General features: G+C 37.7%; 2 protein-coding genes and 1 pseudogene across 2 annotated transcripts; 2 read left to right on the forward strand and 1 right to left on the reverse strand.

Annotated features, from left to right (window-relative positions):
• Positions 1-22,983: 22,983 nt before the first annotated feature.
• Positions 22,984-114,033, reverse strand: LOC113113878 (catenin alpha-1-like). Its single transcript, XM_026280404.1, has 18 exons — positions 113,726-114,033; positions 111,376-111,484; positions 111,088-111,283; positions 105,529-105,695; positions 100,939-101,058; positions 99,394-99,663; positions 93,162-93,365; positions 63,095-63,175; positions 62,719-62,871; positions 53,556-53,648; positions 53,095-53,251; positions 51,889-52,089; positions 49,775-49,926; positions 45,021-45,131; positions 41,638-41,819; positions 38,491-38,596; positions 24,631-24,765; positions 22,984-23,831 (listed from the first exon to the last, which is right to left on the reverse strand). Exons 2-18 carry the CDS (start codon positions 111,478-111,480, stop codon positions 23,541-23,543), a joined length of 2,724 nt encoding a protein of 907 aa, XP_026136189.1. The 5' UTR covers positions 111,481-111,484; positions 113,726-114,033; the 3' UTR covers positions 22,984-23,540.
• On the forward strand, positions 66,852-73,956 carry LOC113113879 (leucine-rich repeat transmembrane neuronal protein 2-like). Its single transcript, XM_026280406.1, has 2 exons — positions 66,852-68,892; positions 69,472-73,956. The coding sequence occupies exons 1-2, from the start codon at positions 68,715-68,717 to the stop codon at positions 71,091-71,093; spliced, it is 1,800 nt and encodes a 599-aa protein (XP_026136191.1). The 5' UTR covers positions 66,852-68,714; the 3' UTR covers positions 71,094-73,956.
• A 26,141-nt stretch (positions 114,034-140,174) lies between the features above and the next one.
• The window catches only part of LOC113114493 (melanin-concentrating hormone receptor 2-like), a 5,740-nt pseudogene continuing 1,735 nt past the window's right edge, over positions 140,175-144,179 (forward strand).

The raw sequence follows: 144,179 nt of genomic DNA on the forward strand, positions 1-144,179 counted from the left end.
GACCCTATGTTCTTAACACAATTTTTATTTTCTAAGAATATTCAAATTATTGGAATTATTTCTTGACTGAGAACAAAAACTTAAGAAAAGCACAGTAGGTAACAGAAAATGAAACTTTGTTCCGCAGAAGAAAGTCAGCCATTCAGATTTGGAATGACATGAGTGGGAGTAAATGATGACAGAATTTTCATAGAATTGTTCTGTCGCTTTAAGGTATTTTTAATGTCTATGGAGAAAAAGAATGGGAAATATATTTCAGGAACCCAAGCCACTAGAAAAGTGAGTGGTCACTGTTGCACTCATATTGCACAATCATATTGCTTGCCATGGTTGTCTAGTGAGATTTTTGTCCTCTATTGTGAAATTTTCTACAGGCCCCCTAGCTATCTGAAAACAGACCCTAGTTTAAGAAGAGCATCTGTTGAGCAGCTGGTAGATAACCTGGACTTATTGTCTGCTCAGTACTGGCCCAATGAATAAAGTATATACTATATATATTGTTTTGGAAAGTAATCTCTTATGTGTCACGTTACATGGGATTCATGAGCACCTGGGACTAATGAAACAACATAGCCAAACAATGAAAACATTAGAAAACACCTGGAATCAAATAAATACATACGGAGAATCAATAAACCAATAAGAAATCAGCTGTATTTGAAGGTATTTTAATGTCTATGGAGAAAAAGAATGGGAAATATATTTCAGGAACCCAAGCCACTAGAAAAGTGAGTGGTCACTGTTGCACTCATATTGCACAATCATATTGCTTGCCATGGTTGTCTAGTGAGATTTTTGTCCTCTATTGTGAAATTTTCTACAGGCCCCCTAGCTATCTGAAACAGACCCTAGTTTAAGAAGAGCATCTGTTGAGCAGCTGGTAGATAACCTGGACTTATTGTCTGCTCAGTACTGCCCAATGAATAAAGTTATATAGTATATATATTGTTTTTGAAAGTAATCTCTTATGTGTCACGTTACATGGGATTCATGAGCACCTGGGACTAATGAAACAACATAGCAAACAATGAAACATAGAAAACACCTGGAATCAAATAAATACATACGGAGAATCAATAAACCAATAAGAAATCAGCTGTATTTGAAATATATAGAATATTTCACAGCAGTCTTGGTGAGTATATATCATACAAGCACACACACACACACACACATAAGGATCAGACTTTCCAAATATGGTAACACTGCTAAATTACAGTTTTATCAATTCTGTTACAGTGATCTGACAAACATGTTGTTTACTTAATGTGTTCCACACACTAAAAGACGAAACAAATTTAATATTCGTCTGTCAACATTCACACATTCCTGCATATTTGTCTGGCAGGTTCTGCCTCTGGCACCAATGTATCAATGTCAAGTCATTGCAGGGAGACAGAAAAAAAGTGTGAATCTCAGCAAACACTGAGCCACGTGGCTATTGTTGGACAAACAGCTCTTCCATGACATTGAGATGAGATGAAAGCGGCTGTAAGGCAAATATACTTCATATTTCGATTGAGATCATAAAATTGCTTTCTTCCGTCTGGATGCAAGTTTTGACATCCTGTTAAAAGAAAAAAAAAACTAACCTAAATCAATGTATCAATGTCAAGTCATTGCAGGGAGACAGAAAAAAAGTGAATCTCAGCAAACACTGAGCCACGTGGCTATTGTTGGACAAACAGCTCTTCCATGACATTGGGATGGAGATGAAAGCGGCTGTAAGGCAAATATACTTCATATTTCGATTGAGATCATAAAATTGCTTTCTTCCGTCTGGATGCAAGTTTTGACATCCCGTTAAAAGAAAAAAAAAACTAACCTAAATATCTGAGGGCAATCACAAAAAAGCACCAAATAAATACCCTGCAATCCTTATGTTCATCCGTCAAGGCTGGCCAAGAGTACTAGAGTTGACGGGGGTGAAAAATGAAAATAGGCCAAGGGTGCTCCTGTCTACACATATAAACGTGATGTCTGGCACCCAAAACTTTCTGCTTTTTCAGTGGCCACAATTTTTTGCAGGTCAGTTAGTCAATTTGTTGGCCCGAGGCAAAGAGCAAAACACCAATTAGGAGCAAGGAGGGTCGAGCAGTGAGTGTGTGAGGAGAGATTAAAGTGCTGGCAGAGTTTGGCCACCGGAGCTCACTCTTAGACCCTGACCTCAGAATATATCAAACACTATATAGATCAGACATCAGTCAGCCTGCAACTCGTCTCTCACAGTCTCTTTATTCAGCTGTGGAGGGGTCGTTAAGTGACAATAGGTGAAAATTGATGATCATCTTCTTCATCAAAATTTGTAAATCTACACTACTGTTCAAAGGTTTGGGGTCAGTAAGTTTCAGCAAGGAAAGAAAAAGGCAAGAAAATGATCAAAAAGACAGGTATTATGTCATTAGAGATTTCTGTTGGATTTAAGACTATACAGGAATCCTGAAAAAAAATGAATCTTGGTTTCACAAAAATATTAAGCAGCACAATTGTTTTTGACATTTATAATAAGAAGAAATGTTTCATGAGCACCAAATCAGCATATTAGAATCATTTCTGAAGGATCATGTAACAGTGATGCTTGCTATGCCACCATAGAAATAAATTAAATTTTAAAATATATTTTAAAAAAAAAATAATACTAATAATATTAATAATAATACATTTACATTTTAATAATATTTTCAAAGTATAACATATAATGCATTTGCTGTATTCTGTATATATATATATATATATATATATATATATATATATATATATATATATATATATACTATATATACATATATATATATATACATATATATACATATTATATATATATATATATATATATATATATATATATATATATATATATATATATATATATATATATATATATATATATATATATATATATTATGATAATCTATTTACAAATATGTTTAAAACAATGTTCACTCGAGGGCGGTTCTTGAGTTCACTTAGATTGAATTTGAGTTGAGGTGGTATCAAACATGATGGAGAATTTCAACTGAAATTTGAATGTGTGAAGTGGAATTCAAATTAATTCAAAGAATATTTGAACAAGAACAGCAAATTTACTTCCTGTCATACTGGCCAGCAAAATGTATGCTTAATTGCTTTAAGTAATTTAAAATGAATTAAAATAAGACAAAATATGAAATACGCAAACCTTCACAACTTTTTTTTTTTTTAGTATCTAAGCTTCAGTACATAATTATCTAATATCACAGCAGGTGACTAGAGACGTGATTTCTCACCAGAAATAGAGTCAACTTATTTTCATGTTTCACAGTATGAATTACCAAAAAGCCTAGGGTGGGCCTACAGCCCCAGTCAGATCAGTCAGAAAAAAAGAAGAATAAGAAATACCAGAAAGACTGGAGGCTCCAAGGAAAAATCAGTCTTCCACCATAGGAACCAATCAGTCTCAGAAAACCGATAAGTATTATCGGTATTCTACAGGTATCTAACTTTATATAATATTCAAATGTTTTTTCTGTTACAAAGTTGCTTTGAATTCTTCTTTCTAAAATGTATAAATTAATGTAAAATATTAAGAGCGCTGCTATTACTACCTCCCCAGCTGTGATACTAATTGATAACATAAAATATATGTTTAATATTTGTGAAATAATGTAATTTCACTGTTCAAAATACTTAAGCTTCTATTGGGAATGCACAATATATTGAATTTTGGCGATGTCAGCGAACACTTTTATCTAAACTCAAACAGCGATGGTTGCAATGCCAAGATTGTGGGTTCGATTCCCAGGAAAGCATGAACTCATCAAATGTGCACCATGAGCTGCTTTGGATCAAAGTGTCTGCCACATGCATGAAGGTAAATGTAAATGAGGAGTTCTACGAAACATTTAATTTTCAAATACATTTTGTTCATGTTTTTCACATTTAATATGTAGTATTTTTTAATTCATCCAGCGCTTAGTTAAGGTTAACCTTAAAATTGAATCATTTAATAATAACACTTTTAAAGTGTAATCTTTACTAAGTCTTCATACTGTACATTATAATGTATTTATTCCTACATCCACTAATGTAAAATAACTGACTTAGGTTTTTTTGTGTGTGTGTGTGTGTGTGTGTGTGTGTGTGAATAGAATTAATATTGGTGCTTCTCTTAATTCTACATTCCTGACAACAACACTTAGAACTGCTGTCATCTCAAAAAGGCAGTGGTCATGTATTTCACTCCATTACAGTTCTTCGTTACATGCCCTGGCCTTTGCATATACTATGGTAAGTGACAATGTTGTATAATTATAATTGTTATCTTGGTAAGGGAGCATGATTTATTGTACACTTCAAAACACAAAACACATTAAAAAATGACTGCTTTATTCAGACCTCCCAGAACTGAAAAGACCAGTTTTCTCTGAGAGAAGCACTGATATTGGTCTGGCACGTTCTTGCCTTATCTTAAGTTATTTACTGCTGTCAGAGAGGTTGACTGGCAAAGGGATGAATGATTGCTTGAGTTTGAGAAGCTTCTGGCCCAGCAGTCAATTTCTGTCAATGAGAGTGGAAAGTTTAAAGGAATGGGGTAAAACAAATGGCCATTTGTCCATGGATGCACTGAACAGAGAATTTAATTCTTAAAAATGGTTCTTCCTAAAAATGGTTCTCTAAACAAGAAAAGCTACTGTGACGTTATGAAATTGAACAAACTCAAACATAAAAAATCCCCAATAAGTTTCTGAAGATCACATTGTGAAAAACAAATGCCGCATGAATGTCAGGGAACACAAGTTCACAAACTGATTATGAAAGGCAAAGAGAAACAAAGCAAAGTGGGATGTGTCGTCAAATAATTCACTTCTATATTTGTCTCACTGTGTGGCATTATAATTCAATAATTTGCGATCAGATTTAGCAATACAGTACGTGCATTAGCATTTCCTCTCCCATCCACACATAAACACAATTATCTGCAAAGCAACAAGAAATTCAAATAACTTCTTCAGTACATTTAAAACGATCTTCTACTTCATTAAACTTTGCACTTTGGTATTTTCTGGGAAGTTGAGCACAGTGTCTTACTCATCTCTCGCTCACATACCCTCCAACTCGCATGATGCATATTGATTTTGTTTACAAATCTCGTCGGATTTGATACGTTAAATACATTTGTGCTCGCGAGCCTTCGAGTGCAGAATAATAGTGCTCTGAATATATAAGCCACTTTTTCCAACTGCGTTGAATATTTTTGGCTAAGTTGGGCTGATCTTGAAGAGGTTTAACCGATAACCACTTTGGCATCACCTCTGAATTTAGTACTTTACAGTGAAACTTCCCCTTCATATTCAAAGGTCTACAACAGGAGACTCCTATATGTGCTCAAGGCAACTTGGGGGAAATAGCGGATATCTTGAACTACTCAGATGTGCACACGCTCCTTCCCATGGTCTGATGGGGCTTTGTGCCCTTCATAAAATATACAGTCTAACAATCAGAGTGATTTAATGCCCCCAGGAAGACATTATTATAGTGCAGACAAAATCAATACAACTGAAATTCCAGCAGCTTTTTTTCTCCCTTTTCCTCCGGTTCAGCCTGGACGACTGAAAGGCCTTTCTCAGCATGCAATTCAAAGAGAGAGATACCATTGGACTGGGGTTAGTCAGGAGGCATGAACCACCGGACTGTCATTAAACAAGAGCTAGGTTCATGGCACCCATCATGTTCCCAAATTACCAAACGTCACTTTTAATTAAGTGTGGTAACAGCTCATTTTAATGAAGGCTTGATGTGCTCAGCAGATTTTAGCCCAGCACTCTTCATTTGCTTTTATGTGCCTGTGCATTGATTCTGCCCAGTCAAACTTACAATGAACCCTCAATATAGATTGAACCCACATGACAGCATTAATATGCAGCAGCTACTTTGAAACAGAAGATTCCCCAGATACAAGCTACTCAGCATTTTAAATAGTTCAACTACAGTCAAGCTGTTCGTTTAAAAAGTAGCCACTGTAACAAAGCTACTAACAAACAGAAGGCAGCATTCAAGGAGGTAATTTATATGTATATATATATGCTTCATTATAGAGGAAAGAATCAGGAGTAAACTGCAATTAAGAGATACTAAGCCATAGTTCCCAAAAACATGTCACAATTTCAAAAAGTCATACTGCATCGATTTAAGATTTAATTTGTCACTCAAAGTAATATGCAGAATAAAACTTGCAGTGTAATGTAAAACCCAGTTATCAGCTCCTTGGACTGAACATTTAATATATAAATAGTTGCTAATAAGATAATATAAATATGATACATAATGGTAGCACTTTACAATAGGGTCTCATGTGTTAACATTAGATAATGCATTGACTAACATCATCAAAGGTTAGTAAATTATGTAAAAATATAATGATCATTGATAGTTCATGTTAATGTTGATGTTTTTTATACGTTGCCTTACTGTACTTAATGTTAAAAGTTACAACTTTTCATCTTGAAATGTATTAGTGATTATTGAAAGTAACATCAGATCAATAATATAAGCATTGTTCATTGCTACTTCATGTTAACTAATGTACAGTAGCTAACTATTGTTCACAAATGAAACCTGTGCAAAGTGTGACTGAAAACATTAAAAAAAAAAGGTATTAGTAAAATAAAATAAGGTCAGTAAGACTAAGAATGAGAAGATAAATGTAAAGTAGCGCACAGACTGTATATAGTAGAATTGAGACAATGATTCATGTTAAAGTCTTAGCTGTGTGAGATATGAAATTATTTCATATTTCACAAATCCATGAATCACTCATTCTTTCAGACAGCAGCGACAGAATATAACCACTTGTTTTAGCAGTTACTGTACATTTAGTTGGAAGGAAAAAAAATAAACCCTCAAGTTACACATCACAGTGCTTGTTAATGGAAAACCTACTTCATCTTTAAAACAACTGAGCTACTGTCACGCTCCTGAAAAATACAGCGAAGTCAATGCCGCTCTTACTTTTAGTTTGTTACACTTCTGATATGCAGCCTGACAAACTGATAACAATGATCTAGCACTGATCCGGAATCAGGCTAAACACTTTCACTGCCAGGTTAAATACAACAGTGTGGGTTCATTTTCTTTTCATTTCTCTAGTCACAAACACACAGAGACACATATATCTCTGAAGGGCACTTGTTCCTCATTGTGTTAATTCGTTTTTTTTTTCCTTCCATGCTCTCAGCTCATTAAAAATTGAAATACACACAACTTCTAAAAAAAGACCCTGCATGACACTGAACTGGACACCTCTAGTCCTTTTCAGACAAGCCCGATGAGTGACAACACAGAGGTGGTTCATTTAGCAGCACAGCTAGATAGCCTTGTTCAAGGGCCTCAAAGAGAGCCCTCTTTTGTGGGCGGGATCCGGAAAAATCCTGTGTAAACATTTTCAACTGCACCCACATGTGAGTGCCGCAGAACCGCAGGATAGTTTTCCCTGCTTGAGTGGGAAGGAGAAGTTTGTGATGAATATTACTGTGCTAATGCAGCTAATCTTTATGGACTTTTTATTAGGCTGTAACTCTCGGGTCTTGATCCATGTTTAATGCCCTCATATACAGATCACAAGAGACCTACAGATTGCTCTGAAAAATAGCAGGCTAATGAAAGCTAGATTTGGAGGAGTTCATTCCACATACTGTAGCTAGTTTCCAAAGAAGCCTGTAAAATGTGTTGATATGGAGGGACACAGCTCTCTCAATTAGCATGCAGGAAAGGGAAATGTAGCCTTCGGTTTGGACGCTGTCATTCTGTGACCGCTCCATGCTGACATCGCAGGTGTCTGTCGTTCCCGTACCTACAGGCCAGGGCAAGAGGTGCTCACAAAAATCTGGTCTCCATCACTAGAAATCCTTCTACACACACACATACACACACGGACACACACATGCTGTAATCTAAACCACTGGCCACAAATCATATGAGTGCATTTGAAAATCATCACCAGCCTTTCCCATAAAGAACACCAATAAAAATAAACATTCCCTCAATGGAAACATTTCAAGCTCATATGTAAAGTGCTGGCAGGAGAGAGTACATTACGTGATTGTAGCGTATTTGTCGTTGATGTTGCTTTGGGAAAGGGAGAAATAAAGATATAGAGAGATGGAGGTTTGAAAATGTACATAAACCTTCAACAAACACACTTCAAATTGAGTGTTATGGAGCATCTGTGGTATAATGTTGTTTCCTCAAATAAGCTAATTTCAATTTGTCTTAAATAAATGTAATAGAAAAGCACTGATAATAAAAGTAAATGGTCCTGAGTGATTAAAGCAAAAAAAAAAAAAATGTGCATCTTACAGTAAATATTTTTAAAGCACCTAAATTCTTATTATTTTCGTTTTTTTTTTTTCGTCCATTATTTCAGCTGTAAAGTTTCCTTAATCCTCATTTCAGTCAAAGATGGGGATGCACAGAGCTAAATAGATTACTTATGAATTGTATTTCATTACTGATTCCAAATTACATTACAAAAATTGTGGTTAGTTACGTAGTCAGTTACATTGCAGAATTTAGGTAATATAATAAGACTTTCTGATTCCTTTTGGATTACTTTTGACCTATCTTATTTATCACATCCATTTAAATAGGATTATCTTTATTATAATAACTGTAATGTAAAACAGTTACCATTTGTTGTAATTAACAACATGGGGTGTGTTAAACATTATATTACATCAAAATTTGCCAGACTGGAGATTCTAAAGGAACTGCAGGGGGGTGTAGAGTTTAATGAAAGGCTTATAATTAAATTATAAAAATGTAAAATTAAAATATTTTCAATAAAATAAATCAAAATAAAACACTTTCAATATTTAGTGCACCTACATGTCATGTGAGTATTAACCAAATGAATATGTGAAAATGTGAATATGCAAGTGTGATTTTTAATTATTAAAATATTTTTTTTACGTTTTCTGGGGTGCTTCAGTTCAGGAATGTCTGCATTACATTTAATTAAGAAATAATCAGAAAAGAAAATCAGTGGTCAAATTGCCACCAATGACTGGTCTTTGTGTCCACAAAACTGGAAGGCTTTCTGAATGTACACTGTAAGGCTATTGTAAAAAAGGTTTTTTTTAGATACATTATGAGTAATTTATTACTATTGTATGAATAATATATAATCAAGTAATCAAAAAAAATTAAAATAAATAATAACTGCAGTATTATTACATGTATTTTAAAATGTAATTACAAGTACTCCAGTATAATCCAGATTACATGTAATCAGTTACTACTCAGCTCTGGCAATGCAGCAATGTCTGATTAAACAAAAATGTATATGTATAAAATATAAACTTATTATTACACAGCCTAATTGGCTAGCAGTGTGCTGAGCTAGCTTTCTGAGCAGTTAGCTTACAAAGGATGCAAAACTAAAAGAAGAATGAGAAATGTTTCTTTTTTCCCGATATATATTGGTTCGGTTCTATACTTTTATGTAACATGTCATTTAAAATGCATTAATGGTCATAATAGCATAGTTCAGATGATATACAAAGAATTGGTCTTCATACTGGGTTTCCAGGGTTACCACATTATGTTGTCATGACAACAAAAAAAGTTATATACAGACTACAGTTTTAAAAGCAGGCATCAGTAAATTTGGGGGATTTTTTTATTGTAATTGTTTCAAACAAGTGCTGTTTTTAAAAAAAAAAACTTTTATTGATCAAAGAATGCTGAAAGTAATGTTAGCACAAAGCACAAAACATATCAGGCAACAACTTTTTTAACATGAGTAAATGATTTAAATGAGTAGTGTTTCTTGAACAGCAGATCAGCATATCAGAGTGATTTCTGAAGGATCATGTGACACCAAAGACTGGAGTAATGATGCTGAACATTCTGCTTTGACATCACATTAATACATTACATTTGAAAATTCCCTAACCCTAAATTGAAACAGAAAACAGTTATCTTAAACTATATAATGATGATGATTATAACATAAATTACTCATAATTGAAAGGGAAAGGATGTGATGTATGGCATCAATATTATATTATATTACATTATATTATATTATATTATATTATATTATATTATATTATATTATATTATATTATATTATATTATATTATATTATATTAATGTTATTATATTATATTATATTATATTATATTATATTATATTATATTATATTATATTATATTATATTATATTATATTGCATAAGGTTAGACTTGCCCTATGGCCTTGACAATAAAAAAAGCGATAGGGTTCTCTCTAATAAAAGCCTTTTAATTTTGTTTATGGATAGTTCATTTTATCATTAGCCTACTTTATCAGCATTGTTTTTTTCTCTATCAGAACAGACCTGTGAAACATTTCTGGGTCATGACCGGTTGAGAACCACTGCATTAAGTTTGCGCCCTGATTAAAGAACAGGGAGATTATTCAGCGCTTCAGAGTGAACAGCAGGGTGTCATGATTTGCTCATATTTCAGCCTCTTGAAGGAATGCTAATAAACTTGAATGTTTTGAATCCTAATATTTCTCTGTATATATTAACACTAATGTATTCTGAAAGCTGAGCAAAGAAGATGAAAATCATGATATTTCTGGTGTGGTGAGTTATCCAAGCATTAGGGTAAATTAATACGTTTTACTTTGATTCTGTTTTTACATACAGTTACAGTGAATCTACTCTTAATTTCTGTCCACCGACAGGCAGCCAAAAGATCAATCACAAACACGCTGACTGTAGATCTCCCCCTGATTCAATCTGGCTTGAAATGAAAGACAGGTGAGGAAGCAGGTCACGTGGTCTTTATAGACAGCTAACACAGACAGACACATTCGGTACACATTCCTTGAGAGGCACGTCCACAGAAACGTCGTCTGGCCGTTCGATTCATCTCCCAGCTGCCAGCGTGACCAAATTGTAAAATCAGGAAAACACTAAGTAATTTAGCACTAGAAATGTGGGAAAGGAAGAATTCAATGAAATAGATGCAAATTAGACCCTCTGTCTCGGGTCTTTGGTCAGGAAATTCATTGGTAGCCATTAGTGTTACACTGGGTGTACCAGTGTCACAGTAGCATCACAGCACCCAAGCCTGAAAGTACTGGGGCTAATGTGCTAGAGTAAATATCACTGAAACATTTACCATACAAAGCTAATGCAACACCACAGACTCGCAGGTTTGAGTCTCGGTATCAGCAGGGATTGTACAGTGTTCACTTCCACTCTCAGTACCAAGGTATCAAGGTGCCCTTGAGCAAGACACTGAACCCCAAACTGCTTCAGCTATTGCTGGAACAAATGGCTGCCCACTGCTCTGTGTGTGTGTGTTCATGGTTTGTGTGTGAGTTGTGTTCAGTACTCACTGTTGTATGTGTGGACTTGGATGGGATAAATGAAGAGAACAAATTCTGAGTATATTATACTTGGCAACATGTCACAACAATGGCAGAACACTCTTAACTGCTTCATTAGGAGTGTTCATTTCCTAGGTACAAGAACTCGGGACACCTGGGCCCTTATTCACACAAAATATCTTAAGGCTAAAAGTAGCTCATACATCACAGATTTAGGAGAACATATAAAAAATAATGGCGTGTCAGTCCTAAATTTAGGACTCCTAAATTTTTGCTCTAAAAATATTTCCGAAAGCATTTCAGTACTAAAACTAGCTCCAAAATCTGCAAAGTAGTGAAGAGGACTCCTACTGTAAGTCACTAAGAGCAAATTACAAACTAACTATCCTAAATTGGCTGTTGCTGGCAATCTGCCTTTGAATATAAACATTTTAGAAACATTTGAAGATAATGACCTTTTACAAAGGTATCACCTTTGGTTTTTGAGGTTACCCCAACTCCTAATTTTCCTTTGATTATTTCTTTGTTTTCATTAACCAGCTGGGCAAGAAGTAACAGCTGTTCTGGTGTGCAGTGTTTTGCATGTCTTACTATCAGCCATTATTATTCTACTCTGTCAATTAAAATGCTGTTTATATGCATATCCACTAATTGTTTTTTTGGAACCATACATGTAAGAGTCTGACAATAAGCTGAATATACACTTGTTTAATTAGTGACACTTATCCTGTATTTAAAAAATCTTTATTTAAATACGGCAACATAATATTGTGCTCTACAATATTTCCATGAATAAATCTCTGACAGAGACCATCAGCCAATCACTGTGAGCATAGTTAGTAAACATGCTGAAGTCATCCATAGTGACGAGGTCGACTCCGCCCTGAGAATAGGTTTTAAGAGAAAACTCGTAGATAAAAACTCTTAGTGGTAAGATAAAATGCTTTGTGAATTGGGGCCCTGAAGTACAATGGAGCCCCATGCAACCTTTTCAAACAAAGCAGTATTTTTTAAATAAAAATCAAGTAAATGAAAATCTTGATCAAAATTGAGCTTAATAGTTTTCGTAGAATCCCTAACGTCCTACCATTGTGTGATTCATCATTTAGCAGTGCATTTTTAGTGAGACCACATCAACCACTTTCAAGAACATAACTGAATGGAAAGTGATTAAAAGAACTCAGTGGGTGATCCAGATCTGTAAATATGATGGTGACTAACATCTTAGAAAGAAATACAAATCACACTTGAATCCATCTAGCTATGACAGCTATTTAAAAAAAAGAGCATGTAAACCTACAGAAGGCGTGAAGTCATCTGACAGGAATCATGACATATTTCACAACAGTGTATGGAGCAGACTTGCATGTTTATTTTCAGTTGTTTAAATAGCATTGGAGGTCTATATTCACTTAAAACACCTTTAAGTGCACTTGAACAACTGACAGAATAATGAGATATGTATGTGCAACTGAAATCAAGCAGACGTGAGCATTTGTTCTTATGGCCCTATATATAGCTTATCGAACTCATCTGTTTTCTAGATTCAGACCCCAAGCACTGCCACAAATAATCACAAAGCCTTGAACGAAGACACCAGCATGCCATGATGAAGAACCCGATCACCACCAATCACTCCAGGAAAGCAATTAAAGAGTCAGCTCAAAGCATTTTAACTGTAATTACATCACACAAATCGACTCGGACAAGAGAGCACATACAGGGCCACATGCAAAAACAAATGCACTGGCAGCAGCTTTACAGTGACAGCTAGAAAGGCATCAGTTCTGAGAAATAATAATAATAAAGAATGTCTGAGCCTCACTCATGATTCCATTATGATTTAGGCTTTTATGGGCTTTTCCCCCACAAGAGCTTAAAAACAATTCATTCATTCATTTAGCCTTTAGCAACAATTCAACCACCAATTCCGTTTAAAATGATCTTATGACCTTCAGATGAGATTATTTCACAGAAAACAAACAAAAAGTATATATCTTGTATACGTGTGTGTGTGTGTGTGTGTGTGTGAGAGAGAGAGAGAGAGAGAGAGAGAGATGCATTCAGAAAACAAGCATGAAAAATGATGCTTGCTGGAGTAAAATCTGCTTCACCGTCCATGAAGATAGCATGCGTGAGTCAGATGTGGGTTGCTTTCAAAATGCCCTCTTATGTCCACAAAGAATAACACGAGAATAAGCTACCACAAATCCACATTTCTGCAGGAATAGAAAATTCATATAAAGTGAAATCAAAGTTCACTGTGACTGTGCACTCATTTTACACAAACATTAAAAGATGTTTGTAGAGATTCACTTGAATGAGTATGAGCATCACAACTCAGTGTTAGAATGTCCATGGCTCCAACAGTCTTTTTTTGCACTCCTAAACATACATTTTTATATATGTTAGTTTATTTATTATAGTTACAAAATGCATTTTGCCAGTCAGCTTAAAAAGTGTTTTTTTACGCAGCCTTCATTTCTAAGTGCATTTATATTATATATTACATCTAAAATAATTAAGCAATAAGCACGTGTAAAGTGAAAACACATTATAGAATGAATTAAAAGCAGGAGGTCAGTGCTTAACTTTTAAACATTGTCCTGTGGCACTTGTGCATGCTCACAGTGAGACTGGACCTGCGAATCATCATATCCCATCTCTGAATCCTGTGACATAACATACTTTTTCAAATCAAAATGAGAGAGAGAGAGAGAGAGAGAGAGAGAGAGAGAGAGAGAGAGAGAGAGAGAGAGAGAGAGAGAGAGAGAGAGAGAGAGAGGTGTGTGTGTGTTTGTATGAAGAGTTCAGATGCAAATGCCACCTGAAATTTTCATCTAAAATTAGCATTATTCTCAGGCTCCAATATTTATGTTCAGTTATTTCACTTTAATGGCAATGAAAAGTACCTATTTGTTTGCATAAAAGTTTAATTACGGCCAACACACAGGAGCCTGATAAAATGTTCATTTGAGAATTTTTTTTTTTAGATGGCTTTTCTGCATCATCATCATCTTGCATTTGAACTCTTCATATATATATATATATATATATATATATATATATATATATATATATATATAATGTTTTAATTAAATTAAAAATGTTATTAAATAAAAAAGTGTCCCTGTATATATATATATATATATATATATATATATATATATATATATATATATATATATATATATATATATTTATATATATATATATATGTGTGTGTGTGTGTGTGTGTATAAATCTATATATATATATATGTGTGTGTGTGTGTGTGTGTGTGTTTGTGTGTGTGTGTGTGTATATATATACACACACACACACACACAAATATCTGTATTCGGTCTATATTGCAAACTACATATCATTCTCTTCTTGTTTTTCAAAGTTCACAATGCAGTATGTTGCTGCCTTCCACAATTTATATTTCCTTTAGAAAATGCAAATATTATGCATGTGCATAATCTGTTCCCAAAAGTGTCATCTTCCCACAAAGGATTTCAAAACCTCCCTCAATTTTAAATGACAAACACATTATAAAATCTAAGACCAAAGGAACGAATCTATTAAAATCATGCTGATTGCCATGCCACTATAAACCTGACGTGGGAAGCACAGTATTCTGGTACACAGGTAAATTATGACCCTTCTTCTCTTGAAGGGCTTCACATAAATTAACATGAACTCCCAAAGATCAGGTCTCTCCTCCCACCTGCTATAAAACATCCGCGAGCAGTCAGACAGTGTAAATAGCTGTTTTGACTGATTTTCAGGAAACACCTCTCCATGCCCCCCATTACCCCACAACCTGAGACATTTAAATCACCTCGTATGTGGCAATCCGGGCACAGCAAGCAACAGAGATAATGTTTTCTCTCTCTCACTCTCTCTCTCAAAAACATAAATAAAATGTGATTGTGTTAGCAATAAGCGTTTAGTTTTCCACATAACACACAGGTGGTGATAGTCAGCATATTTAAGTCAGCTCAGATCAGTGATTCCTTAGAAACCTGTTTTTTTTTTTTTTAATTACAAAGAAATTGTGTACATATTTTAAAAAAAATTATATATACAGGAAAGTTCATTTCTTTATTAGTCTATTGTATACAGTTTGTAGACCTAGCCAAGCATTCTGAAATACCCAAGCACGGTCATATGGGCCATTCTACAAAACTGGTCCAAACTTCTATCCCACAACCAAAACACATTTAAAAAACATTTAAGCATCAGCTCTTAGATGTTTAATGAGATCCTTCTATTATCTACTGAAACCAACAATACTATTTAAAATCTTAGTAAGCTTAATATATAAAATCATAATTTATTGTGTACTTTCAATTGAGAGGTGGCTGTCCTGAACCATGAGCCCATCCAGGTGGATGCTGCACACTGGTGGTGGATGAGGAGATGCCCCGACAATGTAGAGCACTTTGAGTACTTAGAAAATATATATATATAAATGTAAGGAATATGTTTTTTTTTCCATTGTTGATTTTAAAAGTATATTTTTTATTATTTTAATAAGTGAAGTAAAAAAAATAATAATTATATTTGAAGTGTTCAGATGCACAAGCCTCTAAGTCTCAAAATAAAAAAAAAGAATAAATAAAAATCTCATGAATTAGACTTTAGATATTGCTAAAAAAAAAATCTTTTTAATTGATTTATTTTTTAGAAAATAGCTAAATATATTTACAATGTAAAAAAAAATCTTTATAGGTCAATATAAACTTTCAGATTTAATATTACTGTGGTAGTGACAAATATTCAAATATTCCAAAACTTTCTGAAAATACAATATGAAAATTACCTGCACAATTACTAGATATGTATACCATGGATATTATATTATAATTTGTTTACATATACGTTTTTTGGAAAAATACTTTTTTCAAGTCATATTTTTTTTTTCAATCTCTGATACCTCAATGAACTCTGTTCTGTTCCGTAGGCTGTTGTCTTCATCTTGTGAATTAATCTGCACTGTGTATTTCCGCACAAGATTGCTCACAGCTTCCGTTCCGTACTGAAAATCAATGGACATGCAGATGGACTCCCATTGAAATGCTGCCCATTCCTGTAGTGCTGATTGAAGAAATCTCCAACACATTTTTTGAGTCTTCTGTTTGGAATATTTTTTGGTCTGTGCATTAGAAAGGGAACATTGGTTGAGACATTAGATTGCAGCACAGGTTCTCAGATGGATATGTGAGAGGTGCCTGCCTGTGCAAACCTGACTGCCACCATGCTACGGTGTTCAGAGTGGTTTCTTGCTGGTCCGAATCTAAAAACTTGTCCCTTAATCTCTAATATTCTGGTCTCTTGACAAGACTCTTTAAATGTAAGTTTAAGAGATGCCATTTCCCTTCTAAGAACTCACTTTATCGTTTTCCAATCTTAAGTTTGATCGTTAAGAAACACCCACCTCTTCATCCATTTCAAATCGTCTCCAAAACACTCATTCTTTCTCATTGGTCATTTTAGAAGGAAAGAGCTAGGCTATTAGTTAAAGGTACATCTGATACAGTATAATTTACACAGTGCGTTTCAGGGAAAAAAAATGTTTAAGGAAAGGGATTGGTTATAAAAACCAACAAAAACAGGCTCAGCTTGCTTAGACACGGCAAAATGTTTGTTTTTCCCTGAAGTGTATCAGTAAGAACATTTTGATTGCTAATGCTATGGATGCTGACTCCTTTAATTTAATGGCACACTGCTCCCAGGGTTCGTATTACAGGAATATGACCATGAATAGGAAGAAAAGCTCCTCACAAAAAAATGTGTTGATGCTTAAGTAAATGGGTCTGACTCAGCGCAACCTTTGGCATAAGCCCAGTTAAACCAAATGTTTAAGAAACAGGAATTTCACCAAGTCATTCAATCACTGTGGTTAACAATTCTCTGGCATAGACGATAAAGTCTTCACACAAAGTAATCATTTGACTTGAGAAATGCACAAATCATATGGACCACTTGTATGGTGCTTTTAAAGCTTCAAAGTTCATTATTATGACATTTAAAAAACATGGAACCTATGCAATTCTTAATTTTCCCCTTTGTGAATGAGGACTTGGCCTGTTAAGTATGATTAAAAAAAAGGAGAAGCAGCAAAACCCAGTTTGTGAATTAATTGTTGGTTTATGCCTGATATACAGTATTGTTCAAAATAATAGCAGTACAATGTGACTAACCAGAATAATCAAGGTTTTTAGTATATTTTTTATTGCTACGTGGCAAACAAGTTACCAGTAGGTTCAGTAGATTGTCAGAAAACAAACAAGACCCAGCATTCATGATATGCACGCTCTTAAGGCTGTGCAATTGGGCAATTAGTTGAAAGGGGTGTGTTCAAAAAAATAGCAGTGTCTACCTTTGACTGTACAAACTCAAAACTATTTTGTACAAACATTTTTTTTTCTGGGATTTAGCAATCCTGTGAATCACTAAACTAATATTTAGTTGTATGACCACAGTTTTTTAAAACTGCTTGACATCTGTGTGGCATGGAGTCAACCAACTTGTGGCACCTCTCAGCTGTTATTCCACTCCATGATTCTTTAACAACATTCCACAATTCATTCACATTTCTTGGTTTTGCTTTAGAAACAGCATTTTTGATATCACCCCACAAGTTCTCAATTGGATTAAGGTCTGGAGATTGGGCTGGCCACTCCATAACATTAATTTTGTTGGTTTGGAACCAAGACTTTGCCCGTTTACTAGTGTGTTTTGGGTCATTGTCTTGTTGAAACAACCATTTCAAGGGCATGTCCTCTTCAGCATAGGGCAACATGACCTCTTCAAGTATTTTAACATATGCAAACTGATCCATGATCCCTGGTATGCGATAAATAGGCCCAACACCATAGTAGGAGAAACATGCCCATATCATGATGCTTGCACCTCCATGCTTCACTGTCTTCACTGTGTACTGTGGCTTGAATTCAGAGTTTGGGGGTCGTCTCACAAACTGCCTGTGGCCCTTGGACCCAAAAAGAACAATTTTACTCTCATCAGTCCACAAAATGTTCCTCCATTTCTCTTTAGGCCAGTTGATGTGTTCTTTGGCAAATTGTAACCTCTTCTGCACATGCCTTTTTTTTAACAGAGGGACTTTGCGGGGGATTCTTGAAAATAGATTAGCTTCACACAGACGTCTTCTAACTGTCACAGTACTTACAGGTAACTCCAGACTGTCTTTGATCATCCTGGAGGTGATCATTGGCTGAGCCTTTGCCATTCTGGTTATTCTTCTATCCATTTTGATGGTTGTCTTCCATTTTCTTCCACGTCTCTCTGGTTTTGCTCTCCATTTTAAGGCATTGGAGATCATTTTAGCTGAACAGCCTATCATTTTTTGCACCTCTTTATAGGTTTTCCCCTCTCTAATCAACTTTTTAATCAAAGTACGCTGTTCTTCTGAACAATGTCTTGAATGACCCATTTTCCTCAGCTTTCAAATGCATGTTCAACAAGTGTTGGCTTCATCCTTAAATAGGGGCCACCTGATTCACACCTGTTTCTTCACAAAATTGATGACCTCAGTGATTGAATGCCACACTGCTATTTTTTTGAACACACCCCTTTCAACTAATTCAACTAATTGCCCAATTGCACAGCCTTAAGAGCGTGCATATCATGAATGCTGGGTCTCATTTGTTTTCTGAGAATCTACTGAACCTACTGGTAACTTGTTTGCCACGTAGCAATAAAAAATATACGAAAAACCTTGATTATTCTGGTTAGTCACATTGTACTGCTATTATTTTGAACAATACTGTACTATAAGTCTCACAAGTCTTTGCACAAAGTTATCGTTTGACTTCAGACATGCAATGGACTACATTTATTCTCCTTTTTGAAGCTTAGAAGTTCATTGTAATTCTATTAAACGGAATGTTTCTCTTTTGTGCTCTACTGGAGAAGCCATTTTTGGGTTACATGGTGCCAGTTAAAGTCAGCTTGCCCCTTTAGCAATGTCCAGTGTTTAAAAGGAGAGGTTTTTTTTGTACAGTGTCAAAGCCATTATTGTTGTGATGGATGTTCCCGAGCACAGCTATCCAACAAAATCTCTCAGCCGTCTATTTTAAGTCAATTTAATGGCCAGAGATTCAGGTGTGAGCGACTGGATTTAAATTTGCTGCCTGTCTTCTGACGACCAGCTGAAGGGTAATACCTCCAAGACATTTCTTTTCATACGCGTCAAGCCTCGGAATCATTTGTTGTAGCATAACAGGAAGCCGTGAGAATACTTTCACAATTGATTGAACTGTCAAAAAACACATTGTTTGATTGATCACATTTCAACCAATCATGTCATGCCAATTTTCGATGCGATCGGGTTGGCTGACGGATCATGGGAGAAGAAAAAAAAAAAAGAGTGATACAGTGATACTGTTGCACGTCGTTTAAAATTAAAATATGCCCAAAAATACCCCCCAACCCCCACCCACCACAAAAAAATCTGACAGTTTGGCATTGTGCAGTAAAGGCAATCCAAAGAAAAAAAACTTGCTTGTCAAAAAACCAGCAGCAGGTCAAGTCGACCTTAGCTAGACTTCCAAATGATGCACCCCTGTTAAAACTGGAGAGTTTTTTCAGCATCAAACAGCATGCATGAAACACCCAGATGACCTTCCAAAAAACAGGAGGAGACATTTAAGGGTACCCATTGTTTGAAAGACTTGAGGGAAATCAGGAGGTCGGGTCAAACCCACTGTACATCCTTGACAGATACAGCAATTATGATGAATCTCAGATCAAATACTCCAAATAAAAGCTGACAGCTGAAGCCTGACAGAATGCGAGCATGTGGGCTGCTAAAATGTGGAGAGAAGAGGAAGGTGTTAAGAACCCGCGAGAAAACCGAACAATGGAACATCGGAAATCTACTTCCTTAAGTTTATTTTGTGCTTCTCAAGCAATTAACAGTTACATCTTGTGATAAACAAATTATACAATCCGACTCGTGATTAATTCACACAATTGAGTTTCCCTAACAGATGTCTTCAAGTTGGCACTTTGTTTTAGCAGCAAAACCGTGTGTAAAAGCACTTTGTCTCAGCGGTGAACTTTTACAGAGCTTGTCCACACCTCACTGTAGTACATTTCTTTTTTGGAGAACCGTAATGTCTGGAGGGAAAGGTCAACCACAGACAGTATGAGTAATGTGAGAGAGAAACGGGGGGGTGAGAGGACATCACTCTGTATCTGAAAATCTCTGTGTTGAGGAAAAGGTGCATTACGTGGCTGAGAGGAGCTTTGACACTCGATACTTTTCCTCACTAGAATGAAATATCAGAAACATGTCGTCATGGATGAGCTGTGCTAATGTAAAGCGGATTTGTTGGCTTAACAAAACAAGATAAGAGTTTCAAACATGTATGAGGCATAACACCAGACATTCCATGTAAAATATGGTGCATGGCAACACTTGATGGACTTCGACAACAGGGAGCAATTTGATTTGAATAATCATTCAGAGAAAATATGTATTTCTCACTTGCGGGCCTCCGAATCATGTCAATTATGATTGAATATTATTTGAACATTAATTTGGGAAGTGTTTGATAACCTGCGACTAGTTGAATGGCTGACAGCATATTTTAAATGATGGCAAGAGAAGTCAAATGGGCGTAGTTTAAAAAAAAAAAAAAAAAAAAAACAGGCTTTTGATATAGATCACCTTCAGGTGTGATTACAGATGTCATTCATCAAAATGTAACATATTGTAGAAACATATTGTAAAAGCGTAGGTTCGAGTTTTATTAGAAATATGAAGCCATTCAACTACATCATCACTGTAAGCTCATTTGGGCATTTCGCAGATACATACACACTAGATCGGTGCAATGTCGGAATGCTGCAAATCCACAGATGGTGACATTTATATTTATGGTTTTATAAATGTTAATTTTTAGAAGCCGTGGATTCAACATGCAAATAATTTCAAAGAAGCTTTATAGAAAGTTTTTAAGCAACACTTTAGCACATGTATGCATGAAGTATTACTAACAATAAAAAATATTTCAGTATTAATACATTATATATATATATATATATATATATATATATATATATATATATGTACACACACACAATATTCATATTAATGCTATTGTTCATAATTTATGATCCATGAGTGAAGTTAATTTAATCACAACATTAGAGTTTATTCATAAATTCATAAATTCGTTAAGTGTTGTTTTTGTTAATTCATGATAGATGATGCATTTAACAACTTAAACCTTATTGTAAAGTCTAAATGTTGTGCATTACCCTATAAAGCATATCTTAAAGCTCATAAAACATGGTGTCTAGAAAAGGAAACAAGATGCATGTTACCAAATGTGCATATTTTTATGTGCAGTCATGCATTTTGACCAATCATGCATGGACCAATACGATTTTGAGAAATCAGGGTTCTCTTGGAAATCCACTTTGGTGTATTCCCTCTTGATGTCAAATGGACCTCACTTTTTCTCACACCTCCACAACAAATTCCTATTTGGAAACAAATGACAATGCGGAAAGGTATTTTGATTATTATAATTTTTTTATTTGAACCAAAAATGCAAATGTGTAAAACAGCAATCCAACTCCCAAAGCTTTACATAACATTAAAAAAAAAAAAAAACACTCCTCTAGCAAACTACCATTCACTACAGTCATTTCCAGAAATAAAATACAAACCCCAAACCAGTACTAAATCCACAGGAACCTCTGAGAGGCAATTAAGTTGCAATAAACACACAAACCGAATCAAAAACCTCCCTTAAGCCATCCGTCACACAACCTCCAGCGACCCAACACACCGTTGTTTATAAATGCAGAAACAAATGAATGCGCTTCCGCCGGGATCAGGCTGGAAGTGGTGTAAGGCTACTTCAAAGAAGTCATCACACATGCATGCGTAACAGAAATGTATATGCATTTCTAGAACGCCGCTCAAAAAGCAACACTTTACCACCCACTGCTCTGACTAATGTGAAAAGCTTTTTCCCTGTTGACCATTCAAATCTTTGAGCAACTCCATTTGAGGTCATTCGCTTCTCGCAACGAATCAAGCATCATCCTGCACTTTCTCAAGCGAAACCTAATTAACATGAACGCAGCAGAACTGAGAGATGCTTTCCTACCTAAAGATATATTCAGCAGATAATGATGAACTCATTAACTAACAAGGCCTTATGGAAGAATATCGATCGCTGTGATTTGGAAGCTCCTTTGGGGCACTTGATCCCATTTATCGTTGGTGGAGCTCACTGGCTCAATCCATACACACCCATTTAGCCCAAGAGTTCTCCATTCCTCCGAATAAGAGGTGTGTTGATTCATTTAATCAGTGTCTGAGTCATGGAGGGGTGCGAGGATGGGAAGGAGTAGGAGAAGAGAGGCATAAGGCCAGTCTTTTGAACTTAAATACAGGGCTGAAAATTGAACTCGCTCGCATTTAGCTTTGCCCCCTGCTCCTTGAGATTACTGAGGGCATTATAATTGAGGGCTTTTGTTTCTAGAGTTTCACATCAATTCACTATTTTCCATGCAACATTAATTCTCATAAAGATATAAAGCATTAATATTCACCAAACCTAAAGATTATTTAACAGTTAATCAAAGGATAAAACAGAGTTATCAAAAAGTTTATTAGGCACAGCAAAATACAAAGACTTTGGTCTCGAGACTGACAGTAAATCAAAGCCCGTTTTCATTTTAGAGTTTCACACCAAAACAAGTATTGCAAGTGTTACGGTGAGTTTGCATAGGCATGGAGAATGGAAGGAAAAACAAAAATCAGACAGAAGTGGGCAATATCAAAGCCCTTAGTGTGAAATATATAAAAGTCTTCTTGTAAAATACAATTAAATGTTTTTAAAAATACACAACAGTCATCTAGAAAAGGGTGAAACGTACATATAAACTGAGGGAATGCCCAAAATTTTATGTATGCCCTACCTATCCTCAGGAAGAAATCTTGTGTAAAGATTGAGCAGATTAATGCATTCGTGTGTAAAAATATAACTTTAGCAATTTATAGACCTTAGTGCACTCAGCCACTGCTTATGGAGAAAAGAAAAAGGCATATTGGTGACTAAGGTACAGGAATGCGTTTATATGTGACTGATTTTAAGGCTCAATCTACTTCTGAAGCATAATCTACTGAATTGGGGTAAAGGCTGCTTAAATACTATCCATTGCTTTGAACTCGCTCAAGGCCTGCACAGGGTTGATGTGCTTCTTTTGAGAGGACCGCTTCACTTTGTTGGTCTGACCATCATCTTGCTTCTCACGTTTGACCAGTGGCTTTTTCTCGGGAGCTTTCATCTTCCAGGAGATGGCGGGCATGTTGAGGTTTTGCATTCCTTGGGACTTCTGGTACTTGGTGGAGGCCACATAAGAGGCCTTGACGGTGGACACCACAGAATTCATCAGATTCTTGGCCGCCTGAATCAGAGACATAGCGCTGTCCACCTGCAAGATGAGGGGAAATTGAGAGGGATCACCTTTAGAGGAGTTCACACACTTTCTACAATTAATTAGCATTTTCATGACACTTTTAGTCCTTTATGATTATTGGATATGGATTTCTCTTTTATAAAATTTGGAGATGACCAACAGATTTTAGCTTGTATATTAGAAACTAATCTTCTGAACAAATAGATTTAAAATATTATAATTAATAACCTGCAAATGTCTTCAATTTTCTAGTCGCATATATGTTCTACTGTACATTAGCACTTTTCATCTTTATAATTCATATCCATTACTGAATTTAGATTTTTTTTCACAGATTACCTTTTTCAGGTTTTCAAAGAGGTTTTCCCAAATGTATGTCCTTTAATTTAAATCAAGCTATTCTAATTAATTTACCAATATTCATCAAAATATCTGGTTGCAAATTAAAGGACATCTTTGCAGTTAAAACACTTCATAAACAATAAAAATATTGACAATACAACTGAAATCAAAGACAGTCTAAATATAAAACCATATACTGTAGATGCAACAAAGTAATTAAGATGAACACACTAAAATTAAGAAAATAGCAACTTAGTTTAAAACAAAGGCTGGGAAAAAATAAGTTGGAAATATTGAGCTGTAAAACTAAAATAGGAAAATAAATTAGCTTAGCTGCATGAGTTGTTCTTGTCATAGAGCTACGGATGGGAGAAAATAAAAGTAATTTTATTCTGCTTCACATAATTAGGTTTTCCCCCACAGAGGCACAAGACTTCTGTCCTTTTCTCCCTCTCAGTAAATGAGGACTTACCCCAGACACCACGAGCTCTCCGCCCAGATTCTGCACCTCTGCTTTGACTTTACTACAGATGTTGAGCTGATGACAGTACAGGGCTATACGCTGCAGATAGGCCAAAAGATCCTGCTTGCACGCTGAATCTGGACACTACACAGAGAGAGAGACAGAGAGAGAGACATCAGTCACTTTGTCAACTAACCATTTTTCCGCAATGATTATGGTGAAAAAAAGTTACATTTAAGCATGTTAAAATGTGTTAAATGGAGCAGAAAGTGCTACTATAAGAGTTACTGGCAGTTGAAAACACAATTAGCCAGAATATTTCAAAAATGGACATGCGAAGGGCAGGGACATGTAGAAGGGTGTGAAAGATGGGCGTTCAGATTTATTCGTGGTGCTCTGAGGCAGACTCTGTGTGGGCCTAATGACACAGAAGCACCATTTAATAAACCTGACAAGAAAACACGTTGAGACGGATGGTGAGTCAGACAAGCGTCTGTACAGAAATACTTCGACTGATATCTAAAGTGAAAAGCACGTTCAATGCGCTGGTTGTTTTGAGGATCTTTGACTGTTGCCTGCAGATACCCTAACGCTCCACAGTCACCTGTCCAGCTGCATGTGCTAGTCAAATTCAATCGGTTCCCCATTGTGGCAGGTGATCAGGCCCACCGAGGGCTCACAGCCAAACTGTCCTTATCATTTTACTAGAAGAAAAACTAAATCCTTGCGCATCCATCAGAAGAAAACAGCCTTCTATGTGCTTGCTCATAAGGAATATTTCTGAAGTATAAACACAACTACAGTTCAAGAGTCAGAATTTGCACATCTCTCACCAGTTGATCTCGAATCAACAGCTAGCTTATTACCAATTCTCAACTGCAACATTTACAAATTAAGGCTATTTGCACAGATATGTATTCAGGGTGAAAATTTGATGCTAAGTGGTAATGAGATGGAACACCAAGACTGAGTTGTTCATGGCACCCTATATAATGAAAGGTGCTGTATGTAAGATTTTGACTCATAAAAATACCATATGTTTGCAGATATTTAAGAACCATGCTAGGTTAACATACTTGTTTATCTGAAAAACAATGCTCAAGTCATTCTCCCTTGAAATGAGCGTTATGGGCTGGAATCTCGGTCTCTGTTTTGGTTTGTGAAAACATCCCACTGCCAGTTTACCCAATTGTATTTCGGCAACCCTGGGTGGCAAGTTAGTGGAAAACAGCATATTTAATATCATTTATCATGCTTGTTCCAGTTGGTGTTTTCAATCTGGCAACCTTCATGGGTGTCAAGTCTGAGAAGGAGGGGCTGGGTGAAAAACAACCCTCTCCGATATTATGAATTTGGACTGCAATACCTAGTTCAACCACTCTGTGTCAATCCTACATACATAGGAAAAATAAAACAGATTTCATATGGTCCTAAATTCAGTTTTATTTCCAAATTATGTGTTTAAAATTTCTTGACTCCTTTTTAATATTTAAATAAAATTGTATTAAATCAAAATCATACCTAATTAAAATCAAATTTTCAAATCAATTTATTAAATTGAACATATTACATGTTCGGGGCCCTATGAAATGTTTTTTTTGTTCCTCACCATTTTTTGTTAAATAATTCTGTGTTTTAGCATGTCTTATGTGAATGCATAAAACTTTTTTTCTTAAAGTAGCCTTATAATTTTGATATATTTTCAATTCAATATTTGAAATTCTGGTTATCAAATAAAGGCATAAAATATAATATTTATCTTTTAATTATTGAGAAATCGAGCAAACTTAATTTTTTGGCAAACAAAGGGGATTTACTAGTTCAAATTAAAACATGGAGGAAATGTGTGATCATTTTTTTTTTTTTATGACACTAGTTGTACTCAAATCAAGCAGTGCTCATGAAGGGAATCTCAGAGCAGTTCTGCAGATGTTGTTCATTTGTTCCTCATTTAGTGAGATGGCAGACACCGAAATCGAGTGCTTCAGTTTGTGTGTAGTAACGTTAAATGAAACCGTGTGTCTGTGCCATTCACTAACAGAGACACGCAGAACATGCAGGATACCTATTTAAATCGACTTTTGCTGCTTAATATTTTACATATACTAAACATTGCGATTTGATTTAAGTGCAATGATCTACTTTTGATTAATTCATTCAAAATGACAAATTCATCGACATTCTGCATTACACTATGAATTCCGTTTTTATGACTGGATTCCGTGATTCCATCTGTGTTTTCAGCATCACAGAAATCATAGGGCCCTACATACAGCACCTTTAAGTGGCTTTATTTAATGGCACAAAAACTAGCAATTTTCTTCAAACTTATTGTTGAACTGCTCATTTGATGGATGCAGTTGCAATGGGAAGACAACTTCTTGGGATTTAGTTTGTTGACAGTTACAGCAAATCTTTTTAGCATGCAAAAGCACAACACACACTGTCAGCAAGCTAAAGATGTTGAATTTGCATCTTTCCCTTCAAAGCACCTCGCCTGCAACCCAGAAAAAAAAAAAAGAAATTAGCCATGCTCACTAATCAATTAGTTGACTAGTCAACGGTCCTGCTCATTCCTGTGTGTAAAGCAAAGCAGTGCTGCCAGCCGACTGAACACATCAACTGGCTCCATTTACCAGTTATTGGTGAAGTAAAAAGCACAGTACTTATTTTCACCCTTAGTTTGACCATCCAATATCAATACCTCACGATGTTTCACCAGTCTCCAAGGTAACAATACTTTTTTCACACTTCACACAATGTTCAAAGAGTCTGGCCCCACATCTTAGAATTAAAATGCTCTGAACAAGCAGGACTTGAGGGTGCCTGAACAATTACACCAAGCCCGCTTTCAACCAAAGCCTTCATCTCAATAACTCTGCCCAAATGCCATAAAGCATTTGGGAAAATGTCAAATTCCTATTATTTTAAACAACCGCTAGGACTGCAGATGCATACATGAGCTGCGCAGGGCTGGAAAGACACTCACAGATGTGACATGCATAACTCTGCCACGCAAAATGCACCAATTATGATTTTATGTAAAATTCTGGTGCACGCAATTTAAGACCTCAGTATTCAGCCAAGTTAAAATAATTCTTAGTTAAATATAATGTATAAAAACTGGGCAAGAAAACCTAGAAAACGTGAAGTTCCCATGACAAAATTATGTCTGTATAAAAGAGAAATTCAAACAAGATGATCTTCCATGTCTATGTAATAAATCCAGATTACAATACCTAAGAATTCTCGGAATACCTCAATCAAAAAAACTGAAGATTAAACAAGAGTGACCTTGCTGATTTTATGTATATTGAACAGGCAAACATATTCAAACAAGTATATTTTAAACAGTTCTGTGAGCATTTTGCTAAATGAGCTCTCGGTATCCATTCATTTTAATATTTGAGGCCAGTTACTCAAAATACAAGGGTGGAATATAAAGCCAAACTTGCAGAGAGGTGCTTGTGGGAGATTCAACTGGAGATACAGCAGAACACAGAGTCTGAGTCAGGCCATCTTCACCATACTTTAATAATCATCATTCTGTCTATACACCCCACTGAGAGAGAGAAGGGCAGATAGATAGGCACAGGCTGTTAGAAACAAGAGAGCGACAGGGAGACAAAGGAAGAAGGGAGACAAGTGGGTGAAAAGAGAGTGGGATACCAAAAAATAACTGGTGAGAAACAGGAAGAGAGTGATGAAGAGGGCAACAGGCTGCTTGTCTTTAAAGACAGCGTGAGAATAAGCTGCCATTTGATCACAGTATTTTCCAGGATGTTTTGCTTGTTATAGTGTAAGATTTACATGCTGTTACTACAGCCACAACATGGAACGCTAAACTGCTTGTTTCCAAATGGTGTATAATTGTGAATTTAAATGTACATTAACAAGAAATCAAAAAAAAGAGATGAGAATTTGTATTTTTAGGTGCACACTTCCTGCTAAAATATGCTATAAACAGGCACTTTCTTGGCCCAAGGAAAAAGTCTGCTCTGTGTCTACTTTCCCTACAGTATTACAGTATTTGCTGACTCTATGACTGCAGGATACTGTAAAAACATTTGTGCCAAAGGTTGGAGGAGAGGATTACATTCACAGCAACACAAAGCAAGAATTTTCTTGCCTTTAAGGGCTTCTCACCCCTACATCTGGCGTGTTGATCCAGCAACAAGTCTGGCTATGCTGTGAGCCCCAGCAGCGCTGCTGGAATATTTAGCTGTGTAGCTCTGACTGCTTTGGCATTCACCATTTCCATTCCAGCTGGCTCAAAGCATTCTGGGATTTGTAGTAAAGATTATCCAGCTGGGCACATCATCACTCCCCAGCGAGAAGTCAGGATGTCTGGGCAGAACTTCTCCCTCTCTCCCTCCAGCTCATCATAAAGAGCCAGCAGGGGCACAGGAGTGTCCCTATTAAAGCACAAAAAGCCAGAGCGTCTGCCTCTCATCTGCTTTACTATTCCACCCATTATGTCCAGCAGTCATTAATAAAGCCCCAAATTTTTATCAATCACCGAGCTGCTTTTCTTCCTAGCGCTATAGAGCTTACTGCAGAGGAAGTCAGACAAACAGCAGAACGAGGTGGAGAAAGGGAGTGGGTAAGAGAGAGAGAGAGAGGACAGCGGAGGTGAATCAGAACAGAGCCCTGCTAAAATGAAACCTGCTAAGCATACCAATTAGAGGCTCGACTCCTGTTTGAGACAGCTCGAATTGGCCCTTTGAAAGCATCACTTGTGCATGCTCAGCTGCTGAATTCATCCAAGTTGAACAGGAAATGCAGCCTGCCTGCCTTGACCTAGACGCATGTGAATACATGATGCACGTGTCAAACAAAAGTCCTCCCAGCTATCCTCAAACATTTTCTTCCTCCACCTGCAAGCGACACATGCAGATCACATGTGGTTCTGCCAATGTGGCTGATTTGGGCACTCTGCGGTGAAGGGATGCACTAAAACTGAATTTTTTCAGTTTATTTTTTAGAGAAGTACAGTGTCCAGTAAGTACCTTATCAGGGCGGACCAAGAGCTTATTCTGCATTTATCCATCACTCCATTAAAAAGAAGCAACTACAGAGAAGAGTGTTCTCCTTAGGAAACTCATATAACCCTAGAGAACATACTGTAACATAACCTTCCATTCAACTTCAGCCTCACTTCAACCCATTAAGTTATGTACATGCAAGCACTTATGGGATATTACCATGCCTGGACACGGACTTTGGATTCTGTGCAGCAGGAGTTTCTTGGCAACTATTTTCCTTTAATGTATTAGTTCTCAGGACAGTTGATTTCCCTTTACAGGAATTATTAAAATAATAACAATAATAATATTTTGCTCATATATACCGGCTAATAATGTGTTAAAGTATTGAGCTGCCTTTAAAGTGCACTGCATTTCTAATATGACAATGAGTTTATCAAGTAAAGTGTTGAGGCACTTTTAGTACCTTAATTACACAAGGTGGTAGAAATGGTGTTGCCATTATGTTTCTATCACATGCGTCAGAAAGAGGGGAACTAATGCTACTGAACTGACCTAGATAAACTCAAATGCATACTACAGAATTTATGAAGCTGGGAAAGACGCTAAATGTTAACAACAATATAGCTACCTTAAAAACATTTCCCTTTGACTGCTTTTCATAGAATCTTTAAAAATGGGATCTAAATGGGGTTTAACCCTCTTGAGTCAATTAACGCGAATACGCATTTTGGGGCATCTTCTGATAACACCGAAAATAACTTACATGACACTTTCAGTTTTAATTGTACAGATAAGAGCAACGCAATAGAATCTGTAAAGGGTCTACTTGTATTTGTATAGAAGGATAATAAACTTTGTGCATTTATAAAATAAAGAAAACAAACAGGGTGCACTGTCTGCAGCCTCGGTCGGCGGTGATCTTAATTTAGAAATGCGTCATTGAAATGAACTGTAACTAAGCAAATACTCAGACATGAGATATCTATTGAAAGCTTGACATGTCTACTTTTAAACTAAGCAAGTGCTACTGAAAACAAATATTCTGTGATAAAGTAATCCAAGGTTGAACTAGGTCTAAGTATAATCTCTAACTGCTATAGTGAGCAACTTTCACTCTTCCACATGAAAATGGCAATCTCTCTCTCTCTCTGCAAATGTGTACATTATTGTGTAAATACCATGTTGTCCTCTGGCATGGAGGCTGCAACAGAGTTCAATTCAAAAAATGCATAAACTATACCCTGAGAAAACCATTTAAAACAATAAAAACAATGGGGCAGCCACTATCTGGACTGATGAGCAGAAGAGAATGCAGGTGTTGGAAAATCTAACATTTCACACCTCGACGTTAAAAATATCCTGCTATAAAAGTGAGTAGGAAGGTCAGGCCGCATCATAGAAAATGTCATCCGGCCTGCTGAATTCCATTCTAAATGGGCGACGGTAGTAGAACAGCATGAGCAGGGTTCTGACCTTTCTCAACACATCAGGGAGGAGAAATGCCAGTTTCCCATATTCACTGACATAGCAGCATTTTAATATAGAGCAGCCCTGATTATAAATGAAGCTTTATGGGTAATGCATTCTTTTGTGGGTTATGCCCACTAAAGCCCGAGGAGATATTGATACGCTGCTTGCGGCACACCTCTCAAGAGGGGATGGAATGAGGTGTTTTCTCTCTCTACTAAACAGAGCAGATGACATATGGAGGTGATTAGAGCAGTGATGAAATCGTTATGCCCACCCATAGGACTTCTGCGTGAGAATTTCTATGATATGATTACCTGGTGTTCATATGTGGTGTCCCAAACCACAGAAAGAGTTACTAATTGTTACTGATAGACATTAAGCCAGCATCTGAAATTTAAAGAGGGACACGCTAATCACATTTAACACACTTCTAAATGACTTAATTTTCACTTCCAAATTAAAGACAGTTATCTTGGCTTTAAACAAAACCTTTACCAAATGTAAAAAAGTCGGTCAATCTGAAGATTAAAAAAAAAAAAAAAAAATCAAGTGGGAAAAAAGGGGGAAAGTTGCAAGAAATCTTAGCAAATCTCCAGAGGTTAAAAAACATCTCAGAGTGGGCTGCAAAAAATAGAAGAAATGTATGAGTAAATCTCCAGAAGCAAAAAAACAGGCACAGAAACACACACATCTGCCACAAAACTCCTTTAGTCCATCTGAAGAACTGAATCTTTATAAAAAAAAAAAAAAGAAAACAGTCTGCAATACGCAAACTTCATCTTCTATAAACATCTGCTGGAGACAGTTTGAGAACAGCGCAGGTGGAGATTTGACAAACTGACTGTGACCCTTCGAAGAAAAGTTTCTGGACCGCAAACTTGATCTCCCCACATCTCTCGGGTGTGAACTCATTCTAGATTGTTTTTACTGGCTGTGCAAGCTCCATGCTGAAATACTGATCTGGGAGAAGTGGTGGATGCAACAGCAAAAAAAACAAATATCCTTCAAAGATTCCACACACACACACAAACAAAAAAAAAAACATTCTACGGAGGCAAAATATGATGGCCAGGGAATTCAGCCCACTCAGTCATCAGTATTCAACATACAATCTGGAAATGGCAAAGCACCCAAGGCAATCGAAGGTTCATTTTAAAAGCACCTGTTAATATCAAAGTCATTTTTTACCAAGATAAAAGATTCATCTGTAGTTTCTTTAATAGAGAGAACTCTAATGCACTTTGAAAGAGGAACGTCCCTTCATGTGGCTAATGTGTTTTATATTGCGTTTAAATGGTCTGGCGGTGCACTTTTTTTTTTTTTTAACTGCTAAATAGAAAGCCATCATGGACCATGATAATCAATCAAGTGGCATTTGAAACAGACTGATGATCTTGCTCATATCCATCCAATTACCCAAAGGGGGAAAAAATAAAGAAATAATATTTGCAATTGCTAATTCTATCTCGGTCTCATAAAATCCTGATCTAGGATCAGAGAGAAGACTTGTAAACTCACTCATGATGAAAGTGGACAGAAACATCAAACTAAAATTAAGATTTCTGATAAAATACAATTTTTCTGACAAAAAAGCCTCCAACACGCCTGCCAAATAGAGACAACCAATTCCCTAACAATTATACATAGGACTGCCTGCTCCAAAGCATAATTACAAGCACCTATTTCACCCATCTTATAACTGAGACCATTAAACGATTTCCACATTTCACCAAATTACAAATGCTACAATGAAATTTAGTACGGTGATATTTTTACTAAAGTCCTTTTGACTAAAGGTAACTAGAAAAAATTAAGGATATATTCCAAACATGGTGATGTCTTGAAATACAGCTCACTAAACTGCTAAAGCTTATTTAAAAAAATAAAAAGAGATTCTGAACTGACAGACAGATCTACTTCAGGTTGTTAAGGTTAGATGGATAACGCCTACACACTACAATTGTTAAATGGTGCCATGGAACTGGACAGCGATCAAAACAACATACAAGGCACTGAAGGGCTTTTTTGTTCTCGAGCCATGCAACTATTTATTTGATCTCTGGGTCACTGTACTGCTTGAAAAATGAACTTTCTTCCAAGTCTTTTTCAGCAGACTGAAAGAGTGTGATGGACAACTTTTCCTGTACGTCTGGTTGGTTTGATGTTGCATCAACTTTCACACAACTGAACAAACAGTGCTCACTGGGACACTCGAATAGAGTTTTGAAATCTTTTTAACTTATGGATTTATTTTTCTCTCTATACTACTTTCATTTTTTTTTTAAAAGTGTCTGAATTAATCGTTGCATCATTCAGGGTTGTTACAGTAAGGAAATCACCGTGGAGGCATGGGCATTGCCTCTTTTCCTCGTTTTTCTTTTAAATAGCTTGTAAAAGTGGCATGCACATTTTACTTTCACTTTCAAATAGAGGCAATTCAGCATAAAGCAATTGTTTGTTTGAATTTCCCCTTTTCCTCGCTTTTTAATAGCTTGCAAAAGTGCTGAATTAGTGTCAAGTCAGTATCAATTGATTGAATTCAACAACAAAATATAACAAACTCACTTTAGCCTATATATAAAACATAGAACTTTTAACCAAAAAATACACCATGATATAGAGCAGGCTATGCCTAATATGCCTAGCAATAACTTAAAGTAATAAGTATAAATGTATAATATATAAACAAATAATAAACATAGAACACAAACGTATCACTCCCAGATAATGAAAGTGCTTTGTTTATCAGTTGTAATTGTATTTTTCCCCTTTATTAATTTATATTTGCTTGTATGTTTTAAAGGCCATATTTACTTTTAATTCTTAACAATAATAAATTATATACTCATTAATATAACATTATTATAATTATTTTAATAAGTAGCCTGCTTATTAAATCTAATAATAATGCAGAAAAATTGATATAATCGTGATGCATCATGATATCAAATTGAGCTTAATCATTGACATGATAATCGTAATCGAATTGTGAATTCACACCCCTAAGTTTTTCCACCGCAATCCTTCAGTTTCACAGGATAGTATTTTTATTTTTTTTTTTACCAATGAGCTCTCCACGACTCTGAGATCACAGAATAAATGTTTTAGAAAGATTTTAGATACAAATTTGCTAAAGAATCACAAACTGGCTGAAGAGAACTGACTGAGCAATTCATTCACAAACCAAAAACTATGGCTTACAATCAAGTTTTATTGTACACGAGCAGATAAATATTTTACAGAGAAAATTACTTCCATCCTTTGTGTGTAAATTTTTTTGGGGATTACCAGTACTGTGGGAAGCCTTGATTCACTATCTAAATGATGAGCTCCACCTTTTTTTAAAGGAATTTAAGGAAATGTTTTAGCTACCTTAAAGGGGGGGTGAAATGCTATTTCATGCATACAGAGTTTTTTTACACTGTTAAAGAGTTGGATTCCCATGCTAAACAAGGAAAAAGTTAAAAAAATTAAGTTGTACGTTTGAAGGAGTATTTTTGTTCCAAAAATACTCCTTCCGGTTTGTCACAAGTTTCGGAAAGTTTTTTCCGAGTATGGCTCTGTGTGACGTTAGATGGAGCGGAATTTCCTTATATGGGTCCTAAGGGCACGTCTGCCGGAAGAGCGCGCTGTGTTGTTAACTTAGCTATCTGCGCACAAGCACATCAAGTAAACTTTGTACACCTTTAAAAAAAAAAAAAAAAAAAAAAAGACGCTCCGCCCACACGTCACGCCTCCAGCCGCTCGTGGTTTTCCGTAAAAAATTGGCACAGACTATTTTTCTCTTATAAATATAATAAAACTAAAGACTTTTTGGAGATATGAAGGATGCAGTACTACTCTATAGGTTCTCAAGATTAACAGGAGATTGAGTGAAAATGAGCATTTCAACCCCCCCACCTAATGATTCACACGTAGAAAACAGTTGCGTCAAAATTCATTTGGTATTCCAACTGTGAATTTAGAGCTGCTACAACACAGAAGCTAAATACTTAAAACAGCATAATTCAGTTTAGGAACATAATTGTTTTTTTTGGGTTTTTTTTTGACTTTGTATTAATACCTCTAAATGAAAATGTCTGCAATTCATACTTCATGTCTAAAATAAGATTTAATTACCCAATTCAAATATTTCAAACCCTGCTAAATAGTATGTTGTTATGCCATAAAACCAGGACTCTCAACCAGGCTGGTGAGCATCATATAAGTCACCAACCCTTGAAGTGCTGAGCTGAGAATGTGGGATCGCATCTTGATTTTTTTTTTTTTTTGGCTCTTCTACTGTAGAGAAGGAAATTTACAGGCCTGTCACCAATAAGCAGCTAGAGGCCAGAACTGGGATTAATCCAACCTGTGGTGGTGCCTATGGATCACCATAAATCTCCCCTGATTGAATGTAAATTGAAAAACCATGCATGTTGGTATACATCACTGGCATAAAGCACGTGCTGCCCCCCACAGGTCTGCCTCACTAAAATATGCAATCCTAGTATTCCAAGATTGTATACGTGTGTGCCAGTTTCATGCCTTTATGTGCATGCATGTAGGGCACAATATTTATGGGCAGTGTGGTGGCTCACACATTTGGATTATTAATCTTAATTACACTGCATTATTAGCTCAGCACGGTGCTCACACAAAATCCCCATAAGTTGCCCCTGCAGATTCTGCTAGTAAATTCTTAATAAACTGCATTGCAGACCTTTGTGTGGCAATAACCTAAATCCTGCATTCTCAACATCCATGCACTACACTCATTTCTTTAAAATTTAATCGATCTCTGTTACAGCCATTTAACTGATTATTAAACATGTCTGAACATTTCTGGCAGCATCTGCGATGATCCAAAAACATCTACTTACAACAGCTAGATGTTGTGAGATAGATTCAGAAGGTCTGATTCTCAGACAAGACGCACCACCCGCTGATTCTTAAAGGCCTCTCTATACTCATCAACGAACACCCACAGTATCCGCTTCAGTACCGCTGTCTTTTTTGCATCCTTGGTTGGCCTCCAGATGCAGAGGAGTATGTTTTGTCACATCCTCATTTTGATTAGTTAGGTTTAAGTAGTCGAGCTTCCCGCTAGAACACATTTGTGAAGAGTTATGCAATACAATCTATGCTTTCAACATTGTTTGTTTCCCAAATCTTATTTCCCCCATTCTGCATCATCTTGTTTACCTGTGCAAGATTTCTAAAGAATGCTGTTTTTGGCATATTCAACTTTCACTGATATTTTTGGCCCCATCAACACATGGCAGCTCTGTTGTGGTGTCTATTGGCAATTTCAGATGTAACAAAAGTACATGACATGACAAACTAGACGAGCAGTCAGGAGTGATGCTATAGCCCACCGCTGTGTATTCTGTGGCAGGGCTTTGAAATGACAAAGAGAGCAAGGAGGACAGAGAGTAGGGGGAGGAGTGTCACGATTATTTGCTTTCCATCCCTCCGCAGGCTCTTCTGAATCTGACGATTCATCCTTCTGTATAAGAAACTGCTTCCCTTTGTTCATTTTTCGGCAGTTAGCCTCTGGCAGCCTCGACTGCACAAGAAGGTGTGAGGAGCAGTCTAAATATAGTTTGGCATAAACATATAAAAGAAAAAAGAAAGCCGCCACCTGGTAATTATGCTGCTAATTAAAGACGAATCACACTTAATGGATTCAGGTCTCACTTGGGGCTTTCCATCCCTCATTCCTTTCCCTTTTTCTTCACCTACTGCCCTCAATTCCACTATTTGTAGGCATGACAAGAGGAGGAGGGACCAATCAGGATTGAGCTGGGATGGATGTCAGGAGTTGCTCACACCCGTTTAAAAAAACAGGGGTCGCACTAGAACAGACATCTCCTCCCACAACCAATGCAATTGCTAATGCATATAGCACTCACCAGGCATACAAAATGAATTTTGCTAAGTCCTAAAAATGAATAAAAACTGTTTTTGAGACAGGTGTAGAGAGAGATATTCACAAATATGCAATGATAATCAATATATACATATACACACATATATAAACAAGAATAATAATAATAATAATAATAAAAACAAATTGTAAATCATGACCAGTGAAATCTCATAACGCCTGTCTTTGGCACATGTCGTCAAGTTCATTTTAAACCCATCCTACATACCAATCAATCCCATTACTCAACAAATTGGCAGGTTCAGTATAATGGACACCGTTTACAAAATGCATTTTCATTCATGTGCCAGTTTGTGCAGATAAGCAAACACAATCCACAGACACACACAAGCACCTGCATAGTACCCATCTGTTTTCTGCAGGGGACATCATTGTATTCACAGCACTGAATAAGCAACATCAAAGACTTTGCAGGACGCGGCTGTCTATGAAAGCTTTCACCGTCTCTGAACTGGACATTTAGTATTCCTCTCCAATTGGGTCGGCATAGGTAACATTACTACAGACTTGAAAAGTGGAGCTGCCTCACGTCGGATCAAAGTGCAATCTAAATAAAATATCAAATGTGCAGAGCTTCGATTTGCATGAAGGCTGCTTATTATGCAAGTTTATCTTAAAGGAATCATTTTGAAAGCACTCTGCAGATGTTCACAGGCACGGCTAATTAACAGCCATAACCATGCGGCAAATAGGATAACGCGGTGTATCTTTACATTCCCTCCCTGGGTGCTGCACTGCGCTGCATGGGCAAAACGTGCTTGCAAATGCATGAACTCAAGAAATTAACATCTAGCGTGACCCTGCGCTTCACAAGTTCTCGCTGCTAACCCTTCAGCTTAACGCAGTTCAAAGTGTAAAAATGTCTTGTATTTCCTAAAAACACACTACGAGTGCTAGTGACACATCAAACTGGTAGTCTGCATGCTGCACGGTGATGTTAGCACAACGTGACATTCTTTTAATTAAAATGACAAACTGAGAGGAGAGGCCTTCGTGGAGGGATGAGTGATGGGTGATGATTCTGCCATGCAAAACCCCCTTCCCGAGCGCACAATATCACTTTCACCAATGCTGAAAAGGAAAAAAAAAACTCAAAGAACCCCTTGCAGCACATAAGCCAGTTTGATGTTTACTGGAAATGTTCCCATATTATTTTCACGAAGCCTGTGAACCTGTCATTGTCACTCAGCTTCAAAAATAAGATGATCTTTCCAGGAAAATAAGCGTTGGACTAAAGGGATTGGATTTACAGACCCCCAGCGCCTTATTTTGCATCATGGTCTCCGTCATTTCTCGAATTTTCAAAAGGTGCTGGGAAAAAGCCAGCGATAGGAGTTGGCTGGGAGATAAATTATGCACTGTTGCATTTCACTGGAGTGCTTCATTAGGATTAAAATTCTTAAATGAAAAACAAGAGCATGGATAATTCAACAAAAGATGATATTTTTTTTTCCCTGCAAAACAGACTTGAGTTCAACTTACTTGATCCGCAATAGCACGGCCCAGCTTGTCCATTCTTGATCCGGCTTCGGCAATCTTCTTCGCAGCACTAATCACATCAGAGGCGTTTTTGAGTGGTCCTTTACCCCTGGGGGAAAAACAGCAGGTTCATTCACAGTTACTGTTTTGTGTGCAGTATTATGTGACATGCTATGGGTATGTGCGAGCATGGATGATACATGTCAAAACATCAACACGTTTAACAGATAAGAATGGCTGCTCATACTGACAAGGTTGATAAAAAAAAAAAAACAGGCTCTTGTTTCACAGCTTCACACTCACAGGAACAGCACAGCGTGAACAGAGCTTTTTTTGGGCAAGACGAGATCAATTTGCTTCCAATTGATTAATCTCATTAAGGAGGAACATCCCTCTCCAACACGCTTCCATTCACTAGTAGCTTGAAGACTTTGAGGGGGGTACGAATGAACGAGATATGTATAGACAGACAGATGGCATGAGCTAGCAGCAGCTCTCATCCACTTCTGTGATGTCTGGTCAGCTTCCTGGGGTCAATGCCACTTCAGTTCATTTAATAGTTCTGGCCTCATCCATTCCAGGCCCCCCACCCCCACAGCTCCCCGGTTACGATCAGGCCAGCCATTTGCCAGTTCTGTGTGCCCACAAGGGACTGCGGGGCACAGTTGGCAAGTGGCGCAACCTGGATTCAAAGCTGCTCTCTTCAGGCTAAACTGAACAATCCAACCCACAACAGATGGAATTTTGTGTTTTTGCTCTTCCTCTACACTCACCCCTCCCTCTTACTCTCTCTCTCTCTTTCGGTGCCGTTCAGAAAGGGGACTCCTGGCAGCACTGCATCTATCAAAGCAGTCACAGGAATTCACTAGAGACACCATCTCAAAAAGAAAATGCACCCCATAAAGAGCGACCAACACATCTAACATTCTGAAACACAAAAGGACAGGTTATTTTGATGTTGCTTTGGTGGTGGTCCACCTACATCCTGCCCTAGGTGAGTGTGTGGCCACTACAAAGTGACTGTCATGCAAGGGTGACTTCATCTCACTTGAAAATCCCACACTCAGATATGCAAATCTGATTGAGTGCCCATGAATTAGCCACTGATACTGGTTCCAGATGGGGGTAGTGCAATTTTGCGTGTGTGTGTGTCATATAACTGCTCAAGCACTGGACCACAGCATGCACAGACAGGTGGCTCCAAAATATGTGACACGAATCCAGGCGACACATGCTTTATTCATGAGCTGAAAGGGACATAAGCAGAATTGGTGGCAAGCCGCTTCTCTGCAGATATTGAGGCTGGATAAAGGCTCCCGAAATCAATTTCCTCTTTATAGTATTAACCTTCATGGGACTGTGTACCCATCCAAGGGCGAGGGACAATAATTTGGGCGTGGGCTGAATTAACTTGCCGAGACCTTCACTCAGCTGCACATTTCTGCAGGTGACACATCAGCACCAATTGCCATTTTTCATGCAAATGCCATCAAATCTGTGCAACCACACTGACAGATGTACTGCAGCCTTGTTGCTTTTTTACTCGAGACAATGACAGATTACTGGGGGCCTTCAACAAGAGGGTATGAGTGTCACCTTCAATGAAATCAATACCATTAAACCCAATACCTGCCTAAAACACAAATCAGCTGACAGATACATCATGTTTAGGGCACTAATGAAAATAGTTGATGAACATTTTAATGAACATAATAAATATATGTTATTAAGAAATGAAACTTTTGATAAGGCAAATCTCTGTTATAGCACAGAAAGCATTTGTGAACCAAAAATAAGTGTTACTTTACCATATTTTGGGGACAATTGTTTATACAAAAGTGAGCAAAACCTGACAAATTCTCCAAAACCTCCCTTTGGGGACACCCTAAAACTGATATAAAAAAAGTTTTTTTTTATATTGTAAGAAGGGGTAGGGATAGTATTGCTTACATAAAAACAACAGAAGTCTATGTAATATCCCCATTTAGGTGTGTGCGTGTGTATAGTTTGCATTCACCTTGTTTATTTGTTATATATAGTAAAATTATTATAAGTGTAGACTTTAAGTGTAAACTTAGTGTGCACAATACAGGTGTGTGGTGTGTGTGTGTGTGTGTATGTATACACACACACACACACAAAACACAATATTATTTTAAGAAATGAATTGTGGTAAACAAAAATGGACATCAGTATTCATGTGTTCACTGCACTGGGGAGGAATGGAGAGTTGTTCCTGAACAGGAGGAAGCAGCAAACAAAGCTGCTTTTCCCCTATTCTTGAGATAAGGCTGAGTGACAGCCAACCTACAGTCATTACTGTGTGTGCAAAATTGGCGAACAGTGTCCTCAGCATGATCCACTTTAAAAAGGGGTCCTGGTTAGCATAGGCAGTGTAAAGCGATAGTCCAAGACATTTTCCATCTCTGTCTCTCTCGCTCACACACAGACACCGTGTCCTCTGGGAGAGCAGATGGCAGTCACTCTCAGGTGTGCGGCCCATGAGCGTGCTCTGTCACACCTAAAATGGCCTTAGCCCTGATATCCCTCAGCATACAGGGGAGGAAATCAAGTGACCTTTTCTTGCGCCAGCATCTCCTGCCCTTTCTTGTTTTTTAGAGGCTGAAAGATTTTGTTCCCTTTCGAACCCTTTCTTCTGGGATCACGCATGATGGAAAGACAATGAGGCAAGCAAATGAGGCAGGTAAAAAAACCCATGAAAAAAAATCCACAGCTCATTTGCTTCCACTGAGAAGGGAAAAAGGTTCCATGAGATGGAACTGAGTGCTTGTCTCCGTTAATATTAGACCTTACTAATTGATGGCCGATTTAGGTAAATGACAGGGGAAATTAGGTATATATATATATATATATATATATATATATAAAAACAGATTTCACCAGTCTCTCTTTCAATAATCGAAAAGATTTCCCTCTAAAAAGGTTTGTGCACATTTAATTGCCAATGCAAACTTATGGCAAACCAATATAAAGCTGAAGCACTGAGCCGGGACGTAGTGAAACCGGAGCAGTAGTGCTTGCCCAGAGAGGTCTATTGAGTTAAGTCTAAAATAGAAGGGTGGGTGTGTGTGTGTGTGTGTGTGTAGTCTTTGAAAGGCATTCAAGCAAGGAAGAGGCGTTTGAGCTCACCTGGTGAAGTCTGTCATCTCCATCATGATCATGCACATTTGCTTGGCCAAAACGATGATGTCATTTCCGCTGTCATCCCACTTGGATACCTCGGCGTCCAGCTTGCTCTTCTCCTCCTGGAAACTGGCCACCTGCTCGGCAATCTTCGCCTTCTGCTCCTGGGGTAGCTGAGCCATGATGGCCTGCCAATTCCACAGAGAATCTCACATATAACAAACCGTTCATAAATCTGCTCAAGATACGCTGATCTATGACTGTTAATGAGGTAAAGAGATGACAAAGGATATGCAATTAAAAAAGAAAATTGATGTTCAATCCCCCCCCTTCCTGCTTCTTTCTTCGCTTCTCTCTTACACCTTCCTTTGTCCTTCTCTCGCTCTCTCTCTTTCTCCCTCTCATTTCTTGCATGACCGGCCCAGCCCAAGCGAGCAGGAGCGATTTTACAGCTTTGGCTGGTGGCGTATGGGCTATGAAACATTCCTCTAATTCTGTAAAAGGTTCACAACCTTTCAGAACTATGCTGAGCAATGCTTTCTGCAGCCTCAATAGCCCTACAAAACGCGAATGAGAAGGCCAGTTGAATATGTGCCACTGCATTCAGCACATCAAAGATGAACAGAAAATTAGCTTTATTGTTTTTTTTCAAGTAACACACATGCCAACTGTAATGCAACCTTGATAGGAACAAGGGCATTTTTGGATCGATGAGGCGTCGCGCTCAATCCCAACCGTCAAAACTCAGTGGTCAGATACATATTTTCTGTTCAAAAGTTATGGGGGCAGCACAACCGTTTTCAACATTAATAAGAAATTATCCTTAAACACTAGGGGTGTAACGGTACGCAAAAATCACGGTTCGGTACGTACCTTGGTTTTAAAGTCACGGTTCGGTTCATTTTCGGTACAGTAAGGGAAAGAAATGCAAACATTAAACTGCAGGTTGTTTATTACTATAAACTTTAACAAGTTGTTTACACTTTTTTTTATACTTTTTAATAAAATGAATAATAAAATATAATTTATAATAAAAAAAAGAATAAGAAATAAAATACTGCTGCAAAGTTCTCCACTAAATAAAATACTCTCAGTCTCAAACCAATATCATATAATAAAATAATGAAAAATATAAATAAATAACTATGATTACAGTGCAGCATTACCAATCCCAGCTTGTTGGCCTGCACATATTTAAAATATATAACTTTTCCAAAGTGTAATGTGCAGCATCAACAGTTTCAGTTTTTAGACCTGCTCAGATTTCGTTATTGCGTTGGACCGATTGGAATTAAGACAAGAGCCTGGTCTGTCGGCGCTTCGCCGGTCTCCCTCTAGGTCACCTACAGTAGCAGCAGCGCGCCAGTCACAATTCTGGTGTGTAAAGACACAGAAAATGCACACAGCAGAAACTCACGCTACGCAGCCAGTGTGTCACCGGCCTTAGAATCAGCTGCAGGGCGGGATTTGCGCTGAATGCGGAGACTTTCGCCACTTAATATGTTCGTTTGGAAACACGAAAATGTACCTATGTTCCCCAAACAAAATATTGCATTCGGTCATTCGCTACACACGTGCACCGTACCGAAAGCCCTGTACCGAAACGGTCCGGTAAGAATACACGTACCGTTACACCCCTATTAAACACCAATTCAGAATATTACTATTATTTCTGAGTTGTTGGAGTAATGGCTGCTGAAAATTCAGCTGTGGCATCATAGGAATAAATTACATGTTAAAAGTATTAAAAAGAAATATATAAAAATAAGTTGTTTTATGTTCATTATGTAATTTTACAATATTTCTGTTTTTACTGTATTTTATCAAATGAATTCAGCCTTGGTGAGCATTTAAAAAAAAAAAAACTGCCCCAAACACAGTAGTGTATACAAAAAAGTTTTAGTTTACGCATATCAATGTACGAGTGTCTAAAATTATTTGTCGCTGATATATGCTGCGTCACACCTGGTTAGGACATGCCGAACATTGATTGATTAAAAAGAAAACAAAAACTGTTTTAATTGTAAAACCTTTGACAAGTTCTCACAAAGAATTGACATTTTCAGCCTCATAAATCAAATTTTCTCTTTAAATCTGGAGCACCTGCACACACGTGGCACACATCAGTGCATTAACTTAGTGACTGGGATTCCCACTGGAGCTGGGGACTAAATCAAAAGCCCCTGGGGAGGTGGAACAGGAGGCTGGACAGTGATTACATACTTATATAAATCACATTCTCACTCAAGCACAACCTCCACTGCCCTGTTTTCTACAACTCTAAACAAAAATACTTCTCGCTTCCCCAGCAACAAGGTTCAGTGGAAAATATAAGTCTTCTGCAGTGGTTTTATCTTTAACAACAGCTTTCTGTTCAAGTCTTGAGCTCTTAAAGTCTTCTGCCATCCCCTAGACGATTAGAGCGGAATTTATTTTTTATTTTTCATCAACATGCTCACTTCACTATAAAAAAGTAGGGTGAGAGGTCTGTAATTATATTCGTGCAAGCTTGGGGAACAAAGAATAAGCGGATGGCACAGCGGATGTAAATATGAATAGATGACAGCCTTACACGACCAGGAACAATTCTTATTGACAAAAAAAATCTCACATTTTAAAATCAATTAAAAAAATAAAAAAAAAACTTGGGCCACATATTGCTTTTCATTTGTGCTGTCACACAAGGAACTCTGAACAAGTGCGCACAGGAAAAGTTAGCACTCTTACTAACAAGATCCCCAAAAACAACTTGGTTCCTGTTGCCTCTCTCTCACAATGCTGAATTTAAAAAGGAAAACAGGATGCCAATCATCGGCAGTGTCTACCATCCCCACAGCTGTGGACTAGAGAATATATTTAAACTAATAACAAAATAATAATAAAAAAATATATTCACTGTTCCTTCCAGCTATGTAGGGATGGATTTTCATAATTATTACCAAGGCAACAGAGGAGGATGTGAAGAGAGAGGGGAGGACTGGAGGTAGAGAGGGGGCGAGGTTTGATGTCTGTTTCGCTGGTGGCAACATCAGGAGCGCTGTTGACACGAAATCAGTACAGAATAGTTTCTATGCTATTGGAGCTCAACAGTGAAGCAAAGGTGGATTTGGCCGTGATGCTGCACATCTGACCTGTGAATAGAGTGTTTAGCACCTCACAACGCTGTCTACTGTCTTGAAATAGACTGTGATAAAGTTTTATTATAGAAGCATTGAAAAAGATGGAAATTACTACGTCCCTGGACAGATTCCATACAAATATCCACAAAGGAACCTTACAGTCTTGTAATCGTAGGATCGAGTTGAACACCTTTTGACATCCCTTAGGGGCACCATAAACAGGCCGAACATAAAACCAAAGCGGTGGAGTACAAAAGCCCCAACTCTCACCCGTGCGCTCTGTCCGGCGATGAGCTGATCATCTTCTGTCTGCACGCTGGTCCTGCTACGAGAATCAAAGTCTTCCGTCTCAAAGTCAGAGTCATCCAGTTCCTCTGGGGTCTGTGGGGGATATAATAGAATATAGAAAAGCATTAGCAAACTCAAGTCACTTCAGGACTGCAGCAAAAGCTTAGGGCCCTGATATACTCACAGCAAAGTTATTTTTCATTGGGTTAAAAAGTAGCATGAAATACCTTTGTCTACTGTTCTACCAATGGCTTGGTATACTGTTAGCAAATAGTGATGACATCTGGTATTTAAATGAGCTAGTAAATTTTTGCTATGCGCTTTGCTATCCTTGTCTGGAAAGTTTGCTTAGATAAGTTGTTTCAAATTCTTTAAAACCCTTCTCATCTTTGGAACACAAATTAAGTTTGATGAATTTTGAGAGGTCTCTGACTCTCCCATAGACAGCAAAGATCATATCATGATCTAGGCTCAGAAATGTAGCAAGAACATTGTTAAAATAATCCATGTGACATCAGTGGTTAAACTGTAATTTTACGGAGCTACGAGAATACTTGGTGCGTAAAGAAAACAAAAATAATATATTCAATTAATCTCCTCCGCATTACCCTATAGTGCCATTTTAGAGCGTATGTACACTGATACATTGTTTACATTCAGATCAAACAATGTATCCACGTACGAAGCTGCTGACACAGAACAGCATACGTTATTTAAATATATAATGCACTCCAAAATGGTGCAACAGGGTGATGTAGAGGCGACGAATTGTTGAATATTATTTGTTTTCTTTGCGCACAAAAAGTATTTTTAGCCTTGTAAAATTATGGTTGAACCACTGATGTCACATGGATTTTAACGATGTCCTTGCTAGGTTTCTGAGCCTCGATCATGTTAGGATCCTTGCGGTCTATGAGAGGGTCAGAGAGCTCTCAGAATTCAAAGATATCTTAATATCTTGTTCAGAAGATGAACGAAGGTCTTACAGGTTTGTAACAAAATGTGGGCGAGTAATTAATGACAATTTTCATTTTGGGGGGAAATTGTCCTTTTAAGTGATCAGAGCAGTTTTTAACATTGCTATGTGGTTTCAAGGTCCATTTCTAATAATATTCTATTCCCTGGATAGGTCAGAGTACTTCCTTCAATGCAGCAAAAAGTGATGTGTTTAAAAGTGATGAAGTTTAAAACTTGGCCTAAGTAATTTTAATAAGCTCCAACCTCAAATTATAATAATGATAATAGTGATACTTTCCTTAGCAAGCACTCTAAGCATAAATAACCTACCTATACATTTTAAGCAAAAATGTACTGGCAGAAGTTTTAGCAGTGAAATGTTTCTACTGGTCTGCTGTAAAGAGAAACGGAATGATCCGGATGCACCAATGCAGCGGTTAAACCCCATTTTCCCTGTATTGAACTGAACTAAATATCTTTCTCTCTAATCCCTGCACTGAATGCCAAACATGCCTTTTATAACTCTACTGCTCTATTAGTATTCACTTGCGAGCAGAGGGACCTGTTTGCAGAGGGAAAAGGTGGAGAATGGGGAGGGGTGGCACGATGGGAAGAGCCCTCACTGACAAGAAAACGCATTTCAGCTTGATAGGAGAAAGGACGAGATGTGAGAAGATACGGATGTATTTCGCCAGTGCTGCAAGTTGTGCTTATCCGACTGTCTGTACAATCCATTTATGAGGAGATTTTGACTGGCTCACAATGCATCTGCTCCAATAATAGACACCTCAAGCATCTCAAAACTCTGCCTGCTGAAGATGACATCAAAACAACATACACCCAAACAAACCCAGTCAAGATGTGGACGATACTTTAGAAGTGCCCAGGCTCATCTCATACCAGTGTTTTGGCTGTATCTAGAGATTCAGACTGTTGTAAAAATTTGGATTTTAGAGTAACGGCGCTAAAATCTCAAATTAAAACTTGTCGCTTGCAGGGTTGTGAGTATGCTTTCAAATACATTTCCCTCAGTTGAACTTTATTCTATTTTGATCAAATAAATGCAATAACACTTTTTTCATAGGGGAGGACCCTCTAGCGGCTGTAGATGGTATAGTTTTTTCTTGGTTCTAAATAAATGCGACTTATAATCCAGTGCGACTTGTATATATATGGGGTGTAACGATACGCGTATTCGTATTGAACCGTTTGTGTTCCAAAAAACATAGGCCCTATAGAGAACCAATTGAGTAAAAACACTCAATATAAAGTTATAGAGTTCCGTATAAAAAGTTACATCTTTGTATTTGTTCATAACTACTACAACAATATAACATTTTCATTTCAAGGTGCTGTTTTTGTTTTATACAGTATGCTGCTAACAAAACACCACAGAAGATGGGTAAAGAATAGCTCCATCATTGTTCAATGTAAAAAAAAAAAAAAAAAAAAAACATACTTTGTTAGTTTTAATAATTTTTTTTTACAAATCAAGGAAATTTATCTGCCAATTTTTTCATTTTGCTGTATCTAAAACGTACCGAACCGTGACACCAGTGTATCGTATCGAACCGTGAATTTTGTGAGCCGTTACACCCCTAATATATATGTATATATATAATAACATTAAACACATTAACGTTGTCAATCATCTTATTATAACACTCCATTTCCAAGAATGCATTAGCTCTCTTGAAATTCATTTCGTAAATTCCTCAATTCAACTTCCTGTGGGATGCCACCCATTAAGTTTACATTCCAACCAATAAACTACAAAAGGAAGCCAATTCTGGGAATTCTAAATTTTGCACAACCCCAGTCGCAAGTGTATGGCCACTGTGTGCCGAGTGATGGAACCACAGACAGCTCAAAAATATCTACCTTGCCATCCAAGAAAATGCATCACATCTATAAACTAGGGCGGTTAGTGAGCAGGCATTTGAATAAACAGTCTAAGATGCCTGAAGCAGTGTAGGTAAGGTGAGGTGCCTTTGCAGGCTACAGTAACCGCTCAGCAGCTATGAGGATCTGTGCTACGGAAGGGCCATTAGTACCAGTGTCATCCCCTCAACAGAGTCTTCGAGGGCTGCCTGCCTGTCAAATATTAGGTGACGGCCGGCCGGCAAGGACTATGAGTGCAGTACTTACTGAGGTTAAAGACTCTGTCCATCTTAAGTAGCCTAAGCCACACACTTGTCTCTTCCGATCGAGGATTTCCTGTGCAGCGGAGATGTTGATGCCCACTGGGCACTAGTGTTGGCTGATTGGCTAGCGCTCAAGCTCTGTCTAAACGTATGAGCTTGACAAGGCATGCGTGTGGAGGGAAGCAACTCGAAAGTCTAACATGAAAGTCCTTTTTTTTTTTTTTTTGCTATCTCAATGTCTGCAGGATGTATTAAAACAGTGGTCTCTAACAAACCCCAGCGATCGCCAGACCTTTGGGCAGTTTACTTATCGGTTCGGACGAGTCGTCTCAGAACAAGGGCCCTGAAGCGTTTAAAAATACTATACAGTTGGAAAGGAACAAAACAAGATAGCAAAGATCACGCCTCTCCTTTCGACCCAATCCAGGCATAAAGCATTTCAGCATCAGGGCATGTTCAACACTCGTGTTAAACCAACAGCAAACAAATAGATCCTGTCTGCCAAAAGGCATTTTGTTGTAACCATTGAATCAATCTAGATAACTAGAGAAGGATGTCTGGAATGGAAAATGAATGAGGCCCTACAGCTCTCCTAGGATTTGAAAAATAAAGGGGAAAATACTAATTAAATCCCCTTTCAAAAAAAATCTATTGCATATTATACTGCAAATAAAGCGTAAAGGATCCCTGATCTAATTTGTGTTTATTCTAATTTAAACCCGCTGTTATTAAGTGAACATTTTGGAACAAGTTAGATAGTTTCTTCTGCATCAACCAGTTAGCAGGAAAGAAATGTCGCGATCATAATCAATATATAATCAAATATATGAGTGTGTGTGTGTGCAGCCCAATTCCTGGAGGCCTTTTAACCGAATGTTATTCTGGCTTCATTATCCGGGTCGTGACCGCACTATTTGCTTTAACTAAAGGCGCTAATACATTCCAACACACTTCCTCACAAGCCAATTATTCAAATTCAGTGTACATTATCTTCGCAATTAATTGAAAACTCGTTAGTCTGGAACTACGAAAGACTATATTTGTCTCAATTAATGCCTTTAACCTAGTTGTTCCGGTGAAGTGGAGTTAACGGTCTGTCCGTTTCCCTGCGCAGCAAGAGCGGACTATTGTCTGCTTATTGTCAGACTGTTAGCTAACGCTTCACTGCAAGCTAGCAACCATCTGTCCAATGTTACATTTCAGCTCAGGGAAAGACCATTAACCCTCAGACAACTACAGCTCTGGTAATAGTGCACATGGAGAGGGAAATCTGTTCAATTAGGTTACCATTTGCCCAAAACAAATTCACAATTAGTTTCTAATAAAGGCGCCACATACATGCACACCAGGCTTCGGGGTTTTTTCCCTCTCTCACGCACACCACTAATTAACCCTTCCCTCTTCTTCCAACGTGTTTTGATAAACTTAATTGGTGCTTTTTTTTTGTAATGTTAATCTGCCCTTTTGTTTTATGATAAACAACCGCTTACATGTTCTGCCTACTACCTAACAAGTGTTTCAAGTGAGAATGAAAGCAGTACAGGGGTCAAAATGACCTGAGGATGAGAACTTTTATAGGCAAACATTATACAATTTGGAAGATAATCTTTTTTCCATTTTAAGGTTTCTGCTCACCCTGATCATAAGCACAGCCTTCCTGATGTCCCTCACACCATCGTATACCAGACGCGAGGCATCAATGAACTCGTTCTCATCCACTGGCTGACCTGGGTTGGCACTGAGAGCCTCCACGGCTGCCTCTATCTGCTCGGTGAAACGTGGCATCACTGTAAATACACACAGAAAGGACAGACAGCAAGGTCAGAAACACAGCAAACCAAGAGGGGAAAGAAAAGTTGAGCTGAAAGTACAATTCAATCAAGACATTGCGTCTGTAGAAATATATCATTCAAACTTGAATTGAATCAACCCCAACCCCACCCCCCCCCTCCAAATCGAACTTGGAACGCCTGAAAAAAGTTGAGTAATAGCAGAAATTCACGATGGATGTGTTGCTGGGTTTTAATGACTGCTCAAGGCAACTTTTAATCAGGCTTTACTTGACTGGGAGAACGGCAGATGAGTACACTTAATCCAGAGGCACCCTTAAATGAATCTATCACAAGACAGGTGGCAGCAATACCTTCAAAGCCACACATTTTGAGGGCCGTTTCCTATGTGTTTTGTGGATTGCATTTACCAGTTTAATCCCAGAGGATATTTAAATGATAACGCCTGTGTGTAACACAAATGAATACCATCCGGCCTGGAGACCACATTTAGAGCTTTGTGCTTAATGAACCAAATTAGAAGTTTTTAAGCAGTAAGCCAAACAAACAGACTGGCTGTTAAATTTTTTTTAACTGGATTGAGATGGTGATCGCAAAAAGCTTTCATAGCTACAATATGGTTTCTGCTCCCAGCTTATCTCTGCTGCATTTCATGCTAAATTTTGGGCTGAACAAGCACTAGGGATATTTATTCAGACTGGGCCATTTGAAACCAAACCTTCATGAAATTTGGTTGGCTGATTCACCGATTCAGCATAATCTATAGCAGCTTGCCCAACCACTTCTTGAAGCCGGCCCTCCAGAAAGGCACCACCTCCCGGTCATAAAACAATAGTCCCTCCCTATAGGCCCTGAACACATCTACATTAATACTCATTCACAATTTAGGACTGCACTGGGGAGAACAGATTGAATGGGAAAATTTACATTGGAAAAAAAGTGAATAATTGGAATTTGCATTAAATAAAAGTTTTTCGGTAAGCCTTGAGGCTTACAGGGCATGAGGTTAAACAATCGTTAGTGACATAACATCCTCTTCTGTCAGTATGACAGAGTTATTTGTTTTAGTGCAAAGCTGTACGGAGTACACAAAATGTGACGTAGCATTTCCCAAGAGAAAGCCCACAAAATGAACAAGAAAATCATATGCTTTGTCATAGAGGAACGAACCATCTCTGAGATTTTAGTCTTAAAAAGCTTCCTGAAGGCATCCAAATGCTATTATGTTACCGCACATGAAGTAAAATTACATTTTATCTACCCCCCAAAAAAAAAAAAAAAAAAAAAAAAAGTATAATAGTAGTATTATGCTTTATCTTCCTTATAAAGCTAAAGTGCAGATACTGATCCCAGGCAGTGTCTCAAACTTGGGTAGCTGCCTATCTAGACAGCACTTTTGGCCACAGCTATGTTATGCAATCTCGCGAGGAAGTCGATAAAGCTACTCTTATTTTAAAATCAGGTCTTGTACCAACACCCTACAAACACACAAGGAAATTCTGACCCAGACGGCAGTCGCACTATTTTTGGATGCCTGTGCAGCTTTTTCAGATATTAAACAGGAACAATGGATTTTAAATAGAAATCAGTCACACATACACAAGAGCAATCACCAAAGATAATATCAAATGTAGAGTTTTGACCAAGTTAGGATTGGATGAATCCTGTTTCGAATCTGCTGTTAGACAATGGTCAATTAACATTTATATTACTGCACCAAATAATGCCAATCAAATGCAGTCTGCAAGTATGCTTATGAGTTTTTGGCAGTATTTGTTGCTTATTATTAAAGTTTGTTAATACATAGCCTTTTCCACCACTGCTACAAAAAAAAAAAGAAAAAAAAAAAAGATTTTGGCTTATTGTATATAAAAAAAAAATTGGCTGTAGCTATAGATATGTATGGCAAAAAAATGGAAGTCTATGGGAATTTCAGGTCTATAGTGTTCTGGTTTATACCTGTATTAGTGAGAAGCTTGGTGGCTTCCAGAACCTTTTCTGTGTAGACCCCAGGTTCATAGTTGTCCATCTCAGATGTGACCACATGGACCACACGGGCAGCTCTACCACGAATGGCTCCAGCGGTGCGATCCAGGCCATCGACATCCTTCTCTTGCAGAGCCATGACACACTTGTTAACATCCTCCAGAATGTGATTTTCTAAAGCAAAAAGAAAGAAAAATACACAAGAGAAGCAATGTTTAAAATAACTAAAGGAAACGACACTGGAGAATGCACAGAATGCAAACCACAATGCAAAGCACGAAGACAGGAAATCCTCATCCTTCATGCTGTGTTTAAATTGTCCCTGACTTAAGAACATTAACGGGAACCACAAGGGTGGATGAAAAAAGATTAAACACACTCAGACAGTTTAGTAATGGGTGACTGGGAAATGCAAATCAACATGGTAAACTGTAATCTGTCCTTGAGAGGAGGTGAAGGCAGTCAGTCAGCCTACAGCTTAACAAGAACTCTTAAAGGCCACGTCTGACAGGGGGATGGTAAGTCTTTAACATTAGTGATGGAATGTCAATTCCACAGGAGAGAATTGACACTCAAGAGCTTTTGTCTGCTCCTGAGAACTAATGAACTTCTTTAAACGTGGCCACTAAGCAGCCCATGATCGGAAGTAACTTGTCATCAATTGCTGATAGAAATGTAGGAATAAAGGCTTTTCACCTCTTTTGCATGAAGCCATTATGGGTCTGGTACAGACCAGACAGGACAGCTGCCAAACAGCATATCAGTAGATTGAAGTAAGCTGAAATCATTCTTCAGTTTAAAAAGCTCGTTCTTTATGACATCCTGTGAGGTTGTCTTCTTGCTAAAGACTACTGTCAGAAACTACTAAGTCAGTCCAAGTACACTACTAGTCTAAAACACTTATAAAGAAAATCAGAATGATTTCTGAAGGATCATGTGACACTGAACACTGGAGTAAAGGTCACTAAAAATTCAACTTTGCCATCACCAGATAAAATGATATTCATGAATAATTACAATTTTGGTCTTTACCCCATTTCATGGTAATTTTAAAAAGAGCAAAATGAAAATTCTGCTAAGCATCATAAGGGTAGAGTAAATGTAATGGTTGTTATTTGAAGGTGAACCATCACTTTTAAGAGCCAAGGTCCACCTCTACACTTTGTAACATGGGCTTACCAGACACGCAGAGGAAGTCGTCAATGGAAGTGATGTCATCCACTGCATCAGTAAGCACTCGCACCTGTTTCTCCCACTGGTCCTTAAACAAATCCATGTTATCCTGGGCCACTTTGCTGTTAGGCTTGGCAGCCAGAGCCAATGCTGCATTAATCACCTGCAATTACCACAAGAAACCCATTAATCCGCTTTAAGATCTACAAGAACCAAAAATCACATCTACACACACGCAGATTGATTATCTGAGCCCATTTCCTCCCAGCAACACAACCTTCTAAAAACACATTTACAATCGTTTCAGATTAAGACAGAGATTAAACCATGTTTATTTTGATGGAAAAACACAAATTCAAAGCTCCAGGATGAAGGAATAGTCATTGGAGCTCAGATTAAAAAGCAGACAAAGCCACAGTGAAGTGAGGGACATACTGCAGGCGCATCTGCAAAAAAAATCAACGTACCTGAGGGCAAAGTGTTTCCAGTTGAGAAGCAGCCATCCGTACCAACTTTACTCCCTCCTCATTGTTTGAGATGGAGCATGCAAGGTTAGCTACCTACAACAGAAAAATTATTCGGCTTTTTATCATATAACAAATAAACAGCGAACAAAACAAATTTGGTTGTCCTTCGCTCAAACAAATAGTTTTAATTTAACACACACCTGATGTCAGCTGTTGATCTGATTATTTGATAAAATGCTAAAATAATACAGCAGAAAAAAGCCCCCCAGACGTTTAAGTCAAAATAAAAGCAAAGCCTGAAATTGAGATCTGGTCTTCTCCCCACATAGGGAATATATTTCATATAATTCACAGGATGATGGCTGACAGCGTCAGGGAGTGGTTCCTAGAGATGATTAAATCACCGTTCTGCCAGGCGGCTGTTACCTCAGGAAAGTGAGGGAGGCAAATATTCCTGACACTTTCAGAAACTCCACAAGCTGCTGAAATCCAGAGTGCTGAGGCAAGCAAACCCACTGCCTGTTGCTGATGTTTAGAATGTTAGAGTGTAAATTGTCATTTTGACCCAAAAAACTCCCTCCTAATCAAGATCGCCAATCATTCTCTGCAAACAGACATTTTGCATCTGTTTATCGCGGCCAGTCTTTTAAGGCAAACATTTTTTAGGGTGACCTCTATACAGTGAAGCAAGCACAGCACATTGCAGAGTAGCTTTGTTACTTAAGACAAGTCGTTTTAATTAAATGTTACTGAGGAGTTTCCCTCATATTTGTTTAGCGGGACTGCTTGCAGTTACTCTACCTTATCGTAATGTGCGAGAATTAGCTATGCCAGGAGTTGGAAATCCAGAACCCAAGTGAAGCGTATATGTGAACAGGGCTCAGCGCAGTCACAGAAAATGCCCCACTGACTACAGGAGTACCACAGTCGATGCTCTTCCACTTGCTCTCTTTCCCTTAAGCACCATACTGAGAATCTCTCAAACGGCAGGGTGCCATTAGCAAACACACTAGTCAAGCATTAAAAACACGTATACATGCCAACACTTTGAACAAGGCGCACTTCAGTAAGTGCCACAACATTTAGCAGCTAAATCTCATCCAATCTGATTCCATTGTACCTGGGCAGGGGTTCCTAAAGCGGTCAGTGAAAAATCTCAAGCCCACCTTTAATTCAGTAAACCCTTGTAATAATCTAATAAATAGCATTCTATACAAGTTTTGTGCTAATTGTTGCCGCACCTAATAAATAAAAATGAACAAAGAATGATTCATTTAACTATTACAATCACCACATTTTCTTTTATGTACTTGTTATTTGGCCAATGCATTTCCTACAATAAATAAACCAGTATTCAATTTTTCTGCCACCAGCTAATGAGAGTGTTACGACAAAGGCATTTTAATAGCATCTGATTTAAGCAAGTCTAACACTAACTAGATTGACCCGCAACAATCAAAATGTCAATCAATAGTTTGCAGCTCTGCATAATTTTGAGAGTCATTTCCATTCAAGTACCCATCCTCTTCCTGAGGCTGTTCTTTCTTGCAGTAACATCCCATCAGTGCAGCTGGTATTTCAACCCTCTGTGGCACCACTGGGTCAACCAAGGGGTGAGTTTGTTCTTATACAAGCTGCCTAGCACATACAGTACGCAGCAGAGTGGAACCACTCTCTCTTCCTGTAGCTCAAAATAAGGAACTGACTAACAACTTTTGACAACTTCTGCAGGTCTTATTTGCAGATAAAATGTCAAGAAGATTCAGGATGAGGAACAAAAGTTCTTTGTGAGCCGATTCTTATTTCTCGTTCTGGTAGATTATGGGTCTCATGGGTCTTATCACACTGTCTGTAGATATTCCCACACAGATAAACTGGAAATGCATATGCTAGATTCAGAGAGGAGTCCACAAAAAAAAAAAAAAAAAAAAAAAAAAAGTTTTATACATAGAATATATATGGCTCTGTTTACATTACTCGCATAAAAATCAGTGCCTCCTTACATCGTGACACCACATTGAATATCTTTTCTTAATGTTATACACCTTCAAAGTTGTGTCATTTAACTCAAGGTGTTCATTATATTTACATGATCAAAGTTTAAATTAGGGATGTCCCGGTCAGATCAACGACATCGGTATCGTGCAGATACTGGCCCAGAACACTAGATCGGAGGGGAGAAAAAATATGATCCGATCCCGATCCAACACAAACCATGGGAAAAAAAAATCTAGTTTAAACCATTGCCTAAATGCTTGAATATTAGCATGTCCCTTGCTGCGACATCCAGTTAAGCGCACAGCCTGTCACGTGATAACAGTAGTAGCCAATTATAGTCGCATGAGTATGAGAGTTAGCTAACTTACAGAAAAGCCGTGTCAGCGGTGAGTAAGTATTTTAACCTTAAAGAGGAAAAAAGTGGCGCGCCATTCCCACAGCACTGCACATGATCAGAACTGATGAACAACTTTGCCCAGGAAAAGACAACAGTATTCCGGTGCCGAGATAAGGAAAATAAAAAAGCCCAAGATGTTCCCCCTTGCATCACTTTTAGGTACTTTTATAATCCTGTTCATCTTTTTTGGGATTTTGAGAACATTTAAGTTAATAACGTGTTTTAATGTCGGTGATAATATCACAGCCGCATCTGCCATAATATCCTCTTAAGAGTTTCAATGTTCCGTTTAATTCATTTAATTCAGATATCCACTTAAGCTTTCATTTTTGGCTAGCTTTTTGCGATAGAAATACTAGCCTCTATAATTTCTCCAACAAAAAGGTGGACATCACAAACCTTACAAAAACTAATTGTTTTTATTGAAGAAATGTTAGTGTGTCATTTCTGAACCCTTGAGACAAATACAAGCTTGCAAAAATGAGACAAAAGAACTACAATTTTGGAGAAAATTAAAGGGTTCATCACAAGTTGATATGATTCTTTAGGTTGTTAATGAAAAGTCTGTAATGTAGTTTGGTTAAAACTTCTCAATTTTAAAAACACCTTTCCTATCCTCTCAAAACAGCTCTTTTCAGAACAAGCCATTTTGTAGCATTTTCCTTTAAATGTTAATGCGCTCTGCTGACCCCGCCCTCTCTTCCAAGCTGCTCTCTGAGGGACGGTTTACTAAGCTGCATTCATGACGTCACACAAACAGGCATCTGAGATCAGCTCGATTTGAGAAAGGGTTAAGGATTTTAGCAGATATAAAAAGCATTATTAGCATTATAGGCTGGTTGTAAACACTGCCAACATACATTTCAGTTCAAACTACTCGTAATAGTGCATGTAGCTTCCAATGACCCCTTTAAGAATATCTACAACGTTTATTAAACTGCAACACATTTCTGTCTTTTCTCTCCCTCCTTTCGTGCTTCCTGTCTCGCTCTCATTTTCTGTCACACATGTAGTTTAGTCCCTGCACAATCTTTGTGTTTCTTGAGCAGCCAGGAACGTCTGAGAACAAGGCCTTGAGGCAATAAAACTAAGCTTGTTCTATTTTTATCCCGCTTCAGAAATGATGCATTTCATGGTATAAAAACCGAACTGCTACTGTTTCTGCGACCAAGAACTGACACTCACAGCCAAGCTCCTGCTCTTCCTGCAAGCTCAGAAGTTCAAAGACAATATAAGTGGCTTTCAAACTGGGGAAAAAAGGGAAATTAACAAATAGGTAACGGTGAAGTACTCTTGGGATGTAGGTTGCCAGAAGGGTCTCCAAAGGTACTGACTGCGACGTAAAAGCCTCTACAAAAGAAATTATTTGAATGAATGGTGGTATTGGAGTACACTACTGAGATAGAGAATGGGCACTGACAGTCAACCTGAACAAAACCAGAGTCATGGTATGCCAGAAGGCGGCCAGGTCTCAGGGAAACAGATACCAGTTCAGTTACGGAGGAGAAGTCCTAGAGAACAGCACCAGCTATACTTACCTGGACACTGAGATCTCGGCATTAGGGCCTACAGGGCATTTTCTGCCATAAAAATCATGGTTTGGCCAATTAAAATTAAATTAAAACATGAATTCAAATTACATCACACAATAATTAAACCAATTCTACTGTGCAGGAGTGAAATTGAGGGACCAGTATTAAAGTATGAAAATTGGGATAAAAGTTTAATAGAAAGAACACAATTGGAAGTTTCCTAAGGGTAAATGGAGGCACTTCTAATAAAGCCTGCAGGGCAGAACTGGGCTTATACCCGTTACACATTGAAATACAAAAAAAAGAGCTGTTCAATTCTGGCATCACCTGAGTCCATCTGACACTGAATCTATTCAATATAAAAGACCTCCCTGCCAATGTATCCCCCACAGTGTCTCATCCTCTAAATAAACTTGTGCTTCAACTTATGAAAGAAAATCAACCACTCAAACCACTACCCCTACTCTAAATCTAAAATATAGTTGTGATAAAATATAAAATCAAAAACGAATGAGACCTCCAAACCAAACTCCAGTGTTATACAGCCCTAAACAGAACCACCAAACTGGCAAATTACTTATCAAACAATTAAAAGACAAATCCTTTCAAAATATCGACTCTGTGACTATGACTTAGAAATAAAACACACAAAATAAAATCCTTGATAACAAGAGATCAGCGACTATGCAAACACAGTGATTTAAAACAAATAGAGGATAAGAAACACTTTCTTCTTGTCTGCCCCACATTCAGCGTTACAAGGCAAATATTTTATACAGTTTTAACTATTGAAATGTTAATTTTTTTAGAAATATTGTCTGCTGTTATTTTATTGCATTCATTTTCTCTAAACTGTTTTTTGTCTCCTTTTCTACTTTGGTGTAATCACATCACGAGAGCTTTGGCAATACTGTAACACAAATGGCATGCCAATAAAGCAACTTGAACTGAACCGAGAGAGCGAGACAGAGAGAGAGAGAAGGGGGGGTTCGTAGCTGGCACTTTTTACAGCCCTTGGAGAGTGTCGACTTCATGCCTTCTGCAGGAGTAAAAAGATAGTGAAGGGAGGGAAGAGTTGGCTGCGGTTCCATTCCTGTCGTAGCCATGGATGCTTCATTGTACTGAAAATTAAATGGCCTCTCTACAGCAATAACTACATCCATATTTAAACTAAACAGAGCAAGAAAAGAAAAAAAAACTGCATTACAGTTTTTGCTTGTTTTGCAGTCTTGCTTGTTTAGTGGGTTGTTTGGAAAGTGGGTGACATTTGTAAAAATGGTTTATCATTTAAATAATAATCTTACAATTATAACTACACAGACTCTGCTTTTCAGTTTGGGGTCAGTAATTTTTAAGAAGTTTCTTATGCATTTATTTGATCAAAAATAAGTTAAAACAAAAAAACAGTAATATTGTGAAATATTGTAATTTAAAATAGTTTTCTAATTTAATATCCTTTAAAATACAGATGAATTTAATAACTGTTCTGAACAGGCTAATACGATGATTTATTAATGTTGGAAACAGTTATATAAAGCAATATAACAGCAATATAAATATGCAAATATATTATAAATGATTTTTCCCCCCCATACAATCTCTTTGGGCAAGCATTTAAATAATCATTTCATAATCTTGTACTGCAATTATATCTGATCAAATGCACATTAATATTCTTTAGCTTGGGTTAAACGTTCATTTTGCTTGGTTGGGACAGCAGCTACACTAATTGTCTCCATTTGTTTCTGTTTTTGCCACAGGATGTAACTAGGATTTACACAAGCTTCAGTCTGGATCCAGAACACCTGAGAAGAGATGCCCACCCCTCAGAGGACCTCAGATGATGCCACCCCTTAAACAACATACAGAACTACCACATGTTTAGTGGTTCAACAGAACGTAGTTTATTCGTGATCCGTAAGGACCAAGCCCCACTGTTCAACACGCATGTGGTCCGTGGATTAACTGCAAAATGTAACCATAATAGAGTATACGTTTATCATTTGTATTGTCTATCACACAAGCAAGTGAATGTTAAACAAATTCCAGAGAGAATAGATTAAAGGGAACCCGATTCGTTACTCACACGCTATTCTCCACGCGCAACGACAATATATGCGCGTGGAGCATATATGTTATTTGTAACATTCTGTTGTTTTTATTCATGCTTGTAATTTGTGTAGTCTATTTGTTCTTATTTTTACAGGCTGTTTTTGTCGCTTTAATCAGGTTTAAACTTTAAGTTTATCTGGTAGTATTTGCTGTGGTATCAAAGTAGTACTTTAAGCAATAAATGAAAGCAAGTTAAATATAAATATTTTTATTTTCCTGCTGATCTGAAAAATATTCTTATCCATGGTTCAAAAACCATAATGTGTCCCGAACCATGAGATTTGTGATCCGTTGAACCACTACAAAATTTGCTATAAGTTTGACTGCAACATATAATAATTGCTGTTAATAGTGTTAATCGCCTGTTTGATTACGTCTTTACCGTAATTGATTTTTCTGTACATTTCTGCCATATGTACATTAACTGACAGTCACCACTGATAAGCTACTACTAAATACATTGTAGAAACTTAATTTTCTGTAAAGTTGCTTTGCACCGATTTGTATCGTGAAAAGTGCTATACAAATTAACTTGAATTGAATTAAAATGTGGGATACTCGTGGATCTTAGTGATTAAAGCCATCGGCAAACAAAGGAATTCCATTATATGGCACATCGTTTCAACCCACTGTGCTTTGTGACAGAAGGCAACTACATGAATTCAGGAAAAATCCCTAATGCACATGAATACATTTCCTTGCCAACACTGATTGGATACAAACCAGGAGCGAGATGCTCCAGCGATTTCAGACAATGCACATATTTGAAACCCATCTACCTTCCTCCACCATACAAAGCAGACAACACAAGGTCAAGCATAAGCTGACCCTATACACAGCTGGAATACAGGCTTAATGCATTAGCAATATGCTTTACTGTAAACTAAAGAAATAAGTCACGAGAAGCTGTGCGTTTGTTTTACTGGTATTTTTACAGATTTTGGTACCTTCAAACATTTTAAAATTACTATTACTAATTTTGTATATAATTCTATAAATAATATATAAAAATAAATTGCTCATCAAGTAAACTAACTTGAAAGTCTAAGCTGTTGATTGTTTCTAAAAAGTTCCTACCTGTGCAGTCTCAATTGCGCAATTACACTTTCACATATATATCATCCTAACAATTTTATAAAATATGAATAATAGTAGACTGCATTTAATATATTCAAAAGACAAAACCAGACCTTGCCCCGGCACAAGTGAGGGAAGCACACAAACCACAATCTTTTGTAAATGCCCCTCAGATGCAATATCAAAATGAACCCATGTTTTGTTCTTGTAATCCAGATTTGGATTAAGGTTGGAAAGTATATGGTGCAACCACTGGCTGGTGTCAAATCAAAGCAATGAAAAACGTGAGCGAGAGGAAGACGGATGTGACTTTTTGGGATGTGTTTTGACTATCTTTAGCCCCCAGTGAGACTCTGAGGCTTTTACTCATTATCCCTCCTTTTCCCTTCACTTTGATTTCCTTCACCAGTCTTCCCCTGAACGCAGCGTGTCACACGAGGGCTGGGCCTGCCCCCTGTGGGGAGAGGTCAGTCTGAAATGTCGGTGGATGGCGTGTTACCACAGGCACTAAGATGAACAGATTTGAAAAACTAATGAGGATAGCTAACATTTCTGTCAGCTTGTCACTGGCCCTGCCAATGCAAGCATGAGATATAAAGCCCCCAGTGATTCGACATGAAAAACATCTATCTGGAAAATAAAACACCATGAGAGACATGGCCTATTTATCGGTCATGAATACGGTCACCACGAACAGACACAATGCAGATTTCTTGTGAAGTCCATCAATAAGACACCGGATATCCAACTGTTTCGCATTTCCCCACCGAGGCAACACTTAACCTTGGACTCGGAGGAGTTTCACTATTTGGCTGAGCTTAAAATGTGATTCACAGTTGTGACTGCCCATACAAATGCAGTGATTCCCCAGCTTTAGCACTGTAAACCCAGCAGGCTTGCTGCATTTGGGTGTAAATTTGACTCCTGAAGCATAAAAGATAGAAGGGCTGTGACATGCTCGCTTGGATCAAGCAGTCAAGACAGGGACTTCAGTTGCAATCCAACATATATAGTGAAGGTGCTTACTATTGATTAAAATGTATTCCGTTTTTACATCAGCTTGCATGTTGGAATCAGAATGGAAAGTTTCCCCACTTCAAGTGTGTACTAACTGCATGCAGAAGTGACAGCTTTTTTTGTGGGTGGCATAAGGCACTTTTAATTAGAGATTTGTAAAGCTATATATTACTCAAACCAGAAACTTTCTAGTATCTGGTATAATTAGGATGTTTCAGGGTATGGGCCGTCAGTAGGGGAACTGACAGACATCTACAAACTAATGATCTAACAAATAAGGCTAAATATTTAAACACAGAGCTATCTGCACAAAGCTATCGTAGTTCTCACAATATCTACAGATTATGCATAATCATGGAAACGTTGCTCACAGCAAGCGAATTGAAGTCTGACAGCGATTGTCTTGAAATCTGTTGAAGGCGGCACATTTGTTACAAAAGCGATGCTTTGATGGGGATGAATTTAGAGATGCAACTTCTCTGCAGCACGTTCAAGCATGCTGTCAGCATACCAAAAGCCTCTCAGAGAAGCAGAGCCTCTTAAATCATCCCCTTTCAAGCACAGCATCCTAAAATAAGTTAAAAAAAAATAAAAAAAAACATCAGATAAACTCAGTGGTCGACCACCATAATCGGTTAAGCTGTCTATCCTGACTCATCTCCATGCCTCGCATTTCGTTTCTTGTTCGTGACAAAAGCAAGTCAGATACAGTGCACATAATTTAGGATCAGAATTGGTCTGTGGACTTCAACACAGACTTCCATCATAAATCCCCTAAAGAATCCCCTAAAGAGCTTATCTGATTTATTAATGAAAAATGTCAACAAATGTCTTCCTCAAAGACAAACAAACCTACAATCACCAAGCATGTGTACTCTCTTGGAAATGCCATGTTAAACAAAAGAATAGCTAGTCTGGAGGAGTACAAATAATGTTCCATCATTTGTTTTGAAACAATTCCAGAATTTAAAATCTGCAGCAGACGAGGGACAGTAATTGGCACTTTATGGAGCAAAAAACAGGTGCCTACCTCAATCAGTTTGTTGGCGTGCTCACGGAAAACTTGGGCATATTCCTTCACCTCCTTTTCATTACCATTCTTGGCAGCCTCGATCAATACCAGCAGTGGAACATTGGTCTCCAGAAAAGAGTCCGACACGTGGTCCATCACAGCCTTCCGCAGCTGAAATGATGAATACACAAACACACAAATCCTTAGCTAGTGTTTGATCACTCAGAGCACCTGGGTTTGGTATATTCATTTTTTTAAATATGCAATGTAAACAACGTGCATCTAAAGAGAGACAGTCATGATATGTCATCAAAGAGAAGGACGTAAAGTATTCTTGTTGACACCTATAATCGAAATAAATGAGATTCTTTGCACAGCTTCAAGGTAAACAGACCTGTCTGCGCAGGTCTCGGGTCTTCTTAGTCATCCTGTCGATGGCCGTGTTCAGGGCATCGCTCTTCTCTTTATGTCCAGCCTGTGATAAAAACAAACAGGGAGAGAATATACTTAGTCTAATTTAAAACTTGTTTTAGTCAGGCTCGCTGGAAAAAAAGAAAAACGAAAGGTGGGAGTTAAAGCGGAGGACTGAAACGACAAGACAAACTTATAGGATAAGATGGATAGGATGCATTTTCTACAGGAGGAAGAAAAAGGCAAAACAGCACGAGTTACTCCGATGGTTATGACCCATTTAAGTTTTTTTAATTCTTGAAAACTCTGAGGGGTTCAGGTTCTTTTACCCCCCTTTGGCATTCATTGTTTTGTGTGACTAATGTGTCTTGTGGTACTGTCAGGAGGCAAAGACCCACATTCATTCACCGATACATTTTTCAGCTAAAAAAAAAAAAAAAAAAAGTTTTCGACTGTCACTTTCTTGAACTGGGCTTAAGCAGTCTGTGAAATAATTCATGACAAATAGCTCTCCTGTAGTGCAAGTACACACACACACACGGAAAAAAAAAAAAAAAAAAAATTGATGGGATGCAGGGCAAAGGCGCACGTAAAGATTAGTTCAAATGCAACCATTCCCAACCTTCAAGGATTAAAATGTAAGCAAGACATTTAGATTGTCAAATAAAACCCATTATGTGATGGGTCATACAGCTTTTAACGATACTCAAAGTTCAGAGAAAGGTAGGCAGGAGTTAAGCCTGGTCAAGCAGAGCTCACCAACACAATGACTGTCGGAGATAAATCTGAGCAATTTCCACACTTTACAAGGCGCTCACTTGTCCAGTGCTTCCAGTCAGGTTGGCTAGCGTTGGGAAAGCAGATCCCTCTCACATGCCCCAGACCAATTGCTCATGTGCAGTGGGTAGGTAAATCTCCAGCACAGGGAAAAGCCTGGGGGAAGGCCGTCACAGGGGCACAAGCACCAAAAGCGTGACAGTCAATGAAATATGGCAGTGGCACTGGAGGTTTGGCTCCCCCTACATCCTCACCCCATTGGGTGGTACAAGATAGAGGCAAGTGAACGCCATCGGCCTTAATCCCCTACTGACTTTGTGCCAGTCGGATGAAAGCACTCGAGTACAGCATAGGCTCTCCAGCGTAATAATGGTGAGAGACTGTCAATTCTAAATCAGTAATCTATGGGCTGCTTGTTGAGTTGAACAAAAATTACCTAGATTAGCACAAAAGGTACATTCATCTAGAGTACAAGAAAGCTTGACGGATACTACCTATATGATCATATATTCCCCCTGAGGGTAAAATGACTTGGATCACTCAATATTGATTTTGCTCCAAGCAGCTCCACTTAATTGAGCAGTCGTTTGATTCCTCACACTAGTTTATGTGGTGTTTTCACACACATAGTTAATGATGGTCAGGTAGAGCTGTGCTTGCAGCATGAACAAATCTCCCCACAGAACAGTGAAGAAAAATATATATTTTTTTTTTGAAACCGTCCTTCTCAGCAGAGACTTCCCTTGAGGGCAGATTAGACACCAACGAGAAAAGTATCTGTAAAAATAAATAAACAGTAATATGACCTATGGAGAAAAATGACAAACAAATAAATCATAAGCACACAAAATGGCCAAGGTCATTTTAGAAAGTGACCACCCCAAAAAAAGTAACACAGATGTTCAAATTAAGCACAGTAGGTACAAAGGCACGAAAGCAATTTTAGCACAACCTACAGTCACCATGTGCACAGAGGAAACAAAAATCTATACACTTTGAAAATTAACTAGAGTGACTTAAAAGACTCTTATGATGAAGAAAGAGTTGTATGAATGGGTTGGTTTAGAGTCATGTTATAAGTTTAGATACCGATGGTTGCATTCATAAACAGAAGACTTCAATCTGACAATTGCAAAAAACTTTTTAATTTGACATGAGGGCCTTAATAGAACTAATACTGTGAGATTCTGAAATAAGAGACGCAATGCAAAGATTCCAACTACAACAGACCAACAATTACACTTAACAGGAATAATTTTTCACAGCAGGCTCTCTGACATCTAGCAATAATTGTTTTGAAATTTACTGAAAGCAGCGAATGTTACAAAAGCAATGTCGCATTATTTTAAAGGGGAAGATTTCAGAAAATCTCCTTGCAGTGTCTTGAGTTAAGTCTGAGCAAACAAGAAATTTGACTAAATGATGAAACATGTTTATTATAAATATGTAATAGGAGATGTAAAGACATACATACACAGACAGACATACACAATAAATGCTATTTAGATTTATATGGAACAAGAGGAGACCGCTTTGCAAAATTACATCAAACGGGGATTTGAATAACTTTCAGATCCTATGTCAGAATTGACCTATCAGTAATCCCCACCCTTCGAAGGCAGATGAATTTCAGTTGCACGGGGAGCGGAACTGACATCTTTAGGTTTCAGCACCATAGAGAAACATTGGAAGAACAAAATCTGTTTAATGGTGTTTATGCTACAAAAATAGAAAAACAATGGGCCTAAGGTACTTGTAACACTAATATAGAGGATAGGTAATGAAAATTATTTTATTCCATTTCTTAAAACCAACCAAAACGGAGCAAAATTTCCCTAAGCATTCAACCCCAGTATGTTATTATATATAGTATATATAGTGTATTAATATCATCTTGTGTTTCAGCATGGTATCTCTGGCTCAAACTAACTACCGTTAAAGTTAGTGAGCCCATGTTAAGGTACAAACCTACACAGCGAACTGTTCTCACGTTGTGTACAGTGCAGTGAAAGTCAAAAACACAAACGAAGGTCTATATGAGAGTGCCTCTCAATAAGAATCTGGTTAAATGTAACTTAATTTAATCTTACATTGCGGTACATGAATTGTGTTGACCCAGTGATGATGTCACTGCGATCATTACAACCGTAATATAATCCTCGAGTTTGCATTGTGATCTGTATTTTTACTTATTTTAATATCTTTTATATATCCCTCCATGACATATTTAAGTCCCATTTGAAGATCCATCTGTGTCCCAAATTGATCAGAAACAACTCGGAAGAAGGTTTACACTGCCTGCTGTCATTGTAAGACAGTGAGCAACACTAACTAATGGATACGGGGCTTACTGACAAGTCAATTTTGATTTCAATAGAAAGGGTATTTATCGGTACCTACAGGTACAGAACATTTTCTGGACAGAGATCAGAAGCTCCAATGAGAATGATTTTTCCACAAAGATCCAGACTTTTATAAATGCACATAAGAGTGAAAATATCAAAGGGTTCATAGGCAAGCTGTATAGTGCTCTCTCTTCAATGAATAAAAATTCAACAGACTACGTCAGTCAGCGATGGGAGAAAGACATGAGGGAGGAAATATTAGGGGATGTATGGCTTCTTGCATAGAAATCTCAGTGTTTTACGACTCGTTCACTGAACTGGAGAGATTTTGGGTGGAAATGGTTTCATTATATTTATTATAACCCCTATGCAAAAATGCAAGTTCTCTGGGAAAGAGCACCCTTGCTGGAGGAAATGCCGTTCTGCACAAGCTGACCCGGTCCACATTTTTTGGTTATGTCCATATATTCAGTCTTCTTGGGCAAGGGTAGGACAATTAATATTGAGGGTAATAGGCTTTAACATAGGTGTGTCATTTCCAACTATGTTTCTAGGGGTCACATTGGAGGATTTGAATAAATGTAATGGTTAACTTTGAAAGGTTTGTTTAGTTGCATACAAGAAAGCAGTTACTAAATGTTGGCTTAAGAGAAGCCCTCCCGATATGAATCTTCTTCTAAGTATTGTCAGTCACATATGTCCTATTGAAAGTGACCTTCTCCCTGAGGTTACAGAAGAATAAAGGGGAAAATTATTGGAGCAAATGGGATTGTTATATACTACAAACTAGCAATGGCTAAAGTGCATCTCAAATTCTACCTGTACCATGCAGTGCTCAATTTCTATAAGACCCCATGTAACTATTGTTGTTAATTTTTTATTACTGAATTGCTTTTTTTTTCTCTCTCTCTTTCGGTTCTTTTTTCTGTGTCTTGTTATAGATATTTTGGTTAAGTTCTCTACTTGCAAGTACTAAAAACAAAACCTGTCAAAATATAAAAGTATAAAAAAAATACATGCCATTAAAAACAAATACAAACTAATAAAATAAGTAAAATTACATACAAAAATGTTACTTAAATCAAAACCATCCATACCCATAAAAAAATCATATTAAATTAATAAATGGGTTTTGATTTGCTAATACATATCCTTTTGCTTGTTTAGCCAGTAAGCTTTATAGGCTGTCATCCAACATGTCAGGCTTCATTTCATTAAAAAAGGAACAGTATAATTACATTTCATTCAGCAAACCCACATGAAGAAAAATTAGCCGAAGGATAGAGGAGCAATGAAAAATGCATCAAACAGCTACATCTTATGTTTAGTGAAATCTTCTGGTGGGCTGTGCAGTGTGAATGCTCTATTAAGTCTAGCATTCATACTCTGTCCCCCACAAGATCGACAGGAGTATAAAAGGTCTCTGTGACGTCGTTTTGCTTGTGACGTGTTCAGTGTTGAAAACCTGAATGAGCGAAAGGGAGAGAGAATGCAAGAAGCAATCTGACTGCAAGTCATCGTACATCAAATTAAGTATCAGCTCCCTGTGCAAACTTAATTATAATGTAAATTCATTAACCAATATTTAATTGAAGACCCAAAACACAAATAAATACAAGTTGAAATCACCTAATGTGTGTTTTAGTGTACTACTACAAAGTAGTAAGTCAACCAGCTTCATCACAAACAAACATACACACAAATGTTTTTTTTTTTTTTTTTATGTATATATACCAGACAGGAAGCAGGCATGGAGATTTAAATGTAATTGTTCATTTCGGCTGTGAACTGCCGCAACACGTTGCAGTTATCAATATTCTGACTGTGATGAACCAGAGGAAAAAAGTAAGGGAGGGGGAGGGAGCGTTGAATCAAACGCCAAAGCACTGTGCAAGTGTGCAAGGCGGAAAGTGAGCGAGCCAGGGAGCAAACCAAAGTGCACATGAGAGAGAGAGAGAGAGAGAGAGAGAGAGAGAGAGAGAGGGAGGGAGCGAGAGAGAGAGAAACTGCACTGATGATCGACGCCAGCCTGCCACCACTCTGTAGCAGTGAGTGGCTGCAACAAAAGCACAGAATAACATCTCAGCTCCTCTCCTCTGCCTTTCCCCTCACTGCATCTCCTCTTTCTCGGTGCCGAGAACTCCACACAACACAGCAGAGCCACATGGAACTGGCGTCGCAAGTGCAGCCTCTGCCTGCCATCAACAAGTTAGGGATGAAGGACATCAAGCAATGAAAGAGGAATGCATGATCTTCAATTAACCAATTGAGCTGACATCATTGCGGTGGAAAAGGAAAGAGGCAGCTAAGGGACAGAGGGATCTGCTCAGCGGTGCTGCTTTGGATGCAAATAATCAACTTCGAATTTAAGGATTCTTGGGAGGCAAATAATGCTGGTCTTTTCTTAATCTGGGAATTGAATAGAAGGACTGACAAAAGGACACACTGAAAGAAAATAGAAACAGCATCCCAGGACATGGAATGCCTGAATTTGGTTCAACTGGGGGGGCTCAGCACTTCTTTATTTCTCAAGAGCTTGATTCCTTTTGTATTAACCCAAAAGGTTTTTTTCCCTTTGGATTTCTCTTCCATCTGGCTGCTCCAAAAGTCTGCGGAAAAAGACAGTTGAATGCAGCCTCCGATGTACACAAAAGAATGGGTAAGTTAGCCCTTTTATTCAGAGTCTGGACCTGAATAGGCAATGTAGTGAATAGGAGGGGGACAGTGGCTGGCAGGGTCTCTAGAAACATCTATATATACACATTTAAAAAAAAAATCCTTTCCTTTCCTTTTTTAATTTTAAGTGACTTGTAATATTTTACAAGCAGTAATTTGCAGCAGGAAAGGGGGGTGGGGGGTGACTTACAAGCCACTTAACTAATGACTGAAAAGAAAAAAGATTAAGGCAACTGGGAAAAATAACGATAAACCGCATCCTAGGGGAAAAAAAAAATATGAATCTTGTGAATAAAATGCTAATTCTGCAGTTCAAACATATGGATGTATAATTTATGCATTAAAATTACTTAAGTTAACATAACTGTCGGTGCAAGTCATTAAACATTCCCCATAAACACAAGTAAAAATCTTGAATCAACAAGCAGATCGCTTTGACATGTTGAAAAATACAGAGAGAATGCGCATGATAATGGCAAAAAAAAAAAAAAAAAAATCTGTGTACTGCAGAGATTAGATTTCCCTCCCCCCGGTTTATTTTCTTATCTTTAAACCCACCCAGGTTTCCATTCAAGGTGGCCATTGGTGGGACAAGCACCAGTGGCACTTTGTGTGATCAGCATGCTACTGTGCCTCCCTGTGTCATGCACAACCTGCCCTCAGAAATGCCGATGTGAAGACTTGCAGTTTTACTGCGACACGCAGGGGCTCCTGGCGCCCCCAGACGGTGTGGATAAAGGGGCCCTTGGACTTTCACTCAGACACAACAGCATCAGTGAGCTCAGTTCAGACCAGTTCTTTGGCTTCACCCAGCTCACATGGCTTCACCTGGACCACAACCAAATAACCACCGTGCATGAGGATGCCTTCCAGGGGCTGTACAAGCTCAAGGACCTTAACCTGAGCTCAAACCGCATCACCAAGCTGCCAAACACAACCTTCATCCACCTCATCAACCTGCAGATCTTGGATCTCTCTTTCAACCAGATGACAGCGCTGGAGCCTGAGCTCTTTCATGGGCTCCGGAAGCTCCAGATTCTACACCTACGGTCAAACTCGCTGCGCACGACACCCGTACGGGCCTTCTGGGACTGCCGGAGCCTGGAGTACCTTGGCCTGAGCAACAACCGGCTCCGTAGCTTGGCCCGGAATGGCTTTGCCGGGTTAATTAAGCTGCGAGAGCTCCATTTGGAACACAATCACTTGACCAAGATTAACTTGGCGCACTTCCCTCGTCTGGTTGCCCTCCAGTTCCTTTATCTTCAGTGGAACAAGATCAACAATTTAACATGCACCATGGAATGGAAATGGACAACTCTGGAGAAACTGGATCTCACTGGGAATGAGATACGTGTACTCACCCCCGACGTGTTTGAGACTTTGCCCAACCTCAAGATCCTGCTGCTGGATAACAACAAACTGACCAGCCTCGACACCCAAACCATGGATATGTGGAAGTCCCTAAATGCGATTGGGCTGTCAAGCAATCTATGGGAATGTACCAAATGGATCTGCAATATGGCCACTTGGCTGAGCACCTTTAAAGGTCGATGGGAGCATTCTATCCTCTGCCACAGTCCTGAGTACGCACAGGGTGAGGAAATACTGGATGCCGTTTACGGATTCCAACTTTGCCAAAATTTCTCGGCCCCGGTTGTACTGACCAGTACCAGCACGGATGCCATGCTCCCCGAGATCACAAGCTCCCTGTTCGGAAATATGCAGACCCCTACACAAGACTTCTATGCAGAGGATTTTGGGAGCTTTACGATTGTCACCACTACCACCACCACTACCCAACCCCCACGCACTGCCCTTGCTACTACTATGACAGTGGAGGGGGCAGACGTTACAGAGGACTACTCCGAGATGGACAACACAGTGCTGACCCAGAGGGTCATCATTGGCACCATGGCTCTGTTGTTTTCCTTCTTTCTCATCATTTTAGTAGTGTACATATCACGAAAATGCTGCCCTCCCACTCTGAGGCGGATCCGCCATTGTTCAGCCATTCAGAACCGGCGACAGATGAGGACCCAGCAGAGGCAGCCAATGGCGGACCTGGCTACACAGGTGCCCTATAACGAGTATGATCCCAGTCACGAGGAGGGTGCACTAGTGATCATCAATGGCTATGGGCAATGCAAATGTCAGCAACTGCCTTACAAAGAGTGTGAAGTATAAACTATTTATTCCTGCAGTTTCTGGGTTTAACCATTTGTCCATTTCAAAAGATACAGGGTTTGCTTTTGGACTTTTTCCCCTTTTCAGTTTGTATGAAGGAGTATTTCTTTGAAATTGTTAGCTTTGGAAATCTATGAAAGCTTGAGATGACTGGGATGAATTTGAAAAGAGGAAATATAGAAAAATCCACAAGTTTATTTTTGTAATACAAATGCAAAGGTTCATATCTAGCTGGGGGCAATCAATCTCAGCAGAGGAAGGCTGGATGTGTCGCCGCATCACCAGTTTGTGTACTATGTATTCTGCAGCACAGAGGAGATGAGAAATCTATAGCCAAACCGCCTGGAACCCTGTGCTCCAGAAAACAGTTTATAAAATGACATATCTTCTGATAAATAGTGATATTTTATTTCATGGAAAAATAGTGTTTCATATGCTGAGCAGTGAAAATTTAAAAGGATAAAAAAAATAAAAACCTTTGGTGCACGTTAGCAACACTATAGATCACACATTCACTTTTGGGGAGAGGAAACCAAAAAAAAAAAAAAAAAGACATCAGGTGGACACAAAGCATATTTTTAAACTCACATTTTCTAAATTGACAACAAGTACTGTTACAAATTGAGCCACATATCGAAATTACATTTTGGACAGGGTATTCAACCCACTCAACATTACTTGTGGCAGAATATTATCATTACACTTTGATCAAGTCTTAAATCTGAACTAATGAGAACACTTAACTGCCTTCCCGTTTCTGCATTTGGTTAAATTCAATAAACTGTCACAGCTTCCTTGAAATCTTAAAGCCTAGCACTTTGTGTGAAAAGGTTAATGTCCAATATGGCTCTGCACTGGTTCTAACAAAATGCCCGAACAAGCTCCTTCTTTCACATCTTCAGCGGGGATTCACTAAATGTTAAACAGAGAAATTGCCCAATTATCATTGTGCATATATTCTTACATAAGATGGCTCCAAACACTGACATCCTCACTGTGATAGAACAATGCTGCTTAGATCACTACATCATTAATTAATGGTACAGACCATCAAAGGATGCTAGACGACGAAGCAAACACCAGCGAGAACAACTTCCTAGGGAGAGCTAGAAAAGAGCTAGAAAAAAAAAAAAAGGCATGCAGAGGACACTGACAATTGCCTCCTAAAAATACATGCGTACGCTTGCCGTCGCACTGTTCGAATGCAGCCAAGAGCATAACCATACCTGACAGCTTCAACATTGAGTCAATTAAGCCCGGGGAAAATGAATATAATATTCTGTCACCCAAAACCTCTGCACCGTTAGTTTCAGCCTCCTCAGCCAGTACTTAAAAAGGAAAAAAAAACACTAGAGTTATTACTTCATAGCCTTGCTCCTCAGTCCATAAAAACAAAAAAGGCCATTTGTCGTCTGTGCAAGAAATATCCAGAGGTTCATACCAAGGACACTAAAGAAACCGAAACAGAGAAAAAAGCTGAAGTTAAGTGTAGCGCAGCTCTCAGGAGATCATGAAGACGGCGGGAGGCTGGGTCAGGAGACATTTGTATGCAGCACTGAGAGAACCGACATTAGCATCAAACTAAAGCTGCTGCAGTAGCTCTTTGTGTTGCAATCAGGAGTTGGGGGCAGGGATGCACAAGGTGGTACAGGGAACACCATCACTGGTTAGCATCTAATTGAAGTCAATGAGCATCCAAGGAGCCAAGAGTGAGGCTAAATAAGGGTACAGAAACCATTAGAGGAAAAAAGAACTGCATTACAAAACGGTGACTGACAACACCCTGGGCAAAAGCTAGAAAGCTCGGAACACCACCCTACTTAGGCTGAGATAAGGCTTACTGCCTTATTGCTTAAAAAAAAAAAAAAAAAAACAGCTAAAAATAAAGAAACATGCAATCATATACAGGCAGATATTTTTGGTGAAAAACAAAATTTTTTGAACTTGGCATCTATATGAAATCCCATTCTTTGGTCACGTACCTAAGGTTGTAAAAAAAATAATTATATGCTGAATTTAAGCATGCCTTAAGAGACTGATTATAACTGTCCTCTAGAGGGTGCTGTGAATTATCATGAGTGAGGAACAGCTGCTAAAATTCTCACTAATTTCAACTCTGCAAAACTTTTTTTTTTTTTTTTTATAAAAACAAACAGAAAGGGAATGTAGGTCTGTGTAGCTGATCTTTTCTGTGCAGCCAGAGGTGTAGCCGGGAAATAACATTCCAAAATGTATTTTTCAAATGCTGTTGGAAACGAGGAAAATTACTGCTAACATTTACCGAGCCAAGAACCTCTATCTATGGTGTTGCTTTGTTTTGCATTTGAAAAGCTGACCTTTGCTTTCCTCAAAAACACCTTGCATGTTTACAGAAAACAAACATCAGCACCACCCATCCACACCCCTCTCTCCCCACAACAACCAAAAAAAAAAAAAAAAAAAAAGTCTCACATCCTGATCTGATAGTTTAGGTATATATATGGTGGGAAAGAACAACTTTCTAATGAAATACTGACAAACACTGTAATATGTTCAAACTATCAGCTTAGAAGCAATCACAAAAACCACTGAACATGAATCCATTTGCACTCCCGTTAACTGTTTTTTGGGGGGAATGTCATCTTGCCATACGCTGAAGTCCTGCTGCTCACTCTGGCCAAAAAGCCCCTTTCAAATCACACCCAAAAATTTATTTGTGCAAAAATGAATGCTTTTCACCCTCCTCTCCCCAAAACCCTGCTTTTTCCTTTTTTGTATTGTAATATGTACTATTTCATATCTGTATAGTGGGTAAAGATGTGGCCAACTGAAAAGATCTTTTTTCCTTAAGACGTATATTTTTAAATAAAAATGTTACAATTTATAAACGTTTTGGTCTAATATACTCTTTAGGTACCCAAGGTCTTTCTTGCCTGTATACTTGCCTTCCTTTTAAATATCTTCTACACAAAGGACAGTAGAAAGTCTATCATGTATCAAACGTGCCGAATACAGAGATGGCTGAAAGGCTTTTAAGGATGCTGCACTTGGGGTATTTAGTCTGGGCTTCAGGCAAGGTGCCCTTCTGAAGTAAATGGCTTCTGATATCATTAACATTATCATAACCCGGCACTCACCTGCCCTTCTAAACCGAGATAACAACCTGCCTGAATGACTGGCATCAAACGCAACAGCACGACCGAGACTCCACTCTAGCCCACGGCAGAACAGTGCTCAAATCACCTTAAAAATGCTATTATAAACAAAATGATTGACGCTGGTTGAACATGATTATCTAGCCCACTGGTTCTTGATTTAAATACGATCTAAATAGTGGTAGGTTGATGAACGGTGGCAGGAAAGCAGCACAGAATTACATGTGACCATTGCTTCTCTAACGTCATCCTGACAGGTTTTTCCATCTCCATTCCTCGGAGGACTTTTTGGTGAGCAGAGAACGTAAAATGGTGCTGATGCATAACACCACAAGTGGGAAATTACTGAGATCTCAGACGCTCTAGAAATACTCTTAGTCACTCTGAACCCACATTACTTTTCATTCAAAACTGTATTAATCTGAGAAAATAATTCAGTAAAATCTGAGCTTTATACCATGAAGAGAAGAAACCATACAAGAAACCACCCAAAAAAGATATATAAACAAACACAACATCTAAAATGTAAATATTAAATAAAAAACAGGTGTAGTATAAAGCTTAGAATAAAACCGGTGATTTAGTCAATAAGACTGCAGCTGCAGCCTCTGTGGAGGATTCAAAAGTGTGAGGGTGGCAGCAAGCATATGCCACGACAGCTACCCGCCTGTGTTATATACTGTGCACTTCACAAGTCCTGCAGGGCAAGCTGGGAAAAAAAAAGTTTCAGTGCAGAATGAAGGGGACCAAATACATAAATAATACACGACTGTTACTGTATGCCTAACCTTGGGAGTCCAATAAATCACACACAGTGAATATCAGCTTTTATGTAGCCATTATTAATGCTTTTTCTATAAATAATACATTCACATATCTAGACATTTGAACAATGATATTGCGTGTGTCATCCTTGATTGCTGCGTCTCGGTTTAAAGATTTTATATCTTTTGTAACTCTCAAGGCCTTGTAACCTAGATGATGGAATTGATTTTAATGATTTTACTGCTGGCGTAAGCTAAGCGACTGGTCGACTCCCTCCGGGCAGCTGTTGACCACTGGTTCAGTGATGCTGTGCCTATAGGCATTTGCTACAGAGAAAAGCTAAGTTGTTAGGGAGTGGAGGGAGGCAGGATGGCTGAAGCTGAACATGATTTATAGAGGACAGCCATTTCTTGGTCAGACAGAGTGTGTAAGAGAAAAGGCTTTGTGACTACAGAGACTTCAGATGCAGCGGCTTTCTAAGGCTTTTCACTCACTGGGAAAGGAAGCTATTAACTCCAAAGGTCACTTTTTAATTTGGTTGCGGCCCTATGTGGCAGAGGTCTGTCCCCGTCTGAGGAAATGAAAACAGAAGTGATTTAACTCGAGATTTAAGTACACTTAGATGAACGTAAGAAAGTGAGGAAATTGCGTGCCTCAACTTAACGCGGTGTTCCCAATTACGAAGGCTCATTTAAACCCTGCAGGAAATAACTGAACACACACACAAAAGGAAAGGCAACTCTGGGACCAGATGAAAACAGGAAAATCCTTTTATGGCACTTGTCCACTGCATGGCACAACTCAGCTCAGTATGGTAAGGCACGGTTTGCTTTTCCACTGCAGTATAGTATCGCTTTAGAGTGGGCGGGATTATTAACATGTCGTTATAGTTGCGCCTCCTCTACGGTGATGTCTCTTAAAAAGAAATGTTTTAACTCCACATCACCCCATCAAACTCTCACTGGATCTGCTCCTCTGATGTCAATGAGAGGAATGTCTGTAATTCCACAACAGAAAATGGAACGTTTTGGTTGTAAAAAAAAAAAAAGAAAAAATGTGGTGCGCTTGGTCAAAACTCGCTGGCTCGGCTGATTTAAATCTAGTGGTTCTTTGTGTTTGTGTTACAAGTTCGGTGACCGGTAGTGATGATTCTCTCCAACCAATCCATGATCTGCAGAGTTTACGTCACATTTTGGTTTTACTTGGAAACTCATCCGAGGTGGTACTAAAAAAATTAAATAAAAAAATAAAGTACCAGGTACTGTACCCAGTGGAAAAACCCACAAAATTAAATTGTACAGAGGTGTATCTTGCCATATCATACAGTGGAAAAGCGCCATTAGAGGATTTCTTATATTACCACGGCAGTCGCTCCAAATGTTAATTTGCTCCCTCTGTTTAGTCTACGAAAAACAGTCTTCCTTCTCTCGGCATCATTTCCTTAGAACTCAGGGCTCTCAGGGACCACAGAGGATGAATGGACACCTCTCTTCAAAACAAGACTCTCAAAATGAACTATATTAAAGCAAAGGGCCGAAGCTCCATTAGCCACCAAGGGTAGTCATCCCTCATCCACTCCCTGATCAAAGCGGTCAACAAAAAGGAAATGATAGTAAGAGGCACAATGTGGCTCAATGAACCAGCTACCAAAAAATACAAGCATTTTTCGTTGGATGTGGTGGTTAAGATGATACCAAATGTTGTAGTGCTAATTTCTAGCTCTGCATGTTAAGCACACAACATTTATCCTGCAAAGACAAAAAGATACATAAGTCACATGTACAGGTTTTTTTTTTTTTAGCTGATATTATAATTTTGGCACATATAGTCATATGCAACCATGCTATGATACAATATTAGCTGATTCCTCGGTTAAAAAAAGATCTAGGAATGTGTATTAGTAATGAATGACTTTTAAATGTTATGTCTAGTGCTGTAGTTTATAATAATGCAATGATGCAATACATGGCAACAGATGCTGAAAAGATAACCAAGTTTGAGTTTAAAGAGCATTTAAATATACTTAAAAGCACCAGAAAGAAAAGAACCAGCAATCACATTTGATTTCTACATTGTTAATGATGATGACCGTCACTAGATGTGGACACACAGGATTTCAATGACAAAACGCTCCATTTATCTCTCACATGGTTACCAAGGAAACAGTGTTCAGCCAAACTGAATTCGTGTTCATTACCATCTAGGGTGTGACGAACAAAGACCTTCATTATTCTTGTTCTGACCAGAAGTAACTTTATGCAGCCCTATTCATGAGAATGTCTGACACATCGAAGCATCAGAGGGGAGTAATGCTAGATATCAAGGTACATGCAGAGCTAATGCAATGAGTCAGAGCTAATCAACAGTAGCAGGTTAAGAAAAGGACCCTAATAACCCTGACATCCCTGTTCTTTGACTTGTCAATAGAAGTGACCTTCATGCCACAAGGCTAAGTTACAAAAGCAGTCACACAACCGAATATAGCTTGCTTAAAATACCATAAGGACTAGTTAACTAAACATATGAGTGGTGCAGCACAGAGAATGCCTGCCACTGCCGCCCACTAGGTCTTCATAATCAAATATGATGCAAGTGTTCTATAATTACTCCTATCTGGATTCCATCACGGTTGCCCATTATTTCCCAGTGCCACAGGTGAAACATCTGCATCGCACTCATCATTGACTCACTGAATACAGTCCAGAGACCATGTGCACAATTGAAGGAAATTCAATTATTGCCTTGAACCTCCTGAAGAGGTGCTCTTGAAATGCAATCAAATATATTGAAATTGAAATTCATTTAGATTTTTGATTTAAGACCAGCCGGATGCTACGACTACAGCCCGTTTCTCCCACTACCACTCCATGTACATTCGCTCAGAAACAAACCTTTTTAACCAGGCCAGAAGCAATAACGCAACCATTTTCAGGCACAAGATAAAAGGGTTCAAGGACTCAAGAGCCACATATGTTTGAAGCACTTATTATGAGCTGCCAATTAATCTTGCAAACGCTTACCAGTGAGGACGTATCGATCAGGATTCTTGCCAGCAAATACCTCTCTAACATTTACTGCTTTCCACATTTTAAAGTTGCTCCTCCTTGGAACCCGAAAACACATCTTGGGCCAGACGTGACAGAATCAATTAAACTCTGTCAGAAACCCATAACAAGGAGATATACAAGTGGAGGGAGTCAAGCCAAACTAGTTTCTTATTTGGTCACCATTTATAGTTTACAGTGTAAGACTTTGAGAAACAATTACAAGTAAAAAAAAGAACTCCCTATAATTTTTAATATAAATAAAGATGTTTTTTTTTTTTTTTTAACTTTAATGAAGATGAGAAAATTAGCAAACAATTTTAAACAATTAAAATGACGGGGGGGGGGGGGGGGCACAAAATAATGGTTCTGAAATAAAATCTAGAAGTATTATTGATTCAAATAATCTAAATCACAATATATGACTAGATTTTACTTTCTGAATAGGAAATGAATGACTAAATAGATCCGTTTTAGTCAAGAGCAAAAATTGTAATCGCCTTGTTAATTTCCCTTTTCAATTCAATAAACGTACAGCTCTGCAGTTGATTTAGATACATGATTTTTCTGTCACTAGTAACAGCTCAGTACATTATGAATACGAGGGTGACCTTTTCATTTCATACACCAACCTGTCGCAGGCAGGGAACAACGGTGTGGCTGCTGAAACATCACGGGTCTTATGAAGACACCTGCAACATGCACCAGAGGAGACGAATGACAGCAATCCCTCAGTATTCTAGGGAGAGGTCTACAAACTGGACAGCATGTAGTTACTAAGCCTGGGCTCAGAATTGAGGGGCAGAGAATGGGGCATGTCAAGCTTTGCAGCATTCATCTGTCTTCACAGAGCAATCAGTTGTGGCATCCAGTCGCTGTTGGCAAATCTTACTGAGCGGTTAATAAACATGGCATGCTATCGGTCTTCATACTGTCAACTTTAGGCTGAAGCCTGTCGTGAGGGCCGATTCCAAAGGTGGGTTTATCGAACCTCGAGGGTTTGAATACCAATGCTCGTTCTCGGTGGGGATCTTTTCTCATCCTTCGCACTGTCTGCTCTGTTCATCTATAAAAATGAAAAAGCGGTGTCACCAGCAAAAGGTGACAAGATCTTCTGATTTATTAAGAACCCTCAACATAAATTTATGCAACCGTCCATGCACCCCAATTACATGGGGGAATGATCCTTGGCCAATACGTCAAACTACCAGAGCATATCTTTGACACAGCGGAACCTTTGCAAAAGTTTTTAAGTGTATCCCAGACGACAATTAGAGAAGACATAAGCATGACTTAATGCTTCAATCATCATTAAATCTAACAGGGAGAAAGTTCTGCTGTGCAAGGTGAAATCTAATTTCTTAAAATGTTCACCTCCTGCCCTTTCAATTTAAATTCATTAATATTCATGCTACGACTCTCCTTAGAGCCCATTCTGACCAAAAGAAAAAATGACACTACATACCAAAAGCCTAACATCTCTCCACAGAGTAAAGGAATCGCACACCAAAGGGGAAGAATCGGAAACAATTTACCAATAATGCAAGAATATATGTTCAGTGACAAAAGAAAACGCAAATTTGTTGGCCTTCAAAAAGCTTGGCATGCCGAACCAAACAACAAAATTCAGTTGCACAGCCTAGCCTAATTTCCAGGCTCATTTCAGAAAGACCACTTCAATGATACTGTAAAACTCTGTTAATAACACAGACCTTGTTCTGAACCCAATATAAAATGGTCGCCCTTGAAAACAAGGCACACATCATAACAATACGCCTGTGACATACTCGAAACGCACAAGGACCAGCACAGGCTATTAACTTTTAAATATGCCATTTGCAAAACAATCCTACAAAGTCAATGGCTTCAAATGTCTCATAAAACAGGAAGCTTACAAGATTTTTTTTATCTGAATGCTGAGAACAACAAGAGCTTGAGCATGTGTCTATATAACACATGAGCTAAATGGACATGTAACGGCACAATGAGAAACAATGCAATCTTGAGAAAGACCGTAAAAGAGCCAGTGTGACAGGAATTAAACCAGTGGGACCAATAAATAACCATTTCTCTCTGGATCTTGCGATACATCAGGAGAAAATGTGTTTTTCTATATTACCTATGAGGCCAATGATGCCTTTGACAATCACAATGGCAAAATCCTAAGCCTCTTCTGAGGGCAACCCAGTCTAGAGTCAGAAATGCTACATCACCAAAGTGAATGTGGGCAAATGCCATTATCCATGACAGCAGTATTTAACAACCACTAGTCGGAATCATTCTGCCCTTGAAAAAAGAAAATATTTCCATTCTGTGGTGGATTTGCAAGAAAAAGAGCTGGGACACCTCTCTAACATCATTTTCCAGCCCCCCCAAAAAATAGTCATCTAGTTCTAACAAATGCTCACTAGATCAAAACTAAACCAAAAGATCCTCGCTAGCTTTTGAAGCTTGAGCAAGCCACTGATTTGTGTTTTTGACCACTGAAAGGCTTGCTGTCTCTGTGCATTTCATAAACAGCTTTGTCTTATAAAGCAAGAGTTGGTAAAATGAACAGGAAAACAAGAAAGCATTCGGGTAGATCTTTTCTCTTTTTCTCTGAGCTGCTTTAAACTTGAAGAAAGAAAAACACCTCAATAAGGATATATAAAAAAAAAAAACAACAAGATAAAACATGGAAATGTACTTATACATGTACTTATTATACATGTCATTAGAAATTAGTGCAATATAAAGCCAAGCATTTCAACAATTTATTTCCAAGATAAATCATGGTTCATGGGGCTTAGCAGTTTTTCAAAGCATGTAGCACCATTTGTGTTTGGGTCAAACTAATTGAAATATTTGTTTTGGGGGGTTCAGAGGCAATTAATCTTGGCCTATTTATCTGCAGGAAAACAATTTATTCGGCTCCTCTGGATATTTATTAAATGCAATTACAAGACATTTCAGGAAGAGTGTAATACAAATTCCCAGGACCACTTCTCCTAGATTAAAACTCTAAATGTTGGTCTAAATGTGGCTTTAAACAGCGAGCCGCAACTTCAGTCCCTAGTGGAGCAGAAAACCATTTCAAATATTTCAAAAAGGAACTACGTCTTTGTGCTTGAGGAGCACTCAATGATTCATCCTGTTTCTCCAGAAGGAGACAAGGCATTAAACACGCTCACTTGCATTTAAAGTAACTCTTTTTGCTGTCTTTCCCTAAGCATTGCTGGGCTAGCATACATAATTTGGGTTTTTACTGTCATTTAAATGTAAAAATCACAATGCTTTTGATGGACTAAAAGAAAACGTGCAATTTTTTTTTTTTCAATCTGCAAAGAAAATAAGCAGCTCAAGGTCACAGTCATGTTAACATGCAATCACCCTTAAGCAGGAGACAGTCATTTAATCTTCATTCGGAAAGGACAAAGCAAACATCCTTCATGAATTTAAATATCGTGTTTCCTTCAACCCATTGTTTGAAATACACCATCTACACTCTGGAAGCAGCCAAAGTCATAACAGCTTGAGATAGTCTACACTGAATGCTGCACATCACCGTAAACTTAATGAAGTCAGTTCACTTTTTTTTTTTTTTTTTTACAAATCTACTTCTATTTGATCAATTTCTATAAAAGTAAAATAACTTCCCTCTTTTCAGGATGGAATAATGTCTTTGCAATGTCAGAATCATGGACGTGTCAACGCTGAACCAGGTGGCTCTAGCCCTGTTCCCAATCCGTTCAGTACATACCACCATTCACTGAATACGTTCACCTTCCCCTCGACAAGGGAAAAATAAGAGTGATTTGTTCCTTTCAAATAAAGCTTATGATTAACTGTCCGGAAAAGTTCTGACAAGAAAGGCGACTGAGACAGTGACATGCACTTACTGAGCAAAAAGCAAATTATGGCCAGTGTGAACGTACAACAAAATTTACCAGACGGAAAATCAGTTTATATACTTGTGGAAAACTGGAATTAAAACATTTTTGAGGACACAATGATATATTAGAATAATGCTGATTACCAAAAACCATGCATATACAGACACCCATTATTAGCTTGTTGGGCTATGAGAGTCACGGTAATATCGCACTCGCGATGAGGCAAACCTGCGATAGGTCCATGAGAATCTTTCAGTGAAGCACAGTTCTGTGATCAGTAGTAGATCTCCAACCAAAAGCCAGAGGGTGCGCTCGCATGGAATTTCCAAATATGCCCCGAAAAAACAACCCGGGAAATAAAGCTGAATAAACCGTTTAACCTGTTAACTGTCACTCACGTTTTTGAAGATAGACATGAATGTGCATGATACAAACATAAATTTGTATAATTCATGACTGAAAACATTTTGTAACATGATTTTGATGTGCCATTTACATGGTAATTTCAAGTGATATATAACTTCTGATGATTTCTAAAATGTGATAGAGAAAAAGGCAACGAGGACATCTTTTTTTTTTAAACAAAGGTGAAAGCTCCTTTTGTAATGTAGATTTCTGAGGGTGCACTCTTGTCATAAATTCATCTATTACTTTTCCTACATAATTTTTAACAAAAAATATTGGTAAAATATATATTTGGGAGTCTTAGACCTTTTCAACGATATATAGTTTGTCAAGATTAGATTAGATTTGATTGTAATATAGTATAGTCAATGTAGGCGTCCCGTATACGGGACGGGGTGACATTTAACAGGTTAAACTGCTTTCATTACTATTTCGTTACTTAAAACACATGACTACAACAATATATTGAGTTATTTTTATAATTATCTCACAAAATGATTTATTTCAAACAATCAACTGATGTAATGTAGTGATTTGAGTAGAAATATATTATATGTGGTATTTTCACATGCTTTCAGGAGGAGCAGTACCGTATTTTGAGGACTACAAGTCACTTTTTTTCATAGTTTGGCTGGTCCTGCGACATAGGTGCGACTTATTTATCAAAATTAATTTGTCATGAACCGAGAGAAATGAACCAAAAGAAAACCTTACCGTCTACAGCCGTGAGAGGGCACTCTATGCTGCTCAGTGCTCCTATAGTCTACCACTGAAAACAGAGCGCCCTCTCGCAGCTGTAGACAGTAATGTTTTCTCTTGGTTCTAAATAAATGCAACTTATAGTCCAGTACGACTTATGTTTTTTTTTTCCCGTGACGTATTTTTGGACTGATGCGACTTATACTTAGGTGCGACTTATAGTCCGAAAAATACGGTATTTACTACACAAAGTCATTGTTCACTGAGCTTGTCGGAGAACTATGGCTCTGTGTTGTAAATGCAGCTCCATCTGAAAGCAGGTGATGGAGATTTACTGCAGATTTACTACAGAACCAGTTTTACTGATGAGATGTGCATGACTATTGCATGCGATTTATCGTCCAGTCCTAGTGAGAATATTTTAGTTATGTGCCTTCAAACTGACGAATTCAAAGTACGTATAACAAAACACACCTCTGCTTCAGAAAGCACTTACACATAATTTGTCAAAATGATCATGCAATCAAATGCATTCGCCTTCAGAAAACTGTAGTAACAGTTGATATACACTTTAAAATAATATAAAAAGTTACTTTCAACCTAATGTTCAATTAAGAAAACCAAAAAGTCATTACGCTTTGTATAACTGTCAAACAGGACCTCATTTCAGCATAAAAAGTAAGAGTTTCAGTGTTAACAATTCTACTAGTTGTTTAGGCAATCAACGAGATGCTTTTGAAAACCAATCTTAACATCCCCATATACTAGCTTACTGAATAAGTGATCTGCTTAATATACCTGACAATAGTGTTTTGCAGGATGACTGGAATGTTTTCTTGATCAATCAGCACCTAGGACAGGAACTATTCACTCTACAATTCACCGCACAAAGCCACTGCTGATTTGCACACTTCTGCCAGGTATGGGTCTGGACACCCCACTGTAGTACAGCATTCAACTAAAGGATGTATCATTTCAATTGAACAGAAGCTGGAGTAAATTAGGGGAATCGTGATTCAACTGAGTGAGCATAATCAATTATTGTGTACAAGAACAGAATGGCGACATTTTTCCAATCACTGACTACGGTTGAAAATAACCATCATTCCAAGCCATCACTCCTAGTTTCAGAAGTCTATAGAGCTCACTCAAGTGTTCTATGTGCCAGGATGAAAAAAAATTGCACAAAGAGAGAAAGAGGATAGAGGCTAAAGCACCCTTTATTGTATGTTATGATACCAGCTCTGCCAGGCTCTATGACTTTGGAGTTAGAAACAAAATGTCAGTGGACATTTCATTATGAGAAGGGGAAAAATAAAAAGAGGTTGTCGAGAGTTCACGGTGTGGACTGCAGCTTATCAAAACTGCATTAGAAAAGGGGGAATTATAGAGCAGAAGACATCCGAGCACTAATCCAGCACAATTTATTTGTTATCTGCCATTAAGGTCATTTTTGATTGAACACTGCAACAAGTGAACACTTTACGATGAGGTTTGATTCGTCATTGTTGGTTAACCACATAAGTTAACATTAGCTAGTAATGGACAGCGGCATTACTACCCTTTAATTTCAACAATTTACTAATACACTGTGCTCAGAAATCGCATCCGTTAATATCAGATAATGCACTGTGATTTAACATGAATAAATACATTTACAAATTAATATATGCTGAATATATGCTTATTCAGGATTTGGAATGCATTACGAATACTATTCCCATCCAGTGGTCAAAATGCACACCGCTGTATGCTGCTTGAAAGACGCGTGTTCGCTCTGATGTAACCATGCATGCATGAGAACCACATGGGGAACACATGAGATGCACATTCACTCGCTGACAGCAGGTGGCGCTAAACTGCAGAAAATGCAGTCCTTGGCCTGGAAACCACATAACTAAAGCAGCTGCACTACTTTCTAAAACATATTTAAATAATTTTAAATAGCCATTAAGATTTGTGTATTCACTATAATGTTTGTCACAGTGCCAAATACTTAAGTATTTAGAACTTAGACTATTTATTTTCAAAATAAAAATGTATTTAAATCTGGACTACAACATGCCCTAGATATTAGGGATGCACCGGTTGACCGGCCATAAATCGGAACCGGGCGGTTTTTGATTAAAATACGTGATCAGCAATCAGCCGGTTTTTGGTCTTTCGGCCGATTTCCCCGAGAGTGCGGCTGCGAGCACAGACTACATTGTAATCGTTCGCAATTTCATTTGTGTAGAAGTATTTCGAAATCTGTGCGCAGGACACGGGCAGCCGATCAGTACTGGAAATGCAGAGCTACATGTCTGAGGCACAGATAGCAGAAAGCGATTAGCCGTTGGTGTACTGGCGCACAAATAAGAGCCCCCTTTCCGCATGCACTGAAGCTGTGCGAGCGTTTACTGTACCGGTCCGCACCCTGAGAAAAAGTGTCTCATTCGTCCAATTAAAAATTTTTAGGGTAATGATTCACATCTATATTTTTTTTACTTGAGAGAATAGGCTAGTTATTTATTTCTTATTGCCTCAAGTTAATAAAATATAGATGTAAATCATTACCCTAATTTTTTTTTTTTTTTTTTTTATTGGATGAATGAAAACACTTAGCATCTTTGTTTTATTCGCACCAACATTATTAGATTTTAACATTTTGGAATAATCTATTTATATAGCATACTTTTATTTAGTCTTAAATAAAAAAAGATATTTACCAGTGTCTTTATTTACAAACCAAATGTAAAAACTAAAATACTGAATGCTGATCAAGAAACAACTTATTGAATATGTATGCAGTTGTTTTTCATTTCACATGGTTACAGTTAATCTTTAAATTTAAGGCCAGTTCTATGTAGTTTCAACCCAATTCAAAAACAAAAGCTAAATGCTGATGTCTGTAACATCTATGTTTGTATTGAATGTAGGCTACTTATTGTGCATATACTGCCGTTCATTTCAGATGGTTGGAGTTATTGTTTTCAATAGCCAAAAGCCAGTTTGGCCTATTAAATACCAAATAAACATCTTGTTTATGGACACTTTCCTTCTTTCTTGTTTGTTGCTTAAAAAAAAAAAAAAATCTGAAATCGGTATCAGATTCGGCCAGTTTTTTTTGTAAAAAAAAATTGGTATCGGAATCGGCCATGAAAAATCATGATCGGTGCATCCCTACTAGATATTGTTTGTAAGGGTTTTGATTGTTTATTGTTAATTCATACTTTACATTAGAGCTTCATTAGTTACCAAACTGCCAATGAAAAATTCTTCTGAGCTTTCATTAATCTTAGGTATACCAATATTTAATTAAACACATTGTTAAAATAGAGTTGCAAATATAATTTCATGAGCTAACATGAACCAAGGTTTACATTTTTTAACAAAGATTAACTTCTGTAGCTAATGTAGCTATTGCTCATTGTGAATGTTAATGGTTAACTAATGAGGTAAAGTGATACCTATGGGTCATCGTAGTTCTTTTACCCTATAATTTGTGTAAAACTTTTAACTTAATATATTTTTCCTGTTCTGCTTTACTGTATTTAAATGTGGTTTCTATTATAAGAAAAAGTTATTGAACCTTTTGTACTGTATTAGGACCACTTTTTTAAAACAATTTCAATAAGATAATACCGTATACCATCATAAAAGCATGAGCAATTAAATCGCAACAGGAAAGTTCGATTCCGGCATATCTCTAATTGTTAATCAAATTCAATGAGAATAAGTAAAAACTATCACTATATAAATCACTAAAAAACCAATAGATTTTGTCCCAACTTTAAAGAGCTGGTGGATTTAAAGTGGCAAACGACTCATAAAGTGTGTTCATAACAGAACAGTTTATTTATAGTTATCATTAAGACCATTTAGTATTTGTGCTGTGGCACAGTGCTATCTTTTGGGACAGAAAAAACAATGTTACTTCAACGCATGACAAAAAGCGGTTTAATACATATGCAACAAGGACAAATGACAAGGCACAACAGAGGTCACTACGCATCCTGAAAGAGGTGAAATGGAACTACAATAACCTTCAACACAGAGCTGGGCTGTCGTTTAAATGCTCTACAACACGACTTAGACTTCAACGGGCCTTAATAGAAACTGTCAGTCAAGGAGTGATGCCATAGCTCTGCAGCAGCCGACAGCAATGGTATAAGACCCACGAGGATGAGCGATGAATGAAAATAACAGAATCATCAGAGGTTTGTGCTCTGTCTCTCTCTCTCTCTCTCTCTCTCACACACACACACACCTCCCTACATGGAACAGTCAGTGAGAGACTGCAAACAGTGAGGCATAGATCGTTTAAGTGCCACACCTCACATTTTATCTACTCGTATTTAAATTTTTATAAGAGGTCAGGTCAACTCCAGACCTGCCCAGGTGCTAAATCGTACACAGCGACATGAATTGCTGTACTAAGTGGTAAATGTTTTTTGAGGAAAGAGGAAAAAAAAAAAAAAAAAAAAACAAGTGATTAACCTGCTGTCTTTTTTACCTTTTATGGTAAAGCAGTAAAATGCCATTTGTGTGTCATAAGGGTTGGTATTTGGACAGGATATAAAGTGAGCACAACCTTCTAAACTGTGAATAATAAGGTCTACGGTTTAAAGTTGTTGCTAAAGTGATCAATATAGGATTAATTCTTTCTCTTTGCCATCATATTTACAGCAGTTAGAGGAAAGAGCTTTTAACATTTACAGCCAAACAGTCTGAAAAAACAAAAAAGAAAAAAAAAAGTGACAAACACCAAGCCATTTGACTAGAGGGTGTATTGCACAGCTGGATAATCAATGTTGAAAAACAATGCCCGTGTGAGAGGCTTTTATACCATAAAAACAGATTTGTTTTTCATTAATCATAACACAGTATGATTCCAGTGTTAATATTCTGGGTGACTTTTCACCATTTACGGTCAGCATTAGGGAACAATGGCTTCTAGGGATAAGCATTTTGGTCATTTTAACCCCTTTGCAGTCATGAGGACTACAGTAGTATTGCCCATCTCTAGTGGCTACTGATTTAACGGGATCACTCACTCGAAGGAATAGGCATTATTTACTCACCCTCATGTTATTACAAATCGTTTTTTTTTTTTTTAATGCAAAACGCAAAAGATATTTTTAATATTGTTGGGGTTTAAATAACACTGGACCACATTGACTTATTGTATGGACAAAAAAAAATAACCTTCATGTTTCCCAAAGCAAGTCAGTCATTTAGATTTATAGCGACATAAGCGTGAGCAAATGACAATTTTGCTTTGTGTGAACTATCCCTTTAAGCAAACATGTCAAATTGAGTGCAGCAAGCTTCCTCTGAAATGGACAAACGGTCTCAATCTTTATGCAATTAAAATTGCTTCAGCAAAAAAAAGTACATCATCCATCTCTCTGCAAAGCCAGGAATGTGATTTTTAACAGCAAAATGATCAAGGACCAGGTATAGGGGAAACCATCTGACAGCCCATGTGTGACAGATTTGCGTTTTTATGGAAAGCTGTAAATTTAGCAAAAGCCTCAGGGACAGTAAAGTGCTCCCTTGATGCACTGCATGTGGTGTGATTCGCTTTAATTACACATTCAGATGAGGTTAAAATTGAAAGTCAGTTTTGCGTTTTTGCAACCTGAGGTAAATGAGAAAATATGCATTGACCTGGCTTTTCAAATATTTTTAAAAATAAGCTGCAGGAACTCTTGACTCCAACTTAATTATCATTGGTAAATATTTGGGATAACCAGAGGCCAACAGGTTAGCAGGGACTCATTAAAGCTTGGCTTTAACAAGCAGGTGTCCCTACACTAATCTTCCAAAAGAAGAAAATTGCTGCCGAAAAGGTCAAATTGTAATGATCTGCTCTTACTGTTCAAATGTTATTGCTATTTATGGAAAAAGGAAAATTATTCCAGGCTGCTAAGATAAAATAATTTCAAAAAGCACACGGTTAGGTGAAAGAACAAGAAGAGGAACGATAGAAACAGGGCTCAGTTCGAGTTAAGAGACTTTGGAAGCAAGTTGTCATGAAACAAGACCAGATGTCAATCTTCCCGAATGCCCATGGCAGAGGAAAACGTGAGGAAGAGAACAGACGGAGAGAGAGAGGTGTGGGTGTGTGTGGGTCTCCTGTTCCATCTCCCCTCCGTAAGGCCTTGAAGAGTTCGCATCTGTATTTTCACAGATTCTTCAGATGTTCACCTTCAAGTTGAAGAATTTAAATGTCAAAAGCTTGACACGTCGTACCTTATTACTACCAGCTCGCCTTGTGTACAATCACCTCTACAACAAGAGTCTGGGGGGTCTGAAATTTATTATTAATAAAATGCTAAGGAAAAGCTCAGAACAGGCACATCATGTGAAGTAGTCACGAGAGGGTGGAATAATTAAATACGTGCTTGAACCGCAGCACTCAAAACCATGAGCTTGTGCTCGGCAAAGTGAAGAGGCTTGTTTGTTTAGCAGTGCTCTGCATCGTTAATCATCTGGCTAATCAGTCTGGGCTGGACTTTTAAGTCGAAACCAGATTGACTGCCCGAGTTCGGGGTTACAGCACATACCGGGGCACGTGGTTTAAGGTCCTGAGTAACAATTACACATTTTCCAGGCTAACAAAGGCCTGATCAATCTCTGCTAATCGGCAATTAATTACAATCTATTTTTGAACACTCTGAAAACCGCTTTTGAAAACCTAAGCTGAAAACGGGACGCAGCAGTCCACTGTAATTCAATCCGTGTCTTCACTTTTCTGCCTACATGCACCATTTCTGCTCAAAGATGAAACCTGTAAAATTCAGGTCGCATAACAGTGATTAAAATGTTAGTATTCATCATAAGATTATATCAATTATGAATAAAGGTTTGATTATTTTGGGGCACTGCTCCGAATTCATTTAAATGTGACTAAGGCAAGAATCAAAAGCAAAGATATTGACATGAGATGACAAAAATAAAGACAATTTAAGCCAATTTGAGCAACTCCGAATCATTTATATTCAAGCGCAATAAACTTGGTTACCTTAATGCATTAAGCGCTTAGCTTGGTAAACATAATACCCAGAAATGGCCTTTAACTACATGATGCCTTTTTTTTTATTGCATTTTCATAAACTTTCATAACCATAGCCACTGCCAGAGGCTCTTACTACAAAACTTGGGTTTCATATTAACCTCTTGAGACCTCTCATTTAATTTATAGAATATTAAAGTCTGTTTCACACAGCTGTCGAAAGGCACATCCAATCAAACCTCTCATCCAAAAGAGAAATTTGGAGAAATTTTCCTAGAATTAACTTATTACTGCCTTAAGCAGGTAAATATTTGATGACATTGTCTTCAATTCTATAATGTCAATGCATCATTTTGCTTCAAATTAATAAGGACATAGTTCCAGTTGGTGGTCTCAATTTGGGTTTGAAAAATGTAAAAGGCAGAAAAAAGGAGCCACTGCTATGCTAGCTAGCTAAAAAGAGAGAGGGAGGTTTAAGGAGCAAAACTCCTTCAACAGCACAGTCTCAGCTGTGAGAGCCCATATGCCGTCTGGCCAATATGTCCTTCTATCAAACCAAGTCACTTCAAACAAGGCAGTTCCTTTATTCCAGGAGAAATCATATGGCTAAAAATTGAATTTGGGACACCAATTAAATCTGTATTATTGCGGGGCCTTCAGAGTTCATTTAACAACCCAGACAGAGCATAAATTGAATGTGAGAACAGTTATTCATTCCAACAGAGGGAGGAGGAGCTGCACCTGTCTTTCTCAAATCGAAATCCAGCCTATTGCAACCGATACATTCCTCCATTCAGCAGAGAATAAAAGAGTAAGAAAGACTGAGGGAGAAATCTCTTTACTATCTGATAAGGAAATCCTGAAAGACTATTAAAAAAAAAAAAAATTAAGACTTCTCTTCCCTTAGAAGTTCAGAAATGCCCGTCTTTTAGCAATATGGCAAAACATCTTACGATTTTATACAATAAATAAACATTTTAATCATATCCACCAATAAAGTGCAGTCACTCTCTCTCAGAAAAAAGATTAAAATAAAATCATCTATATAATATCATATTATTTGAATAAAATGAACATTGATTTTATCCAGCAAGAATGGATTACATTTTCTATCGAGTCAACTGCAGCCTTTGCAAGCAAAAGCTCTCAAAGTTTTGGAAGAGAGCTCGCAAAAGGTAACGCCAGGCAAAGTGCCGGCCAAAGCATCCATAGACTCCAGGAGGCTTTAGTCCAGAGGTAGTCGAAAAGACGGACATATCATCTCCCTCATCTGTTTCTCCTGTCTGAACGAGTGAGCAGCCAAAGCGCTGTCATGTCAGCTGTGCTTCAGGGCTGAGGAGCAGCGTTTTGTGTGTTGGGGCAGACATGCTGCAAAGACCCAGTCAAGTAGAAAACCTGTTTGGAAACGACCCGGACACTGCTTGGATGAATCTGTGGCTAAAATAAACCAGCAGCACCAAGGATGAGCAAAAAAAAAAAAAAAAAAACATCACAGAAACGTTCGTCTCATGGATGGCGCTCATCTGTATTCAAAAGACGGCTCTGTCATTCATCTGTTTAGGGACATATGGGACTGCTCTGTGTCATTTAACTGAGGAGGGACATAAAATAAATAATAATAAAAAAGTCTATACATAAGCTGGGGTTTCTATAAAAGGTCCTGTCCAATTATATTAGCCTTTCCAATGCAGTCATGGTAGCACGGCTAATTTTGGATGACATGGCAAGCTTATTACACAGATAGCTGCATATTAGTGATTACTATCACTGCTGGAATCAATCTGGTATGATTTTTCCATTCCAGGCATGAGCACTCTTCACGAAGATCACTTGAAATGGCACTGGAAATCGAATGTGTAATTTGACTTTTATTGAATGCTTGTACCTTATCCATGCCAAACCTCTTGCTAGATGTTATCAGACAGCCATTTTCAGGCTCTCACACTGCAGTGTTAAAAATGGACGGTAATGACAGAGGCGCTTGCTCACTATCCTGGTCTGGAATTACACAGAACTAGCAATGAGCCATCTGGAGTGTGTCAGTGCAGGTTCCCCAGAACACTGATGTGTTTCCAGACAGAGCCGAGGACCTGCTGCTTCCTGACGTTTCTGAAGACTGACATAAATAGTCGCTGACACCTGCGAGACATCGCCTCCCCGAACATCATCATCAGCAGTTTGTGGCACAACACCACTTCGGCTGCCCACACACCGCTATTAACGTGTGACAGAAAAATTATGTTACTGTGTGCTAGGGGGCGAAGAACTTATTTGAACTGAGTTAACCCATCAAGCAGAAAAAATTACTACAAAACCGATTTAAGAGGGGAGTAGCATACACAAATACATATATAAACATACATTTATTAATCGCGCAGCTCTGGGAGCAGCCCTTACTAGATATCTAGAAAGCAACAGATTTGTAGTTATTTCCAACAAACAGATGGAATGCAGTACCACGGCAGCCAAGAACAACAAATCTGATTGGCTGCTTGGAAACAGAAAGATTACTCCATTTGGAAATAACACGAAGATGTGGAAAGAGGCTTGTTAAAACAAAGATCTGTCATGTAGGGAAATGTACGGAGAAAAAAAAAAAAAAAAAAAGAGGTAAGATACGACATTCAGTGCGTGTTAGAAATCGAAAAAATAAATTGGAAATGAGTGTAAGTGGAAATGAGGTAGGGTTTTAACCAACACTTCTTTAAACTACTCAGAACTTTCTTTGGAAAAAAATAATAATTCTGTGACTACAAGATAATAAATGGAGAAACAAAAAAGGAAAACAAATGGAATGAAAGACTGAAAAGAACAAATAAAACCAATACTGGTGAGCAAACAAAGGGAATTATTTGAAAACAACAGCAGTCAAACAATTCCACGCACAGATCAGTATCTCAGGAGGGGGCTTGCGTGTACTGAACCCCTCTTATCAAAAGTTAGGCAAGACTGGAGGTCTTTATACAACACTACCCAGCAAACGTGATGTGTGCACTGTCCCTGAAATAAAACTCCACTCTCCTTCCCTGCAGGAGAGCGTCTGTCTCAGGTAGCAGGTGGGTACCCAGCATCGCCATTCAGAGATGTGGGACTGTGGAAGGGGAAAAGCAGTAAACGAGAAGGAAAAACAATGTTTGACGTGCACTTACATTGCCCATGTACTCTGAGAGCAGATCCTGTAGCGCCTGTCGCACAGAGTTGCATTCGGCCACGATGCGCTCCCGCCGGTCGTCACGTGTGCAGGAGGAATCAGCCATGAGGGCGGCGCCACTTATGATGCTTTCCAGACGCTCCTCGAGAGAAGGCCGGAACCTCTCCTCGTTGAAACTCAGCGGGTCCACGATGATCTGCTTCTGCAAGGGGAGAAAAAGAGACAGAATAAATCATAAGATGATTAAAAGTAGGAGGACGACGACAGGAAGATTAAGCACTTTCTCTGAATTAATGCACTAAAATATTGCCATTCAGCGTTTCTCTGCAAAACAGGGGGTGAGATTTATGATTTCACATACCAAATATCCAACTTTAAAAGACTTTGACAGTTAAACGGCAGTCATTATTGGCTGTGCGGACTGAAGAGGATTTTGGAATCTATCTCCCTGGACTCCGAGGCACAAACTGTGATGTTCATTAACTGGACGAATCAATAATTCACAAGATCTGAGATGATGGTCTGGGGCTCCTGATGCAATTTCAGGCCAACGGCTTTTGCTCAATCAGAGGCTGCATTAGTTTGCCTGTGCACTTCCTTTTAAATCAACTCTATGTAACAGACGGCATCTGAAAAGCCATTTGTACTGTCTTCTGGGGATGAACAGGGGAAAAATATATAAAGCAAGCGGGACAAAATCAAGCTTAACTGCAAATTATGTAAGATCACAGACTCTTATCTCGTATGTGGTTTTCAACAGAGAGAACTGCTTTGGTAAACACTTTAGTACAAGTGCATCTTTAAGGCTACTAACCCTAAACGGCAGAGCAATCGCATTTCAGCCTAGGGCAACAAAATGCAGTTGCGCATATAAAACACTTCTATTTTTCCCTCCTTGAGCCAGGATGACATTTGAGATGTCCCTACATGTCCTCTGCTTGGTACACTCACTTGGGGACATCACACTCCCCCTCTCAAAGAATAAACTTGTCAATGTGTGGTGCAATTAAAGAGACAGGAGAGACAAATGTGCCAGAAAAGCGATAGCTGCCTAGAAAGAAAAGAAAAAAGGTGGAACAGCTGCAGGCGGAGTTAATCTTCATATTCAACAAATATTATACATTATTCAACAATTCAGTTGTTAGAATCGGAGTTTATTAGCCTCATCTCATCTGACCTCCTTTACTTGCGTGTCACGTTGGCATGGCAACAAGCCTCTCTCTCTGACTCACTGCAAAGTTGCTCCGGCTTCAAATTAAGCAGCAAGAAGCGATGTGGAAAAAATGTGCACGTGTGCAGAAGTTTCTGCACGGTCACCAGGAAATTAAAGTAGCACATGATCTGAGGTACCGACATTCCCCATCTCATATGAGCGCACACCCAACCACTTTTATGTTAGTTAAACAATATATGTAATAAAACATATGCAATATTTTGATGCACTGACTTTTACCCTTTGTAAGCTAACGCGACATTGCCCATAGCGTCACCCAAACTATACACGAAGGCCAATATTTTCTGATGACTGCTTTAGTTTTAACCAGGGCTTTTTGTTGCTCAGGGCCCCTGCCACATTCAAAGCAATACAGATCCCAACAGCCAGGATTAAGAGAAGCAAAGCTAGTTTAACAACAATTATGGGAAACAAGCCTTGGTGATGCTTGATGTTTTCATTCTGTTAGCCACAAGGGCAGTTGGCTTAGCAGCCTTTCACAAAGAATAGAACAGAAGTGTTTCGAGACGTGCCTTTAAAGAGTTAAGCAGAGAGTTGTTGAAGGGAAAACATGACGCAAGTAAACTCCACAGAGTGAGCTAATTGTATAATTCAAAATTGTTTCGCATTTTTGTACGGATTCAGCATTTTATGATTTCACTTATCTATGAAAATTATCTTTTAAAATTATTTCTGCAATTCTCAATTTAAGTAATCTAGTAGGCAAAATGTCAACACAGGGCTAACTGACATTCAGTAATACAAAACTAAGAGTATGATGATGATGATATATCAAAGAAAGAAGGTACTACAGCAGCAGTTCAGCTTTCTGTAGATAGATCTGATGAGATAAGCTCCATACTAGGGCTGTGCGATTAATCAAAAATCGCAATAAAATCATGATTTGAGCATGCACGATTACTAAATCGTTTTATAGCACTCTAACTGGTTTTCTTTTGGAAATATGTTTCAAATTTATAATGAATGCATTTATGACGGTAAAAAACTGAAATCGCAAAACTGGTAAAAAAAGATCATGATAGGTTTTTTGTGTCCATATTGCACAGCCCTACTCTACACAGCATTTTAAAAATCCCTAAAAAAGCAGCAAGTAAGGCATAAAAACAGGGCCGATCACATAGTATAGCACAATCAATATAATGGATGTCCGAGGGCTCTGATAACTCTAGCAGCCGCAGGTACACTAACAAGCTGCAGGCAACTAGAAATCTCAACGTGCTTTGTGCAGAGTTTTGATTGGCTAAGAGAGCAAAAAAAAAAAAAACGGACATTTGTTTCACTTACAATTAACCATGTTACACGGTTAGTCTTGGGTCACCACAAATCCATAGTTTTGAAAACTCTTAATTCATTTAAAGCAGCTCAGATTAATATGAACCATAAGCAAAAATAAATAAATCTAAAAACAATTTTGTTGTATCATTAAATTTTGTCACAGTGCATCCTGCTGCCTGTCTTCACATGATTAAATTATCACCTCCTAATGGTTTTGAGATGAAAAGGACAAGAGAACAGCAAATGACAAAGGCCTGATGCTGTGTAATCCAAAACTGAGTGTAAAACAAAGAGGAATGATACAGGTGATAAGTCAATCGACAAATGTGACAATGCATCTTGGAATCCAGTCAGAAGCAGAAAAAAAAAAAAAAAAAAGTATGTCAGTTCATTGTTGTAGTATGAAGAGGGATAATTGCAGCGTGTAAAAGGGAAAAAGGGAATGAGAGATGGGTGGAAGGGAGAGAAAGAGTGTGAACAGAGAAACTGACTCATGCTACTACACCTACAGCTCTGTAGATGACTAATGAATTCTGCATTAATCTATCAACTTCCAGATGTACTCGCAGTCAAGTGGGAAGATGAAAAAAAAACTGGTGATTTCATCCTACGAGAGTGAGGAAGCAAAAAGAGATGATATATATATATCTATATATATATAGATATATATATATTAGATATTTTATATACTCGTATAAATTCCTTGTAGGTTACTGAGCATGTGAGCCCCAGAGACAGCAGATTTTGAAGATCAGAGCTTTCTAAAGTCCCTGAGCTCAGAACCAACAACCCCAGAGACAGTTTGGAGAAACTAAAGAAGCACAAAAACTCACAAAACAAGACAATAACCCATTTCCTCAATAATTAAAGGCCCCAGAACTAGGGATGAGTGCGCACTTTTGCAGAAGACAAAGAAAATCAAACTGTGAAAGAACAGAGTGACAGGGTTTTGATTTGATATGCGAGAGCTCTCTTTAGCAGAGCGATGCCACTTCTGATACCACTGTGTGCAAAACTGAGCAATGAGCAAGCCCTCTTGCCACAAGAGATGGAGACAAGTATCTCTGGTGACTGATTTGTTGCAAATTTAACAGGAGGATGCCGAGGAGGTTGACCTTATTGACTTTATTCATATTGCCCAGGCAAATATATGATACATTATAACAATTGTTGAAATGAGCTGAATCTAATAGAAGCCCTCTAATTAGGGATGTTAGAGATTAAATTATGTTGTGCTAATCTCTTAAAGCCTTCCCTCATCATTTCATGACTGAAAGCATTCATTTCAAAGCAGCAAATAAAAACAGTATATCCTGTACATCAAGAGCAACAGTCTGTAAACACTCCTCTAGCATCTTCAAGCTTCATTTGCGGCACCTTCTTCAGTTAATGCAAAAACTACAGATTCAAACATATTGTACTGGAGATCAGCAGAGAGTTTTAAGATGTTTTTATGCTGCTGTCCATCAGCAGGATGGAAATTAAACACCCACTACCAGAAGTATTTTTTTTTCTTGACAAGGCAACTAAATTGACAACTTCGGAGAAAATAAAGTGTATAAAATAGGGAAGTGCGATATGACCATTTTTGATCATGGACGATCTGCTTTTGAAGACATATTGTAGTATCGTGCTACTGCTCACCTCCATCTAAATATACTATAAGTATAGTAAGGCTGCACAATTGATCGCTTGCGATGGTCATGTGTGTCTCATCAGTATAGCCGGTTCTGTGATTAGTACTAAATATCCATCCCCTGTTTTCAAATGGAATGGCACTTACTACACAGAGCCGTAGTTCACTGACAAGCTACGCAATACCGCGCCATAATCGCATGCAGTTATGAACGTGATATTGGGTAGCTTGTCAGCAAACTACGACTCTGTATATTAAGTGGCGCTCCATTTAAAAGCAGGTGATGGACATTTACTGCTAATCACAGAACAGGCTATACTGACGAGACACTCATGACAATTGATGCGATTAATCGTGCACCCCTTTTTTTTGTTCAGTGTGTCGCAGTAATCCCTCATCATGAATGCTAAAGCATTGTTGTTGTAGGGCCACAAATATTTTCCTCCATTGTAAAATTACACCTAGCAGGACCAATAACCATTGCCCCCCTTTAGTTTTAGCATGTTTGAAGGCTTGAACAAAAGGTACTTCTGTGCTCCTATTGGCCAGTGTCATAGTTGTGATGGAACTAGTGTATGATGGGAAAAAAAAAAAAACATGCAAGTTTTTTTTTTCTTTTTAGATATTAAGGTGTTTTAAATATTTACCGGAAAAAAAAAAGTAAAAAAAAAAAAAAAACAGCTTAAATGCCTTGTTCAATTCAATTTCACAGGCATAAGCTAAAAGAAAAAAAAACGCTGGTAAAATTCTGAATTTAGCGGTCACTGTGGCTAATGGAAAAAATAAAAGTTAACTTCCCAACCTGTCCATCAGGAACAAACTATTCAACAATATCTATTACTTAAAACTACAGGTTGCATTTGCTAGACCAACAAATTCAAAAGTAATATGTGCAGGCACCTTATGCACAAAACACAGTTTGTACCATTATAACCTACTTTTTTCCTTTTATAAGATCTCTATGGCAACATTTCAGTTCGTGCATATCATTTGAATTTATTATTTCACTAACTGATTGTTTAAAATGTTGAGAGTGCAACAGACCAAACACGGTGAGACTAATGATTTGCATCCTATTTTGGAAGGAGCCTAACTGTTCAAAGTGCAAACAAATGAAGGATAGCTAATGATCACTTGCTACCCTTAACCTCACATTAAATTTAGAGACTCTGATCTGAACCATTTAAAACATTTCACAACAGGATATAAATGTACTGCTTAGTCAAATTGTCATGTTTTTTCCCATAAGTTCTTGGTGTTGACCTGACTCAACCCTGCAACAAAAGTTCAAACTCATGAAAGACTCTGAGGTCAGTAGCTCAGCTTTGTTTGGACATACAAATGTAATCTGATCCAATCCTGGATTACGGTCTCCTAGACACAATTCAATCACACACTGGATGTGTCAACAACTCGCTGCTCTCACGCTCTGTTGATAAAATTGTGTGGAGCAGTTGCAGAGGGTGATGGAACAGCTTTTAGATCCTACACACAATATGCCCATCTTCACCATTGGCTTCATAACAACGTTGCACTTTTCACAAACCCAAAAGCAGAAACTGACCAAAAGTTCCAAAAGTCAAGACATTTTTAGCCTAAAGCCTGATCTTTCTGCAGACCTTATGAAGATAAAATATTGATTTAGCAATTAAAGAATTTTTAACACATTAAGTCAAGCCTAAGGTCTGCAAGGAGCTGCATATTTCATAACTCTTCGACATAACCTTTTCCATGAATTCTGAATATTTCACGATCTATAATCCAATACCTAAAGCTGGACCAAGCTGTTCACTGCCTTTTCACACCCTTACTGAAAAGCGCATAAACCTTCCTGTTGCACCTCAACACAACATGCAATATGGCATCTGTCCCAATACAACGGGCAAAAAAAAAAAACACCCATTCCCTAAATTACAACGCTCACAGAGCACATTCCCTTCAATTAGAGAGAGGCCAATTCTCAGTTTAGTCTTGGTCATGTTCCTGAATGACAATTCTTCACTGACACAGCTTATTAGCTAGCTATTTCTGTCTGGATCAGAGAAACTGGCCCAAAAATGTGACATTCAAAGCCCACGGACTTACATCAAAGTTGTTGAGGGCGTAGGCCAGCTCTCCTCCACCTGCAGACTGGGAGAAGCTGGAGTCCTCGCTGCTGGCAGCCTGAGCTGCATTAGATATGCCGGAGACAGCGTGCTGCAGCTGCTTGTAGATGAGGTCCCGGTTGGCCTTGTACGCGGCCACGTCTGGGTGCTGCAGACAGGCATGAGAAGCAGAGTACAGCATGGGAACATTCCTCTGAAGGATGCCGCGAGCCGCCGCCATTTGGTCCTTGTGATGGACGTCCTTGAGTTCCTGTCATATGAAGAGGGAGAGTTCAGTGGTGATGCGACAGGCCTGTCATAATAAGGACATTAAAGAGAGCCCCCAAGGGCCCACACATGCTCATAATCAGATCATGATCATACAGCCTGGCAAATATGCCATGCAGAAACACGTGCCATGTGGAACCAAATTAAATATGATAACTTCTGTTAAGTGAGCACACTGGGTAATTTCTCTACTTTTTTTATTGCCAGTGTACATAAAAATGAGTCAGAACAAACTTTTTTTTTTCTTCAAGCCATAAGTGTCACATTTTTAAGATGACGTGTCAAGTTAATAATCAATGGCCTGCTCCATACGCACTCCGTCTAGCTGTTTGCAAGAGGGAATGCGTCCTGCGTGAACGCCCTCTAATCTCTAAAGTGTTGCTGTTCCTGCCCCATACTTAAAGTCAGTGTGCAGTGTTGACACAAATTGCTGTCTGTCAGAACACAAGTTACAGTCAGAAAACAGACTTTGTGTCCAGTTTGAGTATAGTTGACACAGGATTCTGATCTATGTGAAATGTTTTGAAGATGAGAAAAAAAAAAAAAAAAAGGGACAATTTTTGTGTTTCATGATCGATCTTTGCTGTCAAATCTGAGATCTCCCAAGTGTGGACTAGCACTCACTGAAAATGACTTCTGTTCTCAGTGGAAAAAAGCCTAACTCCTGAAAAGGGAGTAAAAAAAAAATAAAATAATAATACTTTTTTCACAAATAAAAAAAAAAAACCTTGGGAGGGAGACTGTAGCATCTGCCAACTGATTCACAAAAGTATCTTCTTTAGAGGGCCCAATGTAGCATGAGAGGGGAAATCATGCTGAATAAATAAAATGAACAGCTCTACTCCATATTCGAATGGAGAAATAATTAGCATTGTCAAGATATAATAATCTCTCTCTATTGCAAAGCAATGTTCTTTCTATAAATCAGTGAGCTCACCTGGAAAATTCAACCTTGAAATCAATCACTGCTGAATACTGCTCATCCTGATATGCCACAAGAAATCTCAAAGACCCAATTCTCATATCATTTAAATGGATTTTGTCACTCTAGCTGCTCCAACCCAGTTTGCTTTCCCCTCCCCGACCGGTACAAAGAAGATAGTCCGTGCTAACATGCATTAAATCTTCAACCATTACTACATAGCTCCTCATTGTACATGTGGGTGGAGGATGTAATGCTATTCGAAGTCCGTACATTGGCAAATGAAATCTCTTCAGATTATGAGAACATTGGGTACGAGGAGTGGCTGCATTTTACCTGCTGCCTCTTGGCTGCCATCATGTTCAGTTTGTCCACCTCTGGTTTCAAAGCTTTGTACTGGATACCCAGGTCCTGCTCAGTGCCAGCGTTACGCACCTTCACCAGGCTCTCCTCAACCTGTGGGTCAAATATAATAAACCATTAAAGAAAAAAAAAGCCTTAATCTACAGTCTATGTTTTAAGTGTGACATTTGAAAATCATTCATCCGTTCATGCTTTGTATTTCTTAATCACCATAAAACTATTAAAAGGCCCTACTGGGATATATTAATATTTAGAACTTATTGTGAGCTTTTCCTCTTTCTATTGATAGAAACAAAAGAAAGCACTGAAGAGAGGGTGAAAGATCAGACTTTACTAGCTGGACATATAAAACATCTAAATACTACGTAAATATTTTGTTTACAATTATTTACAGTATATGCACACTAACAAAGATATAAAAATGTACATACACATACATTATATACACAAATGCATTGATTACTTTGCTAAAATAAGGAGAAAACTAAGCTGTTCAACAAAGTGTCTCAATATGAAATTGTACTGAAAAAATGATTAGTGACAACCAGCGAGACAGAAAATCTGAGACCAACATTCAAACTGTAATCAGTGCAACTCAGTGCAAAAAAAAAATATATATATAATAATTCTCTCTCATGATTTTACCTTTCATAGGTTTATTCTAATTCAACAAATACATTTGCCACATCATTAGTACATAATGATAAATATTTCATGGTCACACAAGCACACTTAAAAGCTTCTCATTTGATCATTCAAGCTGAGCTCCCAGAACGATCCAATGAAAAATAAAATAAAAAAGCAAGAAAAACAGCACCTACTCTTCCACAAGAAAGCTTCTGCTTCCACTTCCATCATGAACTTCAAGTGAAAAAAGCTGGCATAAGCCCTAATCAGGCTGTAATTGTTTCTCAGGGGGACGCAAGTGATTTTCATCATTTACCGGGGGTAGTCAGTGATTTAATTGCCGTCCGAATCCAGGATGTCAGTGTTTTTCCTCTCACCACCACTGTAATAGTCCCCGGCCGAATTACATACCACTTTCTCACAAACACCAAGGTCGTGAGTCATTTTAATCGCTGTCCGAATCAACATCTGACCTACGTGAAGAAATCGATTCAAAATTCCATGCTTAAACCCTTTTTGAGCACTCCCGAACACCGTAAGGTACGTTAACTGTTGTACTTCGGTTTAATTTGCATGCATATTTCTAAAATGCTGGAAAGTATTTTCAATACTGACCATAACTGCTCACAGCGGCTGGGAGCAGCAAGAGAAAAGCAGGCAAACATTCAAAATGGGTCTTATGGCAGCAAAAGGTATGCAATACAATTTTAAAATGTGTATTATAAACTGATATATACACATACCTATATTGCATATAATTATATACAACTATAGCTCATCGATATATCATTTTTAAAATGAAGATTTAAATAATGAAATGCATAGGATTATAGATTTATAAAATAGGCTTGAAAAATACATTTTACATAGTAAATACATACATAGTACATATAGTACATAGTATTTTAAATGCATTTTACACAATAAGATTTAATTTAATTATAAAATTAATTGTATTTTCAGCAGACAATTGTGTGACTGGTCACGTGAGCAGTGCGTTCCTGGGTTCGTAGAATCACAGAACTCGCTCCTCCTCTGTAAATAGATCACCACCCGAATCCATGAGGTGATATGTAAATGTATTTTTACAGACGGCCACAATTACCTTCTGAATTGGGCTATAAAAACCGAAATTCTAAGACTGAAAAAATAACCCACCTGTATCATCATACATTTACAATGAAGGGGGCTTTTCACAGTCATGCCAACATGGTGAAATCGTTGTGCACAAATGTGACAAGACCTCTCTACTCTGCATAGGGACTACACAAAGTGTGATTCAATTGTGTGTTGTTTGCAGAAAACAGAGAGAGGATGTAATCTAGTTTGTTCCAACAACCTATAGACTAAATGCAAACAAATCTAATATAAAACCGAGGTGTATGTGAGAAACAAATTTTAGGCTACAGGAATGCTGGCAATATCCAGATTCCATGCAGGGCTTTCTTTTTAAATATGAACCGTTAACATTCACACATAGTAACTGGGTTTGCTGTGCATATAATTACTTTTGGAGGAAGTTCAAGAAGAGTTGGGAAGTAAACCCAGAGGGTAATAAAATCACTGACACCAGTGCAGATGATGAAGGGGTAAATAGGACTAAACTCAGGCAACTATTTGTGTGCTTTACCCAGCCTTCTGGACCAAAGCCAGTTCTCTGCGGTACTCCCTTTGGCTTTAGCTTTTTCTCAGATCCAGAAACTGACGAGGGGTAGAGATAAATAATAGGGTTATAAAAGGACATTTGAAATCAGTGGTGGACTAAGTCTAAGTGATACAGCAAGATACAAAAGTTCAAAATAACCTTGCTATCAGCCAACTAAGATTGTAAACATTAGAACCAGTTATAAACATGAACACATTTTGGCTTATTTCCAGCTCAAAACTTTGAGTTTGAAAAAGTGTCATATTTCAAAAAGACCAGACTGATACTTTGCCAGAGAGTTTCTGCTGGTTGGCATGATGTGAGCCACTCCAAAATGAAATGGAAATTGCTGGGCACATACTCTGTCCATTTTCACATAACCCCTCCAGGCATGTCTAGAGTGATCAAAATGTTAAAAGAATCATTCACCCAAAAATGAAAATTGTGTCATCATTTACTCTCGACAGACACCAAAGGTTCTGGCATTTCTTAGAAGTGAAACGTGACATGCAAATAAATATGCATATGCATTAAAGAGATTTGTGAGCTACAGCAGAGGGTTAGATGAATAGTGGATATAATGACTTAAAACTAATGCATGGCTTCAGAAAACTTGTATTATAGGGTGAGAATCATATAGACCACTTTTATAGGTACTGTTTTAAGACTGAAAAGCCTATGGTTATCATATATCATGGAAAACAGCATCTCTGGTTTAATCTCCACACAGGTCTGGAACTACACTAATCTTCCAAAGTTTGGGGTCTGTAAGATTTTCAATGTTTGTAAAAGACGACTCATGCTTACCAATTCAATTATCCAAAAACAAAGTCATACTGAAATATTACATTTTAAAATACATTTTATTTATCTTATGGCAAAGCGGAATTTTTAGCAGCCAATGAAATTTGATTTTGATGTTATTATTATTCACTTCAGAAATCTTTATAATTCGTTACTCAAACATTTATTTTTATTTCATGTTGAAAATAATTGTGCTGCCTAATTATAATCAATATTTTGGGTGATTTTTTTAATTACAATAATTAGACAATATTTTGTCGAAAGATATGTATGACTTTTCTGGACCTTAACAGTGTACCTTCCTTGGCAGTCTATGGGACAGTCACAAGCCTCTCGGGTTTTTATCCAAAAACACAACACAAAGCTTTTATGGTTTTGGAATGACATGACTATTTTAGAAGGAAACCGACTGTCTTCACAAAATGTTCAATATCATTTTCATTGCATCTTGCATAAAATTCCTGATAAAGCAGCATTTGTGAGCAGAGTGCTTCATTCATACAGCCATTACCAGGGAACCCTCTATCACTCCCGCAGTAACACCACCACACTAGAACTGTTTAATCCATGTGACTTCGGCCCCGTCCACACGGAGACGGAGTTTACCCCAATCCGATCTTTTTTTTCCTAGTCTCAAGAAATATCCGCGTCCACACGAAACCGCATAATGATGTAGTATACATGCCAGACCAGTATGTGGCGCTGTAATTCTGCCACAGAGATACACTAAAAACAGAGAAGAAGACTTGGACTATGCTCATAAACCTTGCGCGTGGTACACAAACTAACAAGGAACAATACATTTATTAATCAGTGTTAATGTTAATTAATAAAAAGACAATCGTTCAGTGTTTGTTCATGTTTTTGTTGCCGTTACGTGACGTAGAGGTGTCTGACTAGGGGGGAGACGTGGGCTGATGACATCATCGTTTCAGAAAATATACGGATTAGCCGTCCAGATGAAAACGCAAAGACGGCGTTTTCAAATTTATCCACTCTGGGACCCGGTTTAAAAAAAATAGCGGTTTCACCTGATGAAAACGCCGGATCCGTGTGGACGAAAAGCCTATCCGATAAAAAATGTGTGCATATTCACAGAAACGCGTCTCCGTGTGGACGGGGCCTTCATCACGTAATGAATGTGTGTACTACGTAGGTATTTGGTTTTGTTTTTGCAAAATACTTAAATGTCAAATTGCACATCTTTAAAACAACAATTATGATATAATCTCAGATGATATCTCTCACATCCCATGCCTAATGTGTTTCTGGAAAACAATACACATTTTTTCAGTTAAAATACCAACTTACTGTAATATTTCTTTACTGTCATTTTTCATCAGTGTAATGTATGCTTGCCTGAATAAAAATTATCAAACTTACTGGCAAACCTTTTAACTTTAGTGTATGAGAGCTTTAGCAAACAATAACAAATTTTGCTTTTTGGTGAACCAACCTGTCAAAGGGTACGTGTGTGCATGTCTTACCAGTTTGAGCTGAAGCAGAAGCTGGTACACATCAGCCATGTCTGCCAGTACAAGCAGATGAGTGACAGCAGAAAGAAGGGCACGTGCAGCACGGACCATGTTGCCTCTCTTCACTGAAGAACAGGGATCCTCTGCAAACTCTCCTGAGGCCAACTTCATGGATTCTCCTACAGAAAAAGAGTCATGCACAGCGTCTCATTACTAGTTTTAATTCGTACATTCATACCCTTCATGATGCAAGAGTAGCAAGGTCAATGAAATGATCATTTCCTAATGTGGAAGTCGACATCACAGATAATTCAACATCTAAAGATGCAATTACTTCCAAAAAGGCCTTTTGAAATGCCAAAGACTGGGACTTAATTATTGTCCTGTATTTGATTAAATCTGCTTCTGTTAATTGCCAATGATAATACCATCCAAGGTCACTTGAAAGACAACACAAATACATGACGTACAGGAGGATCTTTAGTGGCAACCCGACCTCACAAAACCAAGTAAACAATGAGCATGATGGGAAAAACATCAATAATACCCTGAAATAAAGGGCTACCCTGTGAACTGTGAGACTTAAACCAACAATTCCACCCTGCAGTCTGTCATAAGAGCCAACCACTATACACAAGAACAACCACAAGGTGAAATATAGAGCTCATCACCAGGCCAGCAGGTTTTCATGTTCAAGGATAAATGCCAGTGGTTAGGGGGGTGACAGGCTAATTGCATTAGGATGTCATTTCGTGAAAATGTTAGATGGAGAGGCAAGTCAGAAGCACTGAAACATGGTGGTGAAAGCAAAGACTTGATTCATCTCTACTCATAGCCAGAGCTCTGTGACACATGCTAGCACACCAAATGAGTTCTTTCAGTGAAGGTCGAGTCCCTGGGATAACACTGACGTCTTATCTGATGTGCCTGCGAAAGGGTGTCATCACTTGCCTTCACATCCCAGTTGGTTCATGTTGAAACCTTTTCAATGTGACAAAGCAGAGCATTTTAACTTTAGCTTAAAATACTAAAAATGAATAAGCACTGCCGTGTGACCACAAACCTCCAACTGAACTGAATGCACTCTTGCGGAACTCCGCATCCCACTCAAGCCATACATAAAAATAAAAAAAGCCAGCAATGACCCTGGCCAAGAGTGCAAGTAATAGCCAAGTTCATAACTAGACTCAACTGAAATTGACTTAATGAAAAGAGAAAATCAATTTGAGGGGGCAGTGAGTAAGAGCTTTGTGCTCAGGAGGGGGTCTCATTCCTTCCTTTGTTGATGTTTAGAATAATGTGCAGTGTTCCCTGATAACAGGAAGCAAGTCTCACAGAATGATGGCAACAAGATTTTCTGGTTATTGCGCAAGAGGTGGCTGCCACACACTGAATAGTATCTCTAAGAACCTTTCTATTTTACCCATCAGTTAAAAATAAATTCACAACACCATCTACCACACAAAAAGAACTAAGGTCTCTAGGACTGTCATTCCCTCCTGAGGGAGCAATCAATAAGACCATTTTCATGGGCCTGATAGTGATCAGTGCACCCATAATAAACTCACATCTATCACTTCTAAGGTAGCGCTCACAAGAGGACCACAGAGGCTTGTGATGAAATGTTGAAAGTGAAGAAGGCACAATTAGCATCCAGATACCTTGGAGGGAAGGAAGACGGCATTATCATTCCCAGCATCCTTCATCTGTCCCGCTGAAAGGTGCAAAGCAATCAAAATCAGTTTCTACTGTAAATAAGACGCATTCTACCCAGGAGACATGCTAATGTTGCATGTATACATGCAGCAGACAATTCTAGAGCTGTTAGGGAGAAAATCGTTCAAGGATTCAGTGGCTTCTAACTGCATTACCCAACGATTACATTTGTCTGGATCGCAGAACAGCTGGTAAGCCACAGCTGGGTACCAGGATCTCTTTTCAATCTAGGGAAGCTTTAACCCCACTCAATGGTGGCATTATCAGTCGAACCACGCAAGGTCGAGCAAAACTGCATAGCTGACAGTCTACGCCACAAGCAAGCTACAGCTTCTGGATTCCACAGCCAACGAAAGCATAGCAAAACCAATGTGACATTCCCCGGCATCACAGCAGCATGCTGGCCAGTGCTTGACAGATTTTACAGCCCAAACTAAGCCAATAACCACTGAGTGCAGAGTCTGAAACTGACAAAGATGTAATTCCAACAAGTAATAAGTGGGTTGAGCCTGCACTCTACATCTCAGAAGTGCAAAATGCCACACTCATTTCAAAAGAAGGGGGCATTCCAGTCAAGGAGGCTCACGTCAGCCACTCACTTTGAAAGAGAACGTATGGTGATGACTTTCTGGCTACAGGTTATTTCTGTCACAACCGACAGACTTGGGCTAAAGTCCTGCATAAGTAAAGTGTCGCCTTATCCACATCGGACATCACCTTTGACAACTGGCAGACTCCATGTATATATGCAAGTAAGTTGTTTTGCTCTTGTTTTCTCATTCTTGGCAACAGAGCAAAAATAAAAATATCTTGATGGATCAGCGCAACAAGTCAAGGCAAGCTGTTCGCTAAAGAATGTGACAATCCCTCCTCAGCAAAGGGAGCATAGCCATATACCCAATCAGTGTCAAAAATGCCATGCAAATTTACACCATAAACTGAAGGCCTCTAAACTCATACTGATATGATGAGGTTACTGCATCTTATTTAAGTCAAATGAAAATATGCGCTAACTAGAGTGCCACAGTGATCTCATTTCAATATCTGCAGGACTTTAATCAAAAATACTTGGAGCAAGGCATGCAGAAATGAGGAGTTGTGCAATCTGACAGGGTTAAACCCTGCTATTAACCGGTCTTCTCTATCCTCTTTTTGTAAGAAGCCATGGCAGAGATACCAGTGCTGTTCTGTAATGAGAGCGAACAACATGAGATTGAGTGAGGGGATATACAGGACAACAGTATTGGTGGGGGGGGGGGTTGTACACACTTCATTGCGTGATAGCAGCAACTCTGATAGCACAAGCCAAGCCCTCTTAATTCAAAAATCCATCCGCACATGCAGATAAGCAGAGATGGATAATGTAAACAGGAAGTGAAACCTCTGATTACAGCCATTACTCAAATTAGGATATTCAACCGTTTCTTGTAATAGGTTCAATGGCTGCAGACACTTTTGAACTTATCGTAGAGGTAGAGATGGGCGATTTTCCAGATTTTATTGAGTAATTTAAATTTATTGTTTGCCCTAATTTTATTATTTAGAAATCAAGGAATCATGATTTTGAACAAAAAAAAATATATATAAAAAATTCCAAATGTTAGAATTAGACACTTTGACAATATGCCAGTAAGAACAGCTAAGAGAAAAGAATGATCCAACTGCATGTCGGCGCATGTGATTTACCACTCACGTGTGACGCAATCTGTGAAGGACGTGGTAAAAGATCATTTACCCCTAGGCATCATTCACACAGTGCTTTTGTTTTGACAAGGATATGATGCAGCCAGTGGAATAGGTAAAGCATGCAAGAAGATGGGAGTGAACTTCTTTAAACTTGAGCGCAGGGTTTTTAAAATGGCGTTTCATGCATTAACTTTTTTTGTAGTACGCTAAACCCATGTTTAATTTTCATAAAGGTACATCTGTAATTAAAACATTATATAATTGAGTACATAAATGAAAGAGTAATCTTACCTGATGCGGATATAAAAATAGCCAGTATTAACGGTTTACGTGATCTAGCTCTTGATTTTATTATTTTTATTATTATTATCATCATCATCATTTCTTTCCCTGGAAGCAAATATATTAAACATGCACACGGTAAGAGCACCTATTGTAATTCACGCTGGCCAAAACATACAAGGAAACGTGTTATGAAATAAAATATCGCCAGCAATCACAGACATTCGCATTCAAATGGGATTAGTTTTCTCAGAGGTTCATGGAGTTTGCTGAAAAACAGTAATTTGCTCTGGAATTATTACAGAGGTTCTTTGAGAAAAACACAGACGTGGCAGACTCGGATGGGATTAAAATCACCAAGTACGTCTGTGCAAATTCTATAATGTCCCCCTGTAAAACTAGTCTCGTCCGAATGGGGCTAAACTACCTGCAGGATCCTCACATGTGATAGCCTAGTAGCCAGGACAACTTCTTTATGTTTACAGACGTGACGTAATGAAGCAGCATCATGCTCAAATTTCCCACAAAAAATTTCCCCCGTACCACTCAAATTTGAAAACATTATTATAAGTTGATGTGTTGTGTAGACTCAGGCTAAAGGCGATAGTTTTGAACACTGGCTGGTTATGTACTTGTTCAAATATTGATTTTGGATCATTTTTTGCCAATAAGCTACGGACTGCAGCTTTAAACAGCATAAGCATTGCATTACACAAAATAATGTTCTTTTTAGCAATGTCATAGGACCCCTGCAGCCGTTCTAGACCCACACTGAAACTGAACTAGAAGAGCATTAACTGCATGACTAACTATAGGTTAAAGACATTAAAATACAGGTATGCAAGTTTAAAGTATCAGTTTTGGTGTTTATTTATTCATCATACTGTTGAACTCTATACTATTTTCTCTCGTTATTACATAGGAAGCTTCAAAGACGACCGAGAAAACCAGAGTCTCAGGTCAGCTGTGACTTGAAGAAGTGAAAATGCATGTCCACTATAATCATGGTGTGAAAAATCTAATATCGTGACAGCCCTAATTGATGCATTTAATTCAGATTCAAAAATTCTGATTTTGATTTGATATATCAGGTACAGTACACATCTATTTTTCTTTAGGAAAACATCCTGTCAACTTAATGAAATATGACATAATAATCAGCACTCAACCGGAGTAAAAAAAAAAAAAAATAATATATATATATATATATATATATATATATATATATATATATAAAAACAGTTACAGACAAAGATTTAAACTAAAAAAATTGTGTATATCTATAAATAAATTTCTATAATTATGTTTCTACTCCAGTTTGTTGCTGAAATAACATTTAAAAGAGTGGCCCTCATAAAAACTTTTATTCAAACATTAATCATATCAAAGTCATATACTAACATACTCTGTAGTAAAAACATCACTTACAGGTTAAGTAAAAGAATAATAAATATCAATCATTTTATATATAATTAGTAAAATGCTCCTCTAGAATAATTTGTTCAAACCAATTAACAAGCTATGGGCATTTCTTGGGGCAAATGTAACGTTATGTTTCATGTTATTATACAAGCTGTTTTTACTGACGTCTTGCAGCGGCTAAACCACTGATTGAGCGATTACATGTGACATGAAACATTTCAGTACATCATACCATTTCTTTGAACATACTTTATGATGTTCATTCATGTGGATTTCAAACTATAACTAGCAGTACATCATAAGATGATTATTGGATAGACAGCAAGTTAAAGCAATGGATTTTTGTTCCCACAGAAAACAGAAAAACAGCATAACTAAAAGAATGATCTTGGAATTTAAGAACTGATATCAGTTCATCAAACTTAATATTGTCTACTCAACCCTAGTTAACTTTTATTTGCATACCTTGCTTGCGGACATCCTCCACTGCTGCAGTCAGCTCGTCCTTTAAGAACTGGCTCTCTTTAGCAATCTTCTCTCCTTTCTCCAGGAAGTTCTGGGTGGCTGTCTCCACAGAGGCTGCCAGAATGGGAGCCTTCTTGGAGCGGCCTTTCTTCTTGTTGGACGGTCCTTTGTTGCTAGAGTTCACAAGAGTGGTGACCTGCAATTGGTGCAAGAACAAATTGAAGTAAATGATTGACCTTTGGTGATTAATGCAACAACTGAGTGTGAAACCTGGAAAAGTAGTCTGACCTGGGTAACCAAGGGCTCCAGCAGTCTTTCCACAGCCAGTGTGCGGATCTCCAGGCTTTTGGGATCCCATTTGAAGTTGATGTTTGCAGTGTTAATGCTCGTCATGTTTCTGAGGAGAGAAAATGCAATCAATGGATTAAAAGGGATAGCGTGACAGACACAAACATGTGGCCTGGGGCTGTGTCTACTCTTTTATCAAATGAAATGTCACATGACAGACTCAATCTGTACGCAATCACTAATTATGTAAACAATCGACACTGCTATCCATAACAAACTCACACTTATGCCGTATGAGTTGCTCTGTTGCCCACTCTGCTATTTTCCATTCAAACAATGACTGCAGTTGTATTGATCAGCAATTTTGCACTGAAGGACAAGGATAATCAGCCTACCCCAAGGGCTCTGCTGATGTTGCAGGGGTCTGTCTGTACTAGACAGCCAGACTAAATGGACATTGTTTGCTATATAGGTCAGGGAATGCAGACAAAGTGGGCGAGGTCAGTGTTGCATGACCAACATACTGGAAATAAAACCTTGAATTTCAAATGTGTCTTACAAAAAGTTAGGACATTCATCTTTGGACCAAGAAAACTGAATAATTCATAAGTAGTTTTATAATAATAATAATAAAAATGTTTCAAAGAAATTAAACTAAATGAATAATTTCCATATATACAGGGTCATTTGTGTGGAAAATATTACTCTTTAGTTAGAATTAAAAAATTGCAGAACAAACAAGAACTACATAAAAACATCTAGAATTCTTCACATTCCAATGGAATGCAAGAATGGGATTCCAGAAGTAAATATCCATTTAATTAAAAGTCAAACTTATAGCCAAACTTGCTATAAGCAACAACATTTTCAATGACATAATGATTACCCAAGATTATTTACTCTTATTACTATTATTATTGTTGTTGTTTGACAGTCAGAATCTTGGTGTAAAACTAAATTATCCAAGATTCTGCAAAGAATCCTCTACCGACTCAAGATTTACAGGTCTCTGCCATGGATGACTGTTTGGATGGATGGATAAATTCAGCTGCATTCATACAGTGCAGTATGGGTATTCTCTAGCTATCGAGTGTGAATCGATTCTACACTCATTGTTGCAGTGCATTATGTGACTGAATGAGTGCACTTGATAACAGGCACCATTTCAGACACCACAACAACACATGGCTGCCCCCTCAAATACTGCCCCATTTAAAAGTATACGGGATTTAGGACATGGCCTAACTAATCAGAATAGTCATCTGGGAAAATGAAACCGGTGCTACATTCTTGTCTCACCTCACAAGGTTTGCTCACTTTTGTTTTACAAAATTGCAACTGGCCCCATCTTGTATCTCAATTATCCATTACTGACTATTTTATACACTGTAAGGAACATTTTCCTACCCGTAATCTCTGAAACAATATACAGGTCATTTAATAAAATTTTAAATCGGATCTAAGCCACGTAACTGTTATAATTATTTGACAAGTAATATAAATATACATATAACATTTTTTTGATAAATCACGTGTAAAACGGAATATTGTACAGCCAGTTAAACTTACCATAAAATAAAGCCAATGAGGGTTTATTGTGCAATAATGACAAACTGACTGTACACCATCTATTACATATCAACAGGTAGAGTGGTAAACATCATCACTGTTGTTATTTTAGAAAGACAACATATCTCAATAACTGTATGCATAGCCTATTTTTATACACCGCTAAGGGCAGAGCTCACATTAAGGGCCTGATCCATAGTTTGTGGTTTAGGCGGCGCCCTATACTCCTCAAATGGATTTAATTCTCATAAGTGCCTCAGACTATAATGATCATAGTTTTAAAAAAAAATAAAAAGGCTAAACATCCACAACAACAAATACATGCCCTGGTTTTAAAGGTTAAAAACACCTTTAAGAGTAAAAACTCCTGACACATTTGTCCGGATAAGAGACGTAACGTTACAGCTAACGGCTAACTAGCATTCCCTAACAAAGTTTTCAGGATAGTTTCTGTTTCATACTTAAGATGTTGTCGACTCTTTTTCCCTTTCATGGCCTATCTACATTCGTCAAAAGATTGCTAACAAAGCGTTTACAAGAAACAAGCCGGTTTTCATTTAGTGTAATATGAAACGACAAAGACAAAAATATCCCAAACATTCCATGAAGTAAGGAAACGAGCTAACAATGTTAGCCACAAACACACATTCCGCATTTCTGTCTCTCTTGTATTCACAATACAGACATAAGTTGAACCCAGTATGAAGCAAATTCACTTTTATATTGGTTATACTAAAAAAAAGTAATTTAAACTATCAAGACAAAAGCAAAACATACTCACCAAACTGTTGAAATTCCCGTCGGATTCAAAATGGAGAGGTGAGACTTTAAAAAAAAAACTGCGGTAAAGTTTTTTTTTTCCGCGGGTGTAATACCTCCCAGCGGCTAAATCACAGCCAAATGATATAATCCACTAAAACCTGACTAAAAGAGCCAGTTTGAGTGATAAATGTACGAGTTCGTCAAGTATTTCGAAGTGGTTTCGCTTTTTTCCAGCGCCTTGAATGTGCGGAGGCTGATGGCGGACTCCCAGCAGTTGCTCAGTGTTATCAGGTGTGTTTGGGAGTGGCTCGATACTCGAGGAAAGTTCAGCTGAGCTCAAATAGAGAACTGTAAAACACAATGCTATCAGATTAAAAGGTGCGAAAGGATATTTAAATGTGGCGAAATTTGTGAAGTGACTTTATTTAGATGATAGTTGCCTAAAAAAATGTAAAGAGAAAATTTAAAGAGGAAATGTGCATACTCACTCTCTCTCTCTCTCTTTCTCTCTCACTCAGTTTCAGTTCATGTGCTTTATTTATACAACAGTAGCCTACAGCATAGGCTACATTTGTTTTACATTCTCTTCATAGCTTCACAAACTCAGCAAGAAGAGATTTATAACGTATAATGAAGAAAGTAAAATACATAATTAAGATGTTTTTAAGCAGAGAAACAAAGAATAATCATTTTATAAATTTGATTTTATAAATAAAGAGTAATCATTTTGTGACAAAAAAGGGAGACCGGCACATCTATCTATCTATCTATCTATCTATCTATCTATCTATCTATCTATCTATCTATCTATCTATCTATCTATCTATCTATCTGCATATATACATATTGGTCATGTTGGTCACTTTAGGAGATTTTGAGGCATGTTCAGCTGGTCAAGCTGGGTGGCCAGTTAATTGAGCACCATTGGTCAGGCTGAGAAACCAGCTTGCTGACCATTTGTACACCAGACTGGAAAGGCTAGGAGACCTTTTTGTGTTTAGATTACTCATTATTGATGATAACATTTAATTTCATGATCAAATTCATCCTTTAAAAAAAATCTATATATGAAAAAGAGAAACTAAGAAGTGCAGCGAATATATGAGAAGCTTGTATGAGATTTGTTTCCTCAAACACAGTGAGTGCAGCGCAAGTGGGTCTGACTCATATAGGAAGTTATTGAGATTTGAGTCTCAGGCGAGTTGTAGCATGAATAGTAATAATCTTACATTTTCAACAGTTTATATGGGGAGGGCATAGTTCTCTACAATAGATCCAAGTGGATGATAGTCATTTAATTTATTTCGTATTTTCTAAGAATTCATAATGGTTCTCTGCCTTGAGTTTTATGTTTTAGCTGGAATTGTAATGAAGTTATATTTTATGCAAAGCTGTCATATTCATCTTTGGAGCAGAAAGTATCTCATTTCTGTTTGTATGGTGGTCTCAAGTTATCCTCACCAACAGTCAACAGAGAGAGAGGGGCTACTCTAGTGAAGGAGTAATACAGCTCCCGTGAAAATCATACCTTAGTCTCTAGGGGAAATGATTACATCTATGCATCATATAGTTCCACTGACTATGTGTCATACAAGACTGGGTTCATGTACTTGATAGTACGTTTGGGGGAGGGGAGGTGAACCAATGTTTAAGAATATGACATAGAGTATATGCACTGCTGAGCAATTTTGGTAGAGGAGGGGACTGCAATGTAGATGACAAGTACTTTGTCTTCACAAGCCTGAATACTATTGTGAAATATAATGAGCAAATCTGCCAGACCCAAGTGTTTTTTTTTTTTTTTGTTTCTTTTTTTTTCTTGGAGCTTAATGAAGTGAAGGAGCAATAAGCAGGTTATTGGATGGGGCCAGATGTATTAAAAAATAAACATGCGCATCTCATCTCATAATGGCCATACAGAAAAGATGACGGTGCATGAAAGTGGATGTTTTATTCTCTTCAGTGTATTGTTTTTGCATCTAGTCTGTCTGTTTTTTACTGTGTCGTATGGCATTTTCTAATTTTGTCTTTATGGGAACATAAAACAGCATTGGGGTAATTGACAGCTGTGTTAATTTAGCCCTTAGAAATTCATATTTTCAGCAGATTATGCATCTCACTGTTGTTGCCCATTGGGAAACTGCTGTGGTCCCCTGGAATGAAAATAAATAAATAACTCTGACACAAATCAGGAGAAGCCAAGCGGTTGTAATACCAATTAGATACGCAGAGGAAATTGCTTTAGTGGTAGAGCACAGACAATAATCTAAACTCAGCGGCCAAGGAAGGTAGAGTTCATTAACAACAACGACTTCTTGTTCTTCGGGTACTGGGGGAAGTAAAAGACTACTAAATTAGTTTGATGGACTAGACATTAAGTAAGAACTTCAGGTTTTGTTGTTAATGTTGTTAATGAACCTTAAAAGGCTTGTTCTTTCGAACTTAGACCAGTCATTAAGGTGAGTGTGTTGTGTTTAAATGCATACTACTACAGTCCCTTGATCTGAAGTTAACAAAAGTGGTCATTTTTAGCCATGAGCTCCTCTTCTTTCATTATATAATTTATCCATTTTCTTTATTCATATATATTAAGTGGTTCTCAGGTGTTGTGTTGGAGATTTCTTCCTATACAATTAAGGACATTAGCTACAATCAATGCTAATGATGCAGATTTATTTATACCTAGTTATGGCAGCAAAATAAAAAGCATAGGTTTTGAAAGCGAATGAAAATGCTTCCCATATTTTTGGTTGTTTTTGATATCACAGGCTGTGCATCCATTCAAACAGTAGTTTGGAACAAAATCAACAGTTACTTGGTTAAAGCTAGCCAAATTAAGAAGATGCCAACATGGACAGGTTGCTTGAGATCCCTCATCATCAAACATCACGCGCAAAACTCCATAAGCTAAAAAAAAAACTCAGATTACATTAAAAACGGGTTCACCTTCAGCTAGGATAAACATGGTTTGTGCCAACAACAATGTGATTTGTACATTGAATAACTGCCGAGAGCATGAAACCCCTTTAAAATCCATGAGACCTCTAGAAACCAAAATTGTCTGCTTCCTTTTCAGCATGTCATGTTAATCGTTTTGCATATTGCTGGGCCTATACAGTTCATAATTATATAAAGCGTTTGATATAAAATCCTTAATGTTGTACAATAAACACTTTTTGATTCCCAAACCAGGTGAGGCTCACTGTCGTTGGCTTTTACAAACCTGTCCATACTGTAGATTCAGTCTACAGTATGATTATTATTGCATGGGTTAAATATTATGTAAATCTATATAATAAATATATTCATAAAGAGGCTGTAAGCATAATATGTGTTATAGGTATCTATGGGTGTATTTTTGAATACAAGGCGCAGCTTGTGATAAAATATTCCTTGTTATACTGATGAAATCTACATTTGGGCCATTCGGAATGAATAATAAATTATCTCTGTGCAATCAACAGTTTATAGATGCCATGTCCCTTACGAGGGCTATGAAGAATTTTCCCAGGAAGGGTTTTTTTCTGTGAAAAGACCGGTAATGATGACTTCAGACACCACACCCTACTGAGTCATCCTGCAGTCTCACATAGACTACTATGATGTCATCTGTGGGAGCCCTTATCAGTATGGCACAGTCATTTCCATGGTCACCGCATTCCTCTGCTGTGTTATTAGTAGCGTTTGCGGCCGTGTTCGGGAGAACATCACTCACAGCCAGCCCTGAAGCCATGGATCAGTACTGCCTTTCACACTAACAAGAGCCTTAGAAAATCCGGGCTTCATCCCAAACATACACACAAATACAAGTGAAACTTGGGAGTACTAGCACACAGAGTACTATGGAATTAATGATTGTAATAAAGCGATCCTGTCCGCACTGAGATTTGATGTTTCTCATAATGAGGCCAATTGTGGACTGATAAACACGGCCCTGGAGAGAGTCTATTCTGCGAACGCAATGCTTGGGTGTTTTTCGGCAGTTCAGTCAAACCTTCGGGAACAATGTTGACATGCTTTTGCATTATTTAACATCCAACTGACATTTATGAATCAAGCCCTGATGTCTGAAATCTTTGATAGGGTTCCAGTGAGCGCCACCTTGTGGCTCAGACGTACAGATAGTGGTCAGATTTATCAGAAAGAACTAAATGTCATTCCTAAATAAAGGCAACAGGAGAAATTACCCGCACTTAAATCTGGAGCGCGGAATGTTTAGTTTGGAAATGTCAACTTTTCAGCTCTTTCCCCGGTAACTTAAGCCATCCATTCGCAAAACAGAACTAAATGCTCTTTAAATACCGCTCTACCATGTTGTGATGAGCTATTTAGGCTGTGACATTTAATAGAAGTTGGCCAGTCTGTTCTAGGGTCTGTGAGATAAATGGAATATTTGACATAATTTCTCATGCATGGATAAGACTCTCACTCAATGACTTATCAACTGTGGCCTGTTCTTCGCTAACGTGCCTCCGGCTCTCTCCGCTATTAGGTTCATCTGTCGCTCAGCCCTATTTTGTAAAGCCTGTCACTTGGGAGCTGTTCCATTTTACTATAAGATCCACATGGGAGCTAGATTGAGAAGTAGGTGAGCGAGAGAGTTTAAAACACTGTGATGAAACTGGAAATAAACCAATCATCGCAATTTTTTTTGTGGCGCCTCCTACAGGTCCCTAGAGGTTAATAGCGTTTCCCCTGCTAGGTTATTATAGGATACCTTAGTGCCACAGATTTTTAATTGTATTTTGCATTGATTGGTGCACAGTGAAAGACTGTATGCTAGATAATGATCGTATAGGTTGTTTAATATCCCTTCTGACTTCGAAGGAAGGAGTTAATGAGCTGTTTTTAGGAGGGGTCACATGCATTGAGTCTTTTGACTCGTCATATTTTCCATGGTCATATTTCCCTTGGTTCCCTTGTCAGCGTTCCTGATAAGAAAGTGTCTTTGATTGGTTACAGACACCATTTTCTATACAGAATCAAACAGAGCATGCCATGGAGCAATTAACACTAGATCTAGTCGTCACTGATTTTCAGTAATAGGAACTAGAGCTTCTCATCGACAAGGAAGTTGACTTATTGAAATGAGGATATGTCTCCGTCATACATTTCTGCAGATTTCCACATTCCATTCTAGGCTGCCACGGAAACTGTCACTCAAGGAATTTTGCTATTTAGAAGTCAAGTGGCTTATTGAAAAAAAAAAAAGCAGATTGGAGTTGGAGAGAGAGACACACTCATTTCCTGTTGAGCTGGGTCAGTGTAAGGTTTCTGACGGGCTCCCGGTGAGTCAGTGTGGATTAATACAGCGGCTGTGAATATATTGTAGTCTGAGTTCATTTAGGGTCTCACTGGCCCAGTGTGATCAAGATCTATCAAACCCACTCCACAGGGAATCTATTATCAATGTAAACTGCAGAGAATTATTGAACCGGATCAAAGAACACTGTAATTACGATAGCATGATGTCATGTGTATTTTTCATGACAATGAGTATCAATACAAAGGCAGGCTTGTTAGAAGCCTAGTGATGATGATGACTTCTAGGGATCATTATTTGAATAATAGGGCCATTATGAGCCTGTAAGTCACTTCAAGACAAAAGACACACTTTTGCTGTAAAATACAGGATTATAAAGGGTTTCACAAATCTAAGGGCTGGGCATGTTGTGACTCTGCAAGCTCTATTAGATTGAAATATAGCTTGCGGCGTTTAAATGGTTTAGCACATAGTGTCCTTGGTGAGCTAAGACATGACCAAAAATACCAGCAGGAGGCACTATTTATGCAAGGAGATCCTGGATTCAAATCCTGACCTAATACACATTTTTTATTAACCAACCCAAGTTATAATATGACAGCCAGTGATCACCATGCATATTTATTTTATGCAAAAGAGTGGCTTTTCCATTGTGATACAAACTTGAATCATGCAAGGTTCAACTGATTTGAAGTAGCCTAGGTAGGACTAAATGATGACATTTAATTTTAATCTGCATAAGAACATAATTTGTACTAAATTAGCAAATTTAGACATTAATAGATAATATATGCCACTTGTATATGTTTATATTTATTCATAAATATATTTATATAAAAAAAATGTTTTTGAAAGTTTTTTAATGCACACCAAAGCTGCATTTATTTGATCAAAAGACAGTAAAAACAATAATAATGGGAAATATTATTACGATTTAAAAGTTTTGTGGAATCCATGATACATTTTGTTCATGATTCTGTCTTTTTGTAACATTATTACATCGTTCCTGTCACCTTTAGTCAATTTAATGTGTACTAAATAAGAGTATTGAATTTTAATAAGCTAGTGTGTATATAAGAAGGTTTGTGTGTGTGTGTGTGTGTGTGTGTGTGTACGTGCGTGCGTGCGTGTGTGTGTGTGTGTGTGATTTCATTACAATTAAATACAACTACTACAAATACAAATCAATAACGCCTCAGAGAGGCGATCCGCATCCCGACACAATGATACCATACATTAAAGATATATGAAGCTACGATGTGATGTGATACGATTCACAACATTCACCATACAGTGTGATCCAATTTCGACACGATTGAACAATGCAATACCATGCAATGGGAAAAAATATTACGCTAAGCAATTCAGTATGGTAGAGCTCATTGGTTTTTATTCCTTTGGTTCAGACAGACAGAAAATCATGAATTAACTTAAATGTCCTCTGACTTCTAATGTCTTGGTCTCCATAGTGTTGTGATAGCTGCGTCATATCCACGTAACTTCACAGCAGTGTTGATGAAAGAACGCGTTTGAGAAACAGTTGAGGAGAAATCAATTGTACTACTATACAGTATATTAATACATTTTACCAATGCAAATATCTTAGAAGGTATGCATCGCGATACAAAAGCCAACTAGTAGCCGATGCACACTTTTTTAAATTGATGCATTGCATCATTAATTTTTATGCTGATGCAAATCTGTGAATTTTACCATCCCTACAGATTCTAAACAAGTTTATCCATACATTTTGAGTCACATTCCTATCACAAAGTTTTTATAGGAGATAAATATTTATAGGAGAATGTGAAGCAAGAAACACCTGTTTTTCTCCCTCCACTATTCACTCATCCATGTTGAATGCACAGATATGGTGTGAATCATAGGTCAGATCAGGAGGAACAGCACAATGTCACAAGTCTCCCAGACCACAAAGAGGAGATGCAGTGTTCAATTTCTGCCTCATTACTTTGACACATGTTTTCCAAAGAGGAAACCTCATATAATGGAGAAGTACAGTGCAACTCTGCTTGCCGGTGGTTTGTCTTTGGCTTCTGTAAATATCAAGAGTTGTTGTTACTGACGATGTGTCAATATATCACACCGGTGCAGAGCAGCGTGAAGTTCAGCAAGTCACAAGAGGTAAAAATGTGTAGCAGAGCATAGACGAATATCAGGTACTAAGAGGTAGATTTTCACACAATAAGAAAAGGTGATTTTTAAAACCAACATACCAGACCAAAATAGAAGCTCTGTGCAGAGCAGCAGAGATCAAATGCGGAGCTTCATTCACAGGTAACAATCAAGCTTTGAAAGTCTGCCTCATCTCAAAAATCCTTTAGAATTGGACTTTTGAAATGTCAGTTTGTTAATAGCATCACAAACCCCCTGATTTTTAACATTTTCTGAAGGAAAAGTGAGGTGTGCTGCCCAGTCAAAACTATCAGTATGCTAGAGTGTTCAGGAAGGTTTCAAGGTCATTACTTGCTAAAGTGTCCTGAACAATTTAACATGTTGCTTTGCAGTCGCTGTGGTGTTTTGGGAAGTTGCAAGACTATTTCTATGCAGTTGCTAAGGTGTTCTTGAGTAGTTGAAGCAATCCCCAGTAATAAAATTCTATTGTAAAGCGTAGTAATTAATGCACACTGCTGCAAATATAAAATACTGTCGGACCCGATTGAACCCATTCAAACCCATTCTTTTTGCTAATGCTTTTCATGATGATGGCACCTCCATGTGGGCACGGGATGATGATGCAAAAGGGTACTTCAAGTAATTGTAGTTTGGTCCCCTACACCCTTCAACCTTTCGAAGCTCTCACTCCGGAGGGTAAACCCTTTAGGGCATAGTGAAGAGCCCTTCTGAATGGGACACAGCGTCTGTTACACAATCATGGCTACACTAGGCTACACAATCATGGGAAAGAATGCTGATCTGACAGTTGTCAAAGTCCTCTTTTCAGATGAGAGCAAGTTTTGTATTTCATTTGGAAACCAAGGTCCTAGAGTCTGGAGGAAGTGTGGAGAAGCTCAAAGCCCAAGTTGCTTGAAGTCCAGTGTTGTATTTCCACAGTCTGTGATGATTTTGGGTGCAATGTCATCTGCTGGTGTTGGTCCATTGTGTTTTCTGAAAACCAAACCAAGAAATTTTGGAGCACTTCATGCTTCTTTCTGCTGAGCAGATTTTTGAAGAAGCTGATCTCATTTTCCAGCAGGATTCCATTCCATTATGGTTGAGCTAAAGAAAATAAACGTCTTCTGAAAGTTGCGTTTTGTGGTCAGTTTGTGTGTAAATGTATATTTCTGACTAACTTTTGCACTTCTCGTGTTATTTCTAGCGAGAAATCAGTATTATAGTAATTATAGTTATCCCCAAAACTCATTCTATTTTGTTATAGATCATTAAATTGTTACACTGCCTCAAGCCTGTATGAAATCAGTTTTGTGAGGTGCCTTCATGCAAAGACGCTGCCTGCAAAGTCAGTCATTGCCTGATAAGGCAGCAAGTCAGCATGTGGTTTCTGGGGTGTTACGTTGGGTTACAAGGGCACCACTATGTATTTGCTTAGGTATTCTGGGAGGTGTTCATTGCTAATGATTTAGTGCATTGCTAAGCAGTTGCTAATTTTAGCACACTGCTATCCTGGTACTATGGTTTTCTGAGTGTATTTCTAAGTTGTTTCTCAGAGGTTATAGCATGTTGCCATGTATTTAGCATCATTAGGTTGTGTGGTTGCTAGGTCATTACTCACCTGCCCAATTCAGAATAGCTCAAGCTCACATTTGATATTCTCAGATATGGCTTGCCTAAGCAAGCACCACAAAGCAAATTACAATACAATATCTATTGTCCTCTGTACAGTACAGTACATAAAATCTGTTTTGTTTAGTGCCCACATTGGTTAGCCAAATTTGGCCCGTAGATGCTGCTTTGTACAGTATGTGATTTATGTGCAGAATGCATTCAGTGTATTAGATTACAAACCATAAAGGGAAAAGCCAAAAACACTCTTACTGACTATTCAGCAATTCAAAGAAACAGTAGATCAGATGATTTGCAAGTTTTGTTTAGCAACTTTATATTACTACTAACAATAACAGTCCACAATGAGAAGTATCAAGAGCAGAGGCTTCTGGGAAATCTCGGACTGCAATGCATACAATGACAGCTCAGTGGATTGAGGTACAATGGTGAAATATAACTCGAGCGGATGGCAATAAACGTCCAGTCATTGGCCCTGCACTGCACTGTAAACAACCCGTGACTCATTGACAGTTGGATATATCTTCAATCGTGGCAAAATGACTACCTTAATGCACTGTCAAGTGCAGTTTATCCTGTTTTATTTTTGCCTGTCAATGCACCCAAATAAGATGGTTAATACTGTAACTTCCCTGGCATATATTGCCAGTAGCAATGCCATGTAAGAGAGAAAACAGACTAAAAAATAATAAAAATAAAGGATCAGATGCAGCCAAAAACTTGTGCTTCTATTTTCAGACATGACACAAGACAGAAGAAACTCTCCACTTCTGACAGCCTAATAAACTGCTAAGACTTGCATAGAATAAAAAACAGCTCTACCGCACTGTGCCATCATCAACAACACTAATCATGGACCCCATTATTAATTAGATCTGTAATTATTACACACATGTAAACTGATTGTCTGAATGTCTGTATACTGCTGATTGTTTGGCATTTTAAGAAGGCCAAAATCTAAATTGCACAATGTTGCATTTTCACCCTGCATTCCCTAATTGACAGGAACACACAATTTTCGATGCCAAGAATCGATGCCATGTGCTGTAGTTCAGACTGCACAGTGGTTATTAAAGACAATTCTAATGGGTAAGAAAACATTTTAACCTTCTCACGGAACACATTGCCATTTCATTTTTCCCTGCTGCTCTCTCAGATATTGAAATATTTGAAAACACATTTGCTCTGAACTGTCTGAGTCACCCGACTCTTCCCATTTTGATACAGGGATCAATTTGTGCAATTATGAAGCACAACTCAGACGGCATACTTTCATTAAATTCTACATGATCACAAGGATATTTATTCTCATTTGCATACAGGCAATTATGGCAAATGATTATGGATTGTTGATTCAAATGTCTGTTCTTGTTTAGCAGGCTGAAAGGTATATCTAATCCACAATAAACATCAAGAAACACAGCCGAGGGCTTTTCACTGGCTATTAGGACAGAAGTACACCATCTGAGCTCCATGCAACTCTGATACAAAAATAAATAAAGAAATAAATCTGTCGCAATTCATTTTCTTCTATGTCTTTCTTGTTATTGGATCAAGAAATGCTTTTATTGAAGAAAACAGAATAGCAGATCCAGAAAAAACAGTGTTTATTATTGATGTAATGTTCCTGCTATGTTCATTTTTTATGGTCCTTCTACTGAGTAAAGTAAAAAGGGAGGCACATGGGTGAGACGTGAGGGCATTGAGATGTAAGGGCATATCATAATGGCCGTTGAGTGCCTTTAACTTATGAATTTAAGAGAGCCACACTGCTATAGTATGAATGCCAGGTCCTTTCCCGTGGCCCATTCCTCACTGTGATTGCTTTGGCCTTTTTTTCCATAGTAAATATTTCATATACTGTTCAAGGTAACATGCACATGAGGGAAGCGCTGATATAAAATATTGATGCAAACAGATGTTTAGGTTTGCATTCCTCAAAAGGTGTGCAGGCATTCAAACTGAACGGCCTGGATTAAATCAGGCTTTATGTCATGCTGTTGAACACATGTGATACATGCAGAGCAAATACACATCAACAAATGAACAGCAACCCACAAAGTGTTTATACTGCATATGACATCGGCTCTTGAAATCTCTCTATTTGAAAGGAGGTCACGCACTGATTGTGTAAAGGGAGGCCACAAGGAGGGCAGTCAACAGCTTCTGCGCTCTTGGCATTTGTCCTACTGTCTACTGTGACTGGTCTCTGTAATTGGTTGCAGCTCTGCAAAGAAATATGGGTAACTGTCTTGCACTAGTCACACCATAAAGCACAAGGGACTGGCAGCATTTAACCAGCCATCCTCCAGCCAGAGATATCAGGGCCCTAAATGTCTCCGGGAATAAAAAAAATTTAGTGGAGCATATCAGTAATCCAGATCTATATGCCACTCAAACTCGTTTTAACATGCACAGTGACACAGCATAAAGGGGCTGTCTGTCAGTTTCTCCTTTCCTGCTATGTCTCTATGCTGCAGCTCTGCATTTGATTGGCTGACAGCAGAAAAATGGGTCACATGTTTCAAGGTTATTGTGTTTTATCACAGTGGTTTGTATATTCATTCACTAAAATGGGCCAGAAGAATTACCCAAATTGAAATAAGGAATAAAAGATGTATGGCCTTGTGCATTTTTTTTTTTTTTACGTCTCACATCACTTTGTTGAAGACAAACTGAGGTTTGCAGCAGCTAGAACTAGACAAGCACCACCACACCAAAGAATGGAATAAATGAAGTAACTGAATTGGGAAATGTGACCACTGGTGCATTAAAGTTGTATATGTGGTCAGTGAACAGCATGCCAAACTAATTTTAAATCATTTCTGATAGCATTAATTGTGATGTCATGTACCTGTATCTCTCTCTCTCTCTCTCTCTCTCTCTCTCTCTCTCTCTCTATCTATCTATTTATATACTGTATGTACTACCATGCAAAAAGATATGTAGTGCTCTTGAAAGAAGTATTTTAAGCTCACAAAAGTTGCATTTATTTGATACAAATAGTTAAATATACATTTTATGTATTATTATTATATATATATATAAAAAAACTGTTTCATTAATATATTTTACAATGCCTGTAATGGCAAAGCTGGATTTTCAGCAGCCATTAATCCAGTCTCCAATGTAACATGATCTTTCATATTGTAGTAATGTAAACTGTCAATTTGATGTGTCCTTGTTGAATAAAAGTATATATATATAGGGAGAATATAAAATATTAGAGTATTGACATTGGAGTTTGACCATCCCTACAGTATAAATTGCGGCATCTCTCAATGTATCTCTTGTTCTTTGAAACTACAATAATGGGGAAGACTGCTGACTTGGCAAAGGTCCAGAAGACAATCATTGACACTGTAACGGTATACAAACTTCACAGTCACGGGAAGAAGGAGGCGGGAAGAAGGAGGCGGCAACCGGCGGATAAACCAGGCCTGGTCCTCTCTCATCCTTCACTGTCGTCGCTCCTCTTTTGTATCCTTCCGATCTCCTCCGTGGGACTCGAGACCGGTGAGTGGAGCAGGTGTCGCTCATTTCCCAATCACTCCACCGGCCTCGCTCCATTCCGTCGGCCCTCGCGCCACTTATCACTGACACCCTCCACAAAGAGGGTACGTCACAGAAGGTCATTACTGAAAGGGTTGGAAGTTCACAGAGTGCTATATCAAAGCATATTAAATGCAAAGTTGACTGAAAGGAAGGAATTGGGTAGGAAAATGTGCACAAGCAACATGGATGACTGCAAGCTTGAGAATGCTGTTTATCAAAGCCGATTCAAACACTTGGGAGAGTTTCACAAGCAGTGGACAGAAGATGGAGTCAGTGCATTAAGAGTCTCCATGCTCAGATGTCTTCCAAAACAGAAACAAAGTCAGAAGCATCTTACCTGGCTAAAGAGAAAAAGAATTGGACTGTTGCTAAGTGGTCAAAAGTCCTCTTTTTTAAGATAAAAGTAAATTTTGCATTAATTTGGAAATCAAGGTCTGGAGTCTGGAGGAAGACTGGAGAGGCACAAAATCCAAGCTGCTTAAAGTCATGTGTGCAGTTTCCGATGTCACTGATGATTTGGGGTGCCGTGACGTCTGCTGGTGTTGGTCCATTGTGTTTTATCAAGTCCAAAGTCACTGCAACTGTCTACCATGAGATTTTGGAGCACTTTATGCTTCCATCTGCTGACAAGCTTTATGGAGATACTTATTTCCTTTTCCAGCAGAACTTTAGCACCTGTCCACACCGCCAATGCCACTTCCAAGTGGTTTGCTGACAATGATATTACTGTGCTTGATTGGCCAGCCAACGTGCCTGACCTGAACCCCATATGGAATCAATGGTATATTTTCAAGAGAAAGATGAGAAACAGTCGATTCAACAATACAGACGAGCTGAAGGCTCAATAGTGCTTCAGCAGTGCCACAGGCTGATCGCTTCCATGTCACACCTCACTGATGATGCAGTTTGTGCTAAAGGAGCCCCGACCAAGCATTGAGTGTATAAATTAACATACTATAAAAAACTTGAACTTTTCTGTTTTGCAAATCCTTTTTTGGATTGATCTTATGAAATATTCTAATATTTTGAGATACTGGATTTTTACTGTACTATCATGAGCTTTAAGCTCTAATCAAAAAAAAAAAAAAAAACAGTATACAGTATATCTTCATATATATTTAATTTATAATTTTGGTTTTAAATTTTTTCGTTTTATTTTTGCATTGAAATTTACAGAATGTAAGTAATTAGTATGTACAGTTTTATATAATATAGTTAATAAAATGTAACTGTAATGTATAATTATATAATATAATAATACGATATAACATTTACTTTCGGCCAACGATCAAGTTTAATATTTGGCACATTGTAGTAAAAAGTTTGGCCACCTCTGAAATAGATGAATGAAAAGTGACAGAACAAATCTAGATTTTCTGGGCCTGAAGAGTGTGATTATTTTATGATAATATGTTTTTGGGGGTTTATTTCTTTGTGGTGCTATCAAACCATTGCTTTGGGGGTGGGGCTATCTAGAGCTTCCAATCTTCTGCATCATGAGGTCATTTCACTGTAATCCGTTTTCATGTTGTTTTGACTATTATTATTGGTTTCCCTTTTCACCTCTGTTTCATTACAGCCTCACATTTAAAAAGTGTCTAACAGATAGAAGCACACACACACACACACAGTGCTCAAGGTCTCTCCATAACACATGGGTCTCAAAATGAATGATTTCCTCCATCCTCTCCCGCCCTCCTACACACCTCACACAGGCAGATAGGGTCTCGCAACAAATACGCCAGTTCACTAATGTCCTCCAGAGTGATGCCAGCCATCCCATCTCTGTGATTTCAGATGCCATCATCATCTCCATTACCGCTCACATCAGCATGCTGGTGCTACTGGACATGAGCTCCAGCAGATGGAGGCAGCATTTCTGCTCTATGTGGCGTGACAGTCTGCAGAGATGTTTGCTCAAGCTTTGCATTCTGTTATAACTCTTCATTATTAACCAACTCGCACATATCTTTCTCTTCATTCTACTACAGCACACTACCCCCCATGGCCAGCGTCCCATAATTCACACAGCTACTTACGCTTCTCTGATGCGCCCAGGAGCGCAATAAGCTACCTGCAGATTAAAGGCTTATATAGCGGTTTACTTCCAGGCCCAATCAGCATTCTAGCGTACCATCTCTCTCAGTCACTCTTTCTCTTTGAAATCATCAAATCTAATATTCCCCATTGAGCTGCACACCACACACAGATGCACATATGCACTTTGGTGGAGCACAGCATGTGCATTTCGTTCCTTAAAGACCCTGTAGCTCTGTTTTAAAATCTAGTGAGCTGCTACTGTAGACCGCATCTTAAGACATCTTAGGCGCTATCTATTGAGAAGGCTGTTTTAAGATGTTGGTGTTTTAATTACGCAGCCTAATAAAATATCTTCTCTTGGCCAAGTTCGAAGGCAGCACAGCATGAATCCTTCACAAAGGAGGCAAACTCAAAATGCATTGTTCCAAGATTAAGAAAAACTTTGAAAAATATTCTAATAAATATTAAATCAATAAAGAAATATAAATATAAAGCGTAAAAAAATAATAAGAAAGCATATAACATCCCCATGAGGGCACAAGTTGATGCTATGGGTCCACAGAAAAGGAAAATAATAATAATAATAATAATAATAATAATAATAATAATAATTAATTTCCACAATTTCTGAATTTCTTCTTTATATTATTTTTATTAAATACATTTTATTTTATTCTATGACAGCCATAGATTGTCTTTAGGATATATCTAACCGTAATATAATGATGGGCAGAAAAAGTGACAAGGAATTTCCATATCACATTTTACACCTTTATCGTATTTTATTACACATTTATTTATTTTCATTGTAGAAATGGGTCTTTATTCATTTATATATAAATTTATACTGTATATAAATAGCTGCCTAAAAGTGAGTCCTTGGATCATATAAGCTATTATAGTCCTATATGTAAATGGAATAAACTCATTAGTCATACGGCATTTGGTTATGATTCATGTGATTGGCTTAAAAACTGTGGTTCTCAGAAGATGACAGTTTTGAAATCACATAATTTCAGTAGAAAAGCACATCAACATAAGACGGCAAACAGATCACGTCCAGCAATTTCATGTGGTCTGTAGCACCCGATGTATCTTTTTTCTTTACATCTGCAACATTCTTTTTTAATTCACTTTTGTACCTTATTGCATTTCCCTACGTTTCACTTTCATTCTGATCCAATAAGAAAATCCACAGATTTCAATTTCAGCTTTAAAGAGTGTGCGTATAGTTACACTCCATTTCCCTATTCTCATCACACTCTTCTCACAGTGAGACACCAGGCTCGTAAATTAAATCAACTCTGAGTGGGCCGATGCTATTTTTACCATTATCATGAGACTGCCAGTCAATCTAAAGGATGAGGATGCTTCAAAATGAGATATAGGCACACCATATTCTAGGAAATGATAAAACAGTCAACACAAACTTCCACTATACTGCTAATCTTTCATTCTTACTAGTGTATGAGAGCCATTTTTCCTACTGTATGATTTCCATGTTGACTGTGAAAGACTTTGAGGGCTGACCGCACAGCGCCGGTCACTAAAAATGAAATAACCCCCCAAAAATGATTTGAAGCATGCTGAACTTCACATAGTGTTGGTGGTCATAGAATGAGTGTACAAGTGTGCTCTCCTGCAGTGTCCTTACATGCCACAAGAGGGGTCTGCATATGCTGTGAAATAGTCATTTTAATTGAAAATAATTTAAAAATAAAAAAATAATTTCTGTGTCTTCACTGAAGACTACACTGTCAAGTTGGAAAATAAACAGAATACTGGAGTATATTTTACAAGAAAATACTATATCAGTCTGTCTACTTTGAGATTTCATGTTAAATGTGTTACTTTTTTTTTTAAGTAAAAAAAAAAATCTTATCTGAAAATGTCTTTTTTGGCTGCCTTTTCCAATCACTGTAAGGAGAAGGAGAGGAATGTAGTTCTGCACTTGACCTACTTCCTCACCACGCGTGAGTAAGGTAACAATGGGCTATAAAGCTCCAAAGTAAATAAATAAATAAAACAAAAAATAAAAAGCACCATAACAGCACCAAAATATGTACACCAACATATACTTATGTGCCCTCTAGAAGCTTTTATTCCGGTAGTGTATGTCACTTTATTGTGTCATCCTAAAACAAAATCACTTTCACAGACTTTTAAATTAAATGTTCCCTCCTGGTAGAATGACCTGCTCAACCCAGTCCTTAGCCATGTTCAAGAAACGGCTAAAAACACAACTTTATTTGACCCTCTAACTCTAGCACTCTAATATAATTATATTCCTTAAAAAAACTTGCACTCTATTAATTATTTTCTTTAAAAAAAAAAAAAAAAAAAAAAAACACTTTTCTAATCTTTTTATATTCTATTCTAATTTGTTTTCTTTTTATTTATTATGCATTAACAAAACCGATATATTGTGATGAAACATAAAATGTTAGCAATGCTGTCATTTCAAAATATTTTAACAATAACCTACTACTACATGCACCGAATCGTGATTAAACGGATTAAACATAAATAAATAATTTATTTTATCAGTTAATCCCTTATTTGATTAATTGATCGACAAATCCATTCAAATCATGCATGTCGGAAATTAGGGCTCAATAGAAAGCAGATCCCGTATAGCTACTTGTATTTCATTTAGGCCTATTGCAGTTATGACGGCGCTTTGCTCCATGCCACCCACCTCTTCATCTCACGTGCAGCCCTTTCCCTCAAACACTGCAAAATATCAGCTCACTGTTTGTGAACGGCTGTGTTTGAGCAGAGAAAATGAACCCTCCCGCCCGCGATTCTCTGATAGCTTGTGTAAATGTACAGAGGGACCGACGCATGCAGTGTAAAGAGGGAAATAGAACGGTCACATTAAATTTGGTTAAAGCGGCACATGGAGATTTGAATTGAAGGAACAAGAAGTACAATTAGAGTGTAGAGCACAATGGGTTAATTAAATCTTTCACACAACTGGATTCCATAGGAACCAGAAGTAAAGCTCAAGTTTTAAATTAAATTAAAATTAAGGGATGAAAATAGCTGGTAACTTACTTCATTTGTTTTCTTCTTTCTGTTTAATTGGATACGTTCATTTTAACACTTGTAGGAATTGCTGCAGTACAACCCAAATCCTCTGGGTGGCACAGGATTGTCATTACAGTGATAGTTGAGGGGGAAAATATCTGCTTTCAGGCTAAAACTAAGTTGCCTATTAATTCAAAAATAATTGTTTCTTCGCTCTATGAACCTTTAAACTCAGTTGGGAGCTTCTAAACAATAGCATAAAAGACTGTCACACCGCTGCCCTAGTATTCACTGTGACCACGGCATTCTCCCAGGAACCAATTAAAGAGTCTTACCACACTTGTCTTCATACATTTTAGATTATGTCTCTGCTAATAAAGTTTCAAAAAGTTGTTCCACAAATTACCAAGAGGCAAAACTGAATCCCTGGATGAGTTGCCTGCAGCTTATCTTCTACATGGAAATGAGTCTTGTTCACTTCATCCTTTGCCACAACAGTACATCGGACTTCGTCTAAAGAGGGGGTGTCAAAATCAGATCTTGCAGGGCCGCAGTCCTACAGAGTTTAGTTCCAACCCTGCTCCAACACACAAACTATGGCTGCATCCGAAAACTTAGGCAGATGACTTGCTGATTCGTTGGCATATGAGGCATTGACTCTGCAGGCAGTGTTTTTGCATGAATGCACCTAATGAAACTGATTTCAGACAGACTTTTGAAGCACTGTAACAGTTTAACGATCTACAACAAAATAGAATGAGTTGTGGTGATAACTAAACTAATATTTAGTTAAAATAATACAGATTTTTCGCTAGAAATAACATAAAAAGTGCAAAACGTTTGTCAGAAATATACATTTACACACAAACTGATAACGAAATGCAACTTTCAGACACCATCTTTATTTTTTTAGGTCAGCAGTCATGGAATGAAGTGCACAGGATTGTGGGATATCAAAGGCAGCGAAGGATACAGCTATGCTGCCTTCAAAATTCGATCAAAAGAAGGTACCTCCGGAGACAGGAAGTAAAGCAGAATCTGGATTTGGATGTGCCTTGATGCCTTCTCGCCTTGGAATGCTGCCTCCAAAGGCAGCCTTTTAGAGCTTTTCGGACAGAGCACATGTATTTTTCAAACATGCCTGAAGGACGCGATTAGCTGGATCAGGTGCGTTTAATTAGGGTTGGAGCTAAACTCTGCAGGTCTGTGGTCCTCCCGGAATTGAGTGTGACACCCCTGGTCTAAAGAGACATTGTATGGTCAACCGTGAAAATGCTTGTCTGTGCCAAACTAACAGATAAATCCCATTTCCTAGGAAGACTTTGAAGCCACAACATACTTCTGTTGGAATGACTTGAGATAAAGCTGTATAGACTACATGCTTGATGTTAATTTGTAAATAGTCTAATGGAATAAAGCTAATTTAAAAGTTAAAACTAAAAGATACATTAACCATGCGTGTCAAATGCTCACAGGAAAAAAAACACACTGACTCTTATTAAACAAAGCACAAGTCTCTTATGTGCTTCCCTCAAGTGCAGTAAGTTTAAAACTCACCATATGTCGGTGAAAATGTATGCATACAAAACTCAGTGTGCAGCAACTTAAATTAAGCGTTACATTTTGCAAAACACAAGTGTTATATTTGCTGTAGAAAAGCTCCTGAGACCTGCATGCAGATTTCAAGCAGCTAATTCTGTGTGCACAAACCACCAAGGAAGAAATTCATCATAACTTCCACCTCGTCCCCAAACTCCACAGACATATCTTGTATCTGCAATTTTTCGGTCAGCTGACATCCTGACCACAGCGAGAAATTAATGACACAGTCTAGCATGACTTTGCCCATGCATTACATGCCTCGTCCCCTGGCACAAAGGCACCAGCTGAGCCAGGGTCACAATAATCACATGATTTAAAACCTGTGCTGTGCGAATACCTGATTTAAAATCCAATATGAAATGAATACAACCTCCACATCTCATTCCACTCATGGCAGATTTGATTGCCTCTGCGTGTGTTCAATACGATACAGAAACAAAGAAGTTTCTCATCTCATTTCACATTGGTGTTTCTCGTTCAACAGGCTTGCAGGGTAGTGTGTGTGTGTTAACAATTACTTCTGTATTTGCACTGCGCCTGTCTGCGTGACTGTGCCAGTATTATTCTGTTAAACCTGTGTCATGCATGTGTTGCCTTCTATTGCAGGAGACATTATGTGGCATAGATCTCAGAGCTGGATGAGGGCGTAAACATATCATTAAACACACTTTGGGTCAAATGTAACAATATAACAATGCACACTTGAGAATTAGCTTACAGGATCTTTTGTAATTATTATACCATTTTTCTGTGGTTTTATGAAGCAGGAGAATGTTTCAGTGTGAAACAAACAATTCAATACCACAAAACATCAAATAATTAATCAGAGTAATTGCTAATACTTACTGAGGTTTTAGTCCACAGAATTGTTTAAGTCAATCACCTATGCCTTATGAGTGTGACTAATTACTTTGTAACAGCAGGTAAATTATGTCAATGCTGCAGTTACAGTATCTAACTGGATAATTTTGGATTGGATAATAAAAAAATTGCATAATTTTCTATATAGTATGAGGATTTATGTTCTGCATAACAGGGATGACCTGAAAAACTGATATAAATAATTTGTATTTTTTATTGTTTTTTTAATGAGCTTCATACTGAATATGTTTGATAACATCATTGTTGTTTTGGCATCGACTGCAGACCCTTTAACCTGGAGTGTTTTCTCAATTTGCGTAATTATCACTGCAAGCTAAAATAGCCACGTGTCCAGTGGTTCATAGACTGCTCATAGCCTAATCATTGTATGCTATTATTTTTCATTGCCTTTGGACATTTATTATTAACATGAATGTGCAATAACATGACCCTTTAATTTACTGACAAGTAGCTTAAAGGCTTGCTGCATGCATCAAGAACTATGAAAGAAAAATGATGCAAAGAACATGCAAGGTTAAAAAAACAGTTTCTTGCGGGAGGTATGTCCATATGCATCTGTAAATCTGAGTGTTCAGTAATTAAATAGCTCTCATTGAAAAGCAATGTTGCAAAGTGCATATAGCCTATATTATTTCAGAGATAATTATCTCACTGATGGGGAAAAACATGTTTAGAGCCATCTTAATGTCTAATTCTAAGAATATAAGAATGTACATGTTTGTCAGGGAGTGTATGAACTTCTAAAAAACAGTCAAGAACCAGATCTCTTAACTCTGTATGTTGGAGGAGACCGTGATAAGAAGGTTATGACCCAGGGCCAGATTACTTAGATTGACCCTTGAGCATAGCAAAGTTTTTCTGATTCATCCCTAATTATTTGCATAAGTTAGCAAGAAAAAAAGTGTCTAAACATCTATACATTTACCTTTTTTATTTATTTACATTTATTCATTTAGCAGATGCTTTTATCCAAAGTGACTTACAAATGAGGACAGAGGAAGCAATCAAAAACAAAAAAAAGAGCAATGATATATAAGTGCTATAACAAGTCTCAGTTAGCTTAACACATGTAACAAGGGCTTTTAAATAATATAATAAATAAAAAGAAAACAGATAAAATAAAAAAAGAACAGAGCAAACTAGTGTTTGAGGTCTTATATACACACACACAGAGACACACACACACATAATTGCATTATAAATTAAAAGAAAATAGAATACAAAAAGATTAGATTTTTTTTAAAGAATAGAATTAGAATAGTGAGTGCTAAAGTTAGAGGGTCAAATAAAGATGGAAGAGATGTGTTTTAAACCACAAATGTCAGTCCCAATATATCACAGCATGAAAACACAGCAGCTGTGTCCTCATTTTAACTTTTGCTTCATGTGACTTGAATATTTTCTAATAATTCCTGCCCATTTCTCAGTGGTACATCAAAAACAAATAAATCACCGGTTGTGTTTGCAGTACAGTGACTGTTCTGTGGCATTCACTCTCACGCTTCATCTCAGCTATGTGTGGACGCCTTGTTTTGGATGAAAATCGGAAATGAATTTTGCTGCATGCGTTAAGTGGGCAGATAGTAGCACTTCACACAAACAAATAAATAATGAACAATCAGCTGGTGAATAAACCTAGTTAGTGCTGCATTTCAGTTATGCCTGGGTGTGTTTTTGAAGCTTCTGGTTGTATTTTTACGTGTCAGAATTTTTGAGATGACATATTATATGTTGTTATATTGTATTTTGGAGTGTATTATGTCGTCTCCTCTCCATGCTGATTAACTGTTTTGTTAACCACTATAAGCAGTAAGAACCTGCATCTGGGTGGTGGTAACCTAATGGTTAAAAATCAGTGTTTGCAACTGAAAAATTCCAGGTTCAAGTCTTTCAGTCCATGCACTATAATCATTGTGCCCTTAAGCGAGGCACTCACCCCTATAATATATTTCAACAGTCAGGTTCCGGAAGTGAAAACATGGAAATTGATTTTAAGTGATAATGGATAAACCTCTCTAGAAAGACCAACTCTGTGCTCTGAGGGTGCTAATCGATGGTGCGTGCTTCTGCAGAAGCCCAAGTCACTGTTAATTTAACTATACTACTCATAGTCCCAGAGAGAGATCCATCACTCATAAAACATCGTGGATGATGCCACTCCTTATGCTCTCAAATAGCTCATTCATATAGCATATTTCATACACAGTGGTAATTCACCAGTTTTCTTTTTTTCTTCTTCTTTTTTTTCAGTGTGCTTAATAAAAAAAATTATATTAAAAATAGTAATAAAATAAAATATAAATATCTTAATATTTAGCAATAAACTATATATTTAAATATATTTCAATACATAATTCAGTTACTATATATACCTTATAATTCTATTGTCTGTCGATTTCTGCTCTTTCATGTAATTTTGTTGTTTGAATTGTTTTTTGATGAATAGAATGGGGACATTTTTTGGATGTTTTGATTTTGTAAAATAGAATGGGAAAAATCACCAAGTATGCTTCAATTTGGCTAAAAAGCATCACCTAAATGACGAAATATAGACTGTGTGTGCATGTGTATGTTAGTGTGCACGGTGAACAGGTTCAAAGATTTTGCTCTGCTTTACAAGAGCTGCATTTGTCTCATAAACTTAAATGTGAAACCAGAAATCCTGTCGGATTGTATTATTCCATTTTCCATCAGCACTACCATGATTAGGTTGATTAAACTTGGCAACAGCCTTTGAAACAGCAAACCATGCATTTGAATCAATGCAATTCAATAATTTTGGCCCAGGCTCACTCTATATTCTCTGAATCCCCTTTGACATCTTGAGTAGTGGTTGTACAGGCATGTTCCTCTCTTGAAAAGCACCTTGAGATGAAAAGCAGCTCAAATATGATATCTTAAGCCCAATGACAGACAGAATGATCAGAATCCAAGTGTCATACATTTGACAGATCATGTAATTGTGTCATAATAGTACATAGAATTGTTTTATTTATCTATTAATTTACACTTATGTGTTCATAAACCATAAGGTTTCAGTAGAAGTAAAAAAAAAAAAAAAATGCCAGTGACTATAGGGTGAGATAATTGTTTTAAGTGAAAATTTAATTGTGAAATTCATCACCAACGGCTCATATTTTTAGATGAACTCAGTTTCCATTGATTTCACGAGGAGGATGAAACAAACATAAATGATTTCATATTTGATGACTGGATGAAACCAAGCATATTTGATGACTCATGGGAGAGTATGTTTACATACAGTACACATTTGCATTCATCACAAACACATGCAATTATGAGTTAGTTCGTAAAAATAATTGTTTACATTACTGTTATATTAATAACACTCAATATAATCTCAGAATAGGATCAATTTGGCATTTTTAAGAAAGTTTACTTTCAAGTTCATCTAAGGCAGCTTGACTGGTTAATCCAAACTGACGACCGCACACCGACAAGAATGAAGGCGAAGACTAGAGAGTGAAATTTCTGACAGTGCTGACAGTTCATGTCAGTCCTGACTGCGCCCTCTGCTGGACATTATTGCTTTCATTCATTAAGGCCATGTTTCAAAACCCAGTTAGCGGTCTTCCTTGTATGACCGTTTTGGACATGATAGGCTTAAGGCTTGAAACAGGAATTATTATCTTGCCAAATATCTTCCAGTTCTGTTCTTCACACCATCATATGATCTTTGCAGGCATGTGACTACAAAGTCAAACAGACTTTTGGTCAATCATCTTGGTGTCATGTCCATGTTTTCTCTGTTATCCTTTTGTATTTTTTTTGTGACGACTGAGAGAAATATTTGCCCGGAAGCATGCATTTCTCAGTCCTTTCAGAGTGATATCCAGGAATCTTGCTGTTTATGTTACATTTTGTGACAGTCATCGAGGATTGCCCATGCACTGCAGCTGAACATATGTCACAAAATGAAATGCAAATTTGCTTGTTTTAATTGCTTTGGATATCAAAGACTGTATCAGAGGCAATATAAAGGAACACAAGGAGTTTTCAGTTCTGCCGATACAGAACAAACCAATCTACTTATGCTGATTACTATGAATGAGGACATGCATTATTACCATGAATGAATCCACATGTATCAACAACTGCAAATTACCTTCCATAATCAGCAGACTTAGAAAAGAGAAGCATGAACCAACTGTGAAGTAATGAGTCACACCAAATTGGCAGTTGAGCTGGAGATTTTGACAAGTTTTCCATAATTATGCTGCTCCTTGAATAAAGCCTTCACCTTCTCCTTGATGCTCATTGATTTGAGTGAATTATTCATTTCAGGGTGCAATAATGCCAGTGTCAGTGCTGTTTTCGTCTGACCTTGTCACAGTGCAAGTCATACTTCAGCCCATAACAGGGGTCTATACATTTCTTCAGGCCAAGGACCCTTTGGGGGTCAGAGCATCATTACATATTTTTATATGACACTTAATGATATAGAGGTATTCTATATATATATATATATATATATATATATATATATATATATATATATATATATATATATATATATATATTACAATACATTGCGTGAAAAATACTTAATAGATCCAAATAGTAGTATGATGATATACAGTGTGATACTTAATATATGGCATATAGTAATTATGATATGTGATGAGCTGTATGATGCTCTTTAGCAGGCTAAGGCTGTGACTAAAATTGTCAGAGTGACTGAAGATCATTTGGTCACTGGTCACCCATCCAAATCACAAGACATGCAATCAACCTCAGGCTAAGCCACCGTAACCACTAAATGTTCTTCAGCCAGTTTAATTTTATGGAGACATAAACAAGTACACACACACACACACACACACACACACATACACACACACAGTTACCTCATATTCCCACACATTGTCACAAAGGCTTTGATTTTGATGATGTCCTTCTGAAAAATGAAATCCGGTGACATTTGAACAGGTTTTGTGGTTGATATGGTGGATTTATGACAGCAGTAAATGAGTGTGTGCAAGAGAGAGTGAGTGAGTGTGAGAGTGCTGTCATGTGTGAGAAGAGAGAAAATGACCTGAAACAATTGTTGTTCAGGTATACTTCATATTTTTGTGGTAACTGTAATACCTTGATTTTTAATAAATGCAACGTATCAAGGTTTTAACAGAAATATCAAAGACTGGATATTTGGATAAGCAGCAAAAATATTTTCAGCATGTGTAATAACCAGAACCATTATTTATAAATGAGTTCCAATAATGATTCATAATAATTGAGCAGCAAATCAGCATATTGCAATGACTGAAGGATCATGTCAATACTTGAGCTGCTGAATATTCAGCTTTTCCATCACAGGAATACATTACATTTTTTAAAAATATATTTAAATAAAAAATAGTTCCTTTAAATGTAAACAATATTTTACTATATTACTGTTTACATTTTTATATATTATTGTTGTTGTTATTATTATACATTAAACAAAAATACTGCACCCAATCAGACCATTCCTACCAGGTCATTTATAAACTGGACTGCTACAATGCTCTTTTGCATGCACTGTCAGACATGATTTGTAAGATATATGGATCAAATCCATAAATATATGCACATTTATTTTTATTTTTTTGGAGTAAACCTTTTCATCAATATCCTTTCTGCTCTGCGGGAGCAATCAGTGCTGTCTATAGACATCTGGAAGAGGATGAGCACATTAAGTTACTTCTTTATCTGTGGAAAAGAGGTTTCCAATCTTCAAAGGACATGCTTTGTTCTCTCCTGAAAAGTGTTCCCCCTTAAATCTAGGCAAGATGATGGAGTGCCTGTTTTTACAAGAATGCAGTGGTGCTGAAACTTGTTTAAGGATGTGTTAGGGAGATAAGGTATTAGTTTTAAAGTGTGAGCAAATGTTAGACTTTACCTGTTAATAGAACATAATCCATAAAAGGGCTGGGCAGCAAGATCAATTTAACAATTAATCTATTCAACCTTGAGACACAATGAACAGTGATAATACACAACCAATGTAAGCTTAAAGAGTGCTTGCAGTGCCTGCGTAATGGGTTCATTTTCTGCATGAACTGTTTATATGTATACATTAAAGCTACTTTGGATAAAGACATCTGTCAGTTAGCTTGGATGTAAACTTAAAAAAAGGTCTAATAAGATGTGCCTGTAACAGGCAGCAAGCATTCAGATCAAGGAGACTGATTGTGACCATTGGAGATGGAGCGTCTTGCTGTGATGGACTGCACAAATGTGTAATCAAATATTTTTGCTCTTAAATATTGAGTGAGACGGGTGAGCTTGGGGAGAGGACTCTGAAAGGGTGGAGACATACGCATCTCTTCAAACAGCCGAACTGAAGGAGACAGACGCGCAGATCCACCAGCTTTTGGGCACTTACTAAAACAGTATCTCAGGAGACTGAGAAAGCATCGGCAAACTGACTGAAAAGCAAAGCAGATGACAACAGGGGGATAACTGACAGCCGAGGGAAGCTTTTACAACTTTAAACGGTTGTGATATGAAGTAGAGCGCTGCGTAAAAGCTTGCGTAATCGTGCGCAGTCCAGACGACAACTTTTCACAGTCATTTCTTTTTTAAGCAAAAAGTTTTTTTTTTTTTAAGATGAACACCTCGGATATTCTTTGCGATTCCGAATTTGCGAATTCGTCAAACTTTTCGTGTGTGAACCGAACCGTTCCTTCGTACAGCATCATTGACATCGCGTCTTTCATGCACATCTTCCCCACTATCTACGGCATTTTGTGTTCAGTTGGAGTTCTGGCCAACGGTCTGGTGATCTATGCTGTGGCATCATGCAAGAAGAAGATGGTCTCTGATATTTACGTGCTGAATCTGGCCATCGCAGACCTGCTTTTCCTGTTGGTGATGCCGTTCAACATCCATCAGCTGGTCCGGGACAGACAGTGGGTCTTTGGCCACTTCATGTGTAAAGCTGTGGTGGTGGTGGATGTCAGTAACCAGTTTACCACAGTGGGCATTGTGACAGTGCTCTGCATTGACAGGTGAGAGTTGCATGAATTTGGGAAGTCAGAACAATATTAATGCGGTGGCCCATTGCTGCGTGCATGCAAAGTAGGCCTGAGAAAAATCACAAATGAGAGCTAACTGTCATTTCATATTTCATTGAAAATGTCCAGCTTTTTAAAGTATATATATATATATATATATATATATATATATATATATATATATATATATATATATATATATATATATATATATATATATATATATATATATATAGGCCTATGAATTTTTAATCTTTTTTATTTTTTTATTGAACGTTCTGAAACAAGACGCAAGATTTAAAAAACGTAATATGACTGTCCAAATAATAATTTTCAGAAATAAAACGTTCTATGATTAATGTAACAAAAAAAAAAAATACGTTTTTGACCAGGTAACTCTGTATGAAAGTTATGTTGACATTACTGGAAGAACGTTTGTTCATAACTTGTTTCTTATTGGAGTCTTGAGTCTCATCTGCAGTTTATATAAGAGATAACAACTTTGTGCTGAGCTTTGCCAAACTTCCAAAGTCTGTAATCAGAAGATTTCAGTGTGACCTCAAATATTCTTTCCAGGAGATGCTCATTATAGTAATCAGTCATTTTTAATATAAATTACTGCAGTAGGCTAGATGTGCTTTGTGTGATTTGTTTTTATTATTGGCATAAATATTTACTAAAGTTAAAGTTGGAATTGAATAAAACTATTTGTATGTAGCAATAAGCAGTGGCATCACCATATCTGAGCATTTGGATGTGTTTTCTTGGGACAAATTTTTTGATTTAATGGAACAGTGCTTGGATGCTTGGGCGAAGCATCTGACCTTCCGAATAAAGAGAGACATCACCATATGATAACCTGCTTGTTGTGCCCCAGTATAAACTCTCTGCGGTGGATGGTACAGCTTTCTGTATTATAGGCCTTAAACTATGGAATATGCTGCCCCATAATATTCGTGCTGCCTCCTCTCTCCTTTAAGTCTCAACTTAAAACTCATCTATTCACTTTGTTCTCTAAACCACTCATTTACCTCTCTGCTTCTCTATTTCTCAACTTCTGTTTGTATGACATATGACCACTTTCTTGACCTAATTTGTGTTTATCATATGATTGCATGACCTCTTAACTGTAGTTCATTTTTGTCAATACCTATTTGTCTGAATGTCATTTTTGAGTATCTGTTGTGTACGTATATATATATTTATACATTTATTATTATTATTATTATTATTATTATTATTATTATTATTTGCCAATTGCTTGTATTATTTTGTGAAACGGCCTTGGGCTCTTGACTGTCTGGTGTATTTTGTTTCCCAGTTTGCTTCTGTTATTTTGGAAAACGTCCTTGGGTTCTTGAAAGGCACTATAAAAATAAAACATATTATTATTCTTATTTTTTTTTTTTTTTTGCATGTTATTTGCAACAATCATTATCCAAAATAGGCTTCATTTTTGCTAGATATAAATATATAATAATACATATAATGACATTTCTTTCCTTGACCTATGACATGTAACTGACACATTTCTTTCAGATTCAAACCAATACAGTCAAGATAATAAATGTGCTTGAGGAGTGCATCAGCTTTGAGGTCAAAGAGATAGAATTCTTTATTCAAACTCTAATTACAGAGCACAGACTTTTTTCACCAAATTATATGAAATTACAGTCCAGCTGTTCATTGCTGCTAATCAAAGTCTAGTCTAGATGTTCCACTGAATGTATGCAAAGAAAAAAAGAAAAAGAAAAGAATGAAATCAATGCGACTCTCACATCCATGTGATACATGCTACATGACCTTGAAAAATAAAGCATGCTGCATCTGCAAGACTGTACTACAGCAATAGCAGTGTGTGACACTGAAAAGCCCTCGTACTTATAATTAGCATACAAAAGCACTTTAACACAACATCTCACCGAATGCACATAAAAAACAGAGTGCAGAGGAGTTTTTGCTTAGTTGTAGGTGTCAAAGACATGAGTCCCCCAGAAAGCCTCTTGATGCATGATTAGGTGATGAAGCTCCAATATATCACTTTTTCATATTATGTCATTGCTGTATTCCAAAAGGAATTCTGTTGGTCTTCACTGGGTCACTCGCTTAAAGTTACTTAGATACCGAATCTTAACTGCACATTTTCATTATCTTTTGCTAAACATTATAATCCCACATTCTATTTAAAAGACAACCTTAGTGACTGTTACTACTGTAAGCAATACATTACACATGAAGCCAGACACATTCTCTTCCCTTTAAAAGAAATTGCAAAGGAAAAAAACAAACATTGTTGTCTACGAGAGCTGTGTTTGGACTGTTCACACGTAAAGTACACATCTGTTGACTTTACACACAAGCTTTTTTCATTTGATTTCTAGAAATCTAGAATACAAACACAGCAAATGCATTTCTTAGAAAGCTGTCACTTGCTGTGCTGTTTTGCAGCTCTAGTAGCATGTGAACGGTTTGCTTTCCAAGAGTCAAGACAAGTCAGCTTTATTTGTATAGCTCTTTTCACGATACATATTGTTTCAAAGCCGCTTTTGGTAAAACAGTGCCTTTATACCCCTAGCGAGCAAGACAAAGGCAACTGTGCCAGGAAAGGATGCTGGAACGAGGAAGGATGTTTATTTTAACACTGATGATAATAAGAAATGATTTCCTGAGCAGCAAATCAGCACATGATTTCTGAAGGATTTGCATTTTACAACATATTAGATTGAACAAAAAACTGTAAAGAAATATTTTAGAACATTACAGTTTTACTGTATTTTTAAACTATGGCTGGATGCAGGCAGTTGTTTTGTTGGACAATTTGTACAAAAGATACACATTTTTTATTTGGATAGGACAGTAGAGTGACGACAGGGAAGCATTGGGTGGAGAGAGGGGAGCAGGATCAGCGAAGGATCAAGAGACAGGAATTGAACTCGGGTTGTCATGAACAACTCTATGTTGATGCACTAACCATCAGGCTATTGGCACAGACACAGTTGGTACAAAAGATAAACTCAAATTCTACTCACTGAATCATCTTTAGTGAAAGCTACAATTTGTCCTCATTTTAACTTATACAAAGTTATTTATGCTACAATATAGTTTCAAAATCTCTCTGTTTTGCATGAATATTATAATAGCCCTGCATTTGAGTTTTCATTAAAGTTTAATCCTGAATCTTTTTTTATTCTCATATTAAAAAAAATATCATTAAAAAAATAAGATCTCTTTCTTCCAGAAAATGGAAAAATAGATCAAATAGAGATCAAATTACTTGTGCTTACGTCTCCAACTTCTCAATATTGCTCTCTATAGAAAAA

This window comes from Carassius auratus, chromosome 14 (assembly GCF_003368295.1).
Source record: "Carassius auratus strain Wakin chromosome 14, ASM336829v1, whole genome shotgun sequence".
In the NCBI taxonomy this organism is placed as follows: Eukaryota; Metazoa; Chordata; class Actinopteri; order Cypriniformes; family Cyprinidae; genus Carassius; species Carassius auratus.

What these genes read in the sequence shown, in the direction of transcription:
- LOC113113878 (XM_026280404.1), bottom strand. Translation starts at nt 111,480, where the DNA reads ATGACGAGCATTAACACTGCAAACATCAACTTCAAATGGGATCCCAAA. An exon ending in TTCTGCTTCAGCTCAAACTG is followed by an intron (nt 101,059 to 105,528) that starts GTAAGACATGCA and finishes TTTGACCCACAG; the next exon opens with GTTGAGGAGAGCCTGGTGAA. An exon ending in GAGAGCTCGTGGTGTCTGGG is followed by an intron (nt 23,832 to 24,630) that starts GTAAGTCCTCAT and finishes CTCATCTTGCAG; the next exon opens with GTGGACAGCGCTATGTCTCT.
- LOC113113879 (XM_026280406.1), top strand. Translation starts at nt 68,715, where the DNA reads ATGCCTGAATTTGGTTCAACTGGGGGGGCTCAGCACTTCTTTATTTCT. An exon ending in CGATGTACACAAAAGAATGG is followed by an intron (nt 68,893 to 69,471) that starts GTAAGTTAGCCC and finishes AAACCCACCCAG; the next exon opens with GTTTCCATTCAAGGTGGCCA.